The sequence below is a fragment of the Spermophilus citellus genome, assembly GCF_964194105.1.
Source record: "Spermophilus citellus genome assembly, chromosome: 9".
NCBI classification, from domain to species: domain Eukaryota; kingdom Metazoa; phylum Chordata; class Mammalia; order Rodentia; family Sciuridae; genus Spermophilus; species Spermophilus citellus.
Window position 1 is genome coordinate 19095763 of NC_138191.1, and position 144179 is coordinate 19239941.

General features: G+C 40.9%; 1 protein-coding gene across 2 annotated transcripts; it reads right to left on the minus strand.

The window, feature by feature from the left end:
* Positions 1 to 2880: 2880 nt before the first annotated feature.
* Positions 2881 to 85326, minus strand: SLC22A15 (solute carrier family 22 member 15). Of its 2 annotated transcripts, none has more exons than XR_014023854.1 (12): positions 84422 to 85326; positions 70490 to 70702; positions 51396 to 51528; positions 50526 to 50690; positions 44260 to 44389; positions 39418 to 39633; positions 35313 to 35453; positions 32701 to 32786; positions 12643 to 12763; positions 10806 to 10882; positions 8504 to 8692; positions 2881 to 8185 (listed from the first exon to the last, which is right to left on the minus strand). XR_014023854.1 is itself a non-coding variant. In XM_081308613.1 (12 exons), exons 1-12 carry the CDS (start codon positions 84506 to 84508, stop codon positions 8096 to 8098), a joined length of 1644 nt encoding a protein of 547 aa, XP_081164739.1. In that variant the 5' UTR covers positions 84509 to 85326; the 3' UTR covers positions 2881 to 8095. The 2 variants fall into 2 exon arrangements, 1 of the variants encoding a protein (XP_081164739.1); XM_081308613.1 differs by having other exon boundaries at positions 10810 to 10882.
* Positions 85327 to 144179: the final 58853 nt, after the last annotated feature.

The following is a 144179-nucleotide window of genomic DNA, read 5'->3' on the forward strand; positions in this document are numbered from 1 at the left end:
ACTCCTAGGAAAAAACAGTGAGAGATTCAGGCATTCCTTCAAAAATACAAGAATGCCTAGCACACACTGGTCCACTGTTATGGGCTCCAATGTAGTAGAAAAAAGAAAGGCATGTACCCTGCCTTCTTAGGGGTTTTGGCCCAGGAAGAAAGACATGGTTGTTTATTAAATCACTCAGTAATACTATAGTGGAAAAGTAGAGGATCATTTAAGAGAACATAACAAAAGTATAAGTAATATCAGAATGGATTTTGATAAAGCAACTGCTACATGTTAAGGACAGGGGTGTAGTTTAGTGGTAAAGCATGTGCTTAGCATGGACAAGGCACAGGGTTCAATCCCCAGCACCAAAAAACGAAAACAAAACAAAGCAAAAAAGATACAAGAAATGAAACTTAGAAACAAAGACTTACTAGGTTCATATTCTTTTGTTAGGCATATTATTCTTTCAAACTGTAAGAAATAATAGTTCTCTGTGAGAAACTTCCTGCATAGCCTGATGGGTAGAGAAGATCAATAATAAATGCCGATTTGGGGGAGTTTCCCATGGTCTGGGTCTGGCTTCTCTAGATGATGGCTAAATCATTCCATTCAACTTATCATATATATCAAAGACTGCCAGATTCTTAGTGACACACACACTTTAAGACATCTGTGGTAGACATCAGTTAAACAATAGCCCTCAAAATTATCCGAATTCTAACCCCCAGAACCTAAGAATGTGACCTTTTATTGCAAAAGGTACTTCACAGATGTGATTAAGGTAATGATCTTCAGATTCACTGATTAGCCTGAATGATCTGGGTCCTGATAACAATCACAGTATCTACCTATGAGGGAGGCAGGAGATCACAGTAGGAAGATGGCTACGTGATCCCAGAGCCAAGATAGGAGTGATACGTCAGGACTCAGGAATGCTGCATCCTCCAGGGACTTCCAAGAGGCAAGGCATGAATTTTCCCCTGAAGAATCTTGAAACAGCCCTGCTGATACCTTCATTTTGAAAGTCTTAGAACTCATTTTGCACTCTGACCTCCAGAATCGTCATAGAATAAATGTCCTGTTCAAAGTCACAGTTTGTGGTAATTTGTTACAACAGCAATAGGAAACTAATACAATACCCTATTACTTATGTGAACTAGAAAGACCCTTGGGAGCATTTTTTAAGGAAAAGTGGATTTGATTGGCATATCCACGTATTTTCTGCAACTGTTCTTCTATCAAAGCAAACTACTTTTCATTCTCCTCCTCTTCCTTGATTATGATGTCCACTCAGAGTAAACTATAATGGAAAAACTAATTTCAATAAATAATTTGAAAAGAATATTATTTGAAATCAAACTGCTTGTTTTCTGACAATTTTTCCCTATAAACTTCAGAATTAAATTTTCTAATCTAACTATGCTGCATTAGAGGCAAGCACATTACAGACATAATAATTCACTTCAGGTCACCGCTCCTATTTTGTATTACAAAGGAAATGGGTGTGCATGTGAAGCTTCATAAAAAGCATTTGCTAAGTAAAGTCAATAAAATCTTAGATAGAGTCCTCAGGTTATTAGTGTTTTCTTCAGTACCCAGCAAAAGATCTACAGAAGGCAAGTGTGGGGGGGGTGTTGTTGGACAGATCATATGCTCCAATTGCAGACAATATAAAGTCCCTCATCTTTTTAATCATATATGCATAATCTGAGCCTGCTACACAATTAAATGGGAGAATACCACCTACAACAGCAAGACAAATATCCTATGGATTGAGGTAAACAGCATCTATATTTACTGGAAAACAAAATGAATCTGTTGTTTTATCACAATCAAAAACATGTTAGTCTCAATAGTTCTAAAACCCCATTCATTGGATGAGACAGATACTCACCAACTTTTAAGTGTTCCTTAGTGGTGAGTATCTTGTTAGCCCCATCTGGATCCAGTCCTTGGGCTGCTTGACGCTCCTCACAGGCTGACCCTCACAGACTCAGTGAGTTTCCTCTCCCAAGCTCCCTGCCACTCCATGGTTGCTAGAGGATCTGCTTAGGTAAATTTTTTATTGAACTCTTCTCTTGAGTGTGTGTAGTTTTTGCCCACCACCCACAATCATTTCAGGCAGCATCCTGAAGTTATGTTTTGAAGCAAAGCAAAGCAATTTTGTAAGAATTCTATTCATAACCAATTGCTCTGCCAGTTCTAGACTGAGATCCTGTTAATACTATTTTATTAAAGAATAAAAAAATATTTTATTGCAAAATGTCTTTTTCAACTTTAAAACACAGAGCTTTAGGAGTCTTGGTTTAGGAGTTGTCCAGATATTTCTACAAATGCAAAGCTCTTTTTTAGGAGAAATTTGGACCAACGTGGGGCTGCATCTGCAGACTTTCTCCATGAAGAGGGATACCTCTTTATCCAGGTGGGAATAACAGTGAGACTTCCAGAATATCATCTTGACCATAAAGTGTGGCGCAAAAAAACACTGAATCTCTTTACTTAGCAAGTATTTCCAGTCACTTAGTAGAGAATTTAACCATGACATGATTTGGAGTTAGCAAAAATTTGCCAACATATTGTTCAACATTGCTGAGATCCAAATACCTTAATAATACATAGAACTTTTATGTTTGCATTCCATTCCATAAACATAAAACTGTACATGTCCATTTCTCTGCTGTATACAGAAATGTGCATGTAATTTCATCCTCTCACACCTCATAAAGCTGCAATGGACTCTGTCCACATGTCCTTGCTCAAGTACTAGGCAAGAACTAAAGCAAATAAGAATTTCATGTTTCACTTTTTCCAACTGCATGTTTTGCTCATTTGTGAACCGTGAAATCATGTTAGGGAGTCATCACCAATATTCTTTTATTTTTTAAGTAAAATGGAATAGAAAATATAACAGTACAGATACTACAGGTTGTTTAGTGTTTTACAAAACTAATCAGTTACATGTAGAGAGAGATACGTATGAATCTGTATGTAGGTGGGTGGACTGGGCGTCCCTGTGCAAAACATTTTTCTTACAATGGGTTACAGTAAAAAGTTCTAAAAGCACTGTTCCGTTACATATACATAGGCACAGAAATTCTGAACCATAGAATATGCACATTTTCAACTTGACTTCCTAATGACAATCAAGTTGATGAATCAATTTATGGTTCTCTCAGGATGTCAGTTAATTCTTTTTACCTCATGGTTTCAGCATTTGATAGTCTCATTTTTTACCCAGCCTAATGGATTTTAAATGATGTCTTAATGTTGTCTCAATTTGCATTTCCCTGATCTTCCAGTGAGGTTGAACATCTTTTCATCTTGAACTGTCTAATCACATTTCCTGTAAACTTCCCTATCACTTTTCTTTCTGATTTGCAGTAATTCTTATATATTCAGTATAATAATCCTTGTCTGTTATAGAGGTTGCAAATATTTTTTTTCCTAATCTAGTGCTTTTCTTGAACTTTGTGGTATTTTTGTTGATGTAGAAAAAAAGAGTTTTAAATTTAGAGAGGCAAATATATCATTTTCCAAGGCTTTGTGATTCTTCACTTCTTTTTTTAAATATCTCTTTTAGTTGTAGATGGACACAATCTTTATTTATTTATTTTTACATGGTGCTGAGGATTGAACCCAGTGCCTCATGAATGAGAGGCAAGCACCCACTCTACCACTGAACTACAACCCCAGACTGATTCTTCACTTCTTATCTGAGAAATTCACCTATCCCCCTGAGTCATAAGATTATAGCTCTACATCATTTTCTCATAATTTTAAAGTTTTTTTTTTTCTTCATTTAGGTCTTCAATCTACTTGGAATGTTTGTTGTTGTTATGGTAAGGAGGATCTAATTTTATTTTCTTTGATATGGAAACCCAGTTGTTCCCCTATAGATAGTTTGCTCTTTTCTCACTGATGCATATTTAAAAATTGCATGATTGTTACATGGGTTTGGCCTTTTTCTGGAAGCTCTCTATGTTTCATTGATCTACTTGTCTATTGCTGACCAAAACTATAGCTTTTTAAGTTTGATATCTGAGAAATCTATTTCCTTCTGTTTACATTTTTTTCAGGGTTGTCTTAACTATTTGGGATATTTTGCTTTCCCATGTGAATACTAGAATTGTTATTCCAAGTTCTGTGAAAAAAAAAAATCTTGTTAAAATTTTAATTAACATTGCTCCTGTCAACATCTCTACTATCCTGCCTCAGAGAAACCAAATGGCCTCATCACTGTGAATCCCAGCAGAAGAGACTCCCTGTTGTGCCCACATTCCAAATTTTATCTGTATCTAACTGAAACTAAATTGCACTGAGAACCTAGCTGCAAGGGAGTTCAGAAAATGGACATTTTAGCCTTAAAGCATGTATAATACAAGAAGATAGAGCAGAACAGTAGATTTCAAACTACAGGTTGCAGTCTAATTGACTGCAGTTGAAATTGATCTAATGGGTAGATCACAAATGGCAGTTTAAAAAATGAAACAGAACAAATTATAAATTATCAGTGTGCCTAGCAAGAATAAGTACTGTTTTATGAAAGCTACACATATCATTTACACACAAATGTTTTAAGGATATTTTATATATGTGTATAAATTTGTAAGGGGAAGGAAATAGAGAATGAATATATAAAAAAGCATTTCTTATTGTGGGTCAGGATCAAGAAAATTTGAAGGCAAGGTATCAGCAGGGTGAACAGATATTGTGTGACAATTCACCATAGCTACTACCATATGTCCCTTATTTTTCTAGGGGCACTTCCTATATTCCTAGTCTGTTGATAGTTTTTATTTTGAATGAGTGATGAATTTTGTCAGCAATCTTTACATATCTATTGATATGATAATAGGTCTTTCTCCTCTGATGTGCTATGTTGATGGATTCTCCACAATGCATCATCTTTGCATTCTTCTCTTTCTAAAAATGTTTTTATAGTTGTCTTTTGTACTATGACTCTCCAGCTTTGCTATAATCCCTGTCCCAAACATCGCTCATGATTTCTAGCAAGTTCTGTATTTGTCAAAGATGCTATTGCACATCTTGACACATCCTGTAAGAACAAAAGAACAATTCTGTTTCATGATCCTTGATTAAATTCACAAAAAGCCCCCCCAAAATCTAATCCTTTCTAGATATCTTTTCAATGTAAGGATCTATGATTTTAAAAACCTATACGAAGAAGTCAGTCCTACTGAAAACCTGTATTTTATTCTGATATAATAGTGACAATTATTTCAGTATCCATTTGTTTATAATATAAATCATTTACTAAAAGTATCTCCATCGATGGCAACTATAAAATGTCTGTCTGTTCAGGTTACAGTAATGTAAGTAGTGACCCAGAAACTTTTGTTTTCTTCTTATTTGTTGTATTTTGCTTATTGCTCATTTATAAATATTAAAGAATGTCTACATTGTTTGAAATCAGCCAAAAGATAAGCACTGGCTTTTCAATGGGCCATGGTTTTAACTCACAAAATCAGGAAATTACAACATTAATCAGTTAGATCTTTGGCTCTAAATACCTTTAGATTTCTTATTTGTCTTACATTGTTTCTTGCTACTTTTTAGGATAAAAGAAATTTAATTTTGAATGAAATTTAAAAACAAAGCATGATTTCTTTTACAAATCATCTGTGTAAATGATATGTTACCACCAATTTTCAATAATTTAACTGATGTACATATATACGTGTGTACATTCTTTATGAACAATATTCTTCAACATTACCAAATGCAGAAAAATCTATTATTTTAAAGTCGGTAGAAACAACAACAACAAAAAACAAATACTAATTATTAAACTTTGCTAAAGGATTATCCAGAGAGAAACAGAATTTAGTAATACCTCTGACATGAGACAGCCAACCCAGCCTTTTCAACAACATATATTCGAACTGTGGATCCCTCCCTCCTTACTTCTACCTCCTACCTGGAGAGGAGGAAACCCAGAGATGGAATTAATTGAACCCATTTGTTTAGCTAGAAGCAGCAAGAACCCCAGTGCTAATACAGAGATGGACTCTCAGTCTTCACAGGAGAAAGCCATAACATTGATTGTCTCCAGGCCAATGGGTAATACATGTTATAACTTCCAGTGTCCAAAGAGATACATTGTTCTTATGATGTAAAGACAGCTCCAGCCAACAAAAACATATATAAATATACATATATAAATATATATATATATATATATATATATATATATATATACACACACACATATACATATATATGTTGATTTATTGTTTTATTTCAAATACTTGACCATTTAATAAGAACTTCTAAGTGTCTATGTAAGTTCTTTCTTTCTCCCTCCCTGGATGGTGGGCAGCTCTCCATTTTCCAGAGAAAGAGAAGCAGGATTCCACAGTTTGGTGCTGTGAGTCAGATTTGCCTGGGATTTGCAAATATGATTCGAGGAGGAGTCCCATCATCTCCCTGATGGCTAGAAACAGTAGGATGTAGCAGGTCCTTACTCTGTCTAGGCCAATGTTCTACGCACATCAAGGAGAAAGAGTAAAGATGATGCCTGTCTATGAAGATCCCAATACATAATCAAGGACATAGAGAACGTAAAAGCACTTTTACACATCCCAAGGTACAGATAGGTAGAGCACAAACCAAGAAGCCGAGACGGTCCATGTGGAAGAGAACAGAAGTGTATCTGGAGCCAACTGGGAGGAAAGTGTCTTCATCAAGCAGCACCCAGAGTGACACCCCTGCCTCTCACACAATTTCCCTTTCTCCAAGAGACTAGCAGAAATGAAATTTTTGAATTTCTGAAAACACAAACTTTTCTGGTTGGGAAAGTACCATAAGTACCATAAAGAATGCTCTCCAAGCTTGTAGACTCCTGGCTTATACTCTTATTAGAGATGGTACTCAAGTTATACGGGGAACAGATATTTCCAGCATGTGACTTTAGAGGACAAGGATGATTTTAATTCATCTGAAAATGAGAATCACTTTATGAAAAAAAAAAATAAAACCAACGTTTCCTATGAAATTACTGTGCTTTCTATTCTGATTAACAGGTAAGGGCTTATCCAGGCCAAGAGTTCAAATAGTAAACGTTGCCCAAGTTCCTCATTGCATAACACGGAAAGCAAAAACAAATAGAAATTTCGAAAGATAATTTTCCTGGCTCCTTTATTAAAAGCCGCATCTTTCTTTTTAAAGAAAATACTCGACAATCCACCTTTTAACTGCCCTCCGTCTTTGGGAAGCTTTGTTGACTGTGCCTGATTTGGGAGTTATTGCTGGTACTAGAATCCCAGAAGGAAACTTTTCTGGAGGTGCTTGTAAGTGGGAAATCAGCTCCTTGAAGCAACAAAGGTCATTACCAGGCCACAGCCACACCTCTGACTATCCTCAGTAGCTCTGGAGCTGTGGGGCTTTCACTAGGGAATCATCTCAGGGACTTAAGGCACAAAGAGCCAAGTCAACCATGGGGCTGAGAGAACCAAACTGAAGACTCAAATTTCATCAGTTTAGGTAAAGCTTGGGGGGGGGGGTGGCGCAGGGGGGTATGGGGGGAGGGGACACGGGGTGGGGGGGAGGGCAGGGCGGCTGGGACACCATATGACCTCTGAGAGCTTTTCCTTAGACACAAAATTAAAATAACCTGTATCAGAATATTCCTAAGGAGGAGGAACAAGTCATAGGAGCAGATGTGGGAAGATCATATGAAGACTACAGTTTAAAGACAGTTTATCAAATCCTACCCAAATGGTGAGACATTTTACATATCTGCTTCCAGATCATGCCGAAGGAAGAGCAGCATGAACCAACTTCTAGACACCAGTCAGCCTCGTAACCCTGGAATGCGGACTACTTGAGCTGTGTGGCCCGAGGTGAGGATTCTGAACCAAACTTGAATTTTAGACCAGAACTATTCCCTCGGTGCAGTGAGGTATTCTCTTATGAAATTTCTTCTCCAACTTCCTTCGTGCCTGAAAAGAATCAGTTCATGCTGAACACCAGCTGTGCCTGTTCAAGCCAAGCCTGTCTTTGTACGGCTCTCCCAGGACCCACCCGGGGAACCCGCCGTGGCCAGAGGTGTACAAGAGGAACCTGTGCTTCTGAGCAGGGTCCTGGCTCTTTTTCACTTTATCATATGAGTCTCTTCATCTGCATCGTAAAACTCTTCCTCTTCCTCACTCTCACTCCCTAAAGGGCTCTCCTTGTCTGCAGGCTGAAACAGGAAAGGGGGAGAGGGCAGAGAAATGATGTCATGACATTCCGAAAGTGAAAAATTATCACCTGGCTATCCAAATAACACATGTGTTTTGATGACATCTATTCCCCAAAGTAGTCCCCGAAGTGTGTTCTAAGAAAGCTAACGAATCATCAGATCTCTTTATTTTTCTGAAAATCAGCTGCTATCAGATCTCACTTTTGTTTTCCATTCTACTGAATCTAACTGGAACATTCTTCTTCTTATTTTTTTTTAACAACAACCATCATCCAAGCAGAAGACGTGAACAGTTAAGATAAAGATTCTCAGCCCTACCTGCGGAGGATCCAAGGTCTGTAAGGACAGGGCTTCCTCCCCCAGCCGACGATAGGAGTACATCTGAAGGTCAGAAAACGTCTCCAGCAACGGGCTATTAAGAGTTTCTGGCAGTAACAAACTCAAGAGGCCTGAGGCCAGGCCCGTGGCTCCAAATACAATGAAGGGGAGAGACCACTGCACATATTTCTGCATGGGCAGAGAGTGGGACCAGAACAAACGAAACTCAGTGTCAGTTTCCTCTGCGGATGACATTAAGCAGTCTCGTGACTGAAACTGTCATGTTTATTGTCCAGTCTGGGCTTCCCACTAGATTACACCATAATCCACCTTTTCTTTGCTCATAGAGAATTATTCCGGGAAATCACTGAGTGATTCCTCTGGCATGTAGAGAGGGGGGCCAGGTAAGTCAAGAGGAAGCAAAGGAATGTGGACCCGCAGCCCGGGACCACCTCACGCATCGGTGGATACGGTGGAACAGGAGGCCAGGGCCACATCTGAGCAGGGCAGGCCATGCAAGTGTTCACAGGAAATCTGGTACCCAGCTTCTGTTCTCAGGAAAAGTGGTTCCTAACAGTGATCTCCACGTGGTCTTCACAGGAGAGACACCCCAAGATATTTGCTGAGGATGAACTTTAAAGTTCTCTGTTCTGAAATCAGCCAAACCATGCCATATACTTTAACCCCTTATGGAGGGACCCAGGGATTAAAGAGATAAAATCCCTGAAAAGAAAAAATACTACTACATACATAGGATTTTTAAACTACTAAAATTGAACACGGTAAAAGGCTGGCCATATAAGCAATTGCTTCAGAGATTCAAAAGATATTCTTAGGAAAAGTTAATGTTCTCTTTCAATACAAACAGGTTCAAAGAAACACACAAAAAGAGATGGCAAGATGCTGCTTCGCGCCATTGGAGCTGATTAGTAACATTCTAGAGTTCCTCCTGTACAGATGTGCTAAGGTTTATGATCTTCTGGTTTGGACTTCCAAATTCTGTGGGCACTAATGAGGATTCTCCCTCAGACCATTTTTTTTTTCCTAATTTTTCTAAAGTGAAGAGGTGATGGAGAGGATGAAAGAAGCAGGAGAAGGGAGGGGAAAACAGAGTTAGGAGAGAGGAGAGGGAGAAGACGGAGGAGAGAGATCTCTCATCACATGTTACCTACTGCACACAAACCCAGGGCCTGCACTGTGGGATCCCAGCAAGGGGAATACAGCACTTTCCCTCCTCATGGGAAGGGGAAGACATGATGCTGGGGATTACAATGTTCAGGAACAGCCACCCAAAGTCAGGTCATTTTACCAATATACACCTCGCGTCCCACAGGTGTTTTGCCTAATACAACTATGGAATTAACATGAGTCCTTCGTCAGAAGAGTTATGTGACCTAAAGTTGCGCATGGGACATGGAAAGATATATTCAGGGAAAGGAAGTACATTGCAACTCTAAAAAGAAAAAAAAACAAGGGTCACATTTCAGTCACCCCATACTAGGAAGTGGGGGTTAAGCTGCCTGAGTGATGAACAGTAGTCTGCAGAGAAGGTCTATGAGCCCTACATCAAACCTTGGTTACCTTTCCATAGGCTTGGTGGAAAGTCACAGATCAGACCAAGGACAGACCTGCATGGAGTCCTGGGGCTCCTACCCAGAACCTGAGCATTATAAGACTGGAAGGATTTTAAGGCTGTCATTCAGTCTCTCCCCTTTTTTTGCACTATGAAATCTAGAAAATGCCCTCAAAATTGTGTGTGTGTGTGTGTAAATGTGTGTGTGTGTGTGTGTGTGTATTAACAAATACATTATATTATATATGAAGACTGCTAGGCATATTTCTCTAGTTTTCTTTTCCAGATGGTGTGAGAGGAAGACATTGAATCTGTTTCTTTCGCATTCTCATCTTTAATACAGGGGTGACGATGACACCTACCTCATACAGCTATCGTCAGGGTTACATGTGATGACATGCATCAAGGGCTTAGCACAGAGCCCTGAGCAAAGCAGGCACTTAATGAAGACTTACTAATTGATTAACTTATGAATGGACACAGGAAGGAGACGACCTAGCATCATCTGACCCTCCAATGAAATCAGAGGAACAAAAGCTCAGATCCTTCATGGGTAAAAGCAAACCAATCCATTCTGCCTAGACTGAGTACTGGGTTCTTAATCTAAAAGGCATATGTTCATTTTTGTGTCTGTTGATCTTAACCGGCATCTGCGTGTTACCTCTCTCTCTATGCAAAAGCACGAGCATTTCCAAAGCAGAGAATCAAGAAAAATTAGGAGGTACAAACCAACCAGTGAGGGGATGAAGGGAGCAATAATCCCACCAATTCGGGAGAACATGGAACACGTTCCTAGCCCAACATTCCTGAAAGCATAAGAAAAAGGAAAATAAAAATTATATCAGTAGGTTGGTTCCAGTGGGACAATTTAAAGACAGTATATACACATGTGCAGGCACGTTTGTGTTTGTGTGTGGTGTGTGTATAGGGGCTGGGGGAGTAAAATAGGCCCAGAACAGTGTATACCCAAGTGGAAGCACAGTATCCTATAGAGCGGCACTGCCCATTACAACTTTCTGTGATGCTGGAAGTGTTCTGTAATTACGATGTCCAATATAGAAGACACTGAACACATGAGGCTACTGAGTACTTGAAATGTGGCTGGTGAGGACAAGAAAATGAATTTTTAGTTTATGTAATTTTAATTAGTTTAAAAAAGATGGTGGAATGAGATGGACATCATTACCGCAGATATACATATGACTGCACATATGGTGCAACACTACATCGTGCACAGAGAAATGAAAAGTTGTGCTGCAATTGTGCGCAATGAATCCAAATGCATTCTGCTGACATATAGACCTAATTATAATTAATTAATTAAAAAATAAATTATCACATGAGGATAATAACTACTATATTAATGCATCTATAGAGAATGACATAGAAATGAACATCTGAACATCTGTTATCTGATACTTTTATGTTTTTTTGTGTCTTGAGTCTCCAATCAGTTAACATAGCCGTAGAGAGCCAGGGCTTCATATTCCCAAAAGTCTGACCATTTATTTAAATTCAAGTATTAAAAATTCAGAATATAAATAGGAATTGATTGTGTGTATACTGTCAGGTAACCCAGAATATTACTTTTGTTGGGAGCGGGCAGAAAAGAGGATGGTAGGGAGGGAGAAGGGCAGAAGTTCTAGATAGGGTTACCGGCCATACACCACTCTGTAGTCTCAGCCTCATTCTTAATAATGTCCACATTTGCTTTCAAGTTGCCCTAGTTTGGATAACATTCTAGTTTCAAGGCCAATAGCCAGACAAACTAGGTTGTAGGAATAATCAGGAAATGAGTAGCCAATCTCGGAAATATGATCTGTTACTGGGGAAAGGGATTTTAAACTAAGAGGAAGAAAGAACCCTTGGTCTTATTGCATGGCTAAGGGAATGAGAAGGATCCACTTAGAATGATCCTCAAAAAGACTGGGAAAGGGCTGGTTGAGGAAAACCTGACCCAGCCCACTGAGGTCATTCTGAAAGGTATAAGCTGCATCCCAGGCCACCCTTTAAATTTGAATTAGTTTCTTGTTTTCAGACTTATTTTATGAGGGGAAACTTAGGACAGAATACGTTCTTTTTGACATCTTCCCTTCCAACTCATTTAAAACCACCTTTAACAATGAACATTGGAAAAAAATCTAACATTCACTTACTACTGTATGAGATGATCGTTATAATGTTTTAAAATGTACATTTAAACATAATTAATATATTTTGTGCTAAAACAAAGCCTCTGTGAGAACAGCAACCTTGTCTGCTTGTCAGTTATATGCCTGACACTGGATGGGTGAATGCATAAACCAGATTCAACAAAATAAAACCAGGACCAAGCCCTGTTTGAATGACAGGACGTGTTTAGTGTGGAGCATGTAAATCTTATGATTTACATGAGGGAGTTCAGCTGGGATCAAGCTGTAGTTCCCTCAGCCACACAGGTGAAGAGCAGCCTATAGATTCTGAGGAGTTGCTGCTGCCCCACAGACTCCCAGTGCAGAGGAATGGTCAGTCTGATGTAAGCAAACTCAGAAGGTCTGAAGGGGGCTTGGCCGAACCTAACACGTACCTGATGATGGTAGGGTAGAGCTCCGAGGTGTAGATATAAACAATGTTAAAGGCAGCACTGATGGTCAGCTTCCCCAGCAGGGACAAGGAATGGCTGTTCACCACTGCAAACACACCTGTGTCTGTGGAGGACAGGTCACACCTGTGAGGTCCACCGTGCCACAATCCCTTTAAAGGACATACTGCCTTTTGAAGGAGGGAGAGGCCTGCATGGGAAACTCCAACAGCAAAGAGGGAGCAAAACTGAACACACACTAGGAAGGTGTGGTAGTCACAAACACACACTCGATATTTCCTCCATGCCTGGGCTGTCCCCTGGGGATCGGATACACTGGTGAGATAAAACTTGCACTCATTCCTGAAAGCCCCTGAAAACTTCTGCACTGGAGGAAGTAAGCTCATCTACTAAGGGTGCCGCTTGACTCTTCTTCCTGGTCTTCTTCAATCAGTGATGTAACACAGCGTCAGCACAACCTGCCCTGACAAAGAGAAGACCGACGGAAGATCCAGAACAGTTCCCATTCCTTGGTAGGTTAGCTTTCTGTTCCTGTAACAAATACCTGAGACAATCAGCTTATAAAGAAGAAAAAAAAATTACTATGCCTCACAGTTTGGGAGGTTTCAGGCCATGATCAGTTGACCCTGTTGCTCTGGGCCTGTGGCTAGGCAGTACTTCATGGAGGAGCAAAGCTGCCCACCTCTTAGCAGCAGGAAAGAGGAGTGGGAGGAGCCTGAATGTCCCCTTTAAGGGCATGTCCCCAGTGACCTAACCTCCTCCCACTAGGCCCCCCATCCTAAAGGTTCCACCTTTCCCTAACATTGCCCCAGGCATATGGACCTTTGGGCAAGATTCAAGATCCAAATTATAGAAGTGTTCAAGTGAGAAGATATCTTCATCACTAGAAGATAGAGTACACTAATGTTCTTTAAAGGACACGAGAGACAAAATATGGAAAGACTTCTAATCCTTCCTTCTCCCCATCTTCTTACTTGAATCAATAGTGGTATTTAAGTTCCTTAATGTTTTGTTTTTGCATAAAATGCAAAAACATATCTTATGCCAGTTCATTTTCTTATCAAGTATATTATCAATTAGCTTGTGGTTCTTCTCTTTATTAACATTTATGCTCTCTGAGAGTCTACCATTTAATTATTGCCTGCCAAACAAATTTAACCTCTCCCCTCCTATAATCCATTTGCTTCTATCTTCCAAATAGTAATTTTTTTTTTCCTTCTGAGAAGCAATGATTTTTTTCCCTATCAAAATGTCACCACTGAGTAGCCACCATTCCATATCCTCAAATGCACCTGCCCTAAAACACAGCCATCTGTTTCCAATACCATCCCCTCCCGAAGTTCCTACTTTGGAAGGTCAATAGCAATGTTCTAATCACCACAGGTAATTGCTTCGAATTCTCCTTGACATTTCTGCCCAGTGGAGCACCCTTGTTCCCTTCCTTGGGACTGTGTGGCTCCTATAAACCACTCTTCTCTTAAATGGCTCCAATAAAATATTCTCTCCATCCTTTGACCTCCATTGTCCCTACCTTCTGATTCATTCTGTGGCTGTGCCTCAGAAACTATCTTGTGGTTACTTACTTTTTTCATCTCGCCGGTCCAAAAATATTTTTTGAGTCACCTCGGGCTAACATTGGAATCTCGTTTCTTTTCCTCAGCATGTGCCTAGGACTAGGTATATTGTTGTTCATTAAACACTTGTTGCACTGACAAGTGGCAGAACTACGATAGTTCATGTTCTCCCAACTTCTTGGGAGGAAGGTTTATAATATGTCTTGCTCCAAAAAATAAGTTTCACCTTCCCTGATTGACCGAAATAAATCTTCATCAACTTTAACATGGAATCCGGATACAGTGGTCCCTCTGCCCCATTTGACCATCTGGGGCTGTTTTTTCCTCTTTTGCCAAGATTTTTAGGAAAAGATGTTAGCTCTTTTAAATAGTCTGTATTTTTAAGATACAAGGTCTTGGGGGAAGAAGAATCAGGCCCTTCTGCATTTACCCAAAGACCTGTTTATGGACTTTTGAAGATCTAATTGAAGCCAAGAATGAGGAAAAATTAAATTTATCACTGTCTTACAGAAAACTGAGTCAGAAAAAGGTATTTGGGGGAGATAAAAGGGAAATTGCATGGAAATGGAAGGAGACCCTCATTGTTATACAAAATTACATATAAGAGGTTGTGAGGGGAATGGGAAAATAAACAAGGAGAGAAATGAATTACAGTAGATGGGGTAGAGAGAGAAGATGAGAGGGGAGGGGAGGGGGGATAGTAGAGGATAGGAAAGGCAGCAGAATACAACAGTTACTAATAGGGCATTATGTAAAAATGTGGATGTGTAACCGATGTGATTCTGCAATCTGTATTTGGGGTAAAAATGGGAGTTCATAACCCACTTGAATCTAATGTATGAAATATGATATGTCAAGAGCTTTGTAATGTTTTGAACAACCAATAAAAAAAAAGAAAACAATAAAAAAAAAGGTATTTGGTGCCACCGAAGCAAGGAAAAATATGCACATCTGCTTGACTACAAATGATTTTTGAAATGGGTTTCCATCTTTCCGACCACACAGAGGCACTTGACAACATCTTTAACAACACACAAAAAGGACTACTGTCCTGAAATTTAAATTCCAATGGTGGAACACAGAAACTTTATTTCTGAACACCCCCCCACAAGACCCAAAGCTGGAAGAAGACTCCTGTGTGAGGCTCAGGACACCTTCAGCTGTGGCACATCTGGGGAGCCTGGCTACAGCCACGCGCCCACAGAGTGTCCCCATCAGTCTCACACCCCATCTGCTGCTTGAAACTTCTCTCCTATGTTCCTGCCAACAGATCTGCACTCATTACTTGAACCTGGGGGAATTCGCTTCTTCCCCAAAGTAGCTGTGTCAACTCCAGACATCTCTGTGTATCGGATTCTGCCTGTGCAGCTATAGGGCTGTTGGCTTGGCTCAGGGAGGCTTGCAGCCACCGGGTGTTCCCCTGGATTCCTCACCTGGGTGACAGAACATCAGATATGACTGGCTGCCCCTCATCCATGTTCAAAGTAATGGTTTAGGAAAAAAGTAATTAAAAGGAAAAAATCAAGGTGAAAATATCTTTTTTTAATAAAGGGGATTCCCCAAGCACTTATATATCTTTCAAAGTCCTGAACTCAGTGAGGTTAGAAATTCATTCTAATAATGCAAGTACTGAGGACCTCATTTTCATAACTAGTTCTCTGAGAGCCCTTTTGGGTCCCCAGAACAAAATGTGCCAATATGTTATAGGACTCTCACTGACCCAAAATAGGAAAAAATCAGCTTACTCATTTGGTTCATTGACCAGATGATTATAAGCAAAAGTTTGATTGCTTATATGTTTAAAATCTTTAACAGAAGGGAAGATGGCAGTGATGGGAGTGCATCACCCCAGTGCGCCGCGTCACTGTGCGGGAGAAAGACGAGGTGAAACGGCTGAAGGCTACCTTGTTGGGAATTTCCAGTGAAATTGAGGTGCTCCAGAATCTAGAGGACGGATTTACATCACGCGGGGTTCGGCTGCGGGGGCTCGGTCGCGGGCGATTTCTCCGCACGGAGGGTAGCAGAGCCTGGTCGGCGGACCGCCCCGCGGATGGAGTCTGCAGCGCGCGCTGGGTAGCGGCGAGGTACCGGAGAGGGAGTACAGCGATGCGGATTCTGGGGGCTCCTGCCAGCGGTGCAATGGCCGTGCTTAGTGCTGAGTTCCGGCTTTGAGACAGAGGAGAGAAGCGGTCCAGTTCGGTTCTCGACACCGGTCGGACCACGGAGGAGGACAGCAGCCGCCATCTTGGAGAGCTGATGTAATCATCCCTGTTTTCTACTGATCTCAGCTCATTCAACTACGGAACAGGTGATTTCAGGCTGGTATTTGCCTGCGTCTCGCAGACAGATTGCTCAGGCTTGGGGCTGGAGAACCTGAGGAGAATACTCCTCGGGGCTCGCTCCTGGCAAGGCGTGCGCCGGGCTCTGAGCGGCCGGATTCTGGTTCCCCGGGCTGCTTTGGCCCAGGGCTGGGGAACCTGCGGAGACTGCGTGTTGAGGCCAGCTCCAAGTGGCACGTGCGCTGAGGGGCGGCTGGGCTCTGACTCCTGGAACAGTTTTGGCCCGGGGCTGGGGAGCCCGCAGGGACTGCGTCTTTGGGCCTACTCCTAGGGGAGCATGCACCGAGCTGGGAGAGTTTGGAGCGGCCGGGCTCGGGCTCCCGGGGCTGCTTTGGCCTGAGGCTGGGGAACCTGCGGGGGTCGCTCTGTGGAGCCTGCTCCTAGCGGAGCGTGGCCAGGATCGGAGAGGCCGGGTTCTGGCTCCCGAAGCTGCTTTGGCCCAGGGCTGGGGAACCTGCGGGGACTGCTTCTTGGTCCGGGTCCTGCTGGGTGCTGTGGGGGCCTGGGGGCAGAGTGGAGCTGCCGCCTGCGCCCAGAGCAGGCCAAGTGACCCGCCGGCGTGATATCATGACACCCCAACTGCAGCTGGGGCTGAGGAGAGTAGCCGCCCTCGCCTGGAACAGGACCAGCGACCCGACGGCGCGGTAGCCAAGTCACCCCATTAGGAGTGGGGGCTGTGCAGAGCCGCCGTCTGAGCCTGCAAGGTAGGCAGACCTGCGACCCACTGGCAGGACAGGCCCGGCAGCCTGCCGGTGTGGTTGACAAGTAGCACCGAGGCAGTCACGTCACACTGGTTGGAGTGGGGGTGGAGCAGAGCCACCGCCCGTGTCCGGAAAAGGCCCAGCGACCCGTTGGGGAGGCAGTCAGGTACCCCCACTGGGAGTGGGGGCTGAGCAGAACTGCCGCCCGAGCCCGCAAGGTAGGCAGAACTGCGACCCACCGGCGGAACAGGCTTAGAGGCCGACCAGCGTGGTAGACACGTCACACCAATTGGAGTAGGGACGGAGCAGAGCTGCCGCCCACATCCAGATCAGGACCAACGACCCGAGGGCGTCTAGTTACGTCACCACAATTGGAGTGGGGGCAGAGCAGAGTCGTCACCCGCGCCCGCAGGGTGGGCAGACCTGCGACCAACCAGCGTGGTAGATAGATCACCCTAATTAGAGGAGGAGCACAGCCACTACCTGCCCTGCAAGGGAGATCTCCCAACTATACAAGAGCAATATAAATAAATAGGGGGAAAATTTCAAAAACACAACAGTTTCACCAAGCAGAAAGAAACGCGAGCAGTATGAAAAGACAAGGAAAGAAAGGACCACAAGCAATGCAGGTCAACTCAACTTTAGAAGAGGTAATAGCTGCAACAGATGGAATGTCAGATAAAGAGTTCAGGATATACATGCTTCAGATGATCTGGAGTCTCAAGGAAGACATGAGACAGCAAAATCAGACAATGAAAGATCACTTTGACAAGGAACTACATAAACAAATACAAGAAGTAAAAGATCAATTTCACAGGGAGATAGAGGTAATAAAAAACAAACAAATAGAAATCCTAGAAATGCAGGAAGCAATAAGCCAACTTAAAACCTCAACTGACAATACTACCAGCAGAGTAGATCACTTAGAAGATAGAACATCAGACAATGAAGACAAAGTATTTCAACTTGAAAAGAACATAGACAGCTCAGCAAGTCTGCTAAGAAACCATGAGCAGAACATCCAAGAAATATGGGATAACATTAAAAGACCAAACTTAAGAGTCATTGGGATACAGGAAGGCACAGAGCTCCAAACCAAAGGAATAAACAATCTATTCAATGAAATAATACGAGAAAACTTCCCAGACCTGAAGAATGAAACAGAATCCCAAATCCTAGAAGCCTACAGGACGCCGAATGTGCAAAATCATAAGAGATCCACACCTAGACACATTATAATGAAGATGCCCAACATACAGAATAAGGAGAGAATTTTAAAAGCTACAAGAGAAAGGAAGCAGATTACATTAAGGGGTAAACCAATCAGCATAACAGCTGATCTCTCAACACAGACTCTGAAAGCTAGAAGATCCTGGAATAACATATTTCAAACACTGAAAGAAAATGGGTTCCAACCAAGAATCGTGTATCTGGCGAAATTAAGCTTCAGGATGGAAGATGAAATTAAAACCTTCCACGATAAACAAAAGTTAAAAGAATTCGCAGCTAGAAAACCATCTCTTCAAAAAATCCTTGGCAAAACATTACAGGAAGAGGAAATGGAAAATAACATTGAAAACCAACAGTGGGAGGTAGGACAGTAAAGGGGGGAAAGTAATCAAAGAGGAAAACAAATCAGGTTTAGTAACATTAATAAACAAATATGGCTGGAGGAACAAACCATATCTCAATAATAACCCTAAATGTTAATGGCTTAAACTCACCAATTAAGAGACACAGGCTAGTTGAATGGATCACAAAACAAGACCCAACAATATGCTGCCTACCGGAGACGCATTTGATAGGAAAAGATATACATAGACTGAAGGTGAAAGGTTGGGAAAAATCATTCCACTCATATGGACTGCGGAAACAAGCAGAAGTGTCCATACTCATATCAAATAAAATAGATTTCAAGCCAAAGTTAATCAAAAGGGATAAAGAGGGACACTGCATACTGCTCAAGGGAACCATACACCAACAAGACATAACAATCATAAATATATATGCCCCAAACGATGGTGCAGCTATGTTCATCAAGCAAACTCTTCTCAAGTTCAAGAGTCTAATAGACCACCATACAATAATCATGGGAGACTTCAACACATCTCTCTCACCACTGGACAGATCTTCCAAACAAAAGTTAAATAAGGAAACTATAGAACTCAATAACACAATTAACAACCTAGACTTAATTGACATATATAGAATATACCACCCAACATCAAGTAGTTACACTTTTTTCTCAGCAGCACATGGATCCTTCTCAAAAATAGATCATATATTATGTCACAGGGCAACTCTTAGACAATATAAAGGAGTAGAGATAATACCATGCATCTTATCTGATCATAATGGAATGAAACTGAAAATCAACGATAAAAGAAGGAAGGAAAAATCATGCATCACTTGGAGAATGAACAATAGGTTACTGAATGATTAATGGGTTATAGAAGACATTAAGGAGGAAATTAAAAACTTCTTAGAGTTAAATGAAAACACAGACACAACATATCAGAATCTATGGGACACATTGAAAGCAGTTCTAAGAGGAAAATTCATTGCTTGGAGCTCATTCCTTAAAAAAAGAAAAAACCAACAAATAAATGATCTCATACTTCATCTCAAAATCCTAGAAAAAGAAGAGCAAAACAACAGCAAAAGAAGTAGAAGGCAAGAAATAATTAAAATCAGAGCTGAAATTAATGAAATCGAAACAAAAGAAACAATTGAAAAAATTGACAAAACCAAAAGTTGGTTCTTTGAAAAAATTAATAAAATCGACAGACCCTTAGCCATGCTAACGAAGAGAAGAAGAGAGAGAACCCAAATTACTAGCATACGGGATGAAAAAGGCAATATCACAACAGACACTTCAGAAATACAGAAATAATCAGAAATTATTTTGAATCCTTATACTCCAATAAAATAGAAGATAGTGAAGGCATAGATAACTTTCTTAAGTCATATGATCTGCCCAGATTGAGTCAGGAGGATATAGACAACCTAAACAGACCAATAACAATAGAGGAAATAGAAGAGACCATCAAAAGACTACCAACTAAGAAAAGCCCAGGACCGGATGGGTATACAGCAGAGTTTTACAAAACCTTTAAAGAGGAACTAATACCAATACTTTTCAAGCTATTTCAGGAAATAGAAAAAGAGTGAGAACTTCCAAATACATTCTACAAGGCCAACATCACCCTGATGCCTAAACCAGACAAAGACACTTCAAAGAAAGAAAACTACAGACCAATATCTCTAATGAACCTAGATGCAAAAATCCTCAATAAAATTCTGGCGAATCGGATTCAAAAACATATCAAAAAAATTATACACCATGATCAAGTAGGATTCATCCCTGGGATGCAAGGCTGGTTCAATATATGGAAATCAATAAATGTTATTCACCACATCAATAGACTTAAAAATAAGAACCATATGATCATCTTGATAGATGCAGAAAAAGCATTCAACAAAGTACAGCATCCCTTTATGTTCAAAACATTAGAAAAACTAGGGATAACAGGATCATACCTCAACATTGTAAAAGCTATCTATGATAAGTCACAGGCCAGCATCATTCTGAATGGAGAAAAATTGAAGGCATTCCCTCTAAGATCTGGTACAAGACAGGGATGCCCTCTCTCACCACTTCTGTTCAACATAGTCCTCGAAACACTGGCCAGAACAATTAGACAGATGAAAGAAATTAAAGGCATAAAAATAGGAAAAGAAGAACTTAAATTATCACTATTTGCAGATGATATGATTCTATACCTAACAGACCCAAAAGGGTCTACAAAGAAACTATTAGAGCTAATAAATGAATTCAGCAAAGTGGCAGGATATAAAATCAACACGCATAAATCAAATGCATTCCTGTATATCAGGGACAAATCCTCTGAAACGGAAATGAGGACAACTACTCCATTCACAATATCCACCCAAAAAATAAAATACTTGGGAATCAACCTAACAAAAGAGGCGAAAGACCTATACAATGAAAACTACAGAACCCTAAAGAGAGATATAGAAGAAGACCTCAGAAGATGGAAAAATATACCCTGTTCATGGATAGGCAGAACTAACATCATCAAAATGGCGATATTACCAAAAGTTCTCTATAAGTTCAATGCTATGCCAATCAAAATCCCAACAGCATTTCTTGTAGAAATAGATAAAACAATCATGAAATTCATATGGAATAATAAAAGACCCAGAATAGCAAAAACAATGCTAAGCAGGAAGTGTGAATCAGGCGGTATAGCGATACCAGACTTCAAACTATACTACAGAGCAATAGTAACTAAAACAGCATGGTACTGGTACCAAAACAGGCAGGTGGACCAATGGTACAGAATAGAGGACACAGTAACCAATCCACAAAACTACAACTATCTTATATTTGATAAAGGGGCTAAAAGCATGCAATGGAGGAAGGATAGCATCTTCAACAAATGGTGTTGGGAAAACTGGAAATCCATTTGCATCAAAATGAAACTGAATCCCTTTCTCTAGCCATGCACAAAACTTAACTCAAAATGGATCAAGGAGCTTGATATTAAATCAGAGACACGGCGTCTGATAGAAGAAAAAGTTGGCTATGATCTACATACTGTGGGGTCGGACTCCAAATTCCTCAATAGGACACCCATAGCGCAAGAGTTAACAACTAGAATCAACAAATGGGACTTACTCAAACTAAAAAGTTTTTTCTCAGCAAAAGAAACAATTAGAGAGATAAACACGGAGCCTACATCCTGGGAACAAATCTTTACTCCACACACTTCAGATAGAGCCCTAATATCCAGAGTATACAAAGAACTCAAAAAATTAGACAATAAGATAACAAATAACCCAATCAACAAATGGGCCAAGGACCTGAACAGACACTTCTCAGAGGAGGACATACAATCAATCAATAAGTACATGAAAAAATGCTCACCATCGCTAGCAGTCAGAGAAATGCAAATCAAAACCACCCTAAGATACCATCTCACTCCAGTAAGATTGGCAGCCATTATGAAGTCCAACAACAACAAGTGCTGGAGAGGATGCGGGGAAAAGGGTACACTTGTTCATTGTTGGTGGGACTGCAAATTGGTGCAGCCAATTTGGAAAGCAGTATGGAGATTTCTTGGAAAGCTGGGAATGGAACCACCATTTGACCCAGCTATTCCCCTTCTCGGTCTATTCCCTAAAGACCTAATAAGAGCATGCTACAGGGACACTGCTACATCGATGTTCATAGCAGCGCAATTCACGATAGCAAGATTGTGGAACCAACCTAGATGCCCTTCAATAGATGAATGGATAAAAAAAAATGTGGCATTTATACACAATGGAGTATTACTCTGCTTTAAAAAATGACAAAATCATAGAATTTGGAGGGAAATGGATGGCATTAGAGCAGATTATGCTAAGTGAAGCTAGCCAATCCTTAAAAAACAAATGCCAAATGACTGCTTTGATATAAGGGGAGTAACCAAGGACAGGGTAGGGATGAAGAGCTTGAGAAAAAGATTAACATTAAACAGGGATGAGAGGTGGGAGGGAAAGGGAGTGAGAAGGGAAATCGCATGGAAATGGAAGGTGATCCTCAGGGTTATACAAAATTACATATAAGAGGAAAGGAGGGGTAAGAGAAAATAATACAAGTGGAAGAAATGATTTACAGTAGAGGGGGTAGAGAGAGAAGAGGAGAGGGGAGGGGAGGGGAGGGGAGGGGGGATAGTAGAGAATAGGATAGACAGCAGAATACATCAGTCACTAGAATGGCAATATGTAAATCAATGGAAATGTAACTGATGTGATACAGCAATCTGTATACGGGGTAAAAATGGGAGTTCATAACCCACTTGAATCAAACTGTGAAATATGATATATTAAGAACTATGTAATGTTTTGAATGACCAACAATAAAAAAAAATAAAATAAAATCTTTAAGATAGCTACCCGTCTTTTATTATAATTCACAGGCTGGATAAAAAGCCACAATCCCTTTTGCTGGTCTTTGGCTTTCTTTCTTTTTTTTTTTTTATTCCACTTATTTTATGTAGCATGTTTTTCTCCATTTCCATATATTTACTGGCAAATGCCATAATTTCATTCTTCTTTGTGGCTGAGTAAAGCTCCATTGTGTATATAGACCACATTTTCTTGATCCATTCATCTATTAATGGGCATCTGGGTTGATTCCAAAATTTGGCTATTGTGAATTGTGCTACTTTAAACACTAAAGCAGCTATACCACTATAGTATGCTGATTTTAGTTCCTCTGGATAAACACTAAGGGGCGGTATAGCTGGGTTTACGTGGTAGTTCCATTCTTAGTTTTTTGAGGAATTTCCACACTTTTTTCCAGAATGGTTCTACTAATTTGCAATCCCACCAACCATTGTTGGTGTACCTTTTCCCCCACACCTTCGCCAAGACTTTTTATTATTTGTGTTCTTGATAATTGCCACTCTGTCAGGAGTGAGAGGAAATCTTAGTATGGTTTTGATTTGCATTTCAAAAATGAGATGTTGAACATTTTTTCATATATTTGTTGGCCATTTGTATTTCTTCTTTTGAGAATTAGTTCTTTTCCCCATTTGTTGATTGGGTCATTGTTTTTTGAGGCATTGAGTCTTTTGGGTTCTTTATGTATTCTGGATATTACTCCCCTGGTAGAGGAGTAGCTGGAAAATATTTTTTTTCTGTTCCATAGGCTCTCTCTTCAGTCCCTTAATCATTTCCTTTGTTGCATAGATGCTTTCTAATTGATGGCATCCCACTTACTGATTCTTGGTTTTATTTCTTGAGCCTCAGGGGTCTTGTTGAGGAAGTCAGTACCAACACCTGTGTAACTGAGTGTTACCTTTTGTTTTCTTCTAGCTTTGAAACATTTCCGGTCTAATTCCTAAGTCTTTGATCTATTTCTAGTTAACTTTTGTGCACAGTGAGAGATAAAACTCATTTTATTCTTTTATGTATGAATATCCAGTTTTCCCAGCATCATTGAACAAAGATTCAGCTGAGAAAGAAATCAGGAAAATCATCCCTTTCACAATAACCTAAAATAAAATAAAATTAATCTAATCAAGGAGATGAAAGATCTCTACCATAAAAACTATAGAACACCAAGAAAAAAACTTAAGTAGACCACAGGAGATAGTTATGGACAGGCAGAATTAATATTATCAAAATGGCCATACTACCAAAAGCAATGTACAGATAACATGCAATCCCCATCAAAATACCAATGAAATTATTCCCAGAATTCTTCACAGAAAAATCAGTCCTTAAATTCATTTGGAAGAATAAGAAACTCAGAATAGCCCAAACAATTCTGAATAAGAAAATAATGCAGGAGGCATCACCATCCCTGATCTCAAATTATACTACAGAGCTAGAGTAGCAAAAGCAGCATGGTCAAAAAAGACAAGAAGACCAATGGAATAGAATAGAAGACACAGAGACAAATCCACATATTTACAACCATCTGATACTTGACAAAGGTGTCAAAAATACATGCTGGAGAAAAGATAGCCTTTTTAAACGAATGCTTTTTTATTCAATCATTATTTTTTAGTTTCAGTCACATCTTTAAATTCACCAATCTTTTCTTCTGTAGTTTCTAATATGCTGTTAGTCTCATCTACTATTTTTTTTCCATATATATTATGTTTTATCTCTAAAAGGGCATGCATTTTATGGCTTCAATTTCCCTGCTCATTCTGATTATGTTTTCCTATATTTTTTAACATGTACGAAGCATATTTATAATAACTGCTTTAATGTTCTTATCTCCTTGTTCTATCATCTGGGCCACTTCTAGATTTGTTTCTGTTGATTTTTCTTCTGGCGTGGAGGTATTTCCCCGCTTACATGCATGCCTGGTAATTCTGACTGGAGGCCACACATTGTGAATGTTACACTGCTAGGTGCTGGAGTTAATTGTAGTCCTTTAAATATTGTTTGGTCTTTGTTCTCTGATGCACTTAAGTTAATTGGAATCAGAACAGTCTGTAGTTTAGGGTTGTTTTGACCCAGCAGGTCTTGTCCAATACTTAATGTCTGGCTAAAGAGAACCCAAAGCATTCATGGCTCTGTGTTCCAGGGACTGTTGTGCTTGCCCTTGTCTGGTGTCCTCCCCCTTGCCTTAGGACTTCATCTCAGTGAATGCAAAGATCAGTAAGCAGATAAACTTAGAGGTTCCTTCTGCAGATCTCTGAAGGTCTTCCTTTGTGTATTCCTTTGTGTATCTTACTTCTCTCCAGTATTGTTCCCAGTAATTTTTTTTTTTTTTTTTTGGTATCAGAGATTGAACCCAGGGGCACCACATTCCCATTCCCAGCCCTCTTTGTATTGTCTTTTGAGACAGGGTCTTGCCAAGTTGCTTAGGGCCTCACTAAGTTGCTGAGGCTGGCTTTGAACTCATGATCTTCCTACCTCAACCTCTTGAGTTGCTGGGATTACAGTTGTGAGCCGCTGCACCCAGTTTGCCCAGTAAACTTTAACCATTTTGGCAACCGCAAGCTTCAATCAATCTCTCTACAGTTCAGTAAGAATGCTAGGATTTACTGTAGTCCCTCCCTGTACTGTGTCTTGGAAACCTGGGCTAGGACACTCAGGGCTCACTTTGGTTAGTTGTCTTTTCTCAGGGATCACTGTCACTTGCAATCTGTGGTCCAACATCTGAAAATCAACATTTATTTAATAATTAAGTATTTTTGGTCTGATGCTACAGTTGTTTAAAGCAGGAACACAGCTGATTCATTATTATGATGGCCCAAGGTTCAAGTTCCCATCGAGTTTGCTGTTAGTTCTCCTCTGGGACTGTCTCTGTTATTGTTACTATTGGATCAGTTATTTCCCTTATTACATTGTAGGCTGTCTGAGGCCAGGAAGTAGATGCTATTCATGAACATCACAGACATTAAAGAATTCAGAACAAAGAATCCTCAGAAGAAGCTTAGTGTTATAGTTTGAATCTGGAATGTCCTTCAAAGGCTCATGTCCTTAATGCCCTGAAAGCTTAGTCCCTAGCTGGTGGCACTGGAACGTGGTAGAAATTTTAGGGAATATGGCCTAGCTGAAGAAAGAAGGTCACTGGAGGTGTATGCTTGAAGGGTATATTATTTTGTCTCAAGTCGCCCCCCCCCCCACTCTCGCTCTCACTCTCTCCTTTCTGGCCACCACGAGCTGAGCAGTTTGGATCCACCACAAGCTCTCTGCCTTGACGTTCATCCTTCCCTTAGGCTCAAAGTGATACAATCAAGAGACTGTGGACTGAAACCTCTGAAACCGTGAGCCAAAATGTATCCTTGCTCCTTTTAGTTGCTTGTCTCAGATATTTTGTCACAGTGATGGAAAGCTGACTAACACAGAAAACGGGTGCCCAGAAGTGGCATCATTGTCATGACTGTACTTGACCACAAAGTATTTGAAACTGGTTTGTGGGTAAAGTTTGAAAATTTCTGAAGAAGCAGGCTAAAGAAACCTTAGAATTTCATAAGCTCAGAAGACCGGAAAGAACACAGACCTCGAAGGCTGCATTTGTAAGCTTTCAGGTGGAAATGGGGACTCTATGGAACTGAACTATAGGCCATTTGTGTTACATTCTGACACACACACAAAAAAAACTTGTTTATATTTTGATCATGTCCTAAGACTCTGTGCGAGCCTGATTTTAAGGGTGAGCTACTAATTAACCTAGTGGAGAAAATTTCAAGGCAGCACAACATTTAGGCTGTGGTATGGGTATTGCTGGCTGCTTTCAGACAGATTTACGCAGAAAATTGGGAACAAAAGGCAGAGCAAGAAGATTTAAAAAACTTGCAATTTGGGCGAGTAAAACTGGAGTTGAAGAGGGTGAAGATATCAACTCAGCTAAAAAGAAACCAAGAGCTTTGCATTGGGGAAAGTGGAAAGATACCTTGAGGACATCTCAAGAATTTGCCAGACTCCACCAATGTGTTTGAAAGACACTGGTTTGAGAAGAGAGCCCTGCTCCCCCAGGGCTGCCTAGGAAGCTATCTCCCTAGGATTAATTCCACTGTGTTCAGCCATCCAGTCACCCAGAGGCTACTGCAGCTGTGGTCCAAGAGGGCCTGGCTGCTGCTGGTTTTTCAGGCATACCGAATTTAAGAGTTGTGGGGTCACAGAGACTTCTACCTGGATTTCAGAGAAAGACCTGGGATCTCAGACAGTGTGCAGCAGAGCTGGTGCAGGGGCCGGAAGCCGCCGAGAGGGCAATGTGTTATGCTATTCAGAGTGAAGCGAAAACCGCAGTGGAGACCCTAGGAAGTGAAGAGTTGCCAGGAACGTGGAAAACCCACCATGGGAAGCTGTTGGCAGCATGAAAAGTCAGTCTAGGAAAGAGGCTTTAAGGGTTTCAACCAGCAAGGACTCAGGGGGTGAGGCTGCCCTAGACTGTTGGGGTCCATATCTCTCTACCATGTGCCCCAGATATTGGACCCAGAGCTACAGGACTTAATGCTTTCCCTGCTGGGGTTTCAGTGTCGCTTTGGTCCCCCCCTCCTCTCTACTCCACTGTTCTTCCCTGTAAGAATGAGAAGTTTATCCTGTGCCCGTCCCACGATTGCATGTTGAAAGTATTTAACTTGCTTTTTTAATATTTTTTGTCATTAATCATAGTGTTTTATTATTTTCCATGAGAAATATGATGTTATTTAAAAGCCTTGAGGGTAGTAGCTATTTGTTACTAAGGCAAGAATTCAGGAAAACAGAAAATATCCAGGGCTTACACGGTAAACTCCAGGAGCCCCCAGGTGTTGTCCCACCTCCCAGGAAGATGGAATACCCTCCGCTTGAGAAGAGGCTCTGGAGCAACAAACTGAAGGAGACCTCACCTGAGAGATGGCTGAACCAGGGCCTCCCCACAATGTCTTTTCTTGCCCACAGATGCCATCAACAATTGCTCTTACAAACACCTGGATGTGAATCTAGCTAGGCTTGAGGGCAGAGTTTCTCAAACACATTGTTTTTAATAGCACTTAAATATAATAAGAAAGGACCTTGTAGACCGTTTATCTACCTTATCCCAATTATCAAAAACAAATTGTTATATATAATGTACATAGTCATTTTAGAACTTTCTTTTCAAAGAATATATTATATATAGAAAATAAAATACACACACACACACACACACACACACACACACACACACGGCTCAGTTGGTAGAGTGCTTGCTTGCATACATAAGGCCCTGGGTTTAATCCCCAGCACTGTGGAAAAAAAATTGTTTTTTTTTTTATTTTTACAAGGACTCACAGCTAGGAGTTTATCTCCAGTCTCAGAGGAGACTGGACTTGGACTTCTGAGCAATGCTACAATGTTGATGATTATGGGGAACCCTTGAAGGTGGACCCAAGGCAGTTTGCATTGTGAGATAAGCATGAAATTTGGGGGACCGGGGGTAGAATGTTCTAGTTTGGATCTGGAATGCCCCCCCCCCAAATGCCATGCATGGAAAGCTTGGTTCCCAGCTGGCAGCACTGTTGGGAGTCGGTAGAGACTTTAGGACTGGGCCCTAGCTGAAGGAAGTAGAACACTGGGGACCCTGAAGGATATATCTTGTTCCCAGCCCCTTTTCTGTCTGTCCGTCTGCCTCTCTCTCTTCCAATAGCCATGAGGTGAAAAGCTTGGATCCACTATGTACTCTCTGTCATGATGTTTAGCCTTATCTCAGGTCCAAAGTCATAGAACCAAGTGACCATGATGGAAATCTCTGAAACCCTGAGTGAAAATACATCTTTCCTCCTTTTAAATTGTTTTTCTCATTTTGTTTTTTCTTTTATTTCCCCCTCTTCCTCCCTCCCTCCCTCCCTCCCTCCCTCCCTCCCTCTCTCTCTCTCTCTCTCTCTCTCTCTCTCTCTCCATTTCCTTCTTTCTTTCTTTCTTTTTTTCCCACAGCAACAGAAAGCTAACACACTCAGGATCCTCCAAAGAAGAAAAAAGATCAGGTAAAATATCTGCTGACCCACCTGTGGGGGAAAAAAATTAGTGTCTACCTGCTAATATTAGCTAACATTATTCCTAGACAAGAACATTTATTTGGAGGCTAATCAATATGCAAGTATATACCTGGTAAGGAACCTGACTAGTATAGGCTGAGCATCCCTTATATGAAATGCTTGGAACCAGAAGTATTTCAAGGTTTTTTTTAAATTGATTTTGGAATATTTACATGTGCATAATGAGATATCTTGGAGATAGACCTGCTAAGAGCCATAGCCAAGTAGGAATGATGCATGGCATTTTTGGTTGAAAGGTGACACCAGCAAGCCATTGAGATGATAATGATTATGTTAAGATGTGCATTCAATTGGATATTAGACCCCTGCTGTCCGCCTTGGCCTGACTTTGGCCTGCTACTTTGGAGCTCTTGGGAGGGGGGGACACACCATGACTACGGGACTCCCGCAGAGTTCCCATTGGTTGGGGAAGTGCGGTAGGAGGGATATCTGGAGGAGGGATTTCTGGTTGGTGTGGTGTGGCCCGGGAGAAGGCCTCGTGCGTGGTGTTCACGGAAGTTTTGGAAATAAAGTTTGTTCCTGCTTGAGTGGCTCGTGATTTTGTGCCCAGCCAGACTGCAGCATGGACCCAAGTTTTGTGTTTTATATACATCTTATACATATACCCTGAAGATAATTTTATACAATATTTTTATAAAAATCATACGTATTTCGAACACAGCTCATTACAAAGAGGTCAGTGTGGAATTTTCCACTTGTGGCATTATGTCAGTCCTCAAAAGTGTCAGATTCTGGAGCATTTCAAACTTCAAATGTTTGGATTAGGGATGATCACCTTGTCATTATGAACCACAGTTCTCGAAATGCCAGACAATTTACTTCTTAGCTCACTAATTGTCTCCCCTGCAGATATACTGTCACTGAATCCACAAATGCCTTGGACATACAGTACCACCATCATGCACACCCGCTAAAAAGAAGCTGATTGACAGAGAAGGCTGAGTTGGCAGAAAAGAGAGAATGTAGGCATATTTGGTGGGGAAAGGTGAGGGTAAATGAGCACTAGAGGCAATGAGAAAAATCAATGTCTCCCAGTCACGAAGACGCTAACAGAACTGTTAAAACTGGTTAACAGAACTGTTAAAAGTGCTAAACCTGCTGAGGATCGAACCCAGGGCCTCATGCATGAGGGGCAAGCACTCTACCACTGAGCTACAACTCCAGCCCCCAAAGCTGTTGACTCTTTTTCATCATATGTATTTATCAAAATTTTCAGAACATGTAGCTAAAACTTTAAAAAGACAGATTAAAAGATAGCAGACAGCATATTTTCAAGAGTAAATATGAATGATTTAAAGAAAGCTTAAAGAAAAAAATTTTTTTTTAGCTCAAAGAAGATTCAGGCCTAGCTAGAGGACTCTGCAAATAAAGAAAGGATTATGCAGGAAAAAAAAAAGGTGACCATCTGTTCTGCATCTCCAGTGACGAATCAAGTGAAAGGAAATGGGCTCAAGTGTAGTGGAAGAGGATGATCTTAACAGTAATGGTTATTAAAAATAGAAATAATTCAATAAGGGACATTACAGAATTTCTTCCCCAGAAAAATCTTCAAAAATAGACTGGATATCCACTTTTCCTGAGTATAATAGAGGTATCATATTCCTGCGGCACCTGAATAGCCCGCAAAAGACACTCTGCTACACTGTTTCTCACTCGGTGTCCACCAAGGGGTGTGACCAACAAAGGGTTCACATAGCTTCCTTAAAACAGACTGGAGCAGAGCAGAGAGGGGAGACTAGCCATCTGCCTTCACCTTGGATTTTTGTTTTGTTATTTAAAATAAGAGATAATTTCAAGAAAGGGCCAGTCCTAGAGGGTGGATTACCTACAGAGTGCAAAGAAGTGGGAGGGAGAAAGACATTGACTGGCTTGGCTCTTGGAAGTGTGACGGTTACAGGTGTGTTTACACTAACAACGAAATGTTTTCCTCTATGAAGTGATAAATGGAACATCAGGCTGTTGCAGGTCTGAGACAACTGAGTTCCCAAGGTACCTCCCCCAAACAAACTGCTGAGCAGAAGGCTACAGTGATTTGAAACCCATCACTTCTTGCCCCAAATAAACAGAACAGGGCACCTGGTTCTGACAGCCCCCAGCAGGGCTGAAGAGTGTCCCCTCAACCTGACACGGACAGAGGCACTGGTTTGGCTAGATGTTAAGAAATGGGCAAAATTGCTGAATTCTCTAGTTTCCTTGATTTCATGAAAACCACTGTTAGGCTGCTCTAAATACTGCATAAAATCTCAAACAACCTGCACTCTGGATCAAGGCTCAGACCTTCCAGTGGTGACCTAGAGCAGAGTAGGAACAGAGAATAAGGAGAAGAGGCAGCTTCACAGGCCTCCCCGTGAGACAACAGCACAACCCAAATTCAAGGAGAAGCAATTTACAAAAGGAACATTTTATACATGATAGGCTCTGATGGTGACATGACTACTCCATGCACTTCCAGTAGCTGTCAAAACTTTCTGTCAAACCATCTCATAATCATTCCTAGCTGGAGTACAAGCTCCAAAATATAGCCCTATCAAAATCCAAAAGCCCCCCAAACAGGGCTTTGGTTATACCATAAAGCACCATAAAAGAGAGTTGTTGGGACTCACTAGTACTTATGGAAAAAGTGCAGCTAAAACCACAGTTCCCAGTAACTGGCATGCCTCAGGTGTGCAAACTGCCCCCACCCCATTCCCAGCCTAAAAAAAGACAAAAGAAAGAAAAAAAATCTGCAGTATCCACAGAATTTCTATATCGAGGTAGTAATCAGGTTAGATGAAGAAGCTAAGGGACATTTTTTTTTGCAGTTGTGTCTGCATAGCAAAGCTATGAATATAGAAAATACAACAGGGTCCTGAAGGTATCATATGCACCCTTCACAAAAGACCAAGAGCATATTCATTGTGACCAACAGGGACTATTACTGTTGGGGTTGTTGTGTTGTTATTATTATTGGGGTATACTGATAGAGAAACTGAGAAATCAAAGCCACCTTTGAGAACTGTTGTCTCCAATCTCCAGTCTCGGGACTGGCTGGAGTGAGTGTAATTTGCAGCCTTGGATGGAGTTTCTTTCTGTGCAGAACTAACCGGTCCTCCTCCTCATCAAATAAACAACTCTAACATCACCAGTACTGCATCCCAGACACCCCAGATGGTAGCTTAATAGCCTGAGAGAATTAATAGTGCACCTCTAAGCACATTATTCACCCAGAGAATAGTTTAGGGAATGGAAAGAATCTGGCCCATTATACCCTACACAATTGCTAAATAATATGCAATCACAGAAATGAAGCATGGCATATGGTAATCTCTCTACTATATTGAGATTCATTGTAATAAAAGTGCTGTTCAAAACCCTTGTAGAAATTTGAAAGGCATACCTTTCTTTTCTGGAAGAAACATTACAATAAGACAAGCCAGTCCTCCTAGGCACAGAAATGTTGCTAATGTCCGTTTCCGACCAAACCTAAATAATAGAAAAATCACACATTTCTCTTAAGAATCTTATAAATCAATCTGCTCCTTCCTCCCAATTTTTCCTATCTAAATGTCCTCAGTTTCAACTCTTTTAAAGGAATAGGTGGCAAATGTGAGTCTGCTGGGGACACAGAACAGGAAGGACATACAATCATTCTATTTCCATGAGTGTCTACTATATTCTAGGTGCTATTTTAAATGTTCTCCACATAGTATCTTATATAAACCCAGTAATAAAACCATAGGCACACAATTACATTCTTCATCCTCTAGAGAATGAAACTGAAAAAGAAAACGAAATGTTTTATTTCGTTTCATTTTCTGGTTACCTGAATCTTATTTAAGTAACAATTTTAAACAATGTTTTGAAAAGTCTCTTTCTCTTCAAAATGCAAATGAAAAAAAAGTCTTGTTCGTGGGTTAGAATTAAGTGGAATGTAATGAACACCTTAAAATCACTTTCAAATAAGAGCTTTAGTCTTGGAAGTAAGATATTATGCCTTCCTTTTCTTTTTTTCCCATATTTTTTATTGGCGCACTATAGTTAGGCATAATGGTGGGATTTATTGTTATGTAGTGGTCCATGCACACAGCATACCAATGTAACTTGGCCAATATCATTCCCCAGTATTTTCCCATTCCCTTCCCTCTTCTCTCTCATGGTTTCTTTTTGCTACTGATCTTCCTTCACCATGTTTTTGTCTAAATTAAAAATAGACAGATGAGCTGACATATTTTACACACAGAACACACATAGTGTCAGAAAGAGAGAGAGAGAGAGAGAGCGATTAAGCAGAAAATAGATACCTAAACAAAGTCAATTGTTTTAGGTACACAGAATCAAAATTAGATTTTAAATGTGGCTATTTGTTTAGGATGTGTGTTGTAGATCTATTAACTCTACTTATTGAATGGCCTTTATCTATTTATAAAAAATTTCACCTTCTCCTCTTACTTTATTCATTTCTGGAAAGACAGTGAAAATGTGAGGGTTTGTTTGTTTGTTTGTTTTTTAATTTTATGCCATGAACTCCAAGTTCATTAGAAGAGTCTATTGTAATCTCTGGCTCCGTTATCTGTTTGTTTCACACCACAAATCCATTGTCTAGTAAATAATTATCTAGTAGACAAATCACATCATGTTTCTAAAACTAATGTATCTGAACTTTGGCTACCTTTCCCATAGAGGTAAAAAGGGAATATGCATCTAGGAGCATTGTATAAATTACTGACCAGAATGTGGGGGATTTACTTAGAACATACTGGGTACCCTGCTAAGAATGTCAACATTGTAATTTTGATAACAGTTTTCCAGAGGGATTTTATAATACCTCGTTTGAGAATGAATACAATGGGGGCTCAGTGAGGGAACTTGCCAAAGTCATAAAGCTAACAGTTGGTGAAGCCTTGCCTTGAATTTGGGTCTGCCTGACCCCAAAGGCAGCATCCTTCCCTTTGCTTCAGATTTAAATCCTGGCTCTGGGTGGAAGTTGCTGGGAAATTGGAAGGGTCTTTAGTCTTCTTTTCTCCGTCATTTTGCTTAATGTAACAGCCAGTACTGAGTGTCTTTCAAGTGACATGTACCATGACAGGCCCTAGGGATTGCAAAGACACAGGACATGCCCATGGACAGCTTCCTGGTAACACTCAGTGGTTGCCAGGCATGCACAGGAAGCTACAGCAGCACAGGGGGGTGCTAGGGAAAGACTCCCCAGCATGCTCTCTGATCTGCCTCCTGGACCACCATGAGAGTAAGCTGCAGTCACCAGCAGGACTGTGAGAAAAGGGTCCAACTGAACAGACCCAGACCTGCCCTTCACAGTTTTGTAGACATCATGACAACAGCATCGGGGCCATGCCAACCCCCGATTTTAGTTACAATGATAATTTCCAGAGAATGAGAAATGGTACAATCCAAATGATCCCTAGGTCAAACAAAAAAAGGGTTCTAGTTGCTATGGTCAGGGGCTAAATAATAGGAATTACCTTACAAAACCCAAGGAAAGGGAGCTCCATAATAACTTTTTAAATATATTTCAAAGTTGTGCCCACTGACCATAAGTAGCAAGAGCAGGATGGTATTTATTCTTCCTCTCAACAAAGTGGGTCTTAAGAGGTAAGAAAATTCTTTCTAGTTCCCTCACTTTTCTTCCTACTTACAAAACCTTATAAATACTATGAATTGGGTTGATGAAATTCTAGCTATATTGATAACCCCATCTCTTAGGCGAAACAATGTACTTAGAGACTACTAAAACCCCTCATCTTATGGTGTCTTCAATAATGCATTAAAGCCTTATATAAAAACTCACACATATGAATCTAAAGAAGTATTGCACCAAAAAATGTATTCTAAATGCATTTGGCCTGAAAGAAACTTTAATCACCACAGTGATTAGCAGATACTATCTACAGAGAAAAAAATGACAATATCTAGGTATGTATGTATATAAGCAAGTCAGTGTGCCACCCATGCACCTTCTCTATGGTGCACTTCATGTTCATCCATACTCACCATTTTTGGTTAATCAAGTAGATGCACAGAGGATAGGATGGAATCTCTATGAGGCCAGACAGAGCCAGGTTGGCATAAATACTTCCACCTAGATCACCTGCGCTCAGAGTGAGGCCATAATACACCAAGCTGCACACGAACCTGCAGTTTGGGGGGCGGGGTGTCAAAGGACCAGGAAAGTGAAAAGACAAGACAACAGAAAACATGTCAAAGTTTGCTGGAGAAGATTAAAATAGAATTGGTTCAATATAATGCAAACTTCTGCACACAAAAAGATTGACTCTCCTGCAAAGCTTTCTGTCTTCATGTAAATTTCTATCTTAGGAAAGAACAAAAACATGATGTGGCTTTGGAAATGATTTATGTCTATATACTATATAAAGCAAATGGAGGCCTAGCTCCTGCAAGAGAAAAGATATTGTTTGTGCTTTCTCAAGCATTTTTGCATTGAGTAGAAAACAATGACCCCATTCTTCCTTCATTTAATTCAACAATGTACTTGTTTTTTAGGGATTGGCTACAGGGATGAGAGGTGGGAGGGAAAGGGAGAGAGAAGGGAAATTACATGGAAATGGAAGGTGATCCTCAGGGTTATACAAAATTACATACAAGAGGAAGTGAGGGGTAAGGGAAGAATAATACAAGTGGAAGAAATGATTTACAGTAGAGGGGGTAGAGAGAGAAGAGGGGAGGGGAGGGGAGGGGAGGGGGGATAGTAGAGGATAGGAAAGGCGGCAGAATATAACAGACACTAGAATGGCAATGTGTAAATCAATGGAAGTGTAAATGGTGTGATTCAGCAATCTGTATACGGGGTAAAAATGGGAGTTCATAACCCACTTGAAGCAAACTGTGAAATATGATATATCAAGAACTATGTAATGTTTTGAACGACCAACAATAAAAAAAGGAAAAATAAATAAATAAATAAAAATAATTCAACAATGTATGGAACACTTGCCTAAGGCTGGTTTTGTGATATTATCAGAATGACTCTGGAAAAGTCTTCCCATGGAGAAAAATCAACAAAGGATGGTTGGAGAGCATGAACTGAGAAGTGATGGGTTTTCAGTGGGTCACCTGTAGGCCAGAAATGTCAGGCACTCCACCCCACTGGGATATAGGAATTTCCAACCCCGGGTATTAACTCTTCTTGCATTCAGCAGGTGCACATGCTATAGACTCAGAACAGGCAAGAAAACTCAGGGGTCACAGCAGAGGCAGAATCCTCCAGAAGGATCAACTGGGGAAGAGCCCTTTGAAAAGCTACTAATTTATTGATGCATATCATTTCTGAAACACACACTTAGGGAGCATCTCCTTAGATGGCAGGCATTGTGCTAGGCACCAAGTGTATCCCTGAAGTTGGGAACTAAAAAGCTAGGGAGTTTGGCCAATCAGAGTGCCAACCTGAAGCTCCAAATAGCAAAGATGGTAACAGGAACTTTTGTGCCTAGCAAACTGCATATTAAAATAAAAATAAAACAGAACAAATTTTAAAAAACTGAAACTGGGCTTTACTAGTATCTGAATATATTTTGTAAACCATAAATTGCTATGTAAGCAATAAAACAGAGAAAGGGGCCAAGTGCCCTGGCCTATTACTAGGCTGTGGTAGATATAAGGAGAAAAGGCTGGGGAGGAAGGGAGAGAGGAAGCCCTGGAGCAGGTGCACCCTGCTCCTCTCCCTTATGCATGAAGGCAGATGAGCAGTCCTGTAGCCAGGACATCACAGAAGCAGATGCAAAGGGACACTCATTTACCCACTTTCCTTTTACTCTGGGCATCGCGCATGTGAGCAAAAGGCTAAACAATTTAAATCCATGCAGTTTTCTAAAATACCCTTTAAATGCTTCCCACCCATAGGAGAGACCTTGCTCTCACATAATGTTCTTTGTGGGTGGTCTGGGTTAATGTGTCTACACTGCATTTAAGATAGAAATTCCAGTGAAGTGATTCTAGCCATAGTTGGGGATGGTATTGAGTCAGAACAAGAATAAACAAAACCAGTTCAGGACAATAGGGGAATTTAGTGACAAGCTGGCAGTGAAAGAGAACAGGAGAACATGAGGTATGAAAGGCCTGATCATCCCCAAGTCCCTGAGGCTGGGCCTCTCATATGCAAGTTGCCTTCATGGCAGACTTGGTCGTTGGGATCCATAATTACAGCTATTAAAATCATTTCAATCCTCTTTATGTGCACCAAACAAAATTTAAGATCCTTGCATAATATTTAACAGTATATTTAAGGCATTGAAGAACAATTTTAAAAGGCACTATCACAGGAAATAAGCAAAGGAACAGATGTTAAACACAGAGGTATAATTTTACTCCCTAGTTAAGGCTTTCTTCAATGACAGAGGCACAGAAAAGATTTCCGAATTTTACAACATCCTCAAAAAGAATGGCAGTATGTCAAATGACATTGGCTCGATTATTGCATCTTTGAACATTCCGAGCCCAGGGGGAAGAAGTTTATTTGAGAAGAGTATCTTTGGCTGTGTAAGAAATAAAATAAACCGGGACAGGCTCCCTGTCCCTTAGCTTGGTTTCTGTTTGTTTTAATTTTGCGAAAGCCTGAATCTAGAAGTTAATATAACTAGAAAAAAAAAACTTAAACAAAAATAAAAAACAGTAAAACATCTTCAAATAGGGGCTTCCTCCAATGCAGAGGGTTTGACTGTCTACGTGACTTACAAATGCAGAGTTCTGTAGAGCCCCAAGTAACTTGAACAGACTTCATATATATTTGCTTTTAAATAAGTGAACACCAAATCAGATTTGGTGTTTAACCAGATTTGGTTTTCAAAGGTTCTCTTGATTTTCATGTTTCTAAGCTGTGTCTTTCATTCAGCATTATGGATCTGTGATACCCCTACACTGTGCTGGTTCTGTGGAGAAGGCAGCAGTTGGTAGGACCTGGCCCCTGACCATCCAGGGGGCAGTCAGTGTCTGGGTAGGAAAAGAGAATCAGTATACAGAAAAACACCTTCTCAGCTTCTTATTCTCAAGCAACTCTTCTTTTCAGCTTTATACACACAACTGCTTTTATGTAAAGTCACTTTCCTTTATTCTTCCATGAAAATGTGGGTTTCTATGCACCCTTCATGGCAAATGCTTATAAACAGCACAATCATCCTTTAGTTGTGATGTATAATAATCATGCCCAGGGACTGGGGTTGTGGCCCAGTGGTAGAGCGCTTGCCTAGCATGTGTGAGGCACTGGGTTTGATTCTCAGCACCACATAAACAAATTAAATAAACAAAAAAGAGTTATTGTGTCCAGCTACAACTAAAAAAAAAATTTTTTTTAAATAATCATGCCCAGTACAGGGTCAAATTTATAGCAGAAGATACAATATTAAAACAAATTCCGGCAGAATGTCCAATATTAAAACACATGTGCAAAACACACATGGTAGTGCCCATCTACTTTTTGCTTTTGTAACCCTTCCTTCTTTAAGTGGAACCATCTTCAACGACTGAATGAACTTACGTTAACACTGAGAGCATTTTGAGAGGCATTTAAAGATGGGAATAAGCTAAGGAATCAGAAAATCAGGAGCACAGAGTACTAATCATCTCGTTCACTGATCTGATACGTGGCTTTGGATCCCTCACTTCCACTGTCGGGGATCCCATCTACGCAAGGGATAGCATTTCACCCACCTCAGTGGGGGGTGAGCAGGACTGCCACACAACATGTGGCCCAGGGCACTGCTGGAACACCCTTGGTGCCAGAATCAAAGGTAGGCTAAATGCTGATAGAACTCTTCAGGTTCTGCTGCGCTTGCTGGCTTTCTCCAGCCCTCTTTCTCTTGAGGGTGGGGCTTACATAGTCACATTAAATGCCTCATCAGCAAAGATGTGTTTCTATTTACTCAAATTTAGGACGATGCCCAGCAGGCACCATCATCTCCTGCTTCAGAGATGGGGCTGCAAAATCAGAGCTGAGTGGGACATACCAGGTGCTGGGGGACAGGTCCCGTCTTGGGGAAAACAACCTCCTGTTGTCAAGAGGTAAAGCTTTCTATAAACCTGAAGAAGGAACAGATTACCCAACCTCGGTTGAAGATCCACAAAACACCCCTTTATGTGAGATTACCAGATGAACATCAGGATGAGGGTGTGTCCTAAGAGGATTCGGTAACGGAACAGATCCAGGAAACTTCCAGTCTCCTTGTAGCTCCTGTTGGCAGGATGCGTGAGTGAGAACGTGCACTTGAGCTTGCGGTTCCTCCTGGCGATGAGGTAGAGTGCCTCTTCGGCCTCACTCAGTCGACCCTGGGAGTATAACCAACGAGGTGATTCAGGAATGAATCTGAAAGAGACATCATTAAAGGCTGTGTATTCATATAGGTGCACGTGCAGAGGAAGGACACAAATCACCCGCTAGAACACGAGGTCCCTCACCTCAGCTGCATTCTGCCTTAGGTTTTTAAAGCTTGACTCTCCTGATGACATACGAGAGAAAGAGAGAAAGGGCTGTTTTCAACATTCACACCAACATTAGGGGGGCCCACTCTATCAACCAAAACCAAGAGTGTGTTTTCAAAATATCAATAATAAAGGTAACCAGCTTGCATTTATTTTTAAATCAATTTTAATAAGTGAATGGCAATTCCTTAGTATTGAATAAAGCAGATTCTTCGTGGATCAGGGGACAAGACTTGTTAGAATTATGAGTTAGAGATAGTGCGTTTTTTTAAGTTCTACAAAAGTTTTACGTGAAGACAGAAATCTTTATTATTGCATTAGGAAAACAAATTTTTTAAAAGGAGTTGTTTTTAACATCATGGTATGCAATTTATGAGGGAGACATTATTTTAAGACCACACATAAAAATGAAGCAGTTAGTGAGGGCTGGGGCTAGGGCTCAGTGGTAGCGCACTTGCCTGGCATGTGTGAAGCATTGGGTTCGATTCTCACCACCGCATATAAATAAAACAAAATAAAGGTCTATCAACAACTAAAAAAAAATGTTTTTTTTTTAAATGAAACAGTTACATCTTAGCTACTTTTGACTGTTTACTGTTTCAAAATATTTAAATCATCCAACACACCTGAGGAACTTCTTGATCTTTACATAAGCCTTAAAGAATAAAAAAGTTATTTTCAGGTTCACTTCTAGTTACCAAACAACAGTTATTTTCTAATATAACCACAAAGTGTTGAATAATTACATTTCTTACACAGTTTCAAGACTTCAATATTATGTAGCTTTTTTGCTTCTTCACAATCATGAATATATTTTCCAAAAACTTCTCAAAGACAACAATGCCACTGTAGGAATGTGGAAGCCTTGTTTACTAAACACAACATCAAGGTCATTTACGTGGAATTTGACATTTCCTGCCAAAGATGAAACTTGGGTGAATAATATTAGGTATTTAAGGTGCTTTTTAGAATTTCCTGTGCCTTTCAATAAGATGGTGAATTGGCAACAAACAGTATAGGATTTAAAAGCTTAATGGATGGCTACTCTGTCAATAACATTTATTAAGAATTTTCAGGGGTAGGGGATTTAGCTTAGTGAGAGAGCACTTGCCTAGTATGTGCAATGTCCTGGGTTCAATCCCCAGCACTGAAGGGGGAAAAAAAAAGTTTTCATTTTATTCAGATTGACATGAGAGGTGCTGAGAGGAAAGACACTTGAAAAAAACAGGAATTTTCCCAGTAGTTTTGCAACTGAGGAAGAGAATATTCATGCATAACACTTGATGGTCAATAAAAACAGGATTGAAGGCTATTTCTGACAATTTGTAAAATTCCTTTATTTACTTCTTTATTGCCATTTGATTATTATACTGACATGCAAGAAAATAACCAAGTGAATAATTGTTCTGTTGAATGTTAATCTGCTGATTGGATAAATTGGATCAACCTGGTCATGTATGAGCTACTGAGTAAAGTTAACTGATCAGTCTAAATACAAAGAAAAAGGTCTAAAGAAGAAGATTGTGAAAACTATGTAGAGAAAGTAAAAGATGATGTTTTGAACAACCAACAATAAAAAAAAGAAAGTAAAAGATGATAAAAATTAAAATGGTACAGGATTGGAAGGAGTAAGAAGAACCAGCAGGAAATATACCAACAATATTCACAGTTATTATCTCTGGGGAATGTAAGTCATCCTCTCCTCCAAGCCTCTCTGTATTTTCAGAATTGTTTATAAACAATAAGAAATTACTTTTAAAAGTGTAAAAAGCATTTTTGAAGATAATATGTGTGAGTCATTCAGGCTTTGGAAATTTAACTCTGAGTTAACAAAACTATTTCTACTTGGAAAATTTTATCTTGATGGTGTAAATTTAGTACTTTATATTTCTCTGCATTTTCAGAGGCCAATAGCTCACTTTTTCAAAGGGTCACTGACTTGCTGTGGACATATTTGAGAGTATGAGCTTGGACACATGCAGATTATACAAACAAAACAGTAAGACATGTTTTTAAAAGGAAAAGCAAATCTTTGAACATACTGCCCTCTTCCTGACGGCATGGTCACCCGTGCCATGGTCACGCTTGAAAGTTAAAAGGCTAATGCAGCAATGTTCCTTTTGTTCAAAAAATGTTCTGTGACTATCTTTAAAGATAGCAAATCTTTGGAAATTAAGAAGGCACCCATTTTCAGCAAAAAATAAAATTACTTAGATTCAAATATTTTTAAAATAAGGAAACAAAAATTTTTTTTTTCAACCAGGAATTGAACTCAGGGGCACTTGGACACTGACTGAGCCACATCCCCAGCCCTATTTTATATTTTATTTAGAGACAGGGTCTCATCAAGTTGCTTAATGCCTCGCCATTGCTGAGGCTGACTTTGAATTTGTGATCCTCCTGCCTCAGCCTCCCAAACCCGCTGAGATTACAGGCATGTGCCGCGGTGCCCAGCAAAATAAGGAAATGTGAAGCTAGGTAAAAATGTTTCTGGTAAACAAGCAACATATGATTCTAAAATAACGCTGATGACGGCCAATTGTGAAAGTCATTATGGATATCTTTGTGCCTGTGTCTGTCCAATGGACAGGAAGTTTGTACTGAGGGGAAGGCCCTGGGCTCTGGGGCTGGGGGAAATGCACTGTGGAGCTGAGCCTGCTTCTGTCTGAGGACTCCTGGTTCAGAGAGGCAGGGCTCCAGCAGGAGGCAGAAATAAAAGGCCCCTGAAGAGACCGGGCTATGTGCTGGGGAATTCAGGAAAGAAAGACGGGAAACACACGGGAGGCCATCTGTGGGACACCTGGTGCTCCAGGATTGATGGAGTCAGTAGATATCTAATTGCATGCGTCTTCCTCCCTCTATTTCCTACTGCTCTCGACCTGAATTCATTTTCCGGTGAGGAGATACCCCTCCCTAGCACTAACAGAAACCAACTCAGACTATTCACTCAGATAAACAAGAGCAGAATGGTGTAGATTATCCATGGAATTCACACTACTGTTGGAGGAGAGAGCCAGACGGCATGGGGAAGCCTGAGCTCCTTTAAACAGCTGAAAGCATATTCATTCATAAATATTTACATGAGTTCTTACTAAATCAACGTACTGTAATAGGCACCCACTTATTGTTTTTCAAAGATGTATAATATAGAAGCTAATAAAATACTGCTGGGTTTCCCTTTCTAATAAAATTACCTCACTCTAATTCACATAAATAGATAATTTTCATGAATTTTGTTTCTTTAGTCCAGGTTAACGATGACTACTGCATATGAGAGCAAATTTTAGTTTGATCCCCATTAAAGGTCAACTTAGAACCAGGGTGCAGAGTTACTAAATGAAAGAGCCACCTGAATTAAAATATTACCACCGCGTTCTCTCTCTCTCTCTCTCCCTCTCCCTCTCTCTCTCTCTCTCTCTCTCTCTCTCTCTCTCTCTCTCTCGTCTTATGGTACAGAAGAAAGCTGGTACCATGGGATGAAAATCTCGTTCATGCCAAGGATTTTAATGAGTAAACCTAGAAACTGGACCCCACAGGTGAGAAAGACCTTTGATAGGACACACTGAAACTTCTGATGAAATGGGCTAACGTCGGTGGCCCACCACTGTCACAGTGTGACACTTTGGGCCATTATTTATAGAACCCACCCTGAGCAGGGAGTCAGCCTTGTACTGCTCTGCACCCTAAGGGCATCCCCCACGTCTGTGACTCTTCCAGAGTGCACATTAGGGACCCTGAAATGAGACTCATCTTCAGGTTAAACAGTTGCTACTACACAATTTTTCCCCCCACATTTTTTTTGTATTTGTTCTTTTTAGATACACATGACGGTAGAGTACCTTTTGGCATATCATACATACATGGAGTATAACTTATTTTAATTAGGATCCCATTCTTGTGGTTGCACACGATGAGGAGTTACACCGGCTGTGTATTCACATATGAACATAGGAGAGTTATGTCTAATTCATTCTACTGTCTTTTCTATTCCCCTCCCCCTCCATTCCCTTCATTCCCCTTTATCTAATCCATTGAACTTCTATGCTGCCCTCCTCTCCCTTATTTTGAGTCAGCATCTGCATCTCAGAGATAACATTTGGCCTTTGGTTTTGGGGGGACTGGCTTAGTTCACTTAGCAAACACATTCAACCTGAATACTTGGCTCACAATATCATACCTCAGGGCCACTCCTAGCCCATGGTCTGATCCAGCCTGAAGATCTTTAAGCTTGAGGCATTGAGTTAAAAAAAATAACAACAACAACTGGTACCCTATGTCAACAATCTGAAGTTTAAAGGCAGCATATTGAGTGGTTATCTAGAACAGAGGTACCTGCATTCTGAACTAACTAAGCGGCATCCATCTCTCATCCCAGGAGCGGCCAAGGATTGGATCACCTGCAGAGGTCAGTTCTCCCCCAAAGTCAGTGTACACAAAGCGCTGACCTGCATCCTCTTTTACATCCCTTCTGCTCACTGAATTAAAACTCTTGAGAAGAAGAGCTACTTACAAAGATAAGAGAAAGACGACTGTCCCCTGCAGGTTCACCAGGACAGCTAGGGTTCTCCAGGAGCGGATGAAGTATCCCAACAGGGCATATTGGGCGATGCCAACGGCAAAGAAGAGGCCGCCAATGGATCCTAATGCAGGGAAAAGAGAAAGGTCACCAGAGAAAGCACGGTCCGCAGTCCCATTTCCAACCCCAAGTCCCAGAGCCAACTGTACTCATGAGACGACAGCCCTTGCCTGAAAAGTGTGAGAAGCACAGAAGAGAAAAACCAATACCAATGTTCAGCCTCAGAGGATAAAAGGTAAAAAGAGAGGCCAGAAAATGAGTGGAAATGGAGGAAGGAGAGAGGAACACAGACCACATGTACACAGGATGAGTTTTAAGGGTTTGGCCAAATGTTTTTGGTATTGGGAGTTACACTGACATCTGCCTGAGCCTCTGGTGGAGTCTTGGCAGTGTGTGGGTGAGCAGGTTTTTAGGCCACATGGTGATTGTAATGCTGGGCCTTCATCTTTATCAAAGAGGATGCCGTTGAAGTCCGTCTTAAACCATAGCCTGGTGCCCTGTTCTTTAATCACCCTTCCCTACTTAATTCATCACCATCAGATGCATGACAGTTTGTATTTATTTGTTTCTTATCTGTCTCTACCAACCAGAACATAAAAAAAATACCAGCCATAGAATTTTTTTAAAATCTTATATGTTTTTTGAAATGAGTATTGAGGTGGGTATTAAATGTGCCGGCTTGTCCAATATTCTCACAAAATCTATATCTCTGATGTACCTTCTCTAACTGCTTTTATCACTGTTATTTATTGAGCTGCTATTTATTGAACATTAATGGTCTTGCATATATTGTTTTACAAAGCAGGTATAATTATTAACCTGAGAAAGTAGCTCGGAGAGGTTCAGGGAAACTGTCCAGGAACAGAGGGCTGAGTATGGCATGGCCAGGACTTGTACCCAGGTCTGTCTGGATGGTGGTTCTGCGTTTTGTACCATTCCTCTCTCCTGTCTCCCTTCTACGGAAAAATAACTTCTGTGGACATCTGTAGCCACAGGGCTTTGCTGAGCTTATTACAAAAATTTCATCAAGAATCCTGTAAAACAGATGTTTTCTTTGATTTCTGTCCATAGTTCATCAAAACAAAAACCAAACCAAAAACAAACAAACAAACAAAAAAAAACACTGACTTCTATACTGTTTGCCTGAGCAAGGAAAAGAGAGAGCCACAAAGAAGAGCTAATGTGCTAGTCTGTGCAGTGTGCTCAAACTCCAGTGAGTAAGGGAATGGCGACAGTGTTATTTCCCTGGAAATTTAAGACAATCAGTACCTATTACAGGTTCATTACAGTGCATCAAAGAGCACCTGGCTCCCAACAACAAGGCTTCTTGTCATGGCTCAGAATGGTCCTGAGCACCCAGTACCCACTCACAACAATGTCGGCAAAAGGAAGACAGTCCCAGGCATGGGATGTTTTCAGAGGAACCAAATTTGGACCTTAATTTTGCCACTATTCCTGTGTGACTTTGGACAAATCACTAAATGTCTCTGAGCCTCGGTTTCCTTATTGTTAAGATATAAATAATAATACCTAACAAAAAATGGTAGTTTTTGTTAATTGCAGATGAAATTATACATGTTCGACAAATTTTAGTGTGTACAATTATTGTTCTGTTGTAACATAGGTTTAGCTCTTTGTGTCAATTAACTTAAAAAAATATATTTGGAAGTCTCTTGTGCATAGCTATTTCAGAATTTTCTCTCTCTCTCTCTCTCTCTCTCTCTCTCTCTCTCTCTCTCTCTCTCTTTCTTTCTTTCTTTCTTTCTTTCTTTCTACCAGGGATTGAATCCAGGAGCACTTAACCACTGAGTCACATCCCTAACTCTTTTTATATACTATTTAGTTACAGGGTCTTGCTAAGTTGCTAATGCTGGCTTTGAATTTGTGATCCTCCTGCCTCAGCCTCTGGAGCTGCTAGTATTGCAGGCCTGAACCACCACACCTGGCTTTGAATATTTTCTATCTAGCTCTCATTTATAATTCCAAGAATCCCCCAACCTCACTTTATTGGAGAACTGATCCTGCTACTTCATCTCCACTGTGGTGCTACCAGTCAGGGTCACCCTAGTTCAGGGTGACCCCAGCTGGACCAGTCGGAGCTCTTACCCAGGCTTTTAAATACTGGACTTGGAACTGCTGGGACCCATCTCTGACTGAGCAGAGGAAGCTTCCAGAGACGATAAGGAGCAGAGGTGAGAAGCCTCGCACTGCCTGGTTCCAAGCATCTCCAAGGCCTGGCTCCAAGGCTTGGTGGTTAATCAAATGATTTCCCTCCATACACAGGTTCTTACGATTTGAGTCTCTGTCACAATCAGTAAGAACTGGCATCAACTGGATATGACAAACAAGAGGAAATGATATTCAAAGGTATCTAGCTGGTGGCCTTAAATACTGTGACCACAGGCAGAGATTCCGGAAGACAGTGTTGATTTTACATGAAAAGCAATAGGTCTTAGGGACAACAGACAGTCACATCTGATGTCTAGCAAGAAGCTACACGTGTGTGCTTGGAAATGACAGTGGAGACAAGGTGTGGAGCTGAAGATGTAATGAAACTCTCAGCTACTTCGTTCAAATGATCAGTATTTTTAAAACAAACATTTCAAATCACCACTTTTGCACATGACAGTTTTGGAGCACCACGGGTGGTTCGGTGACTATCCCTGGACCTTGGGGTATTGATGCACACTTCCCAGATTTCTTTTCTGCTTGCTTCTAATTAATTTCAAGTCTGCCACTTCTGCTCAATTTGTACTCAGCAAGAGCTCATTTGGGCAGGTTAGAAAATAGATGGGACTTCATTTGGTAAATGGCACCAAGGACCCTCCCAGTTTCCAGACACAAACTCTGAGGTCCCCCTGAGTCTCTCTGTCTCATCTCTGTGAAGCCTTCAGGACATCGTGTCCCACCCAACTCCAGCTCAAATGCACCTCTTCCTCCTCCTCCAGGGCTCACATCTCCTCGGAGTCACTGTCTGTTTTACATGGTCAACGACACAGCCTCCTAGGTGACCCCTCAATTTCTACTTCCCCTCGTTTCCCCTTTCGTTCATTCTTCACACGCCTACCACAGTAACCTTTCAGTACATTAGAGCCTATCACTACTCTACTTAATACACCCTGCTGGCTTCTGGCTATGCCTTGAGTTAAAAAAAAAAATCCTCATTTGGCCTACCACAGGCCCTAGATCACGGGCCCTAGGTGCCCCCCAAGCTTCCTCACTTCACTCCTGTCCAACCCCTACTTCTCCACACTGCAGCTCCAGGTATTCTTCAGACCCCCCAACAATCTCCTTCCTGCCTCTGGCCATGATTTTTGCCACTCCATTTGGCGGGAATGTTCTTCTTTTGACTTTCGCATGTCCAGGGCTTCCTCATCATACATCTTAGATCAAACTCCTACGTGAGGTTTTCTCTAACCATCCTATTTCATGTAAGTAGTCCCCCAATTCTGTCTAGCCCATTACCCTGTTTAACATCCTTCACTGTCCTTAGAATTATCTGAAATTGCCTCCAAATTACAGGATAAGCTTCTTAACAGCCAGGACCTTCTCCCTCTCTGGTCCACCCATTTGATCTAAAATGCTCTAAAAAGCTGTGTCTGACATGTGGCAGGGTCTGTTTCATAAGTGAGTGTTGTGGAACGGTGGGCACAGGAAGAGCTCCAGAAGGACACTCAGCAAAATGTGAGCCACCGTCGTCTATGGGCAGGTGGGACCGTAGTATTCTTTACATTTGCTGTGTAGATCTATTCTCTTTGTTCTGAGAAGGTATTAAGAAAACAAATAACCAACATTCTAGCATGGGCTTTTCATAAGCTTTAGTACTTGACTTCGTATTTCAATCGAAGTAACTACCATGATCGATAGTTTCCTTCTTCGTAGGCTGTTCAACACCAATCAGAAATGGATTCCTTCAGTTTGTACTTGTGCCTTTTTTGTACATACTTTACACACTATTTTATACATACTAAAAAATACTATTTAGCTATCAAGCATTGATTTTTCTAACCGATTTTTCCAACGTCTTGCAGTTCACGAGCATATTTGAAGTCATAGGGGTGTGTAAGGTTGTGCTGGAGAGAAACCAACTTGAAAAGAAGGGTCCTGGATAAAATTCTGGGGAAGACGTTGGTTCATGGGAAAAAAAGGAAGCTGTACACAAAAGCATTCAGGGCTCCATTAGATGAGCCTTCCTTTTGTCCTGGGTTCAGGTCCCAGTCCTGGCCTCCAGGGAACTCTGTCACACTCTGAATTTCACATTGAATTTGGCAACCATCTGGCTCCACTGTTAGTTTTTTTATTTTTATTTTTTCCCTTCCTTCCTTTTTTCTTTGCTACATAAATTTTAATTGCCTCATCTTAACCCTGCTTCAAGGACAAGAATGAGAGGTGAAAGCACTTCGTTATGAATTTTTTTCAAGGGCTTTAGGTGACTGTCATGGAAACGAGAGTCCAGGAGGTCTTTCCTTTTGCCCAACATAGGCAACAGGACAGGAATAATCAGATAATCTGGCAGGGGGAGGGCAGTATATGTCTTTTACACAAAAGCATCTTCATGGAACAGCTCAAGTTAAATGTGATTCTTCTCAGAGAAATGTACAAGGCATGTGAAAAACATGGTGTTGTGATGCTCTAGGTGAGCAAGAACTAGACCCTGGGCCCGGGGACAGTCCAAACCAGAGACAGTGCCCTTGTTCCTGCCCTGCATACAGCTGCAATCACTTTACTAGTCCCTTGGAATCAGTCTGACCTTACTATTTAGAAAGATGCCATTAGGGCTGGAGTTACAACTCACTGGTAGAGTATTTGCTCAGCAGGCCAAAGCCCTGGGTTCAATCTTCACGCATCCCCCCCCCACCCCCCATGACATTAAGGACTCAATACAAATGGAAAACTCAGAGGAAAGTTTCTCACTGGTCCTAGCTTAGGAGCTGGGTTAGGGGGATAAGTACACTCTGGCAGCTGCTACAGACAAGGTGGAACCAAAATCGTTAAATGAAGGTAGAAATTCTTAATTGGTAAGATCTGGAAATATTACAGATGTATGTCAAATGCCTAGGGTGGCACCTGGCTGTAACAGGCACTCAACAAATGGAAGGTGGCACTGCATGTGAGTTCTAAGGAGCGACAATGGCATTCTCTCAAGACATCCTCACTTAGAAACACTGCTGTGAGTCACAGGGTCAACTCGTTTCCCGTATCTGTTTATGAATATCAGTGGTACTTAGTGATTGTCAAGTAAGTGAAAGTGAAACAAGCAAAGAGGTATCACTGTGAACCTATAATCCAAAAAGAGTCTTAGACGCTATCCAAGACTATATTTTAAGTTAAAAAAAATCCTTTAAAATCATTTTTTAACTATATATTAGTTCTTGAGGAAATGATGGAATTGTTAAAAATAAAACTGAATAGAACCTCATTTTGCAATTTTTTTTACTAAAGAAATTCTATAACAATATCATTTATTGATTTGAAGAGAACAGTAAAAATGAGAAAGGCTACGAAATAGGATTTAATAAAATACAATAAGAAGGCTTCAAGAAAAGAAGTTCTAGTACTTTCCATCTCTGCAGTATTTCCCACTTTAAGCTAAATAGCATTTAATGCTGTTCTGAGCACTCTCCACAACAAAATGCAGACGGGCTGTGAGTTGAGTACCAAGGTCACCACCTGTGGTACAAGCCCTGGAGAGACATTTTACCAAGGAATATGAATAAAATGACTCATCTGATGTTATACAAAACAAATTCAGGAAATCAAATTTAATACAGATTGAGCATTCCTCATCTAGAAATCCAAAATCCAAAATACTGCAAAATCCAAAAGTTTTGGAGCACTGACATGATACCTCCCACACCTGATGTCACATGAGGAGTCACAGTCAAAATGCAGACATGCTCAAAATATTGAACAAAATCGCCTTCAGCTATGAATATAAAGTATAATATAAATTAACTTTGTGCTTAGACTTTGCGTTCCATTCACAACATGTTTCATTATAAATACAAAAATATCACTAAATCTGAAAAAGTCTGAAACACTTCTGGTCCCAAGCATTCTGGATCAGGGCCACTCAACCTGTAGTTGGATTAAGTGCCTCAAGTCCAAATGCATTTTCAGACTCTAGGGTTAAACTAGTTCTCTGCAAGGTTTTGCAGAGCAACTCACCACATTCGGATCTGCAAGGATTTAAGCAGTACCTGCAAGTGCCCAGTAGGCGGTGCCCACACATTCATTTAGCAAGACAAAGGCCACCAGCGACATCCCTCCATTCATCATGCCCACCAAGAATCGAGTTATTGCAAAGAACTCGTATGAAGGGGAAAATCCATTTGCGATAGCAAATAAGATGTCAAGAGCAAAACCTAGAAAAAAAGGAATAATATTCAATGATTCAGAGGCAAAATAGCATTTGATGAAAGTAATAAATTATATCCATTAGTCTGTAAAGTAATCCATTGTAAACTTAAATTTTTTGAGACATGTTTTTTTCCCATGTTTTTTTCTCTTGAAAACGACAGAAAAAAAACAGAGGTTTACTGGCTTGGTGACACAATTTCTGTCAATCACACACAGTTTTCAATTATTCATAATAAATGTTAGAAAATTTTTTTTATTTTTAAAAATTTTTTTAAATTTTAAAAAAATGCTAGAAATTAAAAATCCTTGCTTATACTCAGCTTGTTGAGAGACTATGCCAAGCCCTGTAGAGCTCATTTGAAAGGAATCAACAGAGAGAGAGATGAGGAAATGGATATGGAAGACTGTCTCAAATCCTTCACTGCTCCTTTTAGAAATATGGCTTCAATTGCAATTTGGGGTTTGCAGAGAAACACATCACCCACAAAAGTTTTTAACGCTAATACCTAGGCTTAACCAGGGGGGTTAGTCACTGACAAGCCAGAACTCACTCTGCTTGCAGTTTGGTCTTTTGCCAGTATAATAAACATACAATCTGTGTCCACATGTCAATGCCCTGAGAACTCTGAGAAACTAGCCTCCTTTTTATTTCCCTAAGAGTCTTCGGGAAACCGATCCTCTTATTCATTTCATGAACACTGATAGATTACCTGTGAGATAGACTTTTTTCCTTCCGTAGCGATCTGAAAGCTGACCAAAAGAGATCACGCCAACAAACACCCCACTGAAGAAAAAGGAACTTGCCACACTGACTTTGTAAGATCTGTTGGCAATTAAAAACCACTAGAAGAAGAAACAAGAAGAGACATTTAGGTCATAAGAAAAAAAAAACAACAACAGATGGATTGAGTTAGTTATTGCAAAACCAAATTTATTTCAAAAACTTGCACACTGTAACTTCTCCACTGCGTGCTCCACTATTAACTAGGACTTGTAGAACACCATCTTAAAGGACATCTTAAAGGAGACTGCATCTTCAGGAACGCTAGAAAACACTGTTAGTAGAATGTGCTCCCAGAGCACCCCACGCGTACCTTCTTAAGGAACTGAACGCAGCATTTAAGCGCTAATTGTTTACATAACTGTTGGATCTGTTCTTTATCTTAAACCCCCATGTCTCTTAAGAGGAAGAGACTCCTTCCTTTCTTTTCCATTTATCGGATGCCTACCCACACATCACGTGGCATAAAGAAATAAATGAAAGCTTCTTTTGTTCAACAGATTAGTAGGGTTGAAATCCCTTGAGTATTTTTCTCAAAAAATTAAACACAAAATATATGATCCATCAATTCCAGTTCTGGGTATAAATCCAAAAGAATTGAAATCAGAGGCATGAAGAGATGTTTTGTACACACGACTCTGTAGCAGCATTATTTCCAACAGTCAAAGTGAAAGCAACCTATCCATGGATGAATGGATTAAAAAATGTGCTATTTCCATATGATGGACCATTATTCAGCCTTAAGAAGGAAAGAAGTTCTGATTCATTCATGGTGAACTCTGAAGACATTATGCTAAGTGAAATAAGCCAGGCATAAGTGGATGAACATTACATTATTCCACTTATATGAGGTACCTTGAGAGTCAACATCACTGAGGCAGAAAGTACAATAGTGGTAATGAGGGTCTAAGGGGAGTGGGGACAGGGAGTCATTGTTTAATGGGAGCAGAGTTTCCCTTTAAAACCATGAGAAAATCCTGGAGCTGGATAGAGGTAAAGGTTGTAGAACAATGTGAATGTACTGAATGCGGCTGAATCGTGGGCTTAGGTATGATTACAAGGGTCACCTTATGTCACATGTATTTACCACCACCACAATAAATCCTTAAGTTCTACCGTTTTCTACTTTAGGGCAATTTATGAACTTAAAGAGAAAGCAATCATCCTTAAACCTAGTTATCTGAAGCCCCACCTAGGGATGTGCTGTGATATTTGGTTATAAGCATCAGAGTCCAACGTTGTCACAGAAGTAACCTCAGAGAACCAAGAGACTGCTCACCTTTCCTCTTCCCAGCCCCTTTCCTAGACCAGCAACGACAGGTGTGTGCAGAGCCCTTTCTTAGGGAGAACTTGCACTTTTCTACCCTCCTTGGTTGTTCTTCTCCTTCCTTCGAACCACCCCTTTTCCACGCTCTGACAACCAGTTATTATGACTTCAAAACACGTTTGACTTCTCTCCTTCCCTTGTATTTCCTATAAGCCTGGTTTGATAAAGACCTTGACAAGACAGGCAAAAAAATACAAGAGTCAATCAGGACATAGATAGGGACGATGCCCCCTCCCTAATGCTGTGCTTGCCTCTGAAATTCCCCATTTTTCACATGCAATTTCTAGCAAGTTTAATGAATTAGCTGATTTTCCTAGACTTTTGCTATAGTTTTGGTGTTCAAAGACCCAGGTGCAAAGGCGTGGTCACCAGGGTGGTGATACTGGGAAGAAGTGGGACCTTTAGGAGATACGGCCTAGCAGGAGGTCTTCAAGTCACTGGGGAAGTGCCTAGCATTGTCATTGAGCACCCCTGCCAGAGATTTAAAAGAAATGAGTCCAGCTTATATCATGGACTAGAATTTCTAAAACCATGAGTCAGGGCTTGGGGTGTAACTCAGTGCACTGAGCATGTGTGAGATCCTGGGTACAGTCCCTAGCCCCATAACAAAAAATAAATAAAAATTTAAAAAAATAAAACCACAAGCCAAAAACTCTTTAAAAAAAAAAACAAACTTTATTTTATTTATTTTTATATGGTGCTGAGGATCGAACCCAGGGCTTCACGCGTGCCAGGTGAGCTTTCTACCGCTAAGCCACAATCCCAGCCCCCCAAAACCTTTTATTTTAATAAGTTAATTATCGCAGATATTTTGTCATGGTGACAGAAAGCTGACTAACAAAGAAAAGTAATACCGAGAAGCAGAGCCGTTCTCCACTTTTTAACAGTTTTGCCTATGTGGAGGAGCCTTTGGAACTAGCTGACAGGAATTTGGCAAAGTTTGGAGAAGTAGGCTAGAGAATACCTAGAATGCTGCAAGCAGAGCTTAATGGGTGAACTGGATGAGGATGTGGAAGACCAGAATGCTGATCTAGAGAGCCAAGGTTATGCTAATAAGGTTTCAGATGGAAATGAAGATTCTACCAGGAATTGAAAAGGTCACCCCTGTCAGAATGTAGCAGAAAAAAAAAAGGATGCATTTTGTCCATGTCCTGATTCTTTGCAGGAGGTCAAGCTTAAAGGTGTTAGATTAATTTATTTGGTGGAGAAAATTTCAAAGCAGCAAAGCACTTGGGCTGCATCATGAATAGGAATGGTGAGCTCAAGCTGGAAGGAGCCCAAGTCCCTGAGAACTGGGAGAGGACCTAGGCACTGGTATACTCTTTGTGAAGACAGAACCTACAGGACTTGGGGAAGCCTGGGGTGTGATGGTGTGGGGTGGGGAGAGCAGCACCTGAGCTTTTAATGTTAGCCGCCCAGTGGGTGGTTGTGACGTTTATGGAGATGGTAAAGGCTGCAAGAGATGTTGGGTCTGTGTGGGAAACCAAGAGCCCTGCTTGGACGTGCTCAGGGACAGCATGCCTACAAACACCTAAGTGGAGATGCCAAGCAGGCATGGGGACATGTTTCCTGAGGTCACGGGAGAGGTCAGCTAGAAGGGCTGGGGCTCAGGACACTTCTGCACTCAGAGAAGGAGTTAGAAGAAGATGGGAACCATGATCTTCTAAAGAGTGGGCCATAGCCTGCCCAAGGGAGACTTTGCAGGGTTCTCAGACCATGTTGAAAACTCACTGAAGCTCTGTAGCTACTAATTTTATGAGAAGGAAGAGACAGTTAAGCTCACTCAGAGTTGGGGATTTTCCAAGAGTACTATGGAATGCAAAAGGTACCAACTAAGTGTATTTGCAAAGGAGTGATTATCACGATAATGCAATACACGGTGGCTACAAAAACAAAACAAGCTATGGGGATGGGCAGTAAATAACTGTTGCCATTAAAATGATCCTTTTTATTGTTAACTTCTCTACATTTCCCATTCTTGCCCTGGTTGAAACCTGGTTGTCTCCTACGGGATCCTTCTCAGCTGGAAGCTGCTTTTCCTTTCCCATCTAGGTACCTGAGTGCCTGGGATGAGAGGAGATATACAATTTCAAAATTAACAGCTCATCTGAAGCTCATATGATCAGACTGTGTAACCCACCACCCTCCTGAGGCACATTCATTCTTCCCTTCTTCTCTACTAATAGCAGGTGTAGCTGGGCAGATGACCAATCAGGATAAAGACTAGATGTCCCAAGGCCTTACAGTTATTGTATGGTATGGCCATGTTGTCAAGTTCTGGGCAATGGCATTGGGTGACAACCCCCGAGAATTTGTCTGTGAGTCGGCTGATCTAGCCTCTCCCCCTTCTTCCTGCCCACTGTTTGGAATGTCCATGAGAAAGCTGGAGCCCTATCTGGGGACATAACGAAGTGGCCAGAAAACAGCAATTTTGAAATCAAGAGTGGAAAGGAGTCTGAGTTCCTAAGAACATGGGGGAGGCCCTAGTTCTCCAGATGGTTCTCACAGGCAGTCAGATAAGCCCTGGGCTTTATCATCTTCGATAACAACATCACTTCTAAAAATCTTGATTCTGAATATTCCGCACTCTCAGATTGCCACCCCTTATCATCCACGTCCCTTCCTCTGTGCCTCTACTCCAAACATTCTCTTACCTCTTCAAGGCCTCCAGTTACCATACTATATTAAGTATGGCCTGGGTCACCAAAAAGGTTAAATCATGTTAACATGCCTGGATTTAAAGATCTGTGAAAGAAAGGGCACATTTTTAAGTTTCATATGAAAGAGATGAAAAGAGTTCTGCACCTGAAGGAGAAATTTTGTTTTGTAAAAAAAAAAAAAAAAAAAGAAAAGAAAAAGAAATAAATAAACAAAAACTTTATTTTGGATACACGGATAGTTTCATGGAAGAATTTTCAACTCGAGAGGCATGCATATGGTGACGTTTTTCCAGGTCTAAAAACGAATTGCTTTAAGATATCAGGTTGTCCTAGAAAAGATTGTGTCAGCTATAGGGATGTCCTGTTTCTTACAATGGACAATGAACAAGGCCTAACGTTACTCATATTTAATACCTTAAAACTCAAGATGTCCATGGTTTTATGTCTTTCATGTTCTTACTGCTTGTTTTGATGTTTTCGTGCTTTTAAAATCTGGCCTGCAACTTTAGCCTTGATTATTCTGCACTTCAATTTCTGCTAGTCTGCTTTGTGGCCAAGTATTTAGGCTCACACTGATCTGTTTTACGCTTAATAAGAAGTGGCTAATTTGGCTACTCTATCGTCAACTATTCTATTGGCCACATTTGTAGAATTTCTCAAATCCATCAGAAAGACTATAATGCCACTCTTCCAGCAACTGGATAGCTGTCAACTTGGATGGCAGTTTTAGGAAGAAATAGCCCCTGAGATGTTTGACCAGCAAAATCCAAATTCTGATTCTCAGGCTGCCAGTTCCCAAGTGTCAAAAATAATTTCTAATGATTTTTTTTTTCAAGTCAGTGTTGGTTGGGCGAATGCATCTCCCTATTTCTCTTGGAGCACGATCATGAAGTGACAGACAAGTTGAAAAGTGTTTTTTGTTTGTTTGTTCGGTTTTTGTTTTGTTTTGTTTTGTTTTTTTGTGGTGCTGGGAATGGAACCCAGGTGAGCTCTATCATTGAGCTACATCCCCAGCCCTTTTTTAATTTTTATGTTTTGAGACAGGGTCTCACTAAGTTGCTGTGGCTGACCTTCAACTTATGATGCTGCACCTCAGCCTCCTGTGGGGCTGGGATTACTGGTATGGAGGCCACAGCTGGCCTGAATAAAAGTAAATCGGGGAATGGGAAGCTGAACCCAGGATATCTCCCGACCAGATCTAGCTAAATGAATGGAGGTGGCTGGTGCAGGGTGGCCAACGCAAGGATTTGGAACTATGTGTTGACAACTATTTTTCCAAAGCCCCACACACAACATGCGAGTGAGATTCCGGTTTAAATGTTTTGTTTTCAACGTTAAATTTTTTTTTAAAATAAAATGCCATTTTGATGTTGATCCTACTAATGTTTACCCACTATGTGATCTAAAGGGGTTGATTTTGTCAAGGCTCAGACAAAATATACTACATCGGCAATCCCTACAGTCTTAAAGAAAATGTATTGGAGCGATCTACTTTTAAAGTTTGGGAAGGAGGTTAACCTACCAGAGTGGACCCAATCGCTAGTTCGTTCATTTTCTTGTCCCGTCGGTCAATGTTTAGTGCCAGGGTAAAATCTGAATCAATATATCACCAGCACACTAGAAACTGAAGCATAATAAACCTAAATATGACTGTCATTCCCAAGAAATGTTGTTTTTTTTAATGAGGATTTAGATTTTAAAAGCACAAACTTGTCAATCATTCAAGCCCTTACTGTCTAGAGGTCGTTAAGGTGATGTCTCTCTTGAAGTTTTTGTTAATGGCAGGCCACATTCTAAAGCCATAGAATAAGCTTTTATGCTAATTAATTTCCAATTGAAAAATCACTTGCAAATTGAAAAAGCAAAAAAAAAAAAATCCACTTTTCACCTAGATTGACAGAAAAGGCAGCAATATAAAGACAAAGTCCCATAGGCTGACCTATCTGAATCTATTTTCGTTTTATCATCAACATCTGTATTTTTGCTCCTGGGCTCACCACAATCACTAAATTGAGTTCAGGAGTTGAGCATTTTTATTATATCCCGTTTTCAAAGAGGATTTGAGGGCCATCCCACTAAAAGCTCTGATGCAATCATTCACTCCTCTAAAGAAACAGAGCTGAGAGGAAATCAGGCACAACTGGGCCAGAAGTAACAGCAGGTGCCTCTAACATCGGAGATGAAAGGAACATAAATATGGCAAATACAGGTGTGAGCACAGCACCAGGTGTACACAGAGCCTTCCAGGTCTAAAAGAGGAAAAAATAGGTGAGCAGAAGAGAGGAGAGCTGAGACAGAGTTACTATTGGCCGGGTATTAGTGAGACACTTGGGAAGATTTTTGTTGTTGTTGTTGTTTAATCTTTGGATTGCTACTGCTCAGAGGCTGAGCATAAACGGCATGTCCCAGTAAGGATAAATTACCAGTGCCTGTCAAGAAAAGCTGCTCTGGCTGCAATGCAGAGAATGGAATGCAGGTGGCAACCAGCAGCAGAAAGGCCCATCAAAGGCCATTAGTGACCCAGGGCAGCCCTGGGAAGGTTGGGGGTTCAAGGGCAGAATGGATTCAAGCTGGACACGGAGACCTGGAATTCAGAGGGGAGATCTGTGCTGAGTTGTCCATGAATAAGAATTACCTGAAGCCACTGGAATAGACCAGCTCAACCACAGACGGAGTGAGGCTTGAAGACGAGCTTTAAAGGAAGTCATGCATCCCTCTCGAATTCATCAAACTTCAAGCTTTATGGGAATGTCCCAAATCCAATCAATCATTTTTTTTTACATGGCAGAAATATTATAATCTGAAAAAATAAAGTCTTATTTTTAAAAAGGACTGTGTGTTTCTATAATCCTGACAGCAAAATGAGCAGCTGAGTCATGAAAAATATAGGTGCATCATGCAGCCAGACCAACTTGCACACATCACACCCCTCCCATCCTCACAGCCTCCCTTTGTACAGAAAGTACAATAGAGTGGGAAAAGATGCTATTGGGGGGGCTACTTTTGGGTGTAGCTCAGTAGTAGAGTGCTTGCCTAGCATGCACAAGGCCCTGGGTTCGATTCCCACCAATGCAAAAAAAAAAAAAGACCCTCCTTTTCACCTTCAGCATGCATTCCATTCAGGAAACTATAGAAAAATATCAACATCAAAAGGAATACCAGGAACAAGTTGATCCTTGACTTAGAGTATCAGAATCAGGTGCTGCTAGGAAAGGAGGAGGAGAAAAGGGAGAGGTTGGGTATCACTCAGAAAGTGAAGCTCTTTCCACGTGGCCTGTGCATGTGGAAAACAGTGCAAAGAAGGCTGGGGCGAGGGAGAAGAGAATGTTTCAAAGTCAACTTCCAAAGTGGTTTTCAAGGTTCTTTTTCATATTTGGCTGGACTTTTGTCTCAGAGTTTATTTCATTCCACAGCATGTGTTTTAAATACAAATACCTAATAATTTTTTTTTAATTTTTAAACCATACTTGTATCATTCTTTAGGGTTTGTGTGACATTCTGGTGTACCCACATGACACGAAGCAACAGACCACAGATTTCTTTCTTTTCCTTCTTCCCTGAATACCCTGTGCGGCCTCATCCTTCCCTACAGGACCAGAACACAGAGACTATAACAGATGTCTCTTAAGATGATCACGAGGATCAGAAAGACTGAAGAGCAGGAGGCACCTCTCCTATACCAAATCGAGGCCATACCCAGCCTGTGTCTAAGCAACATCTCATTGGCTCGGTGAAGATCAGAAGTTTGTCTCTGCTTCAGTTTTCTCCTTACTTAAACTGCCCATTCTTTTCTCTATTTTACTTATTCTTCTAGTTTATGGTGACATTTCATGCAATGAAAGTGGATGAACATGGTATAAGCACAGACCACTGTAATAGATGGAGCAGTGATGGTACATAAAACATGATTGGCACTCAGCTCTTACAAGCATTGGGCCATTTGCCTCCCACATGTGGGCTTTGCTCATTCTTGTCTTCCCTCCTCATTTTTGGCTCAGGGCCTGTGACTGACCCTGCATTACCTACAAATGAAAAACATTGGGCCACAGCCTGCAGAAGTCCAGGTGAGGGCCTGGCTATCAAAGGGAAAAAAAAAACCCAGATTTTTTCATTCCATTTTTACCAGAAAACCTGACCTGATAAGAACTTACTATTCCTCATATGTGCCATGCCCGGGGTCTCTACTTCCCACCCCACCTCACCCCCTAGGAACTCCTACTCATCCTCAGGACACTCCTTGGATCTTGCCCAGCTCATCCCAACAGAGCTGACCGTCTCTCCTATTTGCCACATTTCCTACTTTTGCTTCTAACATAATGTGTGTTGAACCCTGCGCCCACTGGTCTCTCCCTCTACGTTGAGCTTCTTAAGGGCGTATTTGTATCTCCGGTGCTAATCTTACAGTGTCTGCCAGAACTCATTACACACTTGCTGAATCATTTATGTTAACAGGAGTGAATCCCCTAGTCTTACAGGCATCTTCACGGACAGCATCTCAATGTCACGACCTCAAGCATCAAGTTGTAAATTTACAGGTGGGCAGGGACATGCTGAACTGCCCATCTTCTCCTTGGAGCTGCCAAAGGACATTCTCAAGAAAGGAAGTAGAAGGATATTTGGAATTTGAATGGTTTTCCTTCTTCCTACGTCAACCTGCCATCTAGAAGACTGTGGTTTTATCTTTTGCCTCAGTCTGGCTGGGCACAGAATCACGAGCCACTCAAGCAGGAACAAAACTTTATTTTTGAAAAAGCCGCCAATACTCCGTAGGCGCCGGCAAGCCACAAACCGATCCACCCCCCCATCCCCCCACGCGCGTCTACCAGAACCGGGGGGCCGGACCTCCCCCGGAATTCCCTCCTACTATCCTTCCCCAACCAATGGAACTCTCCAGGAGTCCCGTAACATGAGTCCTGTAGCAGGCCAAGGTGAACAGCAGGAGTCCAATTTCCATATGAATGTAAATCTTAACATAATCATATCATCTCTATGGCTAGCTGGCGTCACCTTACAACCGAAAGTGCCATGCATCATATTATTTGCTTGTGGCTCCTAGCAATCTTTAGCCCCTGAAAGCACCTAATTGGTCCACAAATACCTCTCCTGAGAGGAAGCACATATGACCATGGGGAAATAAGAAACAGGCCATGGATGATTCAAAGCATATCAGTGAACCTGTAAGCCAGGCAGGGGCTACTACAGGTAGCACTTAGACCCTTGGGGAAAATCAGGTCACATGACAACAAGCATAGCCCAGACTCCCAGCTTGTGCAGTACTGGGACAAACAGAGGCTTCCCCAACACCCCTGAGCGTGACCTTGAGGGTTGTACACAAGTACAGAGCCTGTTACCGCTCTGCTGTGAAAACTTCTGAGCGGTACTGATAGCAATTCCAACCAAACTTCAGCCCTTCCCCCGTCCTGTATTTCCCATAAAAATTATTTACAGCTTTGTACAGGAAAAAAAAAATGTCACTTCAGGAGAAAATCGGGTAATCAAAGTCCTCCTGTGATGAGGGAGAACGTGGACAGGGTATTTTGGGAACAGTTTCATGGTGATTAACTAACTTGCTTCATTTCAATGTAGTTGTCACTCTGAATTACCACTTAATGGGTGAAGTGTGCAGGCTATAGCCATCAGTAGTTCAGGCATAAGGAAGCGAGACATTTTAAAAAATTAGCCCCTAAAGCAATTAATTGCAGTGAATTTTTCAAATAGTTTTAATACTCTCGTCTTTTGACCCCAGGGTATGGCTTTGGGAAAAATATATTAATCTCAAGATAATAGTCAGTCAATTTCAGCTCTTCAATATCCACAATGATATTAAAGATTCCAACCTTACACTTTTTGGTTGCAAACATTAATTAAGCATGGTAATTGTGTGTCTCCATGATATTTGGTGCTTTCTGTATGAGTCAGAGCTCAGGGAATAATTTGAATACCGCAGACAGCAATTTGCTACATAAATTCACCCCAATGGCTATTAGCTTATTTTATTTTATTTTTATTTTTTTTAAGAGAGAGTGAGAGAGGAGAGAGAGAGAGAATTTTTAATATTTATTTTTTATTTCTCGGCGGACACAACATCTTTTGTGGTGCTGAGGATCGAACCCGGGCAGCACGCATGCCAGGCGAGCATGCTGCCGCTTGAGCCACATCCCCAGCTCCGTATTAGCTTATTTTAGAATAGTCAAGACTCCTAGATTAAAGGTTTCTTTTTTTTTTTTTTTGCATTGAATACCTAGTTAATCACATCTACCTCACCTCTTATTCACCTTTCCCAAAACTCTCCATAAAGAAGTTCTGTAAGGCCTGACCCATGTGCAATGAAATGCAAGGCAGAAGTTCTCAAATGTGTATTTTAAAAACAATATCCTAACTAGGGAGTTCTGTAGACTGTCTTAATATTTATTTTTGGAGTTTTTTGAGACAGATAAAGAGGACTTTTTTTTTTTTTGGTTTTTTAAAGAATTTCAGTAAGACTCAAATATTATGTTACCCATATACCAAGATTGTCTCAATATTCCCACTTTGGAGATTGGTGAATCAACTGAAAAACCAGAGAGGCAATCAAAATTGAATGAATGCTAAGAAGTGAAGTGGGAGTTTGATTTGAAACTGCATTTCATCAAGATGAAGATGAACTCAACTCCGTGCAGAGGCCAGCAGCTCCTGAAGGACACTGGCCAAGCGGTGGCTGATGCACCATCCTGTCAGGACTGCTGGCCCTGGCTGATCCTTGGGCACTACTGTCATTCTGCACTCTGCTGCTGTTTCTGTTGACTTGTGGTTTTGGCAGCAGCAGCAGGAAAACTGGACGCCACTGATACCAGCCACTGTAAGACCACCTAATCAGGACTCCAGCATCCAGGGCAGGTGCTGACAGTAAGAACTCAAAGGTAACTCACATGAGCAGACTGGGCACAAGGCATGGATCCTGCACTTGTACCTCCAAATAAAACATAAGAACTTCAGGCAAAACCAAGCAATTCTGCATTAAAAATGGGAAGCTAGATCCCTACTAGGTCTCCCTAAGAGGAAAAATGGGTGACATCATTGCCACTGGGCAAACCCCCACTGGGCTCTGGCTGCACAGTGAACTGCTAAGAAGCAGAGGACTTAGCTAGTGCCCCTTTGTTGTTTTCGGTTTTATCAGGAAAGGTGTATGTTTAGGCTGAACAGTTAATAAAGCTGAACTGAATCATTTCTACTCCCTTTGTCCCTGAGTTTGTGTGTGCAGAACCACTTGCCCGGCTCCTCCCAAGTCGGATACAAATATCCTGAGTCCCAACCCCTTAGAGCAGCCAAGTGCATGACCCCATTCATGGAGGACAGCCCCCTGTCTCCCTTCCTGCTTGTTTTGTGTCACAGGAACCAGTGGCTAGGCCCCTACTTTCACCAACTAGGGAACACTAGGCAAGTCACCCAGCAATTATGAGCCAGTGTTCTTTCCAAAATCTGCAAGCCACAACATCAACATTAGGGGTGTCTTTCCCTCTCCCCTAGGATTCTCTGTCAAAGGCACTCTCAAGAGCATGGCTGGCAGCCAGAAGGTGAGTATTTATTTACTTTTTTAACCCAGCTTTCAGCCCAACATGCAAGCACCATAAACAATCCTGCCACGGTCGTGGTGCTAGCCTACATTCTTGCCAATCTGCCCCTGGCACATACTTCCATCAGGCACTCCCTGTCACTTTATTGTCAACAAACACACAGCCCAGTCAGAGGGAGTTATTTGCCCTGTTGTCTTTGAAAGTGTTTCTGGGACTCTGCAAAGTGTTGGCAGCAGCAGGATTGCCTGGACCCAGTCCCTGCCCAATGACAACAGCAAAGTCTGTAGCTCTTTTACACACTGGCATGCCATCTAAGATACCATTTAAAATTAAAAGCCCCTATTAAAAAAATAAATAAATAAATAAAAATAAGCTGGGGGTGGTGGCGCATGCCTGTGATTCCAGCGACTCAAGAGACTGAGGTAGAAGGATTGCAAATTCAGAAGACTGCCTCAGCAATTTAGCAAGGCCCTAAGCAACTTAGCAAGACCCTGTCTCAAACTCAGACATTAAAAGGACTGGGGATGTGGTTTAGTGGTTAAGAGGCCCTGTGTTCAATCCTAATACCTAAATAAATAAATAGTGTAATAGAAAGAAGATAGACTCATTGAGTCCCAGAACAGTAGCTTATTGGGGATAGGATTTAAGGCAAATTCTTTAAATGTTCTCTATCTCAGGTGTTAATTTATAGGAAAATACACAGCTACATCCCACATAGAAAGGTGAGACCCATCTGAGCCCTTCATTCTTTTGCTCTCAGAGCCACTTTAAAGATCTTCAACACTTGCTGGGGAAGTCATTTCATCCCATTTCTCCTCCATCTACCAACTCTATCTTGGGAGAAGGGGTTCTCTGGGCTCCCTCTGGCTGATTCTCCTTTTCCCCGTCCTCAGTCTTCCAGCATGTACTGTTTACTGTGAGCTTTCAGTGCAGCCCGGGACAAGCGTTGCTGTCCTGAGGTGTAGCATCTCACAGCTCTCCCTCCTTCTGTGGAGACTTTTCTAGCATGAGGTGAGCAGCAGTTGCTCCAAGAACATTTGCTAACAGTGATATCCTTCTGTGACACCTAAAAGGGATCCTAAATTTGGATTTCATCAACATTAATTTCATTCAAATCCCATTAAAATTTGTTGAGTGCCTGCTCTGCTGAAGTAGAGTGCTGCTATGTTAAATAATTCAGAGTATTAAGCAAGTACAGTGGGACTTGCTTACTTATTACCCAGGTCACACTTTCACCCCAGTACCATGAGCAGTCTGAGCAAGACCACTGTCCGGCAGTGGTCAGCTGGTCTTCACTTCAGAAAGACCATCTGCACAAGGGCCTCTGTAATCATCACCTCCATCAACAATGGGCACTTCACAAATTCACTAATAAAACAGTGGTCTGTTGACTAGCAGTGTTATGAAAAGTGGGCGATTGCTGATGCAAATAAAGGCATTCAAGACACATGGATAAGCTCAGTGTATTTTGGAGACCCCCACCCTTGCATGGCCAGAGACAATCCAGGGTGGTCTATACCATTCTGGGGTAAAAACCCCTCCCAGGTCCATTATGAACTCTGAAAGCTTCTCACTTCCTGACACTGGCAGTGGTGTGCGGAGGAGGAGGAGGGAGGGTGGTATCCGTATCCCACCTTATGAAAAACTGGAATTCTCCTCTAGTGACCTGTCATGGAAACCATGTTCAGAACACCTAGGAGACCAAAGAGCTGGGGTTCTCGAGGCTATAATACAGTTTACTGTGTGCTTGTTGATGATAAGAATTTAGTTAATCAATGTTTCTACGTGTAGCGGAATTTAGTCTGCAACGTGCGTGGTAAGGGAGTTCTCGGAAAGAAGACCTATAACTAACCCTCACCGTTTCACAATCTCAGGAGGTACTAAATGGAGCCAGGGCCTCCTGGAGAAATGACTAAGGCCATGGTTGGGGAAGGCAGGAGCAAGATGAACCTGGGGTAGCTTGTCATGCCAAAACTCTCTGACGTGCTGAGGGAAAAAAAAAAAAAATGATCCAGAGGACACTGGAAGGTATCACTTCCTGAGGACAAAGCAGGCATATTTTCCTTATTTGTCCCACGAAGTATTAACTAAAAACATGGGGCTTTCTATATAAAGGCAACATAGGACAATTCTGAAAGGTAGAGAGCAGACCAGCTGGGGACCCAGGACCCTAGGAATGACCCAGTGGTGAGTTCCCTGGTTTCTTATGGCCTCACATATTCAAGACCAGGTGCTGGAGAAATTCCAAAAGGAACAGACAAAAGGATTCTGAAGGTAGCAACTGCTTACTCTAATCACCACATGAAAACCACGTTTTCAATCCCATCTACACAAGCCAGGGCCGAGTGGGGAACACAAGCTTCCATCCTGGCCACCTGACAAGTGACCCAACCTCACCGAGGAGGTGCCAGGGAAGGCCACACTTTCATTCCTGCCAAGCAGCAACCCTGCCCCACCAGCGTCAGTGTGGACCACTGAGACATGTTCCACCACCACCAGGTAGTAACGAGGAGCCCTGCTCTTTCTCCACCAGAACAGTGTCACAGGAAGCCGACAAAAGCAGAAAGTTTACATGAGACCCAGAATCTCATAATACCCCAAATCTATAGTTTTCAAATGAAAATAATGTCATACCCCAATAATCAGAAAAATCTCAAACTCTATAAATGGAATAAAAAAAAATCACTGAGATGACAGAGATGCTGGAATTAGTTAACAAATGTGTGAAAGCCCTATCATAAAAATGCTCCAATGATGGGCTGGGGCTGTAGCTCAGTGGTAGAGCACCTGCCTTGCACATGTGAGGCACTGGGTTCAATCCTCAGCACCACAGAAAAATAAATAAATAAAGATATTGTGTCCAACTACAACTAAAAACAATATTTTTTTTTTAAAAAAATGCTCCAATGAGCATTTACAAAATGTTTGAAATGAGTAACAAAATGAAAAGACAGCCAAAGGTAGAAAAGGTCTTGGTAAAGAAAGGGAAAATTATAATAAAAGAACAAGATGAAGTTTCTAGAACGGAAAAGCACAATGAATGGGCCTTACAGAAGAATGGAAATAGTAAACTTGAACAAAATCAACAAATTTCTAGGACAACAGGAAACAACCCAATCTGAAAACAAAGGGAAAAACAGGCTGAGAAAAAAGAACAAAGTGTCAGGGATCTGTGAGTCTATCACAAAAGAGCTAACATTGCCACCACTGGAGTTCTGGAAGGAAAGGAGAAAGGGGGTAGGTTAACAACGTGCTGAAATAAATGTAGCTGAAAAGTTCCAAAATGGTAAAAACAACAACAACAACAAAAAAAACCCTTACAGATCACACCCAGGAACACCATAGTCTAAATCCTAAAAAAAAAAAAAAAAAGAACTAAAACATCTGGAAAGCAGCAAGAGAGAAATGACATCCCTCTACTGGGGTGGTATGGGGGGAAATTCAAATAGTAGGCAGCTTATTCATCAGAAACCAAGGAGGCCAGAAGGAAGCAACACTGGCATCATGAATTTTAAAACCTCTGAGAACGAGGAGTGAAGGAGAAGTCAAGACATCCTGACTTCTGTGCCCACAGAACTACCTTAAAATAAAACAACAATTATTAGGTTTCTAAAAAGACAGAAAACATTTCACAAGGGATCTTGGAATATCAGTAAGGATGAAGGAACACTGTCAGCAAAAATGTGGGTAAGCACAATGGACTTTCCTTCTCTTCTAAATTCTATTTGATATGTTAAATTCTAATCCTGTACAGTGTGGCTCTAAAAGAACATAAGAAATGTAGTTAAGACAATTATGAACTGTAGGAGTAAAGGGACCTTAGGTGATGCGGAGTCTCTATTTGTCCTTCCACCTGTTAATTTGACTGCATCAGTAGACTGTGATAAATATGTATATGTAAAGTAATGCCGAAAGAATCACTAAAAAAGGTTCTAAAATAGTTAGAGCAAAACAATGATAAATAAATCAAAAATCAATCTACCCTAGTTCAAGCCTTGTTAAGTAACTAAATAATATTACTAAATCTGGATGTATCTGCAGAGAATTATACTGAGTAAAAAAAAAAAAAAGCCAATCCAGAAAGGATCCAAGAATGTAATTCCATTTTCCAAACCATTCTTCAAATGACAAAAGTATGGTTTAAGAGAACAGATTGGGAGTTAGGAAAAGGGTGAGGGATGGGAGGGAAGTGGGTATGACTCCACCAGGCCAACCAGAGGGGTCCCCGTGGTGATGGAAATGTTGGTGCTTTAGCTGTATCGGTGGCAGCATCTGAGCTACGATATTATTGGAAAGATGTTACCGCTGGGGAAGCTGGGGGAAATGTACACAGAGTTTCTCTTTATTATTTCCTGCAACTGCATGTAAATCTATAATTATTTCAAAATAAAAATTTTAATTAAAAATTGTAAAAAGGACACAAAAGCCAGCTTGAAGGAGTTCCCACTGGTAAAACTGGGGATGATTTGAGCAGCAAAATAATTAAGGGTTATAATAAATTATAAATCATTAAAAAGAACAGGCATCTCTGAGTACACACTCATGACAGATAGATGTATAGGCCAACAGACACACACTAGGGAAAAAGAAAGGACTCTTGCTTACATCAGGAAGCAGGATGCCGACTAGTAGTGGGTGGGAAGGGCTGGGTTGAGAAATATCACTTTGCCACCCTCGTTGTCTAGGTTGGTTCCCACAAGATTCATCAACAGACACTAAGATCTGATAAAGAACAGCAAATTTACATAATCTAAAAGTGGTACTTATTCCTTGAAATGAAACAATATATAACTGTATAAAGGGAGAACTCAGCTGACACCCAGAATGGATAATCCAAATTAACATCACCAAAAAGGGGCAGATGGATATTGTGGGTCTCCAGATGTGACACCTGAGAAGGACACAATGTTACTTATGGACTATTCTGACCAGGGATGCATAACCAATCAGAATGAGCCATCATCAGATAGACCCTCCCCCACCCCATAAAAAATTGTTATTTTTAAACAGGAAAGGGGTAAGGATTCTTTAAAATACCAAAATCATAAACTGGGCACAAAGAGGCTTGCTTGTAATCCTAGCCACTCAGTTGAGGCAGGAGGATCACAAGTTTGAGACCAGCTTGGACAACTTAAAGAGAACGTATCTCAAAATAAAAAATAAAAAGGGCAGGGGATGTAGCTCACTGACAGAGCACTTGTCTAGCATGCATAAGGTGCTGGATTTAATCCCCAGGACTAGGGGTATGTGAGAGTGTGTATGTGTGTGTACACACACACACACACACACACACACGAACACACAAACACACATACACACACACACATATATACATATATACATTGAAGAGCTAAAACAACTAAATGTAATACATGATCCTGAACCAGATTCAATACATTTAGGAAACAAAAAAATCAATGAAAGACAATACTGGGTCAATCGACAAAAATTGGATGTTGGTAAATCAAAATTGACGACTGTTTAAGGAAAACTTAAACTTAATTAATTGGTAAACTGTACTGTGGCATTCTTGTATTTCCTTATTTTTAGGAAACACACCCTGAAGTATTGGAGTGTGAAAAAAGACTGATATATGCAATTTTAAAATGGCTTAGAGAAAAACAATGCTATCAAAGCAAAATATTCACAGAGAAATGAAAGGACATAAGGGTAGTCACAGTATTCCTGAAATTCCTATCAGTTGAAAATTAAAGATTGAAAAAAAATTATTTGGCTACTGTTAGCTATCAAAAACAAACCTAAGAAATGTGAATACAGTTTGGATGGGATAAGTTTCTTGAAAGTACAGTAATGAAGAGCACAGGCTTCTGAGTTACGATGAATTCGGGTTCAAATACCAGCATTGCCCTTATTAGCTAACCTTGACCTCCCAGAGTCTCAAACCTCTTCATCTGTAAAATGGAGAAAATAATGCCTACTGCATAATTATTGTGAGAATTAAGTAGGATAAGGGCTGTAAGCAATACAATGCCTAGCAGACAGCACCATTCTGCAATGCTATTAGTTATTTTAATAGATTAGTGGTGGTCATGGTTATTGCTGTTGTGAGTAGCCCAGGGGATTCCAAGATGACCAAAACATGATTTCTGACTTCAAAGACCTTTTAAAAAAATAAAGAGTTGAACCAAAAATAAGAGTCGGTGACATATTACTCTCAAAATGTTACCAGAGCAGAAACGGGAGAGTACTTCTGGGAAGTGGGGCTGGGAAGACTTCCAGAGAAGGTGACAATGAAAGTGGGCCCTTAGGTGGCAGATTGGGACCTCTGGGTAGAGGCGAGGGTGAGTGGTCATGGCATTCATGCCCCAGGTAACAGGTTCAGGCTGAGGGCCCAGGGCATGTGGGGTGCACAGTAAAAATTCCCGGGAAAGGGATGGGCAGGGCTGAGGCACAGAGTGGAGGTGGAGAAGTCCACCCTGACCCACCTGTGAAGTGGGCCGGGCCTCAGGGTCTTTCTGTGCTGTGCGCAGTGGGAGAATCGCTGGAGGTTTCTGAGTGAGCAGTGACATGGCCAGGTTCTTGTTGAAAATGCTGCTTTATGGTACCTGGAGAAGTTAAACTAGAAATTATCCCTTCTCCTGGGGGACTCCTAAGAACAGGCCAAGCAGACACCACCCTCGGGGCTGTCTCTTTTTACTAAGCCCCATCACCTAACAGATGGTAATCAAAAATTCCAACAATAGGAAAGGGTGGCTGGGGTCATGGTGGAGCGGACAGGCACAGGAGGGTGGTTTCCAGGCCTGGACGGGTGATGACAGCAAGGCGCGTGTCAGACTCCGTGCCTAAGAGCAGGCAGCCACAGGCATATGGACGGCTTATGTGGAGCAGGCAAAGAAGACAGGAGCATTTCAACAGTTTTAAACCAGTGCCCGTGCTTCCGGCCCCTTCCATCCCAGGGTTTCTCCTCTCCAGACTGTCTGCCCTCAGCTTGTCTCTGGTTGGCTCAGGGCCAGAGCCTTCTCCTTGGGTAGCAAAGCTTCCTTCACAGTAGGGCTTCCTGCCTGCCCTGGTAGCACCATCTCTACTGTAGACTGCACGTTCAGGGTGCCCCCTTGGACCTACCCACAGGACTGACTTAAAAATGAAAGAAAGTAGGATGCTCCAGATGGGCCAGTGCCTTTCTCTTTCTTTACTTTACCAACATTTGCATAGGTGGAAAAGAGAGATGAAAGTTTTAATTCACTTTTTAATTGGACACCATAATTGAAATGAGCTCTTTTGGAGCTTCTATCTTATTCCGTCTAATTTTGGTGAGATGCACACTTCTCCCAAGGGCAGGGAGAAGGAAAAAGAATGTGTTTTTATAGTATATTCTCCTTTGAAACATTAAAACCTTACATCTTTAATTTATGAGAAAGTTACTTGAAGAGGTGGCTCAGATTGAAACCAACAAGACAAAAAAGAGTGGTTCCCTCCAAGGAGGAAGGGCAGTCCCTTAGTGACCGGCGTGGCCTGAGGTTACCTCAGAGGCGATGGAGGTGAAGCTGCTGCTAAAATGCACGTGCTTGTGGATCTCGCTGCCGTTGGCGGTCAGAAGCCATTCCCCGAAGGCCTCGTCTTTGCCCGCTGAGTGGTTGCTGTGGCTCTGGTTGGGCAGGAGCCCCGCCAGGTCCCAGTGGTATGACGGTGTGGCCCCGATCAGTGCAATGAGGATGGCCTCCGTGGCCACGTACAGCTGAAAGAGCAAACACACAAAAGCAGACGCTGTTGATTGGCCATGTAGGTGGAAAACTCAGGGTGCCTGCAAACCCTGAAGGATCTGTTTCTTGCTTTTGTGTTCTTAGGAGCCACATCAGAAATGGGCCACATCAGAAACCAAGGAGAATCGTGTGAAAAGGAAGCTTCGTGCTCTGCGAGGAACAAGGCCAACAGCAGCCCACTTACAGAGCACTTTATGCTTCTTCAGGGTGTTTTCCTATCTATTCTGAGACAGAGCTGATGCTAAGGACTCTGTTGATATGGTCAGACTTTATGGGCTCTGACTTACAAGCCCAACATCCCTGCTACTTCCTCTCCAACACTGTATCTGCTGCTCAGATAACCAGGCACCGGGCCGTGGACTCATGATCTAAAGAAGACCCAGTGGCACAGTTGCATGTCTCAGAAAACAGCATATATAGTATTGCTTTATTAAAGCAAAGCATAATGTGTACTTCCATAGATACTAATGGAAGATACGACATACAACTCAGGATTTAAAGAATTTCAAAATCCCAGGTGTAGATATTCATTTCACAACCTTCACCTGCATTTAATATTGGCTTAATCTAATCATAATTGTTCTCTACCAAAGAAAAGATATTTTATCCATTCATCCCAGAAATATTTACTGAGCATACAAGTCATTTGTCATTGATTGTAGTTACAACGGGGCTCTGTAGTTACAACGGGGTTTACAAGCTGTCCTATAGAGCCTTTGTATGCTATAGATTTCCATTTGTCTTGGCTTTCATTATTGGACAATTATTTTAAGCTTAACATTTATTAAGAAAACATAATCAGTCTGTTTCACAGTGTGATGATCTTATTTAAGAAACAATCCCCATTAACTTTGAACTTGATGTCTTCAAATATCTTTAAATAAAGCAAGTGTCTAAAAACCATGAAGAAATGTGATTTCTCTCTGGCATGTGGTACTGTGCCCAGTAGATGGATGAGCTGACTGAGGCACACACAGGAGAGACTTCCCAACCATCTCCTCCCCAGTCTGCAGAGAATTCCAGCCTGGGGCCCCTTGTACACCATTCTGTAGGGGCATATTCAGCTAAATGAATGGTGTGTCCCCAGTCAGCTCAATGAACCAGAAGGAGAGCAGTCTATCACCACTAGATGACAGGATTGCTGTCAAAGGAAGAGAAAAGGAGGCATGACATTGCAGGCGTTATAACAGAAAGCTAATGCAAAAATCCAGGATGGATTTTTTTTTTTTAATATTCTTTTGGTAAAGCTGAAAAGATGCAAGGAAGCCCCAATCTATTTTGAGTGGGTAGACTGTGGGGACCTCTGGAGATGCACAAAGCATGTGGTGATTTATTATAAGATGCAAAGGAAAACATGTCCCTAGGTTTACATGCATCCTAGTCCCAATTTGTGTACTATTAAGGACATTTTAGAATAGGAGGCAATCAGTTTATAAAAATAAAGACCCTCATCATTGCGAAAACACATCGATTACACATTTTGCAATCGCTAAAATTACAAAGCCACTTTCGTCCACCTAGTAACTGCCCCCCCCCCCGCCACCCCAATTACAATCTGCTGAAATTTAATTGATGGGTAGAAAGAAATGAAAAACACAGGGCAAGGAGCACAGAGGAAATGACTCAAAACATATGTGCCAGTGAACGTGCAGCCTTCAATCAGGCAAAGCAAACCAGCCACGTGTCCTCTCTGAGTGTGCCCTTTTCTGTTTCTGTCATACCATTCACTTCACCTGGAAGGCACTCGAATGGCTGAACTTTCCCCATCCTCCAAGATGCAGCTTTAGATAACGCCTTCCATTGCCTCTTGCCTTCCTCTCCAGATGTCCTCTCCTGCTCACCTACAAAGTTCCATCTAGACTTTTCTAGAGCACATATCACTTTCTTCACTGCACATTCATGTGCCAATTCACCTTTTGGGCTTCCAAAACAAATAACCCAGGACCTACGCATTTAACAAGGGAATGGAAAAATGGCTCAGAGAGAATGCTAGTGATAATGACACACACTTTTCTAATGCTAACCGCGCGCCACCACCAGAGTCAGTTCCTGTTGAGTATTTGTTAGCACTTCACATTTTTATCTGGATTGTCCCAGGATAAGGAATGTTCTAGGTAGAAGGGAAAAGGCTCCAAAGGGTCCTGTAGTTGGAGACATGTTTCATTATGAAGGCCCCATTCTTAGTAAACACCACAATCTGGAGAAAATAGTTCAGAAACAAAGAATTGGTGCTAGCATATAACTTTAGTCATAACGTAGGAAATGTGGACGCCATGGCACGCCTATAATCCCAGTGACTCAGGAGGATGAGGCAGGACCTCATCCTCAAGTTTGAGGCCAGTCTCAGCAACTTAGTAAGGACCTAAGAAACTTAGTGAGACCTTATCTCAAAATTAAAAAAAAAAAAGGGATGCAAACATGGCTCAGTAGTAGAGTGTCTCTGAGTTCAATCTCCAAAACTAAAAAAAAAAAAAAAAAAAAAAAAAACTATAATAAAAGGAACAATGAAACCTAATTAATCAGCATTATCTGTATTAACCAGCTTTACCCAGTTTCATTCCTAGCAATCTACAGGCAGATTAAGCACTTCCCACCTATCTCATCCTCTCTGCCCTCCTCCTACCACTCTCAGTGTCTCTGTGGCCCACCCAATGCACAAGTGTGTGTATTTGGGGGCACTCACATAGACACATACGTGTCCACACGCACATCCAAGGTCCTCAGCAGAACACACAGGGCCACAGTTTTCTGTCACCAAAAAGGTCAGAAACCTGCAACCTTTCTAGACAGTGCCCGCCTCAGTGACAGCTCGAAATCCATGTCATGCTCAGTCTTGCTGGTCATAATGGAGACTGAGTAGGCACGCAGGAAAGGGACTGCATGATAATGCTACCCAAGGGGCAGCATGAGATTAGGGTAGAGAGGAGAGTCTTAACCTCCAATAACAGCCTAATGTTAAGTCCTTTATACCAGAGCCTCTATATCCATGGGTCATACGGTCACAGGAAGTCAAAGATGGCTTGGCACTAAACTAGCCCTGGGGATGCACCACCCTCACACAGGGCGTGGGGTTCTTTTCCTTAATTTTGCTATGACAATTTCACACAACTCACACATCCTGCTCCTTTTCCCCAGAGAACAACAACAACAACCACAACAACAATTCTCTCATTCTTTTCTCTACTATCATTCTACCACTACCACATACACATTCACCCACATATTTTTGTCTAATGAAATCGCAACCAACAGCAGATGGGCCTTAAAGCCACCATAAGAAACCACCATCCATTCTCCTTCCGAGTAGGACTAACAACATCTCGAATAAATCATTATCTTCTCGGCTCTACCTCCAGGGAAGGAAGAACAAGTGCCACAGATGGCTGGATTTCCCCCCCTCCCTCTCAATGTAATTATAATTAGAAAAATGACTAAAATGCACCAGGGGATTGGAATTTTAAAAGTTTCAAAAAAGTGAAGGTTTGAAAAGTGATTTTATATTATCACCATTATGAGCTTTTGTCATGCTTCCCAAGGAAGGAGGAAGCATCTCCTGTAAATTATCTCATCACAACAGCTTCAATGTAAAGTCATGGTCAGGTGTGACATTTGTTTTGTAGGCAGGAAAAATGAGACACAGAGCAATTAAGGGATCTTTCACGATCTCGATCTCGTTTAACACCGATAGCTGAACCAGGATGAGAATGGGAGCTAACTGACCTTGAGGCCAGAGCGTTTTTTGCAGGGGAAATGAAGGAGACAAAAAGCAAAGATGATTTTATTGTAGTCATTACTATTAGTCTTTTCTGCTATTAGTTCTCAGTTATCCACCTGACCCAATCATAAAAGCATTACGTAATCAAGGCCCTAATCTCAAAGGCAGGACCATGTGCCCGGTGCCCAGCACAAAGGGGACATTGATAAATTCTGCTTGGCTGACTTACTGTTAGTACCTATTTTTTGTGTTTAAAATTTGGAACGTACTTACACACTCCGAATAACTGGTGTTTCTGAGTACTCTCTCGTCCCCATTCTAATCCATCCACAACACACCACTGAATCAACTTCCCTGAAACACCCCATGAAACTATTCTGGTCAAAGCATATTAACAGACAAATGATAAGTTTCCTATGGCTCAACTGCCAATTAATCCACATTCCAGCTGTCTGCACAGACCTCCTCAATCCCCCAAACATGACTTAACTCGCTGTGAGAGGTGAAAAGCATATGAATCTGCATACCTGAGTCTAAACCTCAGCTCCAGCCAGCCTTGAGCAAATTCAAACCTCTCTAACTTCAGGTTTTCTTAGAATAAGAATGGATGCTAATGGTACCTTTTAAGCTAAAGCATTCATTTTAACTATCCCCTGCTAAGGGTCAAATGGGATGCTTCTCTAATTGACAGGAAATTGTACAGCATGATACAAATAGTATATGCCAGTCTTTTCAACTTAACAGGCAGGGTCTGACTCACTAAGTCTGGGGTAGGGTCTGAGACACTGCATTTCTAACCACATCCAACAATGTGTCTGGGCCACATTCTATGTGGCCAGGGTATAGGGTAGTCCCTCTTCTATACCTTTTCCAATGTTGTTTTTCCACTTCAAATGACCTTCCTAATTTCAAACCCTCTAAACCCAAGGTTCATCTCAATCTCAACTGTCTTTCTGAAGTCTCCAATAACCACTCTAGACTGCAGTCTCTTTTCTTAATTTCTGAAGCATCAGTTGGTTGGATTACTTAATAGGCAAATATTGTTTTCTGTCATTATTTGTGTAGATTGAGTCAAATTCTAATTTTCTAATGACTTTTTATGTCCTTTAGGAAAAAACCTTAACATTCTTCTTTATCCATTCCAAACACCCAACACATCAATCATATATAACAGCCTATCATATGTATTTTTTAAACCAACCCCTCAGAGAATGCTGGAACAAAAATCGTGCATTGAAAACCAGTAGTTCTTGAACCTAGTTTTTGTTACCACCACTAACTAAGACTGGACAAATTATTTTATACACATCTGTTTATCTCAAGTAAAATGGGAATATCACCACCTGACCACCTTCCTTCTGTTGTTGTTATTATTGGTACTGGGGATTGAATTCAGGGGCGCTTAACCACTGAGCCATATCCCCAGACTTTTTTTTTTTTGTATTTTATTTAGATACAGGGTCTCACTGAGTTGCTTAGGAACTTGCTAAGTTGCTGAGGCTGGCTTTGAACTTGCAATCCTCCAACTTCAGCCTCCTGAGTCACTGGGATTTACAGGTGTGCAGCACCGCACCTGGCCCTCCTTCTGTTATTTAATTTTAATTGAAATCTTTTGAGTTTTAGCAAGTGCCAACACTTTGGAACACATTGTATTATGCACCTCAGATGATAACCAACAAGGATTGGAAGCAGTCCTTTCCTTCGAGGCACACACAGTCAAGTGAAGATAGCAAATACATCCAAAGTTGTAAACACAGGGCAGATTGTGATGGGAGCCCAGTGAGCCACCGTAGAAACAAAGTTCAAGAGAGCACAGAAAAAAGAAGATGTGAATTCTACCCATGAGAAGGAGGGGAAAGTTGTGAATGTAGCACTGGAGTAAGGTAGTGAAGACTGCTAGGGAATTAATTAAAACAGAATACAGGGGAAGGAATTCTTCGGCAAGAGCAACTACCTAATCAGAGTCAGGAGAGTAAAGAACACATATTTAGGGTTTTATGTCACATGACAGGGCCAGCTCAGTTTTTTCCAAAATCAGCTCTTCAAGTATCTTTACGAAAGACTGAGATGTCCATCTTCTGGGTGATATTATTTACTAGTCGTCTTTTTGTTTGCTCTGCAGTGCTGAGGCCTGAACCCAGCACCTCACAATGCTAGGCAAGCCCTCTGCCACTGAGCCGTGTCCCCAGCCCACTAGTCTTCTTGCAAATCATTCAGAGTTTTTAACTTAAGTAAATTAACATAAAAATAAGATTTGATGTCAATACAGATATCACTTGTCAGATAGGACTATCAACAATAAACCCATGGTTAAAAAGCCACATACTGGCTAGAATGTTTTCATCTAGCGGGCCGTAAGAGATATCTGCAGGCAAGATGGATGTGAAATTGAAGGAGCGGTTATTCGTAGTTTACAGGCTCAGAAGGTCGGGACAGGTGCTTTCATGCCTCCCATACTCTGTCATTCATTGGCTGGCTCACCCAGCTGGTGTGGCATGGAAGCTGGTCCTACAACTCCTCCCCCTTCTTCTGTATCCTCCTTTAGCCTCTCTGACTCCTGGGCCAGGTATGTCTAAAAGGCATTCACTCCACCCAGGTTGGAGGCAGTGAGAATGGCACCAATGCTAGTCAATTCGGATGGACTCCAGATCATATCTGTCCTCCCAGGAGCCTGCCCTGCAGGCGTCCTGCTCCGATATCACATGCTGAGACCACAGCCTTAAAAGAGCTGCTCAACCAGCTGCCACGAGAGCATGAGGTCAAACTTCCATAATGTATCACTCATCAGTATATACATAATGTCTCTCTCTCTCCCCCTCTGTCTCACTCTGTCTCTCTCTCTCTCTCTCTCTCTCTCTCACACACACACACACACACACACACACACACGCACACATCTCCATTCTAGGGTTCTGCTCCTTGCCTCTCTGGTTGAGCTATGACTCCTACAACCTTAAACATATATGGTAAAATATTTGCATTTACTAAATCTGGAAGTAGACGTGTGTATGTGTGTGTGTGTGTGTGTGAGAGAGAGAGAGAGAGAGAGAGAGAGAGAGAGAGACATTAATCTCTGTATTTTTCCATTTGAAATGTTTCCTGGTTTAAAAATGAATAACAAATAGGATGAAACAGAATTTCTGAACCTCCATTAATTCTTCCTTTCTAGCTTATTCCCTTTGTTAAAATAGAAATATCTGCGAATGTTTTGAGAAGTGCTAGTGCCAAATGAGATTTTCCCCTTCAATAAGGGACTGAAGAAGTGGAAAAGAAATCACCCTTTCACATGATAGGTTAACACTACTTAATACAATATCCATACGCCTCCAACTCTACTGCACAGGCTATTCTTTAGGACATCAAGAGAATGCAGATAGAGATGGGATTAGAAATAGCAGAGGGAGTAACCTGGAATCAAGAACAAAGGTGAGACGGTATCACTGAAAAGAGGGCAGAAATACATCTTCCTCTTGGACTCTGACTTTTGACAGGGAAGGAACTTCTCTGTGGAGAAACCTGCTGGGTGAGGATAAAAAATAAATTCGGAAGCAAAGAATTTGGAGAGTTTATACCAAATGACCTCTATGTTTATTCATGATGTGGGAACAATGCTCATCGGGGGAATGAGAGGACTGGAAATTTGGACTTAAAAACAGTGGTAATCTATCCACAGGCAAGAAATGAATCAGAACAAAAAAAATGGCCCAACACCACGGGCCAAGTGGGATTCTGAAATGAGAAAAAGAGGGACAACCTGTGTAATCAAAGAATAATAATACACTATATATAAGCCTTTAAAAAAATACAAGGGAGTTCATCCATGAGCTCAGCAAGGCATGTGAAATGTAGCTGGGACACAAAATTGCGTGTTAATACACATTTCTGCAAAAAAGAGACAAGTGTGCATATTTATATGAAAGAAAGTCTGGAAAGCTATACACCAAAAAGGTGAGCATATTTTACCTCCAGGGTGCACAAAATTCTGGTGATCCTTTTCTCTTTTCTTTTCTGTTTTCCATTAAGTCTACAATTCCATATACTGCTTGTGGAGTACTGTAGGATTCCCAAGAATGCAGGCACTTGTTTGTTTGAGTGTTAGGGCAAAGAAGTCAGAGGGGACGCTGACAACCTATATATGTCTTTGGATTTGATGACCTCTTTCTTCTAAGGCAGCCAATTAGTTACAGGGTACCAAACAACTTTAAGAAATCTTAAACCCACAAAACAAACGAAACTTTCATGGCCCAGCCATTTCCAAGAGTGCAGTCGATGGAGGGGTCATTTGCCCAAGGTCACCAGCCCCCTTGCAGCACAGTGGCACAGCATGCAAGTCCAGTGTTCTTTCTGCCCTATTCACATGGCCATTTTCATATTTTTAAGTCTTCTTTCGTGCTAACTTGGAAGGTGATACCTTCTTTTTCTAGGTACATGTCAGGGAGCTATGGGGGGGCCTTGCCGGGCATGTGACTGGGGGTCTGGGTGCTTCAAAAGAATAAGACTATCTGATTTTCAAAGCATAGCCCCATGTTTTGAAATATTCTGAACCCAAGGAGCCCTCTACATCTTCTGGAGGCCTCCCGCATCTCCACAGCCTCCCTGGAAGGAAATGTCTGACAGATGTGCAGCTTCATCTGCTTGACACCAGGGGGCAGTGCCTACCTAAAGACAACTTTTCCTAGGAGGCTGGGGGGGGGGGCAGCGTGGCCCCACCCACCTGAACTGGTGGAAGGAACACCAGGCAAACATTCCCCAACTCATCATAAACTCTCAAGGGATCCAAGCTCTGGGTCACTGTCTGAGGATCAAAAGAAAACTGTGAGGGTAGGAGCAGCATAAAACTTGCTCAACCTAGCAGGGAACCTTGGTAGGTTCCAACATGCGTTGGAGTCACCACGAATAAGCTCTTACAGGTTCCCACCTTGGCTGAACCCTGGTGGTGCCGAAGGCTGGTCTCAATGACTGTCATAAATAAGATCTTCACTTGTTTATGGCATGAACTCCGTCGCTGGGGTATGGCACTGAATTTAGAAGAACTAGTTATCATCTCAGTCATATCTCATCAAAAATGTGGTCTACCTAGGAATGAACTGTGGAGGGAAGGACACAGTGACAAAGGAAGGAAAGGTGAGTTGTGACAGTGTTCAACACAAAGTTTAACAAAGCACCTTGCACAGAACTCACTCCATCCTACCCTCCTGTGTTAAATGACAACTCACCGTAGTAAAAGACTTAAGGGATATCAACCCAAAGGAATAAACACTATACTCACCCAGAAAACTGGAGCGTTCTCTCCCACTTCTATATAATTTCTTTTCTTCACATAGCAAATTGAACAAAACAAGACTCACAAACCCACCATGACAACAAACGAAGGATAAAACTTCATCATATATCCTTCAGATTTTTTTTAAAAAATGCAATATTATAAATCCAGATGAAGTCTTCCTTTATACCCCACCCAAATTCCACCCCTTCTTTTCCTTCCCAAGAGGCAACCAATCCCATGACTTGGTCTAAATGGTTTCTATACATTCATAAGCCATATATGGTATTGTTTCATGTGCTTTAAATTTTATGTTAAGAATATTTGATATATTAATAACATTAAAATTTATATTGTATTTATCTCTGCCTTTTTTTTTGCACTTAACATTGTTTTAGAGGTCCATCTGTAGAGTTACATAAAGATCTAGTTATTTCATTTTAGTTGTTGTGGTCTAACAAATTCATATCACACCTTAACATCTTTTTGAAAGTATTTATTGGGTTTTGTTATTTAAAAAATGATATCCACCAATGGACGAGTGGATAAACAACTGTGGTACACATAGATATAAGAATATTATTTGGCCATAAAAAAGGAATGAGATATTGATACATGCTGTAATGTGAATGAACCTTGAAAACATTATGCTGGGCAGAAGAAGCCAGGTGAAAAAGGTCATAACTGTATGCTTCTATTAATATTAAATAGGCGACATAGATAAATCCATAGAGACAAAAGAGCAGATTTGTGGTTGCAAAGGGCTGGGGGAGGAGAAATGGGGACTAACAGTCCGATGAGTTGAGGAGTCTCTTTTAGAGTGGTCACATATTGTGTTAAGTAGATGTGATAGTTTTACAACACGGTGAAAGCACTGAAAGTCTCTGGATTGTTAACTTTAAGATGGCCAGTTTTTCTTAAATGGTTCATTTTAAGTTATATGAATTTCACCTCAATGGAAAAAAAAATCCTGGGCAGGGGGTGTTGCTCAGTGGTAATATGTGAAGCCTTGGATTTAATCCCCATCATGGCAAAAAATAAAAATAAAAACAATGCAGTAATAAACTCTTATATGCATGTTCAAGACACACTATTGGCATGCCCCTGGTGCAAACACCGGGTTTTAATTTTACTAGATGGTGCCATATTGTTCTCTAAACTAGGTAGTTCCTATTTCTGCTCATTTTCATCACACGGATGGACTTTTTAGTGTTTGCTAATATAATAAGTGTGAAATGGTATGTCACAGTCATTCAATACACCCATCCTGGATGACAACTGAAGGTAAACATCTTTTCGTGTGTTGACTAGGATAGGTTCCTCTCCTGAAAAATACCGATTCACTCATTTCACTTCCTAAAATGCCATAAAAAGTATATTTATTGCATAGCACCATTAATGCCTTGGTAGTGCTAGGGTTTGAAAAATAAGGTTGAGAGTTTTAAGGGTTTACATAAAAATCAATGCATTCATGCCCATCAGAATACAGTATCTCAAGATGAGGTTCACAACCCCGCATCACAATTTGGCTGTTGAAACTAATGCATGTTACAGAGTACATGTTCCTGTTTGTTAACGAACAGTTCCAATTTTGTGCAAATTATACCACAACCTAAGATTCATGATCCTAAGGAAAATGAAGGGGCTGGAGCCTCTGGCTTAGAACAAAGAAGCAGGATCCATTTTTGTTTTATGTGTAAGATAAGGAAAAAAACAAGAATTTTACTGCCTCCTGCCTCCTCCAGACAGCGTGGCAAATGCGCACACACAAACGCAAATACCGCACGGTGATGATGGCAACAGCTCTAACACACCTTGGAAAAGAGAACAGCATAAACTAAACAGAATTATTCATATTTGAATACCAAAAATAACTCTTCCCCTAGGGAAGGCAAGTATATTTTGATAGTAAGAATTTTTCTGTTAAAATTGTAAATCTTATTGCTTATTCATAAGTCGACTACTTTTATATAAGGCAATCTTTTTCATATTTCTTCATGTACTTTCAAACCAGGTACGTGTGTCATGAAGGCATCTGCATCTAATCGTGCCAAAGAGAAATTGACAAAACCTTCATCTATTCTTTATGTGTCTGAGAGCTGACCACTACAGAGATTCAAGATTGTGTTTGCAAGGAGGGTGAAGGGAAGTCTCTTAGCAAAGGAAACTGGAGAGTGTGGCTGCTTTTGATAATATACACAATGCTCTTGGTAATTCAAGAAAGCGGTTAACCTAGGACCTTCAGAGTTGCTGTGGTATGTGGTTTTGCTCTCTTAGTCTGAACTTGATGTATTTGAAGCAAAGGGAGTTAAAAAAAAAACATTTTAAAAATAAAAACAATGCTCCCTAAGGATGAAAACGTAAAAGGGCCATAAAGTGTCCATCTCTGTCCCTCTAGTGTTGTGCGCCCTGGCTGTGGTTAGTCATTATCAAATCGCAGATGCGAAAAGGCTGAAGTGATGCTCCCCTGCTCTATCAGAGCTTCTGTTCCGCAGATCTGTACCTTCCCTGCTCCATGGTAAGAAAAGTCCTTTGGTGTTAAAAACAGACAAACATCAATTTCCTTCCATTTAAGGCAATTCTGTGAAAAGGGTTTCTTACTTTTCCTCTGTGGGGGAACATTTCCCCATCCCCCACCAGAAAGATGAATTCATCCATGATACAACTGCGTCATAGGTCTCCTAGCACTCCCACTTTACAGGCCAACTCCTCTATCCCCAAAAATCTCCAGCCACAGTCTCAGTAGAGAAGTGTTTGGGGGAAATCCCTTCTCATATCCAGGACTGTTTTCGGTGGACCTATGACCACTTGGATCATGCATGTCAACGAGGAAGTTAAGTCCTCACAATCATGTGGGGACTGTGAAGGATTCACTCCTGCCTGAACTCCTCCAGTGGCACAGGTGTCCCTCCCAGGTGCCCGCCCAGCCCACACCTACAAGATAAACAGTCACTTATTGCCAACAACACTCCAGGACCTGATCCCTGTGTGGCAAACACTGATCATATGTCAGCCAAGGGTTAGTGAACCATCATGGCCACGGGCTTGGAACTTTTTGGTAGCAAACTTCAACAAAGTAGGTCAACCATAAATAAAAGTAAATAAGAGAAACTCAACAAGTCCTGACCCAGCATCCTCGCCTTTTCAGTACAATACCACTCAAGACAAGCTTATTCTAAGTCAGTGGATACCTGGCTAGCTTGGTAAGAAGAGGATAACACAGGAAAGTGGAAGGTAGGGATAAGGAGGTGGCATTGCTCAGAGAAGGAATATGTTCCCGGAATTCTTGGTTAGAACAAGAATATTCTCAAAAAAAAATTTTTTTTTTTGTAAACTAAGATCAAATATCATGGTTGTGATTTTATTTTCTCTGTATTAATTACTCTCATGATTCAGCATGAAAATATTTCTTCCACAGAAAAAGTGTATTAAAACCTAAAACAAGTTTAAAAGAACTTCTGAATGCCATATATTTGGGAGCTGAAAACTTGTTCTACTACAAGAAAGAACTGTCTCCACCACTCAGTCCATCATTGGAACCATTTTTTCCCCCTGCTGGTGTTGAAATCAACTGAACTTTTGAACATTTTAATGGAAAAAGAGAATGAAAAGTCAACTTTTACCTCCTCCCATGTTCCTGTTCCTGCCTTAGGTGAGTCTTAAGCAACCAGAGGTTATGCCCATGATCAGCCTGTACTTCCTGCAGAATAACTACCAACACGTGTTAACTAGTTGCTTTTTAACTGTCAGCTGCCACACCCCACCACCACTGGAAAGCCAACCTCCTGTAGGCAGGGGCCTTGATTTGCTCAGCATTGTGTTCCTGTGCTCAGAACCTGCAAGGCACACGGTTCAATGTTCTGACTGCAAGAATGAGTAAGTAAGTGGCTGGCTCTAGTAGGTACTAATAGAGGAATCTGAATGAAATGCCTTTAGAATATTGGAAGAAGCAACTGATATCAAATGGGCCCTTTAAGTTGGCGAGAGAGGAGTAAACACCTGCCTGGAAGCTAATGTGTAGTGATCTTTTAAGCATATGGAACCCACATTTTTTAAGCTGGGATGTGCAAGCAGGTTCTGAGAATTCTATACAATAAAGAAGGGATTCCATCTGGTAACCACATATTGCAGATGGCAGTATTTGGCTTATAAAATTCTCAACCCAAGGCTGGCCTTAGGGCTGAATGATCCAGCAGAACTTAGAAATAAACCCTATGCATCCAAGCCCCTGGAACAGGAAGACCCCTGAAACCCAGAAAAGGCTGGTAAGTAGATGCCCGGAGCTGAAGGAGGCCACCCTAGATCTAGCCTTTAGTGTGTTTGTCATCAGAGCCTTCTCTGTGTCCTAGATGCCAAGGGGACAGCGCCACAGGTTACAGTAACATTCCCCTTTCATTTTTGCAGCCTGTTTCAGAAGGTAATGGTATTTGGCTTCCCTTACTAACCAGCGCCGGGGGCTTCAAGTGCCTCCCCTAAACCCTCCAGCCACCGCCCCAGGTGGCGGGGTGGGAGCCCGGAGTCGAGCCAGCGAGGCTCTGCGGCCAGCAGGCGACCGTGGCGTCGCGGGACCCAGGCCACCGCGCCCTGCCCCGCCCCAGCGCGCGCTCCACCCCGGCGGGGAGCAGAACGCGGGCCTGGGCCGGGCGGGGCCGGGAGCGGACGCGGGGCCCGGGCCTCCGGGCCGGCCTCGAGGAGAGGTGGGGGCTGCGGACTCACCTGCAGCAGCACGGCCAGCAGGAAGCACAAGTACATCTGGTAGATGCCCATCTCCCCCACCGCCTGGAACGCCTCCTCCACCTCCATGGCCCCGCGCCCCGGAGCCGGCGCCGCGCGAGCCCGGGGAGCCGCGGAGGCGGCGGGGAGCGGCGCGCGGAGGCCGGTTTCGGGGGCCAAGGGGCGCACCAGGGGCTGGGACCCCGCCGCGCGCTGGGGATGCGGGGCTGGCTGGTGGCCCTCCCCGCGGGCCTCCGGGCTTCCTGTCAGAAATAATTTTTTGAGAGCGACTGCTGCGTGCGTCGGCTCCAGCGAGAGGAAAGAGGAAGTGGGTGCGGCGGGAGGCGCCCTTTGGGATGGAGAAACACCGGGAGGGGCGGCATCGTGTGCGCTCCGCCGCCGGGTTCTCGGGCCGCCACGGTCGGGGGCCTGGACTGACCAGCGGAGCGCGGGGGTGGGAGGGCGCGGGGCCGGGTGGAATTCCCACCCTCTTCTGTGCTGGCCCTGGGTGAAGTGCCCAGATACGCCAGCCAGTGATCGTGAGCCCTGAGATACACTCGCTTATATAAGTATGCAGCAGGCGCAAAGTCAACACGGAGAGCTAAGAATAGTTTGTAGGGCAAGTGATGGGCACCCAGGTGTTTAAAGGTTGCATGCGGGGCTGGAGAGGTAGGGAAAGACGTGGCAGGGCAGGGCCGAGGGACACTGATGGCCCATCTTAGTCCCCTTATGCCTCCCTCTCAAGCCAAAGTGTTCTTTTTAACAACTGTATAATATTCTGTTGTCCCTACAATGACCCTGATACAGTATTGAATAGAAGTGGTGACCTGGGACTGTCCTTGTCTTGCCAGCATCTTTGTTATGCTTCAGAAATTATCCATTAACTATTATGTCTATTGTAGTTTATGGGTTGCTGCCCTTTGCTGCTCTCTTTGAACCATATAGATTTAGCTTGTTCTGGGGCAGGGATGCTCTTTAGTGGGGGCTGGGAGAGGGAAAGGGAAATACCACTTTTACTTATTTATTTCTACAAATGCTTGTTTAGTTTTTCTGTTGCTTTTGAAATAGGCTTGTTCACAGTTTTCTCTTAGGGTTTGTAAGAATCATGCTCTCTTTGTAGTTATGTCCCGTTTTTCATTCTTAATATTGTTCTTTTTTTAAAGAGAGAGAGAGAGAGAGAGAGAGAAAATTTTTAATATTTGTTTATTTATTTTTAGTTTTCGGCGGACACAACATCTTTGTTGGTATGTGGTGCTGAGGGTCGAACGGGGCTGCACGCATGCCAGACGAGGGTGCTACCGCTTGAGCCACATCCCCAGCCCCTAATATTGTTCATTTTTATTGTCGCATTCTTATTAGTCTTGTCTAGAGGTTTGTCTACTTTGTAATTCTTTTAAACAACCAACTTTTGTGTTGTTTCTCTTTCTATAAAGAAATATATGAATATAATTCTAATAGAATATAGTTCATGGATTCAGTCAATTCTTTTCATTGCCTTTTGATACTCTGTAATTCTTACACTAGCTAAGTGATTTGAAAGCTTATTTACTTTCTATTCTTTTTTTTTTTAAGAATAATTCCATTGAAAGATATACACTTCTAAGAACTATTTGTCTCACTAGTTTTGTTAGTGATACTTTTGTGTAAATAGTTTTAATCTTTCATGACCGTAATTTGTTGGTTAATACCAATAAACTGCCAGGCACAGGTGCCCATGATCCCAGCTGCCCAGGAGGCTGAGGCGGGAGAATCACCAGTTCAGAGTCAGCCCCAGCTCTCTCGTGAGGTCCTAAGCAACCTAGCCAGACCCAGTCCCAGAATAAAATATTTAAAGGGATGGGGATGTGGCTCAGTGGTTAAACACCCTGAGTTCAATTCCCAGTACCAAAGAATTAATTAATTAACTATGGTTAGTGCATTTTATTTTTTTATTTTTTAAATCTGTAGTTAAGTTTTATTATTTTTTTATTTTTTTTAAGAGAGAGTGAGAGAGGAGAAAGAGAGAGAGAATTTTTAATATTTATTTTTTAGTTCTCGGCGGACACAACATCTTTGTTGGTATGTGGTGCTGAGGATCGAACCCGGGCCGCACGCATGCCAGGCGAGCGCGCTACCGCTTGAGCCACATCCCCAGCCCCGGTTAGTGCGTTTTAAAAATAGTTTCCAGTTAAAGGTTATTACTATTTTTTTAGCTTTTTGATTGGTGTTTATCCATTTAAATGTTTTATGGACAAAGCTAATATTAAATACTGGAAATTGTTCTCATAAGAAAGCTAAAACAATAATATGTAGTCATTTTTAAATGTATTATATGTCTTGAAAATAATATATGGTTTCCATGTCTTCGGTGCAGAATTTTATATAATCTAATAGACAAAGCTTGCTAATTTTATTAAAGTTGTCTGTATTATTACTGAATTGTAAGATAGATATATCAGCTTTTAATAAACGTATCAAAACCTTCCACAATCATCACTGAGTCTTTATCTTTTTTTCTTTATAAGCTCATAAAAGTACTAAGTGAATCATTCTTTTTATCATGATGAAAAGCTCTTTTCTCTTTTAATGCTTTTTTGTCTTCATTTTTATCTTGTCTGATATTAGCTTTGCTGCATCCCCTTGTTTTTGTTGTTATTCGTGTTTTCCTTGTCACCTTTGATTCTTGTTTCATCATTCTACATTCATCCTTTTGGTTTTATTCTGCTTTAGGCATCTTTATGGAAAGAGGTCTTCTTCTTCCCATCCAGTTTGCTAGTCTCCATCTTTTAATAAGAGAGTTAAATTCATTTATATTTATTGTGAGTGATATAATTGAAATGATTTTCATCCTCTCATTTTGTGTTTTCTGTTTGCCACCTTCTTTCTTTTAACTTTCTGTCCATCTGTTGGGTTGTTAGAACTATTTTTATACTGCCTTCTCTTTTACTATTTTGGAGAGCTCTATTATTATTATTATTATTATTATTCCTACATTTTTAAAAAATATATAGAGAGAAAAGAGAGAGAATTTTTTAATATTTATTTTTCAGTTTTCAGTGGACACAACATCTTTATTTTTTATTTTATATGGTGCTGAGGATCGAACCCAGCGCACCCAGCGCCCCGTGCATGCCAGGCAAGCGGTTTACCGCTTGAGCCACATCCCCAGCCCCTATTCCTACATTTTTGATGTCCACATAACCATACACTTTTCCACAAGGCTGATTGTTATTTAATATCTCTCTCTTATTACAGGTGCATGCCTGTAATCCCAGAGGTTCTAGAGGCTAAGGCAGGAGGATCACCAGGCCCTAAGCAATTTAGCAAGACCCTGTCTCAAAATAAAAAATAAAAAGACAGGGGACGTGGCTCAGTGGTTAAGTGACCTGGGTTCACTTAACCACTAAAAGAAAAACTGAGAAAAACTAAGAAAGACATAAATGTGTTTTGTTTTGGAAAACTCTGTTAGTTAAGAAGTGACTATAATGATGCTGAAAGTACCTACATGGAAGATCTATAGGAAGTTGATTGATTAGGAAGAAAACTTCCGTTACTTCCATTGTTAAGAAGGATTCTTCTTAACTTAGAAAAAATAGGAAAGCAAGAAGGGTTCATGAAGAGCCCCGACACAGAAGTGACAGGCCAACTTGCAGATTGTTTTTTACATTCACTGGGAAAGATAATCTATCATTTCATTGTCCTGTGGGCATTAATTTATTGAGTATGTAATCTAGCAATCCTAACATTCTTTTTTTTTTTTTCCTGTAAATAACCGTTTTCTGAAATGCTCTTAGAATCGGCTTTACTCTATTAGTTCCCTCATCAATTATTGAACTGAATAAAATCCTTTACGTGAGTTCACTATGTTTTGGAAAAAGAGTCATTTTTTTTTTAACTTTAAAATTTTTTCCCCTTTACATCATGATGTGCTCATCAAGTGAAAAAATCAGTTGTTAAAATTAATATTTTACATGACACATAGTTAATACCTTGTTTAATTTGAAGTTAGATTCTTTCATTACTCCCTAAAATTTTGTGTATATTTTAAGTGAACTAAAAAATCAATTTTTATTCACTCATACTTAGACATATATACCAGATGCATATGGTGAGGACAGAAAGTATAATCTGGGGAGTATCTGAAATGGGGCCTCAGGGTTGACAGAGGACATATATGCAATGCTAAGAAGCTGGACACTGTCCTATAGCCAATGGGGAATCACTGAGGTATTGTTCTAAGTTGGAGTGACGTGATTTAAATAAGACAAGTTGGCAGCAGTGGAAATGGAAAATGCATCTAACACCTGTTGAGAGACTATTATAATGGCCTCGGCAAGACCCAATGAGAATTTAAGCCAGAAGAATGACTATAGGAATGGAGAAGTCAAGTCATACTTAAAAAGTAAAATCTGCAAAAGTTGCTAGTGACTGCATTTTGCAACTAGAGATAGGAAGAAATCAGCAAGGACTCCCATTTTTGGTCATGGTTGCCAAACAGAAACAGTAGAGGTATTATTAATTGAGATAAGTAACACAACAGTGGAGTAGGTTTGTGGTGGAAGGTGGAGGGGACTTTGACAGGAATGGTGGGGCCAACAGGCATTGCTCTTTTAAATAGCTATTGCCCCTTTAAGATCCTGCCCTTCCCCCTTAACCCACCCAGGCCCCTGCTGGATTTCCATGCCCTAATTTACAGTCTGCAGCAGAGCATCTGAGCATGCGCTGGAGGAAGAACCAGACTAATTAAAGCTCTCCTGAGGTTCAAGGTACTGCATCTGTGTCTCTTAGCAGAGTTCCATTTTGAGAGCGTGTTTTCCCCCATCTGACCATTTTTTTCTCATTTTTCTTCTTTTTCAGTCTTTTTCTACTGTGGTTTTGTAGTCTCTACATCCTTCTTTTATAACTCAGGAGTAATGCACATCTTTTTTTTTAAATAATAAAAATTTAAAACAATGTTTAGAATACAGCATCACCTAAACACCCTTTGGTTCGTGAAAGGGAAAAAAAATTAACTATACTTGCTAAATTACATAAAGCTTGGAAGCAAATATAATCAATTGTTATCTTTTTTTTTTTTTTTTAATTACAAACACTGTGCACCTACTACCCATTGTCATGTCTTTTGCTTCAATGGTAATTGGGTGACCCAGATGGCTACTGAAATTTGATGTGTAAGATAAATGGACTTTATGTATAGGAACAATTCTTTCAAATCCTTGAAAATGAATGCTTTCTCCCAGCCTAAATGTACCCAGAGCTACTGCATTTTTAAAAAATTCCCCCCCACAAAAAAAAACCCAAAAAAAAAACACCCATGTTTCTTCTGTGTAAACCTTCATCAGGCTGCGAGTGCATTTACTGATAGTTTGTCACAGCAGCAAACCATAATAAGGAGAGCCAAAGTAGGAATACCCATGTCCACACTAAATTGATTCAAACTCAGCAATGGGACGGGAATAAACAGATCACAGGAGAGCTGGAAGTATTTCTGGGGAGGTGTCTGGGAGGAAGGAGCAAGAAGACAAAGAGAAGAAAAACAAAAGGAAAATGGAATTAGCCGGGAGATGGAGGATTCCCTGTCTTTTGGCCTCCCACAGCTACAACTTTCATTCAGAAAACATCGTTAAGTGGTGAAAAGCACATATTAAAATAGACCCAAATTTAATATGGAGAAATTGGCCATTTTCATGTCTCTAACCTTAGCAAAAACAAAACAAAACAAAACAAAACAAAAAAAAACAAATGGGTGTAAGTAAGTAGAGCTGGGTCTAAAATTCAGGAAATTAGCCATTAATTGTGTTTGAATTGAGCAGAGAGTTTTGCTTGCTGAAGAGCCCAGTTTTACAGGTTGTCCAAGAGGCGCTGAGCTTAGATAATAGGGCATTCATTTAATTCAACAAATACATTCCTGAGTGCCCATTTTTAATAAAAATGTCAGTAGTGTTATTGTTCTTTTTTGTTATTATCGCTTCTGCTCCTCTTTCTTACATGGGATAGTTCTAGAAGTAGAAGAAAAGGACTGAAATGATGAGTTTGCTGTACTCCTGGGGTTAATAAACCGAGGCTATGATTCAGTACGATGGATGAAAATTTGCCCTGTACAGTTTCCTAGGATTGTGTACGGGATGCTCCCTGGAACAGCCTGAACCACTTTCGTTGGTGGAGTATCACAGAACAATGATAATAACCTACATCTCAAGAGGCTCATTCCCACTGGGCTTTGTAAATTAAGAACAGCAACTCATATTGCTTTCAGAAAATAGGAAGCCAATGTGGATTTCAGAGAATTGCATTTGATGTCCTTGGTCAACTCAGGATCAGAAAGGAGGGAGTCATGACAACTAAAGCATTCTGAAAACCGTACACTCATTCCACAAATGATTGCTGAGCACCTATCCTGTGCTGGACCTTGTTTGGGACTAAGAATACACACCGTGCTAAACCAGAAAAAGTGGCAATAGCATTCCTGTGTAGGACTTTTCCTTCTTGGCAACAGTTCAGGGAGGGATGGGAAATAGCAAGGAGGAAGAGGGAGCTGTAGGTGGTGGGAATTGCACACTTTCTCAGTTATCTGATCATAAAATCAACCCCAAATCATGGTGAACCAAGTGCTGAGATTATTAAGGAGGATGGTGCCCATTAAGTCTTCCTCAGTCTAATGACTCTTCTCTGCATTGTTATCTGCCTTAGCTAAAAAGAATGCTGCCGAATCTTTTCTCCTTATGGTGAACGGCACTTAGTAGAAAGTTGCATTCATGCACAAACTCACAAAGAGCATTTGCATGATTTTCAGAACCAAATTAATCCCTAATTTACTGGCATACACACATTTGAGCCAAAAGATCATATTGCATTTTACAAAATATAAATTCATGGTCTTTATCAGTCTTCATTTGCATAAGCAGAGTGTCTTATTCTCAGCCAAACAGAACAAATCAAATCCTCCTGTAACTTATCTGTTCCAACACCAGACTGAATATATTCAGCATCACTTTCCATTCCTACAGATTATCTATCTCGGTCAAGACTCTTCACCCTCTTTTAGTCCTGAGACCTTTTGCAAATCTAATAAAAGTTATGGGTAGTTTTCAAAAAACGGGGGTGCAGGGTGCTCTCTTCTACACACCAATATAATTTGAATATATTGTTTTTTTAAAAAAAATCACCAAGTCCAACCTCTACATTGTAAAAATGATAAACTGAGGCTTAGAAAGATTAAATAATATTCATACAATGGTTAAAGGACATACATCGGCAGAGTCGTAGTACATGAAACCAACTTCACCAAAGTTTGTGCTTCTCCCAGTCCCGGCTCCCAAAGACCACCCTGGGTAGTTTTCCATCCATGAAACACTTTTTCTTTTCTGGAAATATTTATATGTAACAACATTATCTTTGAAACACAGCTGTCCTCTGATTCCCTTATAAACATTCCCAGATCCACAGTGATTCTAGAATTGGGATGTAAGCTGAATGAGGCCTTCCCTCCCTCTCCCAAGCGCATATGCCCAGCTCAGCAGCAGGCCTACAGTCACAAAGGCGTGCAGGTAGAGTTCTCATCTGTTCTGTGTGAAACCAGAGAATGGAATCGCTTTGAGCTTTCCTTGGTGAGTCATTCCCCACTCAATGGCCATTCTGCTTTTGACCTGAAAAAACAAGGCCACAAAGATGAGGCACCACCAGGCCTGTTTCTCATTGGTCTATGGAAGTCTGGCATATGGCTAATTACAATGTGCCCCTCCTTAAGTGCCCTAACAATCCACCAAAGGCTGTTTTGTCCCTCTGGTTCACCATTGCTAGCACTTTTTACAGACAAAGCACTCCGCAGTTCCTCTGGAGGTACTTTTTAATTTCAGACAGATGATGCTAGGCGATGGACTCTCTGCCTGGGTTGTTAATGCTGTGTCTCAGCCTGACCTGTTGAATGGCTATGTTCCTAACAATGTGGCATTTGCCATTTATGACGTCTGGGTGACCAACTTTCCTTTTCCTTGCCACCTTCCTCCCCTGGTGGAGACAGAGTCCATCAAGGAAGAAATGAAAAACTAAGGTAGGTGAAGGAAAATTGAGATGAAATTTTAGGAACAAAATATGTCATAAAATAATTTAATAGGAGTGATAATAAAGATTCAGAGTGAGTCATTTTGGTTTTGTGGTTTTATTTTTATCATTGCTCTCTTCAAGCTACGTGTTTATGAGCCCTCCCCGCCCCCCGACAGATATGCTCAGTGGCGAGGAGATGGATGTCTCTTAGAGCAACATATAATGGAAAGATATGGCCTCAATGTTAGTTTTTAACTTGTTATATATTAAAATGCAAGCAGATAATTAAACATCACTTAAGCAAAGAGGACTTTTCTGCTTAATGAAGTGGCTTGCATGAGGAGATGTTCTGGCAGAGATGGTACATCTGACATTGGGTAGAGAAGGGCAGGATGAATTTAGTCCCAAGGATGAATTTAGTCCCAAATATGAGCATGGCAGCATGATGTGCTCAACTAAGACCTATGTTTCTATTTTCCTGCATCCAGGGAGAAACTAAAATCATGATCTCTATTTCCCTTACTGGCATGGGGCAGTGAATAAATAAATGAGTTTTCATTTAAGATGGTAAATAGAAATATGTCGAATAGTTTGGAATTCTGAAGTTTAAGTTTAGTACAGACTGAGTATTCCTCATTCTAAATACTTGGGACCAGAGTGTTTCAAACTTCTATTTTTCAGATTCTGGAGTATGTGCATATAGGGAATGGGATGTCTGGGATATGGGACCAAAGACTAAACAGGAAATTCATTGATGTTTCATCCACCTTATACACATAGCCTATAGATGATTTTATAAAATCTTTTTGGAGTGCCTGCATTTTGACTGCAACCTATCACATGAGATTAGGTGTGGAAATTTTCGCCTGTGGTATAGTGTTGGCACTCAAAAAGTTTTGGAATGTGGAAGAGTTCAGATTTTTAGTTTTTGGAATAGGATGCTACCTGTAGTAGGATTTAGATGTTACCTGTAGAAACATTTTAGGAAATTAAGTGATTTATGGATTAAAGTAATATGGACCAGCTGAGTTCTCTACCATGTGAACCAAAAAGCTGATAATATGGGAGATTTTCAAATTAACATTTAGCTTTAAGATCAATATTAATGCAATGCATATCTTTAGAGGTGGCCTATACTCCCAGATGGAGGGAGTGGGTAGGTGAGAAAATTTGGTTTTTCTGCATTAACCCTTATTTGCTTGATTTGACCCATGGCCAACACAGTTTTGATAAAGACAAATATTTCAAATGATCTCTTGAACTTCAATGGTTTCCTTTTAACTAATATTTCTCTTTTCATTGTAAGGGTACCTTAAAAAGTGTCTTTAAAGCTCCCAAAAAGTATTAAAGAGAGGAAAAAATAATATGAGCAGCAGTCGTGGGAAACTGTACCAGTAAGAATGGCACAGTTAGACCTTGGGTTCAGATGGACCAGTCAGGCAGGTGGACCAGAAACACCAAACTGTCCTGGAGGACCCCTGACCTGGTACATCCCTATAGCCCTGTCCAGCTGCTCTGTGCAGGAGACTGGGATGTCTTACAGTTTCTATGAACAATTCAGGGCAGAAGCACATCTAGAATTCAATCACAGCCATACCCACTCCTCCACCTGTCAAGGTCACTTCAAATTTTCTTTAGGGTTATGTGACAGGTTCCCCAAGATAAGTTTAAAATACTTCCATATATTGAAACAAAAATACTGTTACGTGACACAAAATAACTTACAGAAAAGAGGCTAGAGAGCTGGCATTTACAGGGAAGGGGGACTTACTGAAAAAGAACTTGAACATAATTCTTTACACTTTCTTTTTGTATTTACCACATCTTATTAGATTGATGTTTTCCTTGAAATACATGGACATGTTTATATTATCTGATTTGAAGTCCTTTTCTGCTCATGGGCTAAATCTGTCAACTCTTCATTTCTGGGTGTGTTTCTATTGACTTATTTTTATCCTGGTTATGGTCTCAATTTTCTGCTTCTTCTCATATGGAGTAATATTTTATTGGATGCTAGAAACTGTAAAGGTTTTTTTTTTCCTTTATTGAGCATTTGATTTTGTCGTGTTTGTTAAAAAGTGATAGTTTTTGTCCTTGAAGGTAGTTCATTTACTTGGGCATCAGTTTGAGCCTTTGGAAGCTTGTTTTGAAGCTTTCCTGAAGTTTCGAGTGAGGGTCACTAGTCTGCTCCTCCTCCCCAGGCCTGTCTCTTCGAGGTTGATGGTGACTCTACCAGGTGTCCTCTGTAGACTCTTCACACCTTCTTGGCTTTTGCCTCTTCCATATCCTGGAACTGCTTTCTCAGATCACCAGTGACTTTTAAATCCACAGGGCATTTCTTGTGTTCTGTATTACTTGGCCTCTTGGTGGTGGCATTTACCATTGTCAACACTCTCACCCTCTTGCGCTTCTCTTCTTGTGTGACTTGTGTTTCCTGAGATGCTTCTAGTTTTCCTTTTACCTTCATGGCAAGTAAGTAGGTCCTCCTTCTTCCACTCAGCCTTTGATCCCTTGCTGTCCCACAGCTCCCACAACCACCTATTTTACGCTGACAAACCAACAGCAAAAAAACATGTGTGTGTATGTGTATTCCCTGTCCCAAAGTTCTCCCAATATTCAACGCCTACCGATTACCAACTACTTCCTCAAATATCTTTTCTTGGATATTTCAAACACATATAATAATTCATACGTAATTCCAATGAATCCAGGCCATTGGCATACATCTATACTTTTTCCAAGTTTCTGCCTCATTAAAAGGCAGTGTCCAGTTCCTCATGCAAAACAATCCAGGAGCCATTCCTGAAGCCTCACTCCTGACATGAATTCCAGTTTGAGTTCTTATATAGAATCATGTTTTCCTCCAAAATATCACTTGAATCTGTCCACAAGATCCAACAGGAAAATCTTGATCCTGCACACTGAGCCCTGTTCTTTAGGAGATAAACTTGGCATTTGATGTAAGAGAGAGCCTCAAGGTGTTGTTCATAGTCAGATTGTTTTGGAAGAAGCAAAACATTTTCTATGTTGCTTGGAGAACCCTTCAGACACGGGAGGAGTCTGTGGCCTATAGAGGTGTCAAGATGGTGCTACAGAAACCTGGGTGAGCCTTTGCCTACAGGGGTGACACTCTAAGAATGTGTCAGTGGATCCACACGGGTACAAAAATGAGGAGACAGGAGTGTCCATCCACACTCACCTTGTACAAGATCTCAGCATACTTCCCACCCAAATTTATATTCAAAACCAAGAAAGAAGTGGAGAGATCTCAAACTGACTAAAATCAAGATTGTAACTTCCAGAAGAATGGGTGCTTGAAAGTGAAATTAACTTCAATTACATCTTTTCAAAATTTATATTTCTTGCAAATGAATAAAAATCCTATTCAGTTTATAAACAATACCATGGATAAAGACTTCATATTTAATCCAAATGGTGAACATGCCCAGATGCAAATATTAAGTAGGGCCTGTAATTAGAAATCTCCATTGATACCATCTGCCCTCCCAAGCCAATATCATCTCTTCCCTAAATGCCAGTGAACACTCCTAAATGATCTCTCAGGTGACTCCTGGTTACCTTCAGTCTCAGTTGCCACTCCAAAATGTAAAGGATCTTCTTGAAATGCAAGCCTTATCCTGTCATGTCTCTACATGCAAACTATTAACAGCTTCTCTTTGTTCTTAGAGACCAAGTTCACTTACTAGGACCTTCAAAACCCTGCACTCTTCCCAGTGGCGTGGGAGGCTCAGGCATGAGGATCTCAAATTCAAAGCCAGCCTCAGCAACTCCGTGAGGCCCTAAGCAACTCAGAGAGACCCTGTCTCTAAATAAAATACAAAAAGGCTTGGCAATGTGGCTCAGAGGTTAAACACCCAGGTACAATTCCTGCTACAAAACAAACAAAAAAAAAAAAAAAAAAAGAAAGAAAACCCTGCACTTTTCAACCAGCTACCCCACCAGGCCTCTATCCTCTATTCCTACTTTGACTCTCTCTGTCCCAGGTACAGTACTTTAACACTTCTCTCACCTCTCTAGTGTACCCACTTCCTCTGAATACCCCTCTTCAGGCTTGCTGTGCCTATATCCACCTGTTGACCAACTTGACCAACTTCTACTCATCATTCAGTCCCCACTTAAGTGCCACTTCTTCCCTGAAGCCTTCATCCTTTGCCTAGGTCAGACAGACAGCCAGGGATACACCCTCATTTGGTCCCTGTCATTTGACCTCATAGCACTTTGCTATATCTGTGCTCCATGGAAGCACAGCCGGGGGCTCACCTATTCTCAACACCTCAGACACAGCTGTCTGGCAAGAAGGCGGCATGACAGACACATTGCATGAATGAAAGGAGTGCAGAAAACTGATCCCCATGAACACTTGAGCTGACCAAGTTTACAGTGCTTCCTAGAAAGTGGAGCAGATTCAGGTAAAATTTCTGGAGTTGAAGCTGTGCGTGTCTACTCGTGAAGCCCTAATTACTGGAAATTTTTTAAGAGCGGCTTTCTAGTTCTGACACTTAGGGCTCTCCATTAAGAGAAGAGGAACAGAGAAGTCAGCCACTACCCTTTTATCACCAAGCCTTCTCTCCCTGGTCTGCCTGTCTCACTTCATCTCGTGCCAGTGCCCTACTTCTCTCCATGCTTCACCCCGGTGAGTTTTATTTCCTTGACCGCACTAAGCTCTCTCTCCCTTCTGTGTGGGACTCTCCTTGCACCCCACCTTTACAACAGAAATGCCTCTTCTTAGGAGAGGTCAGCTCTGTCTCTCCTGCCACTGCAGTCCCCGCTGACTGTTATCGCAACTGGTAAATGTATGTCTATCTCATTTACAATTCAGTAAATAGGGAAAAGGACCATCTACCTTGTTCACTGCGGTTTAATCCAAGCTCTAGCACAGCGCCTAAGGCATATTTGGTACTCAATATGTATTTGATGAATAAATGAATTAATACTTAGAATGAGGTTTACAGGTTTCAGGGATTAGGATGTGGATGTCTTGAGGGCCATTACCAGCCTACCATGGGTCAAGTTTGAGCTTGAATTTCATACTGCCCCACAAAAACAAAACAAACAACAACAACAAAAACAGGTATTTTGATTTTAGGTGCTTTATAATTGTTGTTTTTCTTTAAAGTTCCAACAGTTTTCAATATGAGTCAAACTTCAGCTATAAGCAGACTGCCCTGCATTTCTCCTAGACCCCAAACTTTGTTTTTATAAGAAAAAAAGGGTATTGTGAGCCAACGAAACCACTTCAGCTTTGTTTGGTCAGGTGCCTCCTTTGAAAAGTGTCTCCAGTGAAGCTAAACTTAGAGATGTCACAAAATAAAACTTCCAGAGACTTCTGTTTGGCAAAGTGCTGAGCAACACCTTTCAGTGTGTTTTTGGTCTTACCAGATTTACTTCCACTTATCTAGATGAAATAGAAATTCACTACAGGGAATTTTGTGTTTTTCTGCTTCAACTCCACAGATCGAGGCTTGAAAATCAATTTAGTGGTGTTTGCCCTTTTAAAATGTTATACATTAACCCCGAGAGCTTTCTAAACTATGTAACCCCAGGGGAAAGTCAAGATACTCTTAAAGAATAGTAAGGACCCCTCCCTGACATTACACAAGCTTCTGGCCTAATTTTTGGAACAAAGTTGCCTCTATACATCAATGATTCCTCAGACTCTACTGGGAGAAATAGTCCTGAACTGGGATTCTGGAAACATGGCTCTCAGCTAGTCGGGAGACTTTTAGGCAGTCTACACAGATTCTTGGAACCTCAGGGTCCTCATTAGTAAAATGATAAAGTTAGATAATGGTTTTCTAATATTAAGCAATGAACCCATTTCCCTAACAAAAGTTCACAGAGAATTTTGATACATTTGACCAGAACCAGGTGGAGCTACTCTGATACCAGTAAGAACAAGGAGTTATGGAGGAAAATACAAACAGGAGCAGAATGGACCAGAGTCCCACTGTTTCTGCCTTACTTCTGCATCTGAAGCACAGTTTGCAAACCTGAATAGATGGCCGGCACTATAGCTTTCATACACATTCTGTCACTCTCCATTGTACTTAGTGAGTCAATGCTCCCAAATAATTTGACTTGTAGACTAAGAACAAAGTACATGAGAGATCATTCCCAGGGAGATTTGACGCCGGCTGAGGACATATGTTCTTAAGCTTGTCTTCTTTCACATTCTGCTACCCTGCCCCATAGCATATCATAACCATAACGTTTTTAGCCGGGAATGGTGGTGCCGGGCATGGTGGTGCTCACCTGTAATCCCAGCAACTCAGGAGGTTGAGGCAGGAAGATTGTGAATTCAAAGCCAGACTAAGCAACTTAGCAAGGCCCTAAGCAACTTGGTGAGATCCTGTTATTTTTTTGTCTGTTTGTTTGTTTTTTAAAGGTCTGGGAATGTGGCTCAGTGATTAAGCACCCCTGGTATCAAAAAAAAAAAAAAAAAAAAAAAAAAAAAAAGAAAGAAAAGAAAGAAAGAAAGAAAAATTAAGAAAAAAACCACAATTTTCTTTTGTCATTTTAGAGATAATTTTTTCAGGTCACAAATATTTGTGAAAGTTCTTTAAAAACTTATAGACTGTAAATACTATGTCTTTAGAGGCTGAGAGAAGATGTCTCAATATACTGCCTCCCCAGACCTAACCCTATTGATTTCACTGATGAATCATTACAGAGGGGACCGGCTAAAGTAAACAATTCTCCATTTCCTTCCTGCAATTCTTCCTTAACCCCAAGTCATTCATGTCTTGCTGCTAGAATATAGAAAGGGCTAGTCAAGGATATTAAAATCATGAGTGAATGAATTGATGGGATATGAGCTATGCAAATTCTGCAGTAGAACCAAAGCTCAGTAAACCTTAGATCATCTGGTCTCCACCTGGGTGTTTCAGGATATGTAGTTTTGACACAGTGAGTAATGGCTGAGGTTGATACCACTGAGAGGAATTAAAGAGTCTGGCAACACTGAGTGTTGACAAAGATGCGGGAAAGCAAGAACTGCCAGGATACGTTTGAATTTGTGAGCAGGTGGCCAGCCTTTTGGTGAAACGTGAAATTGCATATGCCTCTGGTAAACTTTTGTAGGGTCGGAAAAGAAACATTGCCCAGGATAGATTAGGCACTCAATAAATGCATATTTAATAGAAGTGTAAAGGTGTTCCTTGTAGCATTGTTGTGGTGAGTCGAAATGAGACACATGATCCTTCATCACTAGGGGCACAGGAAGGAAGATGAGCACAGTATTCACATTCAGTGACAACTAACATTGGTCAAATGATCGCAGTGTGCCAGGCAGACTTTCCAGGGTATATTAATATAATGACCCTCATAACAATGCTCCGAGGTATTTATTTTACACAGAAGAGATTGACAGATTAAACTGGATATCATGCAAACAGAAAAAGCAAGAGCTAGGCTTGTTCTGGCTCCAACAGCCAACCACTGAGCTACCCATGATGAAGGATTTCTGCCTTCTGTCCTGTGGATCTCTACAGGACACCTGTCCCGTGTTTGTTGACCATTCCCAACTTCCCGGGCAGTCCTTTCTGTTACATCAGACCTTTTCCTCTTCAAAGGGAATCAGTGTCAACTTATCTTGCAGTAGATAGGAGCAGACTTCAACTAGGTTCCAAGTACCACCCCTGTATGGTTATGGCAAAGTTTCCTCCCACACCCTTCAAATCACTGAAGGTCCAATAGTGAGGAGCTGGTTTTCTCTCTTTCCTAGTCTTTTTGAGATTAATTTTCAAATAACCTGAAACCTCTGGGTGCAGGTACATTCTTAGAGACCTATAGTCTTCAGACCACTAGAATGTCAATCATTGCACTGGGCTGTGATGTAGCAAGTTCCCTAAAGGTGGCTTAGATCTGAAGGGCTATTTTTCTCTACTCTAAAAGACTCCTAACCACTAAACCCAAAACTTTGATTTTGCCTTGTTTTTATAAAAATTCTTATTTTCTCCTTCTTATGTGTTTGTTGTCTCTTGTAGCATTCTTGAAATGCTGGCAGGTTGCAGATGGGAAATCAGATGACCCAGCTTGGTAGAATTGTGCCTGAAGTCATTAGGTCCTGAGCCAAATACTGAAAGGCTCTGTGTAGGAGAACCACTTCCAAATTCAAATTCCAACATGTGTTGAGTCATATTAGGTGCACACACTGGGGCCCCCATGGCGCCGTGTTATCTTATTTTAACCTCAGGGTCTCCCTTTGAGACAGATACAAGTATCCACATTTTGCAGACTCAGAAGACCCAGGAGGGTAAAGGGCTTGCTTGCCAGACGTGAAAGAATCAGAAGTTGCAGAAGTGGGATTCAGTCTGGTCTTTTGCCACAACTACTGCAAAATCTTTTTGTCCTTCCTTTGTTTTTGCTGATGTTCAGGCTCAAAATTACCAGTTAATTAAAACTCTACTGAAATGGTATACTCTGTGTTTAATTTCATTTTTTCAAAAAGCAAGTCACCTATAAATTGGAACACTTTCTTACTTTAGAATATTCAGCAGAGTAGTAAAGAATAATTAGAAAATTGGAGTTTCCTGCAAGGAAAAAAAAAATCCCTATTACAAGAAGCATAGTTCAGCTGTCTTCAGCTCTGTTTGGACCAGTCTGGCTGTTCTTTTTGTAAAGGACTCGGCTTTCCCTGGAGTAAGTTTATGTACAGATATAGCAAACTACCCATTATGAGGTGCGAAGCACTAGGCACTATTCTATACCCTTTACAAGTGCTACTTCACTCAGTGAATTCATTCACTTGGTCCTCCAGGCAGAAGCTGATAATATTACCCACATTTTACAGATAAGAAAACAGGTTTAGAGAGACCGATCTATTTGTCAGTCACACAGGCAACATTTGAACCTGAGAAGTTTGTCTCTAGGGTCCAGGAGCTAAAGTATTGCACCCAGTTCTCTTTTACTAACCCACATTTGCTGTGCCAGAAAAGGTAAAAATAATAGATGAGAGCAGGGAACAGCAAGGAGCCCAGGAGAACTTTTTCTGCAGGTGTGAGGACAGGCTTGGAAAGCCGAACAGCCTGAGATAAACTTGTCCTCAGAGCCTCCAGCAACTTGTCACTTGTATCAGGGTCATTGTCACAGAGCAAAAGGGGGATTGGCCTTTCCTTTCCATGTCAGTTTGTTAGCTGGCACCATGTTGATATGACAGAGATTCTCTTGAAGAGTCTTTTATTTTCCTGTCAAACCCCCTGCCTGGCATTTTACAGATAGGATCCAGGCATGTATACGCCTGAAAAACTTAGACTTCTTTTTTAAATTTACTTTTATTTTTTAGTTTTAGGTGGACACAATATCTTTATTTTATTTTTACTTGGTGCTGAGAATTGAAACCAGTGCCTCACGCATGCTAGGTGAGCATACTGCCACTTGAGCCACATCCCCAGCCCAATCTTAGACTTTAAGTAGGGTAGATTTTGAATAAGAATATACATACACACATATACTGACTTTGTATAGATACACTGAGATATATATTCACATGCATATGTATGTATATATGCACATATATATATATATATATATATACGTATATCAAGTAGGTATACATGTACATATATATCTGTTTTTTAATAAGGAACTGTACTAATGTTTTGGTTAGTAGTCATGAAAAAATAAAAAGAATTGCATTTTACTTCTGCTTTGGGGATTTATAGAATGAATTATACTCTCAATTCAGCCTGTATCCACAGAGGGGAGCAGAGAGGTTATAAAAGCCTGGTTGCTCCCATGAAATAATCAAGTTCTACTCTTCAGTGTCTGGATTTTATGTTTGCAGACTGTCTAGGCTCCTCATTTTGTATTCCACTTTTCTCTTAGTTGCAGCCTTTGGATTAGTTAGGTCACAGGGAAAAAAAAACACTAAAAAGAGGAAAGACAAATTGATTGGCAAGTTTTCTTTCTAAAGATGGATGAAAAAGAGTTTCCAGCAGCAGCAGGTGGTTGTAAGAGACAGATCCACCAAAGTTTCCTGAGAATTTCAGAAATCCAGGGAGCTCCAAGGCTAGGTCTCTCTCTTAGCCTTTCTGCTTCCCTCCTCTCCTGATCCTTCTTCCTCGCCCCCTGCTCCACCAATGGGCTTCTCCGTTGTCCTCTTGGGATTTTTGAGTCAGTTTGACAGAGCATCCTGTGTCCTCAACTTTACTGAAAACTTCCTCCATTTCCAAGTTTCCCACTTATAATTAGGTTAAGAACTATCTGAATAGTCCATCTTGCCAAGAAAGGCTGCACAAGCCACAGGACAGTCTATAAATTAATGGCCTTCAGGCAAGTTGTCCAGCGCTCACCAATTATGGCAATTAGTATAAAACTGAAATAAATTGTATATTTTGCTGGAAATTAAAATAAAGTAAATAGAGATGCAGTAAAGATGGTCTAGAAATATACCCTAGAAAGGGTATATTTGTTCTCTGGCCATCTTTTGAAACCCATTGAAAACACCAAAAAGAACAACAACAACAACAAATAGAATCAATTAAAGAGCCCATATTATCAGTCAGATACCTTAGCTACAAACAACAGAAATCAAATCTTGCTGCTAGCTGCAGGGAGTGGGGTAGAATATTCCAAAGAGATACTGAGTCAATGAGAAGGCGGAAGAACCAGGGTCAGGAATGACCAGGAACAAATAGAAGGAAGTGAGATTCACAGCCCAGATCATGCCAAATGGAAGTACCAGGGAAGAAAAGTGCTGCTGTACCTTTGGAGAGAGCACATCCTGGTCAGTGACCTGTACCTGAGCTCCTCTTTTTGTCTGATCACATTGTCAGGAGAAGCCTAAAGTGACCGAGTGGCAGTCGCAGCTTCTGATTCAGAGGAGCTATTGCTCTATCCCCCGAACTATTCCTCCTTGGACTCTAAAACTTCTGTATGACTGGAGCCCTGAGTGGCAGGGAACACAATTTCCCACGTGGGAGTGAGTCATAACTCCAGCTTTCAGCCTTCTGAGTCCCAGATGAGTGTATTCTTGTTCTGACAGAAATGATACCACACATGGGCCACTGCTTCCGAGAATCAACTGCATTCCCCAGGACTTCACTGCACCTTCTCTGGCTTTTGTTTCTCACACAGATCCATAACTGGGCCTTGGACGGGCTGTTGCCCTCCTCTGGATTTTGCAGTATATTAATGATGAGGACAGGCTCTGGAGCTGGACTGACCAGATTCAATCCTCAGTCCCCAGTGACTAATCAAGTGACCAGAGGCAGTTTATTAACCATTCTCACTTCTGTCTTCTTGGAAATTTCTATAAATTATGGTAATTAACTTGGAAGATGGTTTAAGGGTCATAACACAGGGGAGGTGCCTAGAGTAGTGCCCAGCACGTGCCTGTTAGTTGTCACTGCTATTCTATAAGGTCAGCAGCTTCTGGGTGAAGGGTAATCAGTCCTCTAACTCCCATTGCTTGACTTCTTTCAGAGAGCAGTATGTTACTTGGTCAGAACCCAAGGTTGTGTGGGACACCATGACAGTGTATGGGGTCTGGTTCTATCATCATGACGATGGTGAATACATCCTAGAAGAGATTAACATTTGAATTATTAGCCTGAGTAAAGCATATCCAGTTCTACCAGTGTGGGTGGACATCATTCAACCAACTGATGCTTCAAATAAAGCAGAAAAGGTGGGGGAAGATGGAATTCTCTCTCTGTGAACAGATATCCATCTTCTGATACCTGGGGACATCAGCACTCCTGCTTCTTAGGCCCTCAGACTCAGTCTGATGATGCCACTTGGCTTTCCTGATACTTCACCCTGCAGACAGCAGATCCTGGGGCTTCTTCATTTCTGTACTAGTGTGAGTCAATTCCCATTTTAAAAAAAATCTATTCATATACACCCCATTTATTCGGCTGTTTCTGGTTTTCTTGAGAACCCTAACTAATACAATTATGTAGAGCAGGAACTGAATACTTTTTTCTGTAAAGAATTAGATAATAAATGCTTTGGACTTTATGGGTCACATTCAACTTTGACACAAATAGCAATAATATATAACTAAAAAACATTTCTGCTCACTCATATGAACACTGAAATTTGAATGTCATTTACGTTTTTTACAGCTCATATTCCTCTTGTTAGTCATTTAAAACTGTAAATACCATTCCCATACAGAAACAGGCCGTGGGGTAGTTTTGATCTGTGGGCAGTTTGTCAACTGCTAGTATAAAATGCTATATTTTACTCAAGGCTTTCATATCCAAATGTGACTCACTTATTTATGAGGTCAACTCGCTGAGGTAGCAGTTAAGACAGAAATTATTAGCCCCATTTTATAGTGAAAGAAAAAGTCTCGAAAGGATTAAATGGTATACTAAGTATTACAGTGAATAAGAAATGGAGATCATATCTAACCCTAGTCTCCCAAATCCTACTACCCTATCAAACCCCACTTTTTTTTTGCTTTCATTCTTTTTTTTAGTTAATTTTTAATTGGTGGAGTATAATTATACATAATGGTGAGATTTGTTGTTACATATGCACACCCTGGTACTCTTATCATACCATAGTGCTCCCGGGGAGACACTCACCTTTAGGATAGATATTTTAAAAGCTGCCTGCCCTTGTCTGTGTAAATGCAAGGAAGGGATGACTCCCTCTCAGGTAGGTGAGCTCTCACAACCAGGGCCTTGTGAGCAATCTCTGAATGGTTCCTAATCGCTGGAAGAGAGAGATCCAGTCAGAAGCTCCCAGCCAGACCCTGCTGCCGGAAACTCCACTGCAGGAAACAGACACCAGGGGCCTTAAATCCTCTCTGAACACTCTCACCGTAACCTACAGCACCCCCAGCACACCCCAGTTTGTGGCCACGTAGGCTCTGCTCATTTTTCTATTATGTGTCCCAGGGTAGAGAGAGAAACAGAAGACAAGAGAAAGTGGAATGAAGTGCCATCTGCTGGTAAACGGAAGGAACAGAGGATATCATGCTAAGTGAAATGAGCCCGACTCAGAAAGTCAAGGTCAAGTGTTTTCTCTCCTATGCAGAAACTAGAGAGAAAAAAGGAATTAATAAAGGGGAAATCATGGAAATAAAAGGGAGAACAGTAGAATAGAAGTGGGGGATAAAGGTGGAGGGAGGAAGGGAGGGGAAAGGGGAAGAGCTAGAGAACTAAGCTGAGCAAATTATGCTATGTGCACATGGAAAAATACCACATGCATTCCAATGTTGTATAAAAATACAATGCTTCCAGTAAGAAATAAAAACAGAAGAAAAAACCCAACAAAGTAGAGGAAGGGGATCAGGGGAAGGGAGGGTTACCACTGGGGATTGAAGTGGAGAAAACCATGTTATGGGCATTTATGAATATGTCAAAATGAGCCCCATTATTAAGTATAGCTATAATGCACAATAAATAAATAAATAAACAAACAAATAAATAATAAGTAATATGTAAATAAAAGAAAAATTATGGACTTAAAAAAATATGCTCCCAGTAGAGCTAGGAGGGACTAGGTATTATTGGTTGAATTCTGTTTCCCCTAAAATTTACGGAGTGAAGTCCTAGCTCCCATTACCTCTGGACAGAACCTTATTTGGAAATAGATGTGATTCATTAAGATGAGGCTCTACTGGAGCAAAGGAAGCTCCCAATGCAATATGACCAGTATCCTTATAAAAAAGAGAAATCTGGACCCAGAGATACAAACACAAGGGGATACCATGTGAAGGCAAAGACAGAGGCTGGGTAATAAGTCTATAGGCCAGGGCACCCCAAAGGTTACCAGCAAACCACCAGAAGCCAGGAACGAGGACTAAAACAGATTGTTCTTCACAGTCTTCAGAGGGAACTAAACTTTCTGACACCTTGATCTTCTAGCCAACAGAATTGAGATAATTTCTCTTTTTAAAGAGAGAGAGAGAGAAGAAAAGGAAAAGTGAGTTCAAATTTGATTTCCTCTCTTGATGTGCTATTTATATTTTGGATATTATACCACCTGTCCACTGGGGGACCATGGGCATGACCCCATGATTTGAATATTGACTTCTTCATTCAGATGTTGTAGTCCTCTGAGTCATTTTTTAAAAAAGTATGATTTTTCATTCAATTAAGAAACTGTTTTATATTCAAAGGTTAATTTTACTTATTTATTTTTGGGATACTGGTGATTGATCCCAGCAATATTCTATCACTGAACTATATCTCCAACCCTTTTTATTCTTTGCTTTGAAACAAGGTCTCACTAAATTGCTGAGGCTGTCTTCAACTTTGCGATGCTCCTGCCTCAGCCTCCCAAGCTACTAGTATTACAGGCATGCACCACCATGCCTGGCTTTTATTTTTTATTATTTCATTTTATTTACATTTTCTTGGTGCTGGAAGTTGAATCCAGGGCCTTGCTCATGCTGAGCACATATTCTACCACTGAACTATTCACCCTCCAGCCCAACATGGTTTTCTAAAAATTAAATTGATTGATATTTATATATGAATTTATACACTATGTATTACCTGTGTGTTATTGTATAATTACATGTGTATGCAAGTAGTGCAGGAGTTAAAGGTATATAAAAGCTTAAGTATGGATACTAACCTAGTCTGCTCTGGCTGTCAAAATAAGATACCACAAACTGGATGGTTTAAATAACAGTAACTTATTTGTAGTACAAGATGAAGGTGCAGACTGATAACGTCCCTGGTGAGGCTTGCAGATGGCTGTTTTCTTGCTGTGCCCTCGTGTGTGTGTGTGTGTGTGTGTGTGTGTGTGTGCGCGCGTGTGTGTAGTGAGGGAGCACAAACTCTCTGCCTTTTCTTCTTTAATGGCACTAATTCCATAAGGTCAGGGTCTCACCCTCATAATCTCATCTAGTCCTCAAGGTCTCCCAAAGATGTCATCTTCAAATATCATCACACTAGAGGCTAGAGTACCAATATCTGAATTTGGGGGACACACAAACATTCAGTCCTTAACAGGCACTATATTCAATATATTTACAAATATCAAATTTCCTCCTTTTTCAAACTTTCAGGAAGAAAACCACATCCATCTGTTCACTCATTAGTTGGTTGTCTCCATTGTTTTTGAGCACCTACTGTGTGCCAAGGCTGTGCTCTTTCAGGAACCGAAAGCCTCAGGATTCACAGGGCCCCTTTACCGCCTTTCTCCCTGGCTCTCATTATCACCTAAATTTTTTCATGCTTAGCTATTGAATAGATTTCCCAAGGGGTTTTAAATACTTTTCTTCTTAGATCTCCACCTTTCCTTTTAATGTGGCTCAGCAAACGGAAAAGACAACTGCTATGTGCACCCCATGTTTCCCAATGTGACTTCTCAGCAACTCTGCTATTGCAATTAGTTTTTGCCTCCTCAAAGAAGAGGGCCTCTGTGCCCACAGGTACTATATTTGGCTGTTAGGTGCTTAATAATTAATCGCTTAGATTTACATTTTTTCTTCTTATTAATTCTAGCTGGCAGCTACTTCACTTATAATATCCACTCAAATTTTAAATGGCCGTATTTTTCTCCAAAAAGAAATTTTTGTTTAAAACTCACGTCTATATAAAACTCAAAATTGTTTTTAAAACAGGAATATAAAGTGGTTTCCAGTCAGCATTGCTGCCCTGATAGAATCAGTCTTGGAGAAAAATAAGTCTAGTCTTGGGAGAAAAATAAGAAAGTTGTTATCTCCATTTTCAGAATCATAATGGTATTTTCAGAGGTTAAGAAGCTTACCTAAGGGGCTAGGGTTGTGGCTCAGTGGTAGAACACTTGCCTAGAACATTCGAGGCCCTGGGTTTGATCCTCAACACCACATAAAAATAAATAAAATAAAGGTATTATGTCCAACTACAACTAAAAAATAAGTATTAAAAAAAGAAGCTTACCTAAGGTCACACAGCAGTTAAACAAAAGAGAAAAAGCTCTAATTCAGATCTGACTCTAATGCTGTCTATACTTTCTCCTAAACAATGTGTTGGCACCTCTGGTCTGACATTTATCATGTTGGGTTAGTTGTGTACTCACTCTCCTGCCTTGAATAGCCACTCCCTTGAGGTCAAATAAGACATGTGGTTGACTATGCAAATGGTCTTCCAAATATTCATGCCCTAGAGTAATCCTCTTTCATATTGATTCTGGGCGTGGTCATCTGATTTGCTCCTGTCTGTGCCTTATCACCAAACTTATATAATTTTAACTAGAGTTTATACATTGAAATACTGCTCCCATTATAGTAGGAAGTCCCAGGAGCCAACTTGAGAGTGAAAGACATGGAGCGAGAGGTCCAGAGTCCCAGCTGTCTCACCTGAGCTCAGCCCCCTGGAGACCTGCCAAATGACTGCCATGCCATTAGGGAGCCAAGGTGGAGCAGCAGAAGAGCTATCCAGACCACTTACAGAATCATGAGAAATGGTCAATTATTGTCTGCCTTTAGTTTATAAGTCTGGGGCTTTTTAAAAGGTGGTAATAGGCAACTGAAATACATGCTTTATTTATTGTTTATTCATGTATTAACTAATTTGCTTATTGTTCACTTATTCAGCAACTATTTAGTTAGCACCTGCTACATTGCAGGCATTGGGATAGGCACTGGGGGATATGATGATGAATAAAACAGAGACCCTGCTATGGAGATGCATCCAATAAGGGGTGTGAATAAGTAAGGAGGTGATTTGTTGTATTGTAAGATACCCACTATTAGAAGGGTAAACACCTGGGGCTGGGGCTGGGGCTCAGTGGAAGAGTGCTTGCCTAGCACGCATGAAGTGCTGGGTTGGATCCTCAGCACCTTATACAAATAAATAAATAAAATAAAAGTATGTGTTCATCTACAACTTAAAAAAAAAACAATTAAAAAGAAAGGTAAACACCCAAGCCTGAGGCAGAAGTTTTACAAGTTCAAAGCCATCCTCAGCAACCTAGTGAGACCCTCTCTCTAAATAAATAAAAAAGGACTGGGGAGTGTCTCAGTGGTTAAGGGCCCTGTATTCAATTCCTGGTGCCAAAAAAAAAAAAAAAAAAATACAGGTACTATGGAAGAACCAAAAACCTAACAGTTTGGGGAGAAGGTGTCACAGGAAAATGGCTGGGGCAGATTCTTGATGCATATTTTTTTTGCATATTTATTTTTGATTGCTTTAGATAAAACACTCAAATTTGGTTAATGTCACTCAATTATTGCCACTAACCTAATTTCTCTTGAATCTCAGTTGAGGACTCTGTACTCAAAGATTGTTTATTTCCATAAGTATTTTTGGTATTTGCTTGTTTGTTTAGTTTGGTTTTGTCTTTCCTGTCATGGAAACACATTCTCACTAATAAGAGCTAGGTTCTGGTTTACTTTTGTTGTTATCATTGTTGTCATTCAGTATTGGGGATAGAATCCAGGGCTCACGCATGCTTGGCCAGTGTTCTACCACTGACCCTCATCCCCAGCCTCTAAGGAGCCAGATTCTTATGATCCAAACAACTAGGCTTTCTGCAGGTAGGATTCTAAAACAGACTAGGCTATTTTCACACCCAGTAGTTTTCTACTAGAAATGAGAAGTATAAAAAATTATTAGGGGACTGAGGATGTGTCTCAAGTAGTAGCACGCTCGCCTGGCATGCCTGAGGCACCGGGTTCAATTCTCAGCACCATATAAAAATAAAATAAAGATATTAAAAAATAATAATAAAAATTTAAAAAATAAAATTATTAGAGTAGCTAAGTAGTTAAATATAACAAAGAGATTATACTAGTCATGAGGACTTGGGCTCAATGCTCAGCATGCTCATCCAGTATGTGTATATATATATGCACAATGTGTACATATATATACACATACTGGAAATGTACATCTATAGTGCAAGACTGGAAAGAAACCTAGAGAAATATAATTTGGTCCTTTTCTTACATATTCTTAGTCCTTACCGGTCCCTGGGTCATCCAATTGCTTTCTCCACATCCACACCTGAAAGAGCACAGAAATAACAGGGATAAAAGTGACTTGGGCAAATGATGTGGCTGCTTGGAGATGGTAGTAGGACCTTAAGGAGTCCTAAGTATCACAGATGAAAAAATTAATACATTAAGAAAAGTACAAAATAACCACTAACCCTTAATTTAGTTAAAATACAAGCTTAAACAGAAATGAGACCAGCAATTCTAGAAGAAAGTCCTCAAACAGGCAGCACAGTTTTAATTAGTTGAGTAGAGAGACTAATTAATATGCAAATGAGGAGCTTACCAATATTAATCATCTGTTTTACTAGGCTGCTTTTTACTAAAGAGTTTCTAACGAGTTTGCAAATTAAGTTTCTTTGACATTAAAAATCAGCTAAATGCCTGTCGGAGAATAATCTCTTCTAACTCAAGGGTGGGAAGGGGGAATTTTTTTTTTTTTTGGATGAAAAACAGCAATGTTGAAAATCAATTCCCATGTTGGCAGGCACTGTGAAAGAGTTCTGTATCAACTCTTTCCAGGCTCTAATTGAAACCATTTCAGCAAGACAGACACCAGCAAACACTTGGAACGGGGACAGATATGAGACATGGTGATTTAAAGATACATGACTTGGACAATTACATCACAAAATGTGTGTGTTAAGTTGGTGACCATCATTGTTAAAACCCAAAAGAGCTTATGAATATACCTTTAAACTCCTTTTATGACCTTTACCCTCTCCAGGATTCTATTTTCTTGGAAACATTGAAGATCAGGTGGGATCTTAATTTATCAGGGGTGATTTGAAGCGTGGGGCTGGATTACCAGGTTTTCTTATGGTCATTTTAGTTTCATTCACTTTTGTAAGAAAAGTGTGCGGGCTTGGGTTCAATTGTGTTAGTCATTTCCAGTGTCAGTTAACTCCATTATTTTCCCGTTTGGCTATTAATACAAAATAATACAATACAAATTACTGCAACACTTTGGGCTCCTTCCTTCCAGGGGGAATGTCAGAAAGGATATTCTATTGAAACACACAATTGCCCTTAAGTATGTTTTCTATCATGTTCTTACTGAAATTCAAGGGGATCTTTGAAATTATATACTTTTCAATCAGCTCAAAATCGGTGGTTTTTTTTTCTTTCTCAAATTTTGTACCTCTTTGTTCCTCCCTCCTTCACTATAGCCATTGGCTGAAAGATCATAATTCAGGCAAAACAAATTTGTTACCTGGTTTCTCCTTTTTTACACATTAATTTGTTAATAAATATTTATTGATAGGGTTGAACCAAAGTGCTGAGTACCTCCCCCTGTATCAGGTATGAGTGAGACGCAAATATGCTTAATTAGCAATTTCAAGGGACTTTCCATCTACCAAGAAGATGAAACGTGTAAAACATGTGCCCCAATTCTACTTTGGAGAATTAAGCAATAAAAGCAATGAGTTGCATATCCCAAGACCTTGCTATGACCGATTTTGAGCAGAGTCGTGATAACATTCTGCTTCAGTCTCTTTCTTAACATATAAAAGCTAGTCCTAGTGAGATATGTTGGAGAAAGGAGTAGGATTGGCAATCTATTACCCTTTTTAGTATTTACAAGATTAAGGTGGTGAATGAGTGGAGAACATTCTGGTGTTATCCCCCTTTTCCTTTTAGGAAGAGACCTGACTTCAGACTTTGGACACTTTCACTTGCCGAGTGTCCATGGTGATGGGCCAATGTCATTAGCTTCAAGATATTCAGAGCAGGAGCTCAGTTCTGTTTTTCGGGGTCTCCTATAATCCTCGCTTGTCTGAAGCCTTATTTCCTTTGGTCAAGGCCTGTGCTAAATGTCATGGCCAGTAGAAAACACTGCTAAGTTCAGATTCATTGAAATTCATGGCAAAAAAAGAAAGAAAGCCCTTAGTCAAAGGCACAAGATAGATTTGCAGGAAAATAATGGCCAGAAAATTAATCCAAAATGTGCTTTGGTTTGGGCTTCTGTACAAGCACGTCTTGGCGGCAGGTCTGGACTGGAGGTTGTGGGAGTTGCGGGAGTGGAAAATGGAAATGGCTCATCTGCACCTGCCCTTTCTCCAGAGACTTGGCTCATCCTCTCCCATGACACAGGACCAGTTCACACTCTGAAGAAGGCTACGGGCCACCCCTCCGTGCCCACACCCCAGCAAGCTGGCCCCATAGTCACTGTCACCGAAACCATATGCAGTGTTTTACAAATCATGATATGATCAGATGTGGGATGTCTCTCTGTGGTAGGTGTGAGTTCCATCTTTGGCTCTAGAACAGCACCTTCTAACATTGCTTTCCCTGTGATGAAAATGTTTTATAAGTCTGCACTGTCCTGTGCAGTACCCACCAGCCACATGTGGCTATGGAGCACTTAAAACGTGGAACTGAGTTTTTAACTTTATTTCATTTTAATTAATTTCAATTTAAATAGCCACAGATGGCTAGTGGCAGCCATAAAGGTAGAACATAACTTTATATATTAGGATTTCTATGTGTATAAATGAATAAATGATTGCCTTATGATATCAACACAAATTCAACTTAGAAACATGAATGAATTCTCATCATTTCAACACAAATACAATGAACAAAAGTCTGAAATCTTTTGTTCTCAGTATTCAGGTGGCCTCTCAGGCTGTGTTCCCTAAACACCCAAATGTTAAAGAGGAAAAGAAATAATTTTAAAGAACGGGATCTTTTACCAGATAAACACCTCAGTGCTTTGAATATCAGTAGATGATTACAGAATAAAACATTTCCATGTCCTCCATCTGCAATTTTAGTCAAAAAGAAGCGATTCATTCAGATCCAGGAAATACTGAGAAAACAGTACTCGGCCCTTTTGCTACAATGAAAGAGTAAGGCTTTAACCTCGATCTTCTAAATTGAGTATGTAGAACTAACCAACTGCTCACTTTGAATTTTTTCCCAATTATTCTACATCTTTGCATCCCACACCCAGTTATAGACAAGTAAGATTAAAGTTTATTAGTCGTTAATATTAGCATCAACCTAAAGGACCCTCTAATTAGGACAAAAAATTATAAAAATATCAAGTAAATGCAAATAATATCAACCTCTAGATAACTAAGAATATTGTTTGGCAAAGACTGCCAAACAACTTTGTAGCATGTCCACACATGTCAAATTTGCCATGATTTGAAAATTACGAAGTTTGGTCCATCACGTCTTCTAATGAGAAGTAAAGACAATCTTCGCCTGAACACATGGTCATGTAGTCATTGAGACTAAGCACAACACGAAACAGTATATCATCCAGGAATTTTTATTGTAGGTTCTCTGATGTCCCCAAATATAGCATCGAGGATGTGTCTGTGAGGAAACACTCGCAGTGACCACACTAGAGATAGAAGCAACCAGAGATGCCATCCGTATGGTTCTGATGACTGGAGATGAGCTCTCCTGAGATGTTGAATGTGTGCTTCCACTGACTGATGTGTGTCCGTCAGCCCAGACACACAACTGGCCAGAATTTTGTTGCTTTTGAATCTGAAGCTGTTCAGTTGGTGCCATAACATTGAATATGATATAAATAAGAGCAAAAACTATGCTTTTTTTTAGGTAACTAGAGGAAGCAGCCAAATTCTAGGGATGAGCTGGAGAGCACACACTCTCCTAGGCTTTTCAGCTCCCTGTAAAATCTACCCACTTGTTTATACAGCCTGTCTTCCTTCCCAGGGTTCTTAGGAGAATCAAATAAGTTCCTGAGAGAGTTAGACTCCCCCGGTAGAAAGAGCAAGCAAGTACCTGAATCTGAATTCTGGGACTTTGTTTTAATGGCTTTGAGTTTTTGTTTTGCTTATGAGTAAATAAAAACTGGTTTGTGAACTGGTGTGAACTGGTCCTGTGTGTCATAGGGAGAGCTGCTCTATGATCTCACGGCTACACATGTCACGCGGCTCACTACGTGCACACGGTTTTTGGTTCCAGTTTTGTTACAGGCACAGAGGTTTCTAGCCCCTGGCTTCTAGATGAGATTCACTTACATATATCTAGTCCCTTAGTCACCAGTTGCACATGGCCACAAAATATGGGCTGGGATTAGTGGCACGGTCTGTGAAGGTGAGACTGAGTGCATCAAGAAAAATCATAAAAGGCCCCAAATCCATGGCCCTGACTTCATTAAGCAGGCTCAATATTCCTCTAGTGATCTAGCTTCAGTCAAACACAGCCTCCTGACCTTTTGCCAGCTCAGGCCTGCTGTCAGCAGCTGGGGGCCCCCACAGAAGGGCCAGGGAGGGAGCCCCAGGTTGCCCACCATGCAGATTATCCTGGGAATATTCAAAAGGGACGGTGCAATAAGCCTGCAGTCTTGTAATTTTACTTCAAAAAGCAAAAAATCTCCCAGATAATGAGCCTTTTGCTCTAATAAGAACTGTAGGATTGATTAGGTTCAAACTGTTAAGAGACATCCTCGTGGTTAATGAAGCAGTGTTGAAAATGCCTCTTGATTCTTTGGAAACTTAGATCCTACAAAAGCGCAAGAAGAGAGCTGGAGGTGGGGTCCATGAGGCTGTATGTGAGTTAATAGACTCCAGATAACAGACGCAAAACATTTGTTCTCTGAAAAGTTAATATTTATTGAGAGTTATTTCTGCACGGGGCCAGCAATAAACTTTGATGATTATGGTTAAAGCATTCTTTGGATAACATGTTTTCCTGTGAATCCTGAGTGGGGGACGGAAGCTTCTGCCATTTTAATTCCTTTGTTAATGTCTTTATGAATGCAATTAACACTTCATTCACGCTTCTTTGTTTCTGGATCCCATTAGGATGTGGTTTATGCCAGTTTCTCTCTCCCAGGAGACAGCCCGCATCACACAACATTTCACTCAGCTGTGTGGCTGAGCACTGACAAACTCAATTTGCAAAAGGCAAGCGTGAGTTGACACCATGCTGTGGCAGTTGTCCTGAAGGGAGCAAAGGACTCATTTCCTTCCCAGGTAGAACCCACCTTCTCTGGAAGCATGCTTGTCCAAGATTATAGCAGACAAGGAGGTAAGGAAGGATTCTTGGCTGATTGAAAGTAAAAGCACTGCCGGTCGAAGAACTGCTAAGGAACCACACTTGGTCCCTAATCTTAAAAAGGGAAGCCAGCCTTTTGGGCACCACAGACTGCTATTCTATTCAGCATTCAGTGAGGGCTAACCAGGTACAAAGTGAGGAAGGAACCTAGCTATCTACCCAGAGGGTAGATAACAGATGACAAGAGGCAGCAGACACACAGAACCAATTTATAAGCTAGGGTATCAGGCAGCACTGACAAGGTCCTAAATGAGAGGTAGAGAGACCCAAAGAGCATTAGGAGTTCAGATCTGTGTGATGGGGAGTTCTGGGTAGGCAAGACTTAAATAAGACAGTTTTCCTGACCATTCTGTGTTGGCGATCCCCCCCCCCCCCAAAAAAAAGGAGAGGGAGAGTAGGAGGAAGTGCACACAGGCAAGAAGAGGCAGGTATTAGCAAAGATGCAGAGGTTCGGAATGAGTAAGAGGGTTGTGTCCATGACAAATTATTCTCCCTTAATATTAAAGTCTCTTCTCCAATTGATGGCATCATTTCTATTTCAAATATCAGTGTGATATTTGCTTAACAGCCAAAGCACTGCAGATGAATCTATCTGAATCTTACTAAGATTCAGTTCAGAAAGGGAGGCAGGAGGTCTGAAGGGAAGCAGACAAAGGAAGGAAGGAAGAAAGGAAGGAAGGGAGGGAGGGAGGGAGGAAGGAAGGAAGGAAGGAAGGAAGGGAGGGACGGAGGGAGGGAGGGTAGAGGGAGGGAGGACTGCCTATAGATGGGTGCTACCTTTTTTTCTTCTCAGACCTATGTTAAAATTATTTTTTTTCCAAGAAGACAAAAAAGGGCAGAATTTCTAATAAGTGTTATGAAATGTAATATATTACCAGAAAGGAAGTAAAGCAGCCTGTAGCCCCCAGTCATCCAGGTCTAACATCAAGTGTATGTGAATAAATCAAGGACAGTATTCCTTTTACAGTCTGAACTTTATTTAGTGGTGTGATGGTTCGGTTTTCTTGTTTCTGAGTTACTCCAAAATCTAGTCTCTGTTTCATTAGTTACATATCCTCAATATCAAGGTCTTTTTCTTTCAACCAGATCTGGGCTGTCAACACCATCATATTCCATTAGAGTAAGGCCTGGGTGTCTCTTCTGAGTTGGCCCACCCCTAGGCAGAACAGCCTGATAGACCCCGGTTGTGGTCAGGCACATTTTGCATTAAGAACGTGGTCATGTTCCTCAGATTTCATCTTTTGTGGCTGCTCTTCATGGGAAGACCTGCTTCCCGTATTATAAATAATTCCTGACCAAAGGACAACTAACATTTACATTACCATTGATCCTAATCAAAGGTTAAGGTACTGGTAATTGTGTAAGGAGACATTTCTTTTTCTGAAGCAAATAATTGTCAATTGTGAGTTTTAAAACTACACAGTGGTTTATTGGAAGAATGACCACTTATTAGAATGATTAGATTATTTCTCAAACATGAAAAAGGGCAACTAAATAAGGTGATGATCCATGTGTATGGGGGTGGAGTTCTCATGTTAAAAAAAAAATCTTTACATCTGTCCTTGTGTATTTTTAAAATATATGTATGTAGAAAGAAAACACACACACACACACACACACACACACACACATTGCTTTCCCCACCCTCAAGCCACTGAGTAGCTATGTAAAATACGAACAGGGCCTGTGTTTCACTGCATTTTAGAAAGATGTAAATGTGTAAATATGATGGAAGAGGTTTTATTTTCTTTCCCCCTCTCAGGAATGGTCTGACAGCCCCAGGCTGGAGAATGTGTCTCTCCCAAGTACTCTGTCACCCTGGTAACCATGGAGACCATGACGATCGATTAGATGCCATCTGATCTCAACCTCATAAAAAAAAAGGCAGCAGATGGCAACCAGGCCACTAGACCTGTCTCAAGAGAGACGAGGAGGAAGAGAAAGGGAAAGAAGGAGGGAGAGAGGAGAGGAGGTGGGGTGGTTGGTGCGGGGCGGAAGGGAGCACCAAAGAGGCTCTGGACGTGAACGTTGTTACAAAAGAGTAAAAACAGAAATGGAAAACAAGGAAGCAAAAATAAAGGAAAGAGGAGATGCAATGAAAAAAAATGAAACTGAAACTCAACTGTGCAGTAGATCTTCATAGTTTATAGGAAGAAAACCTAATAAAGACAGTCAGCCATGCCCTAACTTTCTCTTCTGTGTAGGTCTCAAATAGTGACAAGGAATGGTGCAGAACCTGGACCTTCAAGCTTCTCTGAGGGACACTCACAAGGGTGTCCTTGTGGCTGTCAGTAACAATTGGAATTTGATGCATCTGCAAAACAATTCTGAGACCTGGTTCTCAGAATGAGTGTCCCTGATCAGATGACATTTTGCAGATAACTGAATGTGTCTGTCAATAACTGATGTGTTTGTCACCCTATCTATAGCAATGTTGTAGTAGCTCCTTAAAGGAGGAAGTGACATCCCCTTACACAGATACCCAAGGACAGTTAAGTTAGTGCTGGTAACCTATGACTCTTAGCCAGTGTCTCAGACGAATGGAACACTAAAATTTATACTGTGGCAGACACTGTTAAAAATAAGAGAAAGAAAAGGAAACCCACCTCTAATCCTGCTCATCAGATTTGAGCATAAGCATGTATATAGGTGTCATATATCTACACAGAGACACTATTTTAACCAAATACATCATTAAATATTAATGTCATTTGGTTGACTTGCTCTTTCTATAAGCATATGAACTCTAGAAGATATGTTTAAGAATATTGATGGCAGCTTCATTCATAATAGCCTAAATGTCTTTTAAAATGAAATTAATTAGAATAGTCTATTAAAAATGGAACACACCACAGCAACGAGAAGAATGGGCTACTACTGAACACAACAGTGGGACAAATCCCACAGACATTAAGAAGTCAGAAACAAAAAAAGACACTGAGGCTCTATTCATATCAAGTTTAAGATCACAGGGTAGATACTGACTAGAATTAGAATTAGTAGGTCACAGAGTAGACATGTGTTTAGCTTTAAATGCAGGACAAATATTTTTATATGTTTTTGGGGGGCGGGGCAGGGGAAGGGCTACTTTTAAAGTGGTCTCTAAAACAGTGCACCAATTTGAATTCTACGTGTCCTGTTGTGGACATGCCCTCTTCTTTCCCTCTTACCAACAGAGAGTGATCTTTGCCAGCCTGAGAATGAAACGTTTCCCGACTGCTTACGCTGTGTTTGATGACCAACCATGTTAAACACTTTTTGCTGTGCTGCCAGACACTCTTGTTTCTCCTTTTGTAAATTGCACATATATGTCATTGTCCTATTTAGCATTAGCTGTAGGCAAAAAAAGCGAAACATAACCCAAATAGTCCTTGCACATTCACTGGCCTTGTAAGATAAAAACGCATTGGCATTTATGACCAGAACAAATTTACATTCTTTGCATAAATTGATACCCTGCTCTATATATTTCAGAAGGAAGCTAACATTTACAGAACATCTATTATTAAGCACATTTACTCTTTAAAATGGCCCTAACCATTTAATTCTTACAGCTTCATTTAACTTCAGAAAAACTATTAAAAGGAACTCCACTTTTTGTGTGAGGACACCTAGAAACCGCCATCTAGAAACAAGGAAGTGGGCCCTCAATGGACCCTGAATCTGCTGGCCACTTGACCTTTGACTTTCCAGGCCCCAGAACTGTGATAAATACACAGTGGCTAATACTAAGTGGCCACTTAGTTTATTGTATTTTATTACTTCAACCCAGACAGACTGAGAGAAGCAGTGATTCTCCTTTACTTTTTACTTTCCAAACCCTAAGAGGGCTTCTGAATTCTGGAAACATTAGCTACCTTCCAACCCCCAGCACAGACCTGCCATTCCACCACCAAACCAGAGGAATGTCAGCATCTCTGTGCTACTTAGGAAAGAACGAGAATGTGAAAAATCCATTGTAGCTCATTTCATCCATTTTAGAAATTTTGTTTGTATTTTAGTGTGTGTGATGTGTGTTTCAAAATCTGAGCGATGGTTTAATCAATCCAGAGCTGGAACGAGAAAGCAGAGATAGATCCCAGATCTTTTCCTCTTAATAAATGATTACTTTTGGCATCTGACACTCATATCTTTGGAGGCTTTTTCAAAGAAAAACAAAATCACTTATATAAAATTAAGTTCTGAGTATTTTGAATGTGGAAAGAAATTCCTGTAAATTATACATTTAAAAATATTTAAATACCACAAGCATCACAAAATCCAAACCAAAACAAAAAATTCTGTAATACTTTTATTACTTAATACTTTTATTACTTTCCTGACAGCCCTGGATAATTTTCCCTTCACTTTTTGAGTCTATAATGGAAGATTACCTCATCATATGACAAAGATTTTCATAATATATCTTGTCAAGAAAGTACAAAAATGAATCAGTCTTTCCTATAGCATGACTGATAGAATTTGGATTTTTATTCATAATTTAGAAAACCATCTGTGAGCTTCGTAGCTCATCATTGGTATCATTACACACACACAAATGTTTAAGATGATAGTCAGTTTGGAGAAACATCTACCAAATTTTTGTCATATTTGAATTATAAGATTTCAGAACATTTCCAATTTGTCATTGTTGTTGTTCAGTGTCTGATCTTAAATACGCTTTGAATGATGGCACTAACTACTAACTGATTTTTGTCAAAGGGGTACATTGTGAATAATTATATTTTCTTTCTTTCTTTTTCCTGTGGTGGCATTGGAGATGGAACCCAGGATCTCACACATGGCAAGCATACAATGCACCACCAAGTTACCACTGCAGCCCTTATATTATCTTTGTCACTATGAACATTGTTGCCATATTATAAAGCAACTTCAGTATTTTTCAAATATGTTCTTAGAATGCACTCTTCTTTGTTGATTGGGTAATTAATCTAAGACTCTATTTGTTATTTATGTTAGCAACTTATCTCTCAATAATTTCCCACTTTGGGAAAGATTTTTTTTTTTTTTTTTTTTGGTTAGGTAGTTTATTCTAGGTGTCAGAATAATTCTGTCACCTTTAAGTGCAAATCCATAAAAAATGCATTTTATTTTATGCTACAGAAACACAATAGTGAACTGCTGCATCTTCATATGTATTCCCAATTGGGAAAAACTCTGTTTTGATTAGGTGTCCATAAAAATTAAATCTCCTGGGCCTAGGGGTGTAGCTCAGTGGTAGAGTGTGTGCCTAGCATGCACAAGACCCTGGGTTCGATTCCCAGCACGAAATCAATAAATAAATTAAATAAATCCTCTGTTAGAATTGATTGGAAAGAATTTTTCACAGACTAGCTTCTGGATTCATCCATTTCAAACTTTGATTCTCTTCTACTAGAGCCTGTGAAATATTCAATTGTGATATAAGATGTAGATGGGACACTCTGTGGAATAATACCAGGTGAGTTTCCATAGTGAGTGCATGGAATTTTGATGAAAACCATTCCTACAACAGAATGCATTGAAATCTTTACCCATACAAGTGACTAGGAATCACATAAATAAATACCACTAAACCCAAAATAATACATCTCCAATTCCACTTGCCTTATCCAGCACCCCAAAGTGCCTGCAGCTATTCTGATACCACCTGATAGATGTTAGAGTAGAAAAAGACAGCAGTCTAGCATGTGTGAGGCACTGGGTTTGATTCTCAGCACCACATATAAATAAATAAATAAAATAAAGTTTCATCAACAAGAACAACAACAATAAATTTGATTAAAAAACTCAGATATGTGTGATTAATTTTGTTCATGCACAAATGCTTATTTTGCATATACTATGAATTAGGCACCATTTCCTCAGCCAGGAATAAGGCAATGTATAAGACACAAATAACCTTGGCCTCAGAAATTTTATATCCCGGGGCTAATGAGACAGAAAGTAAACTAGTGTTCCCTTTTGAGTGGCCAGATTTTTAGTACCACATTAGTGTTCCAATGGAAATTTGCATTTAAACTTTTTCATCTCTTGTTAAATATTCCTGTGTTAACATAATCCAAACATCAGGCATTTGGGGAAGCACTTCAGATGGGGAAGAAGCCCTTTGCCAATTCCTTGAATTCTTCCACTTTTATTTATTCACTAAACTGATCCTGCCTTCTACAAATTACACTGGCCATTGTCCAGTCCTTGGACCTCCATTCGGAACTATATTATTATTCTTAAAGCTTCTAGAACAGTCTCTGGTTTCTTGTCCAGGCCTCTGGAAAGCCATTTTAAACTGGTTGCATCTACTTCACTCTTTTCAAAAAAAGTCCTATGCTGAGTACGGCCACAGTCATACCTGTTCCTAACATGTTAATTTACCTGATCATTTTCAAACTATCCTGGATGGTGACAATACCTTGCTCCAAGTTCAGTGCTGAACTGTTTCACAGCTTGGTCATTTACACTGAAGAAGTGCTTAGTCATATCAAAATACAGTTTCTCACCTTTTCACCCAGTAGTTCATGCTACATTTGTTCTTCATATAGACATTTTTTTTTCATCTTCATTATTAGTTCTATTTAGAAGTTCTCAGTTATGGAGAACTTCTATTTAAGAATCTGTTATGTGCAAGTAACAGGCACTGAAACTGGCCTAGGATCAGATGACGTATGGCTCATAAAACTGAAGTCCAGAGGAACAACAAGCTTCAAGGATGATGGGGTTGGGGACTCAAACCCCCAACTACTTCAGTTCTCCTCACTCTGTCCTCTTCCTACTTACAGCTTTATCCTCGGCCCAGGAGTAGGACAGCTGTAGCAGTTGACCTCACAGCCAGGAACAGCAAAGTCCAGAGAGACTCTTCCTGTGGCATCTCTTTTTCCCAGCACCTCGTTTGCCTGAGCTACCCCATGATCATCTCGGAACCAACCACCAGTATGGGCTGAGATGACTGAAGCAGTGCCCTCTAGGACAGGGCGGGTGGGAGGCAGGGTTTGGGGAGGGTTCCCCACAGGCACAGGAGCTCCTTGGGGAGGAATGCCAGACATAATCAGAGTCTGGATAAGAAGAAGTGGAAACAGATGTAGGAGATGCAAATGAAAATAACCTCCTTCTATTTCAGAAGTCTTTATGGTTGCCTTAATGATGTTTTAGTAATTTCTGAACTTACTTCTCCATGTTCCAAGTAATATGCGACCAGGGTCATACTTGCCGAATGATGACCATTAAAAAAAAATTTAAATTATGTTCAGTATTTTCTGTCTCAGAAAACAAGGCTTGTTTTACAGGACTAAAATAAATAATTTTTTTTAAACTAAAGGAGTTAAAGTTTAGTTATTGAAAATAGCCCCCAGACCTTAGCTGCTAGAAAAGATTGGAGGGATTTTACACAGTATACTTTTGGAGATAAAATTCTCCAATACAATTCTACCGAAAGCTTACATGATACGGGCTTTGGTTGTTTGCTGTGTTCATTTTTTGCAGTGCTGGAGTTCCAACCCAGGACTTTGCATGTGCTAGACAACTCTACCACTGAGCTCCTCTATCCTCAGCCGCAGGTCGTTGGTAACCTGAGCCTTGGGGTGTCCCAAGCCGCTGAGGAGCTCTCCCAGAGTCTCTCATTCTCGGCTTTCTACCTTCAGGAACATTTTCTTTCTTGATTTGAACCTCGGGTGGCTCCCACACATTAAAGGAATTTGACTTTCTCCCTGTTTGAGAGATAAGGCCGAAACGGGGTGTACAGAAACCCTTAACTTTGTAAAAATGGCCCCCTTTTTTTTTCCTTTCCCCAGAGTGTTATGAAAATGAGTGTTCTGAAAACATTTTCCAAAATGATCCCTTGAGATGCCAAGAAAAGTAGTCTGCTCTGGCAGGTTTTCAGCAAGAGATTTTCCCTGGAGAGAAGGAGGAAAGAAAAGTCAAGCACAGATTTCTAGCATTTTTCAGAATTTTTGGAATTAAAAAACATATGCACATCTAGAAGTTATGTTGGCTAGTTCATGAGCTGCACTTGCCTTAACTCTCCCAGAGTGGCTGGTTATTGACTTATGCAGAGTGCCTCCCTGGGAAAGGTTAGCACATCGGAGTGGTGTTTGTTAAAACTGACAAAAGTGATAAACTAGGTTTGCATTTACTCTATCATTACTGAGGATACTTTTTAACATCGTCCTGATGTGCTAATAGTCCTTCCTGAGGAAATTTATGCAAACAAACAAACTATTAATTAAATCAAGAGCAGCAGTCCCCACAGAGATCCACTATGCAGATTTGCTGATCTGGATGGACTTGAGCCAGGCAGTGGCCTTTGGCTGCAAGGGAGGATATCAGGGGCTGCTTTGCACACACCTGTATACCTCCCAATACAGAGAACACAGGCACAGTGTCCACTCACCCTGAGAGTCTCAAAGGCCTCTCCATCTTGATGCAGAGGCCAGGGGAGGGACCCTGAATGCATTTTTCTAACTCATCTGCTGGATCTACATGACTAACTCAGGAAGGCAATGTAGAGTTTTCCAAAGACCTTATGAATTCCTTTATTTTTAATTTTTTTTATATATTTATTTTTATGTGGTGCTGAGGATCGAACCCAGCGCCTCACATGGGCGAGGCAAGCACTCTGCCACTGAGCCACAATCCCAACCCCAAGACCTTATGAACTCCTCATTTGTTGTTAGAGTCCTTGTACGGTGTAGAACTTTCTAGGGAGGTAGAAAGGTTTTTATTGCATTGAAAGACCAACCCCCCAAAGATTCCTGGAACATGTCACATGTCTTGGTTAGCTGAGTGCGTTTCACCCGGGGAACCCTTGTGATCATGTGAGTACCGTTTATAAGCATGGTGTGATGGTTGATGTTAATTAATGTTAATTCTGGACCAAGTTGGGCCTGACAATATGTGTGCTGATGCTCGGGTCCATGTGGCGAGGGACCAACGATTCCTTGGTCTCAGGTGTGCTCCAGTTTTCTCTGCAGTACAAATCAGCCCTGGCTCTCCTGACGCTTTATTGCCCTGGCAGTTTCCATCTCGCTGGCTGCCTGATCTTCCCGTTGGGCGACTTTCAGCAGCACAGCTGCTGATAGACATGGTGTTGCCATTCCCCCCCTCCCCCCCCCCCGCCCTTAGCTCTAGGTTCCCCGCCCCCCCAACCCCCAGAGTGAGCCTGCTTCCTTTTTTTTCTTTTAATTGTTTAGATCAGTCTTTTCCTCCCTTTCACCCCTAAAGCCTCATTGAGTGTCTCATGTGAACTTTGTGAAATGTTTCCCATGCAAAACTTGGCTGTCAAGTCCCGGGAATGAGCCCTGTGCAAAGTTCTAGATCTCTGTTTCTTGTTATTCCATCCCCACCATGATCCAGCCAAACAAGTAGGTGCCAATGGGCTCCTTCCTATTTCTATAGGAGCAGGATGATAAAAATACCATGGGAACCGTTATAGTTGGGATCCTGAATGTCCTCCAAGTGCCCATTAGTTAAACGCTCGGTCACCAGGTCGTGCTGCTATAGGAAGGTGGTGAAACCTTTCACTAGGAGGTGGGGCCTAGTGGAAGGAGGGTAAGTCACTGTGGGATGTGCTTTTGAGGGGAACCCTGGCCCCTTCCTGTCTCTCTATTCTTGGCCATGTGAAGTGAACAGGCCTCCTCTGTCACACATTCCCACCATGAAGTACTGTGCTATGATGGGCCCAAAGCAACAGGGCCAAGTAACCATGTACTGAAATATCTGAAATAGACCTCTCCTCCTTTTAGGTTGTTTATCTCTGGTGTTTTGTCACAGTGATGTAAAGCTGACTTACAGAGATTTTCCCAGCTATCTTATTAGCTCCAGGAAGCTTAAGATGCCCACCACAGGAGATATAACACTTGGACCCACTTTAGGTATGTTCTCTAGTTGCAATGAATCTTTTCAAGAAGGCTCATTTTAGAGTATGAGTCACTAGGCCTTCTAAGTTGAAGTCCTAAAGAGGTAAGGGATGTTAGGAGAGTGCTATGGTTTAAGTTATGAAGCAGTGCTAGAATGGGAATCAGATTGGGGGAGGTGGAAGGCACAAGAGGGCAGGATATGCTCTCCATGATGAGCCTCATCTACTTCCTACCTTTGCTGAGGGCCATTGAAATGTTGTTATTCAGGATTGAGACTCAGGCAGGGGCGACTCACTAAGGGCCCTGACTGACCTCAAGAAACAGGGCCTAGATAAGATGCTTAGTTTCTGCAAAATAGTCTCTTATCCCAGCATAAAAAAAAAAAATCTGGGCTCTGTGATTTGGGGGTCTTGTTTTACTTCGATTATCTTCATTGAACTAACGAGTTGTTTCTTGAAACTGAGTAAGTATGTCACTGAGCAGCCTGGCTGCTTTACTGAAGAATCACAGAGGAATGACATGACAAGTCTTTTGTTCTTGTATAACCCCAGGCTTGAGAAACCAGGTTCTCTTAATGTGCAAGCAGGGCCTCTGGGAATATGGGCTAATCCTAATTTTTTTTCCTCTTAAAGTGGGAATAATAGAAACCCCTAGCTTGCAGAGGTCTTGAAGGATGAATGATAATACACACGAAGGGCATACACAATGCCTGGTAAACATTAGGCATTCAATAGATGCCAGCTGCTGTTTTGAATATTAGTATTAGGCCGGTAGACTCGTTATTTGATAACCAGTGTCTTGACAATCAGGAAGACTACAACATATTCCCATGGTGCCTAATTTAGCCCCAGAGAGTGGCATCCAGCAAAGAAGACACATCTGCAGCCTTCCTTACCCGGCTGCATGCAAGCATCAAGGACAGGAGGAGAAAGGCTCCTCTCTTCAGTGTCCTGCAAACCATTATTGCACACATGGAGAGCAGCACCCATGTTAAGAATAGCCTTCTGGGGAAGGAGGAAGGGCTAGAAATTTGGAGGACTCCGAGTCTCACCAATCTCCAGCCTACCACTCTCAGAAAAATGATTTGTGTCTCCAGTGCACACAAGGAAGTGTATGGCCTCAGTACCTGTGCATGCACACACACACACTCACCCACGCTCACAGAGGCCACACACACACACACACACACACACACACACACTCACAGGCTAGAACACGATGGCCTGTTTTTTCTTGTCTTCCTTCTCGTCTCCTGTATCCTTTTCAGCCCATTCGGGCATAATTATTATTGCTCTGCTGGCTTGGTTCTGCAGCTCTCTAGAGTGGAGCAGATGTCGACAGCTCTGAGAGATCCCATGCTATTACACAGCAGAACAAATGAGGATGTCAAAAAAGGCTCTTCAGTCTAACAAGAAAACAGAGGAAAGAGACAAAAAGAATAAAGCCTTTGGAGACCTGCAGACGCGCTCTGATTAGATCTTATGCTAACATGATGCCCACTCTGCGTACTAACAGTGATTTAATATGTTTAAATGATACTGGGGAAATATGTCTTGGGGAAAAAAAAGAGAGAGAGAGAGAAGAGAATTTCTTCCCTGGCAGGCATGATTAAGATGGTTCCGGTTTCCTTGGAAAACACGATGGCAGCCTGGGACTGTCGGCTACTGTTGCAAGCATGTTCGCTTATGATGTCTGGTGTCGTCTCATTACACTGGGCAGCCCTGATTTCTCCATCACTGAGTGAGTGGTAGGAGCCATTCTAATGGATTCTCTAGCTGGGTGCAGAATGGAATGTCAGCCACATTGCTGGTCATTGTTTCTTCCCTTAATGGGGGAAGCTAAAATGTTAAAACAGTTTATAAATGGGTCCACAGGTCCACAGATCTTAATTATCCAAAATGAAGACAGAATATACTCCAGAATTTTGGAAGAGGGTCAGAAGGAGATCTCTAAGCCATCAAAATGGACAGACCAAAGTCCACGTATTATAGATCACAGGAAGTCATTTATGAATGGAATATGTCCTCAGCTCCTTGCTCTGAACCTATTTACTCATCTTCTGCTTCTAATTCTGATTTTTTCATGTAACAGTTTTCTCTTTCACCAGACCATGGCAAAACAGAGGAAACTATTTAGAAACTATTTAGAAAGCTCTGGGAAGAGGAAGATGGAACCAAATGCTGTCGGGTGTAGGTTCAATCCTGACAGTATTAAAAGTTGGGTCAGATAAGGTGACTGAAAGAGAGAAGACAGACACACCACAGTGAAGTTGAGAGTATTTTTTTGTTTGCTTTCCTGTAGGTTCCTTTAGTCCTTCCACAGTGGGTCTGGGACAGCTGTTGAGGAATGTTTGTTATGTGAGCAGAGAAGAGCCCATACTTCACAGATCCCTGAGAAATGAAAGTTAAAAGCACAAACTCCAAAAAACCCAAACCCAAACCCAACCAAACAACTTCCTGGAGAAAAGCAGATGATCACAATTCATCTCTGAAATACAATGCATTGAAAACCGCTAGAATTTCCTTTGTACCTAAAAATGCCCAGACTCTCTGGTCTAGATGTCAGCACAGAACCCCTCTGTGGAATGAGGAGGCCGAAGTTACCTGGTCCAGTGTTTGTTCTGACAACTTTACCTAGTCCTGGGGCCCCATTCCCTGATGAGATGTCAGTTCACTGTCAGAGTGCTCTAATGATTAGAAAGTCCAGGCTAGTTGCAATCCGAACATGCTTCTTTATAATTCACCCCATTGGCCATGGCTCCGGCCTCCTGGCCCCCAGGGAGAGATGATCTAAGCTTGTTACACATATGAAGACAGGGATCATAATGCCACCCCCCCTCCTACCAGCCCCCGTGGGCATCATCTTGGAGTACAAAAGGTTTGTCACCTCTCTTGTATTCTGCGGCCACATGTCCATTATACTCCAAGCTTATAGAGCCCTCGTGATTCATTTTAAGCTTATAATCAGCTGAAACATCTCTATTATTTTCACGCAGGCTACTATCAAGCCACAACTCCCCCATCTGCTGCTTATTCCATCCTATTTGCTTGTTTATTTTAACCAAGTGTAAGACTTTACATTCATCCCCATTAAGCATAATCTTGTTAGATCTGGTCCATTGTTTCAGTCTGTCAAATCTTTTTTGTATTGCAATTCTGCTGTCCAATGTATTAGCTATCCCTTCCAGCTTTGTGTCACCCACAAATTTTATCACCAGGCTATCACTGTCTTCATCCAAGACATTAATAAAAATGCTTAACAAGGCAAGACGGAGGCCAGAAACTCATGGTGTGAAAGATCCTTTATCGAAATCAACGTCAATCCATTCATTAGTACTCTGCATCCAATCAGTTGCTCATCTACCTGACTTGGCTGCCTTTAGCCCTTGTCATGGATATATCTCATCCTCAGGGATTCAGATTGTATCTGTCAAATGCATTGCTGCAATCCGAGTGCACTGTGTCTACACAACACCTGGAAAACCAGTCTAGCAACTCCCTCAAAAAGAAGTGTGATGGGTCTGGATGGTATACTGACTCCTTGCCTTGCACCTGGAGATAATCACCAGTTCACCCAACAAAAGATCATTCAAACTGCCTGACCTTTATATAAAGGTCAAGATTTTCATGCAGCTACTTTAGTAGCACAATTCACCACAGCCAAGATATGGAACCAGCCTAGGAACCCATCAACAGATGAATAGATAAATAAAACGTGGTATATGCTAAGGCAATAACAATATAGTACTCAGCTCCCTCTAATAATGAAGAATGAAATCATGGTGTTTTGCTGGTAAATAGACAAAACTGAGAACATCATCATAAGTGAAATAAGTCAGACCCCAAAAGTCAAGGGTGGAATGTTTTCTCTCATAAGGAAGAAAAGAAAAGGGGGGGGGCAGATCCCAAGAAAAATCAGTGAAGTAGTGGAATGGATTCAGGGGGAGGGAGGAGGGACAGGAAAAAGGACGAAGGGTGGAATAAAACTGACCAAACTTTCCTATGAACATATATGAATAACCACAATGAGTTTTACCTTTATGTGTATCCACAGTGCACTAATTAAAAAATATAAATAAATAGAAGATCAATAGAGTAGAGGGAAGGGAAAGGGGAAGTACTGAGGACTGAATTGGAGCAAATTATATTCTAAGCTTGTATTGTTATGTCAAAACGAACACCAATATTATGTGTATCTATAATGAGCTAATTAAAATATAAATAACAAAATAAAAATTGTTATGGTTTAGATATGAGATATCCCCCAAAGCACGTGTATGAGACAATGTAAGAAAGTTTAGAGGTGAAATGACTGGGTTAGGAGAGTTTTAACCTAATCGTGCATTGATTCTCTGACAGGGACTAACTGGGTGGTAACCGTAGGCAACTAGGGTGAGACTGGAGTAGGTGGGTCATGAGGGGGTGACTTTGAGAGGTATATATTTTGTCCTTAGTGAGAAAACTCTCTGCTTCTGCTTCCAATTCTGCTTCTCTCTGCTTCCTGGTGACCACACTTTTCTGCCATGTTGTTCTGCCACATCTTGGGCACAGAGCAATGGAGTTGGCTGTCAATGGACTGAGCCCTCTGAAACTGTGAGACCAAAATAAGCTTTTCTTCCTCTAAAATTGTTCTTGTTAGATATTTTGGTCATGGAAGAAAAAAAAAGTCGGTAAAGCAAAAATAAACAAACAAAATAATCCAGATTTTCCCCATTTTTGCATAGCTAGGCCTCTAGCACATTTCCTCAAGGCCTCAGACCCTCAATGCAGACAAGAGCCTCCAGGACATATCTTGCATGGCTGGAGCTCCGGGCCCCAAGGGTTCATCTGAAGCCTCCTTTGCCTTAGGCTTCCACTTTCTGTTACCAATACCCATGGGAACCTCGCCTTCCCTAGTTTAGAGTCACCAATGAAGGAGCATAAATGCTGGAAAAAAATCTATTTTCTTTCCAATGTCTTTTGCTAAGGCAATAACAATATTGATAATATGAAACAAACTCATTGTTTTGCCTTGTGCCAAACATATCTAAAAATTCTCTTTTTGTTTTGTCTTAAAAGACCAAGAGCCTTTCATTGGTCCTGGGAACGGTATCAACAGTGGGATAGAGGGACCAATACAAGCCAGCTGTGAATGTTTGTTCCTAACTGTCCCCCAGCCCCATCTCCCACCCTCAGGTACTGAGCTATAACATTCAACTACCACTGGAAAGAACAAGGTTTAAGAACTTGGGATTCCAAGTCCATCTACTTCCACCAATGCTATGTGTTTGAGAGAACACTAGGAGCCAACTCAGGGAGTAGGTGCAAATGTCCCCTGCAAAAAAACGCATGACCAAACACAGAAAGTCAAGGGTCAAATGTTTACTCTCATATGCAGAAGCTAGAGGGTTGGGGGGGGTGGGGGGGAAGGAATAAAAAGGGGATCTCACAAAAAATAGAAGGGAGACCAACAGAGTAGAGGAAGGGGATCAAGAGGGAGAGAGGAGGGGAGGGCCTGGGAAATACTGGGGAAAGTACAAAATCATGCTACATCCATGTAAGAATAGTCCACAATGAATCCCACGTTTATATATAAAATATAATGCACTAATTAAGAAATCACAAAAGAAGGCAGATAGTAGAGTAGAAGAGGGGTGAGGGAGGTGAATAACGGGAATGAGAGTAATCCCAGTATGTTATGTGCATGTGCGAATACGTCACAATGAATCCCACTATTAGGTAAATTAAAATGTGCCAATTAAAACAAAGAAACAATGGCTTTAAGAGTACCTTGCCCAGTCCTGACACACGGTCAGGGTTGACTATTAGCCTCTGCTGGTCTACTAGCATCTTTTGGTTTTTACTTTGGTCTCCTTGCCATTTGGTTCTGCTTGACACCAGTCCCTTTTCCTCCCCGCCTCAGCCCATGTTAGCTCTTTTCCAAACTTCAACTTTCTGTTTGCTTGTCACAGATTGGCTGCCCTTCCCTTACTTTGACAAAACTTTATGAAAGGAGAGGAAATTTTAAAAGGAAATCCCTTGTTGATGACTTTAGGAAATACAGACCAAATCTGGTTGCAAATCCTGACCCCATCTGGCAGGGCCCAGGTCTCCTTTAGGACAAGTCCTAGTGAATAGAGGATAAATCCTCTGGAGTTTCCCAAAATCTCAAAAGCAATACTATTTGGGTTCATAATCTGCCTTCTTTATTTTTTAACCTTATGATGCTGAGCAAGTCAATTGACCTCTCTGAGTCTCAGTTTCCTCAGCTAAAAGGTAGGCGTAATAATTTAGGGATGTTGGGAGAAAAGGCAGCTTAGCATCATGCTTACTAAGTAGTATATGCTCCATAAATGGTACTTGTTATCAGCATCATCATCCTTCTCCACTTTACCTTCCCTGATAATATCCATTTTCTTAGTAGAATCCCTTGGCTGTGCACCACTCTTTCCTTCTTTTGTTTATAAGTGCATTCAATTTCTGAATTCAATAGTGAGGTTCCAAGAAACCACATGGATCATTCTACATCACATCCTCTCTTCTTTAAGAAATGACCTTCAGACTAAAAACTGTAAAACATGGTGAGATGATAGTTCCTAGATCACTACAAATCAAGACAGATGTCAATCATCCTGTTTGGACTCCATTTTTAGATCTCATGCACCTCCTTTGTCTTCCTAGTGTTCTTCTGAAAGCTGTCGGGAGCCATGTGTTTACATGCTATCTTCATATTTTACCACAAGTTACTTGAGGGAAAATCTGCATGCTATTTATAAGCATTTTTTTTTCTATCTTCAGGATTAATTAATTAATCACTTCTCATACTGACTGAATTTTGGCTATGTGACAAGCACTGACATACAGAAACCAGTAAGATATAATCCCTGCCTTTAAGAAGCTAAGTTATATGCACCTGGCATGTGCAAGGACCTGGGTTCAATCTCTAGCAGTACCAATAAATAAATAAGTAAAAGAGGCTCAGTCAGGGGAGAGTTCTGTTTCTGGTAGCAAGGGAAAAATTGTAAGCAGATTTTCATTTCTATGGTGTATTTGCATAACACAAAAATCATACAGAATGTATTTTCTGGCTTCTTTGGGATTTAGTTGGAAAGCCAATAACAAAAATATCTCTGGAAAATATTAAAATATATAAAAATGGGAAAATTAAGTAATATACTTCTAAAAAAATCTCACGGAAAATTAGATAATTTTTGATTTAACAATAACAAGCATATGATGTCAAAATTTGTAAGATACTTTTACCTTAAGTAAAAAAAAAATAGTAAGGGAAACATAAAGTGGATAGAAGGAAGGAAATAACAAAGGCAAGAGTAAAAATCAATTAATAGAAAACAGAGAAAAATTGGGCTGGGATTGTGGCTCATCGGTAGAGTGCTCGCCTAGCATGGGTGGAACCCAGGTTTGATCCTCAGCACCACATTAAAAAAATAAATAAAAAGGCATTGTGTTGTGTCCATCTACAAAAAAGTTTCTCTCTTTCTCTCTCTCTCTCTCTCTCTCTCTCTCTCTCTCTCTCTTTCTCCTTTAAAAAAAAAGGAAAGAAAACAGAGAAAATCGACAGACCCAAAATGATTTTTTTTAAAGATCAGCAAAATTAGACTGAGCAAGGAAGAGAGAGAGTGAGTGGTGGTGGGGGTGTGTGAGCTATCCATATGAAAAATAGAAGAAAGGATAGTCCCACAAAATTTACAAACATTAAATGATAATAATGGGACATCATAAACAACTTTAGGCCACCATGTTTGACAATGTAGATAAATCACTTCAAAAACAGGAGAATTCAAGACTGACAAAAGACAAAATAAATGGCCCGAATACCTGTGAAAGAAACTGAATTCACAAAATTCTTTTCAAGAAGAACTATTCTAACTAGAATAGCTTTAATGGTGTCTTCTAACCAAAACATAAGGAAGAAATCATACCAACCTTAAATCATAATACAGGAACAGAGGAGGGGCCACTGTCAACCTTTTCAGGGAAGTAGCATGTTCATAATAACACCTAACAAATACACTACAAGGAAAAGACAGACAGTATTCCTCATGTACAGAAATGCGAAAAATTCTTAACAAACCATAGCCCATCAAATCCATCAGCATGTAAAGAGTATAATATACATCATGACCAATTGGGGTTTGTCACAAATAATGCAAGTTTAGTTAAAATAGCAGAAAAACAATCAATGTAATTTATCCCCGTAAGTGAATAAAGGAAAAAAAATATAAATATTTCAGAAGATCCAGCAAAAGAGTTTGAAATATTTGAGCACCATTCCATGATAGAACCTCTTGGCTGACTAGGAATAGAATGGAAATTCTTCAATCTGATCAAAGTAATCTTTAGAAACCTATACCTAACATCATAATTAATGGTAAAATATGGAATACTGTTCCTATCAGGTCAGAAACAAAGTAAGGATCTCTAGTCTCATTCTTCTTTCCACCATTGCACTTGAAGTCTTGCCACTAGACCAAAAGAGATATAAAAATCACAAAGGGCTGGGAAAGAAGGAATAAAATCATCCTTCATTACAATGACATGATTTACATGTAAAATATTCAAAGGAATTTACCTACCCCATCCTACTAAATCTGATAAATAAACTTATCAATTTTAATATAAATCCAATATTAAAATTTTTAATTTCATTTAATTTCATTTTATATAGCATTAGCAAACAATTGGAAAAAGAAATTAAAAATCAATACTATTTACAATAGTATCTGTATCATAAAGTACTTACAAATCATTGTTTTTAAAAAATCTACTACATGTTTCTGCACTTACAGTTACAAAATATTACTGAGAGAAATCGAGGAAGACCTAATAAATGGAGAAAGATTCTGTGTTTATGGGTTGGTAGAATCAATACTGCCTACAGATTAAATGCAGTTCCAACCAAATTTCCTGTTCTTTCCTCCCTCCCCCCCTTTTCTATTTTCTTCCTTCCTTTCTTATTTCCTTCCTTCTATCTTTCTTTTTAATGTAGAAATTTAAGATTTGATAATTGGAAGACTTACATGCTCTGTTTTTAGGTCTCACTTTAATCTCTAGCTTTTTTTCTCTAACTTGTTTTTTCTTAACCATTTCTTATATATGCTAGTCTTAACTTATCAATTTCTAAAATAGTGTTTTATTAGTGTAAAGATAAACGAATTGATCAATGAAAAAGGAAAAAACAAAAAACAAAACCCAAACATTATCACAATCAAATGATCTTTAAGAAAAACCAACGTGGAAGGATCATTCTATCCAACAAATGGTGCTGCAATCTACTTAATAACAAAAGGAATGTACATGAGTCCGTGAAATATTATATAGTAGATTGAAAGAAGCCAGATGGTCAATGCATAATGGTATGTATTATGTATTAACCATTAACCACTCAATTAATATGAAGTCCAAGAACAGGCAAAACTCGACTGTGGGTATCAAAATCAGAATAGTGGTTGCCTTAGACAGAAGAGAGTGTTGACCAGGATAAGGCACAAAGACATTTTCTTTCCTTTTTTTTTTTTTTTTTTTTTTGTGGTACCAGGGATTGAACTCACAGGCACTCAACCACTGAGCCACATCCCTGGCCCTATTTTGTGCTTTATTTAAAGACAGGGTCTCACTGAGTAGCTTAGAGCCTCGCCATTGCGCTGGCTTTGAACACACGATCCTCCTGCCTCAGTCTCTCAAGCCGATGGGATTACAGTCTTGTGTCATCACACCCAGCTGGTATTTTCTAGTCTGATGGAAATGTTGGATGTCTTGTTTGAAGTGTTAATGTTTACCCAAACTCACTGAATGGCATATGTGAGGTCTGTGCACTTTGCTGAATGTTATTACACCTCCATTAACTTTTGTTTTAAAAGCAAGGAGGGAGGTAAGGGGGAAGAAAACACATGAGGAGGAAGTATAATGCAATACTGTAAGTGTGATGCCAGAGTCATACACGTCAGCTGATTGTCAAAAAGTGTGTTTTAGCCTGGATTTATCTGTATGACAGTTATACTTCCCTGTCTCTTCTGGATTCTCTTGTCAATTGATCTGAGAGCATCTCATTGCCCAGAGGGATGACTGGGCCTGTGATGCCATAAAATAATTCTGGGTCTGTCCTGATCTTTGACCCTTGGACCTAGGGTAAGGAGAGATTCCTTGAATGTAAGAGGAATGGGGGACAGTCCAGAACCCACACGCTGCTGCTGACTATGTGTGGTTTCCTGACAACTTTCTTGGTGTTCACCCAACAATCCATCAGGGCTCTAAAGATGCCAGGTTTGTGAATGAACCTCTCCAGCACCAAATAGTCTCCCAGCCTTTTAAAATAAAAAAGTGTCCAATTTAACACTGAAATTCAGTCCATTCAAATCTGTTGAAAAATCTGGCTGTTTGCAAACAAAGAAGAGTGTATTGCCCCAACATTACACATCAAAATAAGTCCAGAGTTATAAAACAGCAAATTTTCAATGAACCAAAACTTGAAAAATATTGAGATGAATATTTGTTAGAGCTCTGGATGGGAAAGAATTTTCTGAACAGATTAGAATAGCAGATTCCTTAATGAGAATATAAAGTTGAAGTACATCAAATGGTAGGTTAGTACAATATTAAATTTCCTCTGTTGTATAGTTTGGGGTATAAGGTATATCACACTCATAAATAAAAACATTGCATTGCTAATCACGAAGCTGGCTGAATAGGGTGTGCCACATTTAACACATGATCAATAAAGCCACATAAAAATAAACAAAGCATAACAACTCTTGCTTTTAGGAAAAATCAGATCCTGGGAGTCACAGGCCTTCCTTAACCCTTCTTAAATCACAGGATCTTGATTATAACAAAGACAGGCTATGCCATCTGTGAAGGCCGGAGCCAGTGAGGAACACAGGGGTTGATCTGTTAGACAGACAGTGGCAGCCATGTTCCCAGAGAACCAGTTTTCTGCACCTTTTGTAGATGGCTAATCTAATCCACATTAAGATACCACCTTTACATAGAATCCTTAACTGGAGAAGCAGGAAATACTGAAAAATGATAGAGTGGGGCTGGTGGTTGTTTTGTTATTGCTATTGTTTGCCCTTAAAGCTAAGGAGACTGTCAGAACTGATATAAAAGCCGAGAGTATAAGCTTTTGAGTCAGAACAGCTAAGTTTAATTCTAGTTATTCGGTTGTCCAGCTGCATGGTTTGGTGCCTCTGTGCCTTGGTTTTCTAGTCTGTTAGACTTAGTTTCAAACTCACAGGTCTGCATGGAGAACAAAGGAGGAAAATACACAAGTGTATGCAAGCATTTAGCATCGTGACCAGCACAGAGTGTGTGCTCAGTGAATGACAACTGAAAACACCAAACAAGTAGCTGCTCCCATGATCATTGTTTTCACCAGGATGTTTTTCCTAATAATAACAGGCCAGTGGCATTTTAAAATATAGTGGCAATTACAAACTAGAAAATGTAATCTGAAAGAGAATCTCTATTGTCTCTCTCTCTCTCACACACACAGACACTCACATACACACACATAGTAATAAAGTGAACCAAATATCTGTGATACTTTTATGAAATAATTATACAATTTTATTGAGACAATAAAAAAAACACCTAAGTAAATTTGGAGGTATATTATGCTCATTGGTTGGAAGCCTTTAATGATGCAAAGATTTTTTTTTTACAAAATTGATCTATACAGTTAAAGCAATTCCAATTAAAATACTATCATATTTCATGGATGTTGAAAACTGATTTTAGAAGTTCTATAGAAGAATAAAGGAACCAAGATTAGTCAAGATGTTTAAAGAATGAAAAAGAGGGACTCACAGTCTCAGATCTAAGAAAACTTCCAAGAAGCTGCAGTGAGACAGTGTTACTTGTGTAGAGACAGACTCTACAGTGGAGTAGACCAGAGAATGCAGAAACAGATCCTGGAAGATCACGGAGCTTTGATATTTGATAGAAGCGATGTGGGAGGTCAGTAGGGGAAAAAAACTATTTACTAATTTTACTGGGGGGAGGGGAAAAGTAAGATTAGTTTTTAATTGCACACCATAAATAAAAAATCTTCAGATAACCCAAAGACTAGAACAAAACTTTCACGTTTTCTTGGGGGGAAATATAGGTAAGTATCCTCCTGATCTCAAGATCAGGAGAAATTTTTGAAGAACAGAAGTGCTAACCATAAACAAAATTGATAAATTCTAGTATCTTTAGAACATCAATTCATCAATAAACACCTTATAGAATGTGAAAGACAACTTTAGAATTGGGTTGGGAGAAATACTTCAATACATATAACTGACACGGATTAATGTTAGTAACATATATTAATAACTCCTTCTAATCAGTCATAAAACAATAAACATCCCAGAAGAAAAACAGCAAGACACAGGAATAGGTATTTCATAGAAGAGAGAATACCTAAAAAGATGTTCAGATGGAGGAAGATGCCGATCAAGTCCCTAACAAGATATATTTTATGTCCATTCAATTAGCAAAATTAAGACCCTTGATGATGCTAAGTATTGGAGAGGATATGGTACCGCTGGATCTTCTATAAATTGTTGGTAGGAATGTAAATGCGTATAAACTCTAGAAAGCAGTCATTTCATTTCCAGACATATATCCGAGACCACTATAGAACACGGATGCAGATGTTTATACTCTGCACTCTTCGTAATGGTGAAATCTGGCAGCAACCGACACAGTCAGTTATACGAATATACCACACGGTATTTATGCATTCTGTTGGTATATTCACATAATTGAGTACATTCACAAAACAACGAATTTCAGTTATATGAAAACAGTATGAATGTTGGGTTTGTCAGGGCCCTCTGAGGAGAAGATGCTGAGGTGGGATTAAAGGTGCATATGTTTTCTTAGGAGACATGTTTTCTTGAGAGACAAAACTAGGGAGGAGCCAGGCAAGGGTGGGAGAGACTGAGAAAGTGAAGAAGAAAGGAAAGGAAGGTTCAATAGAAGCAAACTAGGCTGCTGTTGGGTCTGAGAAGGTTTAGCAGGTCACCCAGGTGTGTCCCTAAGCCAACATCAGCTGTCAGAGGAGCCTGTGTCTCCAGGAAGGGGGCTGCCCTAGTGTCCCTAGGGCACCCTCAGTCATTGACCGGGAACAGGATCCCAGGAGGAGTGAAAAGCTTATCCTTGGTGCAGCTCAGCCATGAGGACAGAGCGCAGCAGTGGAAAGCTGGGTCAGTTACACTCCCAGCGACTGCAGGTCTGTGAGGTACCCTCCTGGCCCCCACGTATGGCTATGCAGAGTACTACTGAGTGGGACAACATAAGAAGATTGCAAAAGGGATAACGTCCTTTATAGGAAGTTAAAACTAGTTAAAGGCAAAGACCAAAAACTCAAAATCTAAAACATCTTTTAGGAATACGTAAGATCAAATGGCGTGTTTTTAAAAGTGAGGAAATGATACAGACAGCAGCCAGGACAAGGGGGACAAGGCAAAAAGTCAGGGAGCAAGAGTGGATATGAGCTATTGCTAATATTTCAGTTGTCATACGTTAGAAGAGAGCTCATGTGTTTTACTGATATGGTTTAAGAAAAACAAGTTAATAAACATGTGCATGCATATCAACACAAAGCAACCAGGACCACGCATGGATGAAAAGGGATACGACGGATGTCATTCTGTGACTCTAATGACAACACTGTCCATTTTCTCTTCTATTCTCCTTTATTTGTCTCTAATTGTTAGTGACTGAGCTATTGATAGAGAAGAAATTATCTATATAGCACACATCAAATTATAAGTTTGTTAGGATCTGTCCCAGTCTGGTAAGTTGGAATTTGTATTCTCAATAGAGTGACTAAAATCCAGGTGCTCAAATAGGAGAAAGAGGACAGTTGAGTGGTAATGCCATTGCTGTACCTGGGCTTTTCTCCAGGAGTACTTGTCGATCTCCTTCTCAGACAATCCGAGAGCCTGAAGTTCAGAGTTCTAGGAGTAAGGATCTAGTATTTGAGGCATTAGGTTCAAGGGAGCAAGGAGACCGCACAAGATAACAAGCCAAGGATTATCAGAGGCCCTCTAGCATAGAGACTGTGAATACAGGACCTGAAGCCACTCTAGGTTTGATCCTAGCTCGACCACATTTTAGGTTTTCATCTAATCTCATTGTTCCTTGATTCCCACATCTATAGAATGTGAATAATAGCACATTCTCTGTAGTGTTTGTTAAAAAAAAATGACTCAATATACCTAAAATGCTTAACACAGACTGGGCCAGTGTATGCACCAGGATGTGCCAGGGTATGACCGTAACAGGCACTTTTCAGAGGCTAGCATCATTAACAAAAGGTATGATTTTTGTGTTAAGATTTAGATCTGACGTATCCCCCCAAAGCTCATGTGTTGAGAGCAAGGTCCCCGGTGCAGCATGGTTCAGAGGTGGGGGCTTTTAGGCGATGACTGGGTCATGAGGGCTCTGACCTCACCATTGGTCTTTGGCTGGACTCCTGGGAGGAGGGATCTACTTGGAGGAAGCAGGTCACTGGGAGTGTTCTCTGGAAGGGTTTATCTTCTCCCTGGCCCGTCGTCCTCCTCTACCCCCCTTTCTGTCTCCCATGAACTGAGTAGCTTTCCTCCACCTCCTCCTTCCACCATGATGTTCGGCCCCATTGCAGACCCAGAGCAGTGGGGCTGGTTGACTATGGGCTGAAACCATGAGCCAAAATAAATCTTTCCTCCTTTAGGTGGTTGTTGTCAGGAATTTTGGTCACAGGGATAAAAAGCAAACACACACATTCGTTTGTCATGTACACAAAGTCAGGGAGCCCAAGCAATGGACCCTGTGCACAGCTGTGGGATGTCCCTGAATTCCTTCACAGAGATACTTAAAGCCAGGGGAGGGAGAATTAGGATCCTCTATAATGGTTTTATTTACCCAGCATCAAGAACTCTGCCCATGTGGGTTTTGCTGCTCATCTATAAAGCATCAGCTGAGGGGCTCTGTTCCATATCGTCTCCCTGCAGAATCTAGGTAGATAGAGTCTTGCTATTTGGAGAATTGTTGATTGCTAAGGCAAGGGGGAAAAGATATGGCAACATGTGCACTAGTCTTAGAGCTTTATGCTCAGATACGTCACGTGTCACTTCTACTCACATTCCACTGGTGAAAGCAAGTCACATGATCATGCTTTACTTTAAGTGCACAAGGAATTACAAACCTACACATTCCTGGAGATGGGAGGCAAGATATTTGTAAATAACACATACCTGATGCTATCTTCTAATTACCATTCTGGAAGATTTGCAGAGCTCATTGAAATCTGAAGATTTGCAAAGTCCATTGCTGTTTATTCCTGTGACCAAAATTCCTGGCTAGAACACTTGCATGTTAACAGGACATACAGAGGAGCCAAAAGGGCAGTTCAGATTGTGTGCAGGTCCCTCCTTTACCAGTTCAGATATCTCCAAGGGACCATATCTTACCAATACTTATATCACGAATATCTGGAAGCATCTGGGCACCCCCCCAAAAAATATCTATGACTGACATTAGTGACCAAATGATCAAAGAATGAAAAGCAGCTTCTGGAGAATGTCCCTAAAGTAACCATCTGGGCCACTTCCAGGATTACAAGTTCAGGGCCTTATATCAGTTTTCTGGGTATCACTCAACCATGTACTTCCTGATGTCAAAAGTTCTAGATAGAGGAGTCACCTGGGTCACCATGTCTGCTATATGCATCAGTTCTTTGCTGCTGCTAAGTAATAACACCAGCAATATCTCCTACGGTGTGACAAAGTGTATTTGAAAATGATGGAGGAATAAACGTCCTTCAGACCAACACTCAAGCCTGTAGGATCACGAAGAGTATCGGCACAACCTGGCTCCTGCCCATTATTCCATCGTGAGACCTGTGGATATGCTGAGCTAAGTTACTGGACTGCATCAAAGCCCCCCCACACAGTGCTTACTGCCTTGATTTACTCATTCCCAAATCAACAATGTCATTTGTTCACCTTTAGCAAACATTGTTTATATCGTGATCAACAATTGACATTGTCCCTGTTTTCAGGGAACTTTCAGACCAGGATAAAGGTAGGGAGCAGGACTGATGTTAAAAAATAAAATATAAGTGGTCCTATAATTGAAATCGAGCTATGCCATCTGAAGGGAAAGATCGTCATCCTATAAAACCAGGTAACAATAGGATGTGATCCAGGTGTGGAAGGGACTACAGAGTATGTCAGGGACTCAGCAGAGGATTTCTAGAAATGCTGTTGAAACTGACATCTACAGAATGACTATCCATCAATCAAAGTTTTGAAGAATGAGAGGAGTGCTTCTAGGCAGGAAGAAATACTGGGTCAAAGGCTCTGGAGCAAGAGGGTATATAATGAAAACTAATAATAATAATAATAATAATAATAATAATAATAATAATAATGATGATGATGTTTGGATAGAATGCAAAGGTAGAGAGAGAGTGGAACAAACAAAGTTGAACTGTCAGTCCTATTAAAAATATGTTTTTATCACAAGAGAAATAAGAAGGTTTTGAATAAAAACAAAAAAAAGAGTCTTTTTAAACGTGTGTGAATCATTTCATAATGCCCACGGAGGAAGAGGCAATACACAACGTCTCCCTGCTGTCCTCTGCTAATGGGAAGGAGGGTCAGTTTCCATTGCTATTTCCTAAACAGACTTCCTCTAAGCATGAGTCCCTTTCAAAAAATATTGCATTCAAAAAATTGATGAAGCAGTTACATAGTATCAAGCCCCAGAGAGTCATAAACACATGAACTATATTAATGGTTAAGTTCTTTAGGAAAGATGAATATTGTTTAACCCAATGTTTATAAAACTTCTGTGATTTTGGAGGCATTTTGTTTTCAAATAAATCCTATTTCCAACCTGTGGAGCTAAGGTCCAGTGAAATTCTTTCAGATTAGCATAGACTATCTGGGTTCATATGTGATTGTAAATATCAGTTTAAAAGATCAAAGGAAACCTTTCGTAAATACAAAAAATTAAATATGGAAAGTAATAAGAAATCAACCAGAAGAACTTCAAGAGACTCCAGAACATCAATAGGTTGAAATCCCACAGTTGATAATGGCTGGGTGGAAGGCAAGAAGGACAGTTTTCAAAGAACAGCTTAGAGCCCCAGTAAGCCTCTGGGTGGGGCTGTTGATTCCAGGATGTTCTGTGTCAGGAGAAATGGTCCAGAGTGTTTAGTAAAGTTCTGCAAAGTGTAAGACTTCAAGAGCATGAATCTGGACCTTCATGGTGGCCAGGACCCATGAGCGAGGGGTGTGATGGCATAAGATGACTTAGATTAAACCTCCTTTGTCATGACTAAGTCCACAAAGAAAGTGAGAGAGTCGAGATTCTTCACAGAAAAAGGGCTGGAGCCTGTAGTTCAAAGAAGCGGAGAGAGTCAAGGGTGTAGGGTGGAGTGCACGTGGCATGGGGAGAACTGGGACAGGGGGCAATCTCACGGCTCTTGGAGCAAGTAATGCACAGGCTAGAGAGGGAAGGTGGTGGTGCCATCAGGCTCGTCAGGGATTGGAGTGGGAGATTCTGAAGGCTGGAGATTAATTTAGAGATTCTAAAGAACTTCTCCAAAGCCTTGCAGCCCCAGTGCAGTTGAGCCCATGCTGGAAAGCCATGCCCTTACCCCTCAGTGCAGGCCGCGGAGCCCAGTAGTGACTCTGGCAGTGCAATATTGATCATTAAAAAAAAAATAAAAAAAACTAATGTCTCCAGAGCCTAAATTACAAAGAGCTTTTTACTCCTTAGAAACAAAAAGAAAGGCTAAATTTTTCAGACAGACCTACACCTGGGAATTGAAAATGGGCAGTTCCTAAAAAGAGATATTGGGTGTTTTCTTTTTTGCACACTCATTCACAAAAGTGTGTATGCACTTTGGGTTCTGGGAAGAAGGGACTGAGCACCTTTGACCTTATCTCTCTTGCTAACGGCAACTGTAAACCCTGGGCAAAAAAATAGAATTCAACTCTGGAAAGTCTCTGAAAAGTGGATGAAAGCGGGTGGGGTGGGTAAGGATTACTGGACTCAAGGAATGAGCTTGTGGTGATTTCCATTAGTACTTAATTTTTTTTTTTTTTTTTTTTTGCCTCTTCTATATCCCGATGTGGGTGCTAGAGCAGACTAAAACCTAAATTGCCAATATGCATAGACAGAAAAAAAAAAAAAAAGCCCCAAGGAAAGCCAGTCTCTGGAAGAGGAGGACTCCAAGAGACCAAATCCTTTTGACCTTACCAGCCCTATTCCAGGCAGATATCAGCATTGTTGCCCCTCCCACTCCCAGGGGTCCCCTGAGATGGTCCCGGAAGGTGGAGCCCTATTGACTCTTCCTGCCCTGCACCAGGCAATTGCCATCCAAGAGGGAGAGCCTCTCCTTTCCAACACAGAAGCCTCATTGGGCAGGAAAAACCTCCTCTTTCTAACTAGAACTCAAGGAAGGGGAAGCCCTGGGAGCCAGGTAGGGGGAGGACTGAGGCAACATGAAGAAGGAGGGAGTGGGATGGGATGTGCAGTTCTGACTGGAGTTAGCACTGTAGACACTGAACGCTCAACTGTAGGGTAAACCTTGCTCAGGTTTCAGACAGGCAGCTGGGTGATGAGCAGGTGGCAAGGACCAGAACGACACTGTGATTGCTTTACAAAGTAAGAGGAGGCTATGCAGTCTGAACCCAGCTGGGATGCCTGCTGATTTAAAAAAAAAAAAAAAAGTCAATTCATTTTTTTTAGAAGATTTAAATAGAACTTACAGGTTTTATGACCTAGTCAAAATGTCCAAGATATAACCTAAAATTACTTGACATTTCAAGAGCCAGCAAAGCCCAAACAACTAAACAACTCTTAAGAGAAAGGGCCAAATTCCTCCTGTTTACCACAGTCTCTAACAATATAAGCATGACTTCTTCGTGTGTTTTTGCTTTTGTGATGCTAAGAATGGAACCCAGGGTTTTGGGCATGCTCTA

Bases quoted from the DNA above. Each gene is read 5' to 3' on its own strand.
- SLC22A15 (XM_081308613.1), bottom strand. From the start codon at position 84,508: ATGGAGGTGGAGGAGGCGTTCCAGGCGGTGGGGGAGATGGGCATCTAC. The intron at 39,634-44,259 runs GTAAGTAGCTCT...TGTCTCTTTCAG, and splicing joins GTCGTCTTTCTCTTATCTTT to ATTCATTCCTGAATCACCTC. The intron at 10,883-12,642 runs GTACGTGTTAGG...TTATGCTTTCAG, and splicing joins CTCTACCCTACCATCATCAG to GAATGTTGGGCTAGGAACGT.